At 40.0% G+C, this 123448-nt stretch overlaps 3 protein-coding genes, 1 long non-coding RNA gene and 1 pseudogene across 5 annotated transcripts; 1 reads left to right on the forward strand and 4 right to left on the reverse strand.

The window, feature by feature from the left end:
* The first annotated feature begins 17017 nt into the window (after positions 1–17017).
* LOC107783089 (transcriptional repressor ILP1-like) lies at positions 17018–48469 on the forward strand. 2 transcript variants are annotated; one of them, XR_012697449.1, is made up of 4 exons: positions 17018–17424; positions 18466–18621; positions 47253–47920; positions 48136–48469. XR_012697449.1 is itself a non-coding variant. In XM_075226814.1 (3 exons), the coding sequence occupies exons 1-3, from the start codon at positions 17410–17412 to the stop codon at positions 47613–47615; spliced, it is 534 nt and encodes a 177-aa protein (XP_075082915.1). In that variant the 5' UTR covers positions 17018–17409; the 3' UTR covers positions 47616–48469. The 2 variants fall into 2 exon arrangements, 1 of the variants encoding a protein (XP_075082915.1); XM_075226814.1 differs by having other exon boundaries at positions 47253–48469.
* A 1130-nt stretch (positions 48470–49599) lies between these two features.
* On the reverse strand, positions 49600–56452 carry LOC142166929 (DExH-box ATP-dependent RNA helicase DExH12-like). The gene has a single exon (XM_075226815.1). It carries the CDS (start codon positions 56192–56194, stop codon positions 49838–49840), a length of 6357 nt encoding a protein of 2118 aa, XP_075082916.1. The 5' UTR covers positions 56195–56452; the 3' UTR covers positions 49600–49837.
* Positions 56453–58799: 2347 nt separating this feature from the next.
* LOC142167326 (uncharacterized) lies at positions 58800–59210 on the reverse strand. The gene has a single exon (XM_075227489.1). The coding sequence runs from the start codon at positions 59208–59210 to the stop codon at positions 58800–58802; it is 411 nt and encodes a 136-aa protein (XP_075083590.1).
* Positions 59211–63831: 4621 nt separating this feature from the next.
* LOC142166931 (uncharacterized) lies at positions 63832–66454 on the reverse strand. Its single transcript, XR_012697450.1, has 4 exons — positions 66128–66454; positions 65868–65909; positions 65436–65669; positions 63832–64862 (listed from the first exon to the last, which is right to left on the reverse strand). It is a non-coding gene; the product is annotated as an uncharacterized LOC142166931 (long non-coding RNA).
* A 1139-nt stretch (positions 66455–67593) lies between these two features.
* LOC142167327 (DExH-box ATP-dependent RNA helicase DExH12-like) lies at positions 67594–120903 on the reverse strand (annotated as a pseudogene).
* Positions 120904–123448: the final 2545 nt, after the last annotated feature.

Here is a 123448-nt window from a genome sequence, read left to right on the forward strand (position 1 = left end):
AGAGTTCAGTTGATCGAGGCATCCATGTGGGAGTCCGATCTCGACATGCGGAGTAGATATCCACACCTTTTCACCAGTCCAGGTACCTTTCTATGTTCGTTCGAGGACGAATGTTTGTTTTAGAGGTGGAGAATGTGATGACCCGATAGGTAATTTTTAGTTTTATCCTTCATTTTTATCTTCCAAGACCTCAACATTTAGCCTTCATCGATTTGCATGCACAGTCCGTGTCTTTTTCCAGAATATTTTTATGTGAAAAATTGAAGAAAATGTGAATTTTAGCCTTAAAATGATTTGAGTTGACTACGGTCAATATTTTGTGCAAACAGACCCGAATCAATTATTTTGATGGTCCCGATGGGTCCATATCGTGATTTGGGACTTGGACGTATGCCTAGAACTGAATTTGGAAGTCCCTAACTTGATTTAATGTAATTTGTTGAAACTAGTAATTTGAAGGTTTAAAGAATTCCAAGTTTAACCTAGGTTGACTTTGTTGCTACCGCGTTCGAATTTCGGTTCTAGAACTTGGTATAGGTTCATTTCACTATTTATGATGTGTCTGCAAATTTTGGGGCAAAATGAAGTTGATTTGACGTGATTCGGAATTCCGGTTGTAAAATTTGAAAGTTCTTAAGTTTCTTTGAAAATTTCATATATTTTGATGTCTGATTCGTAGTTCTAGGTGTTATTTTGGTGCAAACCCTATACATTTTGAAGTTGGTATAGGTTCATTTCACTATTTATGACTTGTCTGCAAAATTTGGTGCAAAACAAAGTTGATTTGACGTGATTCGAACGTCCTGATTTAAATTTTGAAAGTTCTTAAGTTTTTTTGAAAATTTCATACATTTTGATGTCTGATTTGTAGTTCTATGTGTTATTTTGGTGTTTTAATCATGCAAGCGAGTTCGTATGATGTTATTACACTTGTGTGCATATTTGGTTTGGAGCCCGATGGGCTTGGGTGAGTTTCAGATAGGTTACAGAGTGATTTTGAACTTTGAAGGATTGTTGGTTTCAGAGATTCTGGTGTATGGTGCCTTATTCTTCGCGATCGTGAAGGTTAACCTGGGCTAGGGTGAGATTTCCTCTATGCGAATGCGAGGTTGAGTTCGCGAATGCGAAGAATTGGTGGGATCATCCTTCGCGTACGCGACCAATACCACGCGAATGCGAAGGGTATGGGCCTGGGAGGGGATCTGTTGAGTGTTCTACACGAACGCCAGGAGAAGGGCCATCGCGAATGCGTAGAGCATCTCGCGAACACGAAGACCAATTGGGCCATAGTGCTTCGCGATCGCGTCAGGTCCTTCGCGGACGCAATGAAGACCCGATGCCAGTAATTTAAAATATCCCTAAGACGAGATTTTCTTCAAGTTTCACCATCTTCACATTTGAGCTCAGCCTAGAGGCGATTTTGAAGAGGAATTTCATCCCCACTTCATAGGTTAGTATATTTTAACTTGTTTTCTTCCATTTCCATCAACACCCATTGATTTTTAGCCTTTAATTTATGGTTGTTCATGGTAGAAATTAGGGATTTAGGTAGAAATTGGGTATTTAGAGAAATTGAGATTTAGACCTCAAATTGAGGTCGGATTTTTAAACTAATTATATAATCGGGTTCGGGGGTGAATGGGTAATTGGGTTTTGGTCCAAATCTCGTGTTTTGACCAAGTCGGGGTTGACTTTTGTTGACTTTTTCCAAAATCATTAAAGATTGAATGTTTTTGACTCATAGGTAGTTTCTAAAGCTTATTTTGAATTGTTTGGACTATATTTGGTTAGATTCGATTGGTTTGGAGGCAAATTTTAGAGGAAAGGCCCCGGTTGAGCTTTGATTTGATTGCGTAGCGAGGTAAGTATCGTGATTAACCTTGACTTCAGGGATTAAGACTTGTTAGTCTATTTGCTACGTGTTTAATGTGTAGAAATAACATATATGTGAGGTGACGAATACTTATGCGTTGTTGTTAGGTTAAAGTATGAGGGTGGAACTTGTTTCCTTGTGTTTTATTGTATTATTAATTATGATATCCATGCTTATGTTAGGTTATTACTTCTTTGATTATTCCTTTCGTAATTATTGCTTATTTCGTATTTGTTGAGCATTTTGGAAGTTGAAGTTTGGTATCTTGGAGTCATATTTGATGTTAAATACATTCCCCGCATTATTTATTTCCCGAATTCATATTATCTTCGTTACATGGTAAGAAAGAGTGTAAAAGCACGAAGAGTGATACCGTGTCATTGTATTTATATCATTTATTGATTAATACATAGTGAGGAAGAGAGTAAAAGCATGAATGGTGATGTCATTCCATTTATCTCATTTATTCATTATTATATGGTGAGGAAGAGAGTAAAAGCACGAAGGGTGATGTTGTGCCATTCATCTCATTTATTCATTGTTACATGGTGAGGTTGAGAGTAAAAGTATGAAAGGTCATGCTGTACCATTTCATTTTACTTATATCATCATTTCATGGTAAGGACGAGAATAAAAGAACGAAGGGTGATGTCGTGCCATTTTCATATCATTGGTTATCTAACTTCATTAGTTGATGATTTATTTGGTCGTTATGTGATTTCACACCTATCGTAGTTGTCATATTTTTCCCATTTTTGCATGTCCCCTCCCACTTTATACGTTGGTATCCTCTGTTATTGTTACTACTTTGCATATACTTGTACAAGTTTATTTATGTAAGTGTCCTGTCATATCCTCGTCACTACCTCGTCGAGGATAGGCTCGACACTTACGGAGTAAATTGGGTCGGTTATACTCATACTACACTTCTGCACTTCTTGTGCAGATTCTGGTATTGGTCCCTACCGGTGTGTGAGGTGCGTCAGCTCAGATCATTGCATACGGACACTTGAGGTAGATCTGCTAGCGTCCGCAGACCTTGAAGTCCCCTTCCTCTTCCCTCTTTTACTATTCATTTCCTTCGAAACAGTTGTGTTTATTTCAAACTCTGTTTGTAGAACTTCTAGCTGCTCGTGCACTCGTGACTCCGCATCTTTGGGAGTATATATTATCACATGACTTATATTGGTACTGTATCAGATTGGGTTTCTATTTCTCGTTGTATATCATCATTGTGTTTAAACTGTTAAAAATTGGCTATTTAATTATATCATGTCGGCTTGCCTAGCAAGTGAATGTTAGGCGCCATCACGACCTCGAGGTTGGAATTCCGGGTCATGACAGAATTTTTTTAAATTTATTCATGTTATAAAGTAATTATACACTAAGATACATGTAGTGTATTTTTACATTGCAGGATTCAGTATTTTAAATTTATATAACATGTGTTTTGCATCTATATTTATTTCAATTCAAATACAAATGTGATGTATATATAGGGTATAATTAGCACCTTATGAAAGACACAGAGTAAAACTAACAATTTAATTATATATACCATATATATTCCTAGTATAATTCATAACTAATCAGACATAAATTAGCAATATAACTTTATTATTTTTGTGAAAAGAAAAGAATCCTTGCAGGATAGTGCTTCTAGTGTATCGATTTGGCTTGTTAGAGGTAAGTGTCTTACCTAACTTTGTTGGGAGAATTTTTCCTACTAATTGATATTGGTTGTTACATGCGGAGGTGATGCATATATGAGGTGACGAGCGTATACGCATGTGCCAGGGTTAATCATGCTCGGGGGTAGATTATACGATTATTTATGCCTTGTTGGAATATGTGGCCTTCTTGCCTCATGTTTTACTTTACTTCTAGATTAATATGAATATGAAGTTAAATACAAGAAACCATGATTTAGCTTATTCAAACTTGATTAAAATTTGACGGATTTTTGTGAAACTATTAATGTGCTAAATTCGGTCAACACTATACTTAATGAAAAGTACATCGCTACGACCGTTATTCTTGAGATATTGGATTCGATACTCGAGTTGAAGATCATTTTTTTGAGATTGGTTAAGATACTTGAAAAATGAGGTTCTTGACGTTTTTGAATTGTTATTAGCATGAAAGCTGTGATTTATGTTCATTGGAATATTCGCTTAATTGCTCTCCTTGATGTTATTCATTCTTCCTTTCTTGCTTGTTATTCATATACATGTGCTTAATGAGAAAGAGTGTAAATCGCGGAGGGTGATGCCTTGCCATTTTATATATATTACCATGAGAGAAAGAGTGTAAAGCACGAAGGGTGATGTCGTGCCATGTGAGTTAAGCACGAAGGGCGATGTTGTGCCATTTCATTTACATTACCATGTGAGGATGAGAGTAAAATTACGAAGGGTGATGCCGAGCCATTATTTTTATATTATCATATTTTCATGGAACGAAGGGTATTTTCGTGCAGGCGAGGACAAGGGACATGCATTATATTGTGATATCTTTTCCTTGTGTATACATTCATTTCTTTATCTTGAGTTGTTACTGTTGCACCTATGTTTTGTATGTGACTTGTCGTTGTTGTTCTGTCTTTGTCCTCTTCCTCAATTGATGTTGTATTATCATGCCTTCAATCTGTTTAACTTGAAAATATCATGTTTTCCTTCTTGTTTGTCATATCCACATCTATGTCGTTTCTCATTTGTTGCACTTTTGTATAAGCCTTCTACCATGTTAGTTATTCATGCCTTCTATTTGTTTAGCTTATAAAGATCATGCTTTCCTTCCTGTTTGTTATATCTACATCTAAGCCTTCTACCATGTTAGTTAGTAAAATTTATGTTATTCTATCTTAATTGCTGTCATTACTTCTATGCCTTCTACCTAGTCCGTTATCGTTGTCCTTATGCATTGCCTTGTTTGTTATTAATACATGTGTATCTCCAACTTTGTCGTAACTGTAATTGGCCTTTCTTTCACCTGGTTGGTACTGTTATACGTATGCTCGGTAAGGATGAGATAAATGCACGAAGAGTGTTGTCGTGCCATTTGATTTGATATCTTGAGTTCATTTCTCACACTATGAAAGCTCTGGATTTACTACCATGGTTTGATGGTCATCGCTTTGAGGAAATTATTGGTTGTGATATTAAGAAATATTGACCATAATTTCTTCTAGTAATCATTTACTGCTTCGCATATTTGTCCTTGTAATCTTCTCTGTTATGTTTTAGTATTGTTTCTATTGCTATTCCACTACACATGTTATATCAATGAGTATCTTTTAACTAAAAAACCTCGTCAGCTACTTCATCGAGGTTAGTCAAGATACTTATTGGGTACAAGGGGTCAGTTGTACTCATACTACACTTCTGCACCTTATGTGTAGATCTTAGAGCTGATGCAACTGTGTATGGCGGGAGATGACATTGAAGATATATCTGTTGCTCGGGCATAACTATCATTTGTCCTTTGTAGTTTCAGGTTTGAGTTCTATTTATGTATAACTCAAACAAATATTGTATTTATTCATCAAATTGGTTTTGTAAGTCTAATAAGTTAAGTGTCTTTTGTTTTGATGATTTAACAAACTCAATGAGAGAACCAAATAGGGAACCTGATACAGTTGGTTCCTCAGTGTTCAGAGCAGCGAGTCAAATGTCTGGTTCATTTCTCAAATGAAACCAGATAAGGGAACAACAGAGGGAATAGATAGAGATCAGTTCCTTCGGTCACAGTACAAGTCAACTCTAATAGCTATTAAAGCTATTGCACTGTACACGCAACAGTACAACAACTTGTTGAAGCATGTTGTGTACCGGACACTCCCTTGCATCATCTTTGATGAGCTCACTCATATATTATCAACACGAGGAAAGGAATTTCAACACACTTGCATAACCTAAATATTGATTACTCTCAAGTGTGCAGCTGCCTTCATTCTCTCTAAGGTATTGAAGAACAAAACAGCAACAAAACAAAGGACCAGATCCCAACATTGATTACATCATGTGTCCTTTAGTATTGTTGTGTCTTTGTTCATATTATTCACTTGTAATTCCTACTCAGTTTTTCAGATCATTTCACAGGACATCTTTTAAACCATAATATGTGTGGTTGTTTTGACTAAAATTAGTCAAGTGGTTAGCTTTGTAATATAGTTATTACAAAGAGGCTTGCAATATAGTTATTATGAGTAGGTGAGGGATTACGATTTTAACTCCTAGATTATTATAGGTTGTTATCTAAAGTTTGCTCAGTTAGTGAAGTTGAAATCCTACCAGTGTAGGTTGTGGTTTTTAATCCCGTGAGCTGGGAGTTTTCCAAGTAAATATCGTTGTGTTATTTACTTACTTTTGTATTCTGTGGGAAATGATAGAGAATCGGGTTCTCTATATAGTTTGGTGCACTTTTAGTTTACAACAATTGGTATCAAAGCGGGTTCTTTCTATAAGGCTAACACCTAGAAAGTATCAACATGGTTGCTCCACCAAATTTTGAAGAAGGACAATCAACCTACAGACCACCAAGATTCAATGGCCAATATTATGGCTAGTGGAAGACAAGAATGCATGATTTTATGATGGCAGAAGATTCAGAGCTCTGGGATGTTATTTGTAATGGACCCTTCGTCCCCATGAAGACCATTGGTGAGGGAACAGTTATAGTTCCAAAGACAAGGAAGGAATATAATGATGTTGATCGTAAGGCCATCGAGAAAAACTTCAGGGCAAATAAGATCCTTGTTTGTGGCATTGGACCAGACGAGATCTCAGCCTGTCAATCTGCCAAGGAGATCTGAGGAGGCTCTCCAAACTGAACATGAGGGAGCCACTCAAGTTAAGAAGTCAAAAATTTACATGCTTACTAGAAAGTATGAACTATTCAAGATGAATGAGGATGGGTCTATTCAGGATATGCATACTCGTTTTACTTCCATCATCAATGAGATTCATTCCCTTGGAGAAATTATCCCAAGGAAAAAACTGGTTAGAAAAATACTCAGTGTGTTACCTGGTTCCTAGGAGAGTTGACTATTGATGAAGCAAAGGATCTGCAAAAGTTGACTATTGATGAACTCATTGGAAATCTGAAAACCAATGAGATGAATAAGAAGAAAGATCATGAAAGAAGAGAACCTAAAAAGGAGAAGAACCTGGTTCTCAAGGCAGACAGCAGTGACTCAAGTGGAGATGACACTGACATGGCCTATCTTAAACAAAGATTTCAGAAAAAGGGTTTGTCTAAATCGAGGAATTCCTAAGAAGGGCAACTCTGGCGAAAACACTAAAGGTTATGATTGCTGGCACAAGTGCGGAAATATAGGATATTTCATCAAAGATTGTCCTCTCCACAAGCAGGACAATTACAAACATAACGCGGATAAGACGATTAAGAGGAACCCGCTCCCTGACAATAAGTTCAAGAGAAGAGATGCCGCTGATAATGTTGTGAAGCAAGCTCTGGATGCCTGGGGAGATTCCTCTAGTGAATCTAAGGGTGATGATGAGCAAAGAGACACCTCCATGATGGCCGTTGAAAGTGAAGCTGCTGAATATGAATCCATATTTGCACAGATGGAAAAATCCGATGAGGAAGAAGATAATGATGACGATGAGGTAAACTTTCTAGACATTCAAAAAATATTTGAAGTCTTATTCTCAAAAGAAGCTGGTATCTTTAGCTATTGTTTCAATTGATGCTTACCACAATCTCGTTAATGATAAAAATGCTTTAATTAAGGAAATTTGAGATATAGAACATTAGAGATAGAAAATATCATATTAAAACATTCAATGGAAAAATGCATGAACTCTTCTAAAAGAAAGGAAGTGGCAAGTGAGGCACACCTTAAGCTTGAAAATAAACTCAAAAATATAAAATTAAGTCTTGTTGCTGAACATGAAAGAAATAGATAACTTCAGGAAGATTTAAGTAGGGTTAAAAAATGATCTAGATACATCTCTAAAGTGGACATGTTCCTCTGATATAATTACTTCCATGTATAAAATTAATGGGGGGAGCGGGCAATGAATCGGGTTCCACAAAGAAAAGGCCCCCTATAACCCACATAGCAAGTATGTATTGTGCCTGATAAATGGCTTTTCACTCATTGTGGTAAAACTGGTCATTACAAAGATTCATATAAATCAAATTTTAAGTCCCAATAGAAAAACAAAGTTTTTGTTGAAAAAGTATTTGCTGCTAAGGAACTTGATTCTCTGCAAAAAAGAAATGTGGGATGCCTGCATAGACAAAAAGAAGTCTGATTCGCCCTTTCCCTCATTACAAGGGACCCGAACTTGTATGAGTTCCTAAGTTTCATTTCTCATTCTCTTGTGTAGACAGTGGTGAAGAGAAGCAGTCAAAAATGGTACATGGATAATGGCTGCTCTAAACACATGACTGGAAGAATGGATGGTTTCCTTTCACTCAAGGTCCTGCAAGGTGAGAGTGTGTCCTTTGGAAATGGCAAAAAGGGATACATTCCGGGAGTTTGAAAGATTGGGAAAACACTCTCTCACTCAATTGAAAATGTGTATTATTTGAATGGCTTGAAATATAGCCTGTTGAGTATCTCTCATATCTGCGATAAAGGAAACAAAGTCGAGTTCTTGTCAAAGTCTTGCACTGTCACTAATCTTATAATTGGTGAAGTGGTTCTGATTGCAAAAATGTCATGACCCAAAACATAACCCATCGTGATGGCGCCTATCGTGGTACTAGGCAAGCCGACCTTTCCAAAACACTTTCAAAATTTAACAGAAATGAATTAAGATATTTAAAATAATCGGAGTTTCTCATTAATACTGGGTAAAACCCAAATAAAACATAAGTGCGGAACAATAGTCCGACATCGGGGTGTCACTGAGTCATGAGCAACTAGACTCTCAATCTAAAAGACAGTGTCTACAATAGTCAGCGTCTAGATATCAATATAGAGAAAGAAAGATAATAAGGAAGGAGCACAAGGTCTGCGAACACCGGCAGCTACCTCGTAAATCTCCGAAAGATCAACTGCGCACGAACTTAATGACCTCCACGTCTAGTCACACCTGAATCTGCACACAAGGTGCAGGGAGTAACGTGAGTACTTCCAACTCGGTAAGTAACAAAATTAAATAAGGAACTGAGAAGCAGTGAAGAGCTACACAAATGCAGTTCATTTCAGTAATTTCAGCAAGAAAAATAGGCATGCTTTCAATCCGGTGTTTTAAATCAACATTTCGAGCTCAGGTACAACAATATAAGACCTCCAGAAAAATTCGCAATAACAACAATTAGCAACAAAGTGCAACAACAATTAAGAGCAAGTACAACCTCGCAGGGCTACTGTCACTCATCTATCTCAACAGCTTAATCACTCGGCTCTCAGCCTCAATACTCACAATCAAAGGTACATGCGCTCACTTGGGTGTACAGACTCCGGAGGGGCTCCTACAACCCAAGCACTATATATTGCTGCAGCGTGCAGCCCGACTCAAAACTGCTGCGGCGTGCAACCCGATCCATATATTGTTGCGGCGTGTAGCCCGATTCGATATATAGCCCGAAGGCTTGTTACGGCGTGCAACCCAATTCAATATTGCTGCGGCATGCAGCCTGATCCAATATATCTCACATAGCTCCCAACCCAGCACTCAGGCCCAATCACAATCACTAACCTCTCCAGCCCCTCGAGCTCACAGAATATCATAATAACCAGCCCAAACAGAGAATACAACAAGTATCAACAAGAAATGAGAGAAAAAAGAGATATAACACACAATAAGACTGTGACTGAGTACAAGACAACAACTTGCAGTCAATTCAACAAGTATACAACCGATGCAGGTCCCAATAGTGATATCATATGGCCTAAGCATGGTTTCTAACATGAAAGGCAGTCAATTGCTCAAAGACGAGGAAAAACAAGTAATAACAATGTATATTCGACTTTACAGTCTCACGGGACGGACCAGTCATAATCCCTCACGGTGCACGCTCACACGCCCATCACCTAGCATGTGCGTCACCTCCAAATATACATCATACAAATTCTCGGGATATCATACCCTCAAAACCAGATTTAAGACTGTTACTTACCTCAATCCGAGTAAAATCCTACTCCGGAATGACTTTGCATCTCAATTCGGCCTCCAAACGTCCAGAATCTAGCCACATGCAATACAATACGATCAATATAGGCTAAAGGAATCAATTCCACAAGAAAAATACCAAATTATAGCCAAACTCCGAAATCGGCTCAAACCCGGGCACAGGGACCACGTCTCGAAATTCGACAAAAGTCACAAAACCCGAAAGCCCATTCACTCACGAGTCTAGTCATACCAAATTTACCAAAAGTCCGACAACAAAATTCCCTTCAAAACCTCAAAACTCCCTCTCAAGAACTCTTTAACTTTTCCCCCAATATTTCACCCCAAATCACAATTTAGATGATAAAAATCAAGATATAATCGTGGAATTTAACCAAAACCAAGTGAAAAACACTTACCCCAATCAACTCCGCTAAAATCCCTTCAAGAATCGCCCAAATCCGTGATCTCTAGCTCAAACCCTCAAATTTTGAATTTAACATTGTCTGCACAGATTTCTTCTTCGCGAACGCGACCTTCCTCTCGCGCTCGCGTAGACCAACTCAGACTGCCTCTCCTCTTTACTCTTCGTGAATGCGACAACTGGTTTAAGAACGCGATGCCTTACTAGTTCAAACCTTTGCGAACGCGACGCTCATCTCGCGAACGCGTGGACCAAGGACCTGGGGTCCCCAATAGCCTTACTCCTCTTCGCGAACGCGACACCACTCACGCATTCGCGATGCACACACTGCCCTACCCTTCGCGTTCGCGTTCGCGAACGCATAGAACAAAAATTCACCATCTCAGAAACACTCTTCGCGAACGCGAGACCCATCTCGCGAACGCATAAGAGGAAACCAGAACCAAAATACAGCAGTAGATCAGCTATCTCACCAAGGCCCAAAATGATCCGTTAACCACCCGAAACTCACCCGAGGCCCTCGGGACCTCAACCAAACCTACCAACGCATCCCATAAATACTTAGTCGAACCTTCAAATCACCTTCAACAACACCAAAAACAAGAATTACACACGGATTCAAGCCTAATGAACTTAGAAATTTCTGAATTCCACAAACGATGCCGAAACCTACCAAACTATGTCCGAATGACCTCAAATTTTGCACACAAGTCTGAAATGACACCACAAACCTACTCCAACTTCCGGAAATCCAATCCAACCCCGATATCAAAATTTTCACTGTCGGCCAAAATCGCCAAAATTCTAACTTTCGCCAATTTGAGCCTAATTCTACCACGTACCTCCGAATCACATTCCGAACGCGCTCCTAAGTCCAAAATCACCTAACGGAGCTAACGGAACTATCAAAATTCAAATCCGAGATCGTTTACACATAAGTCAACATTCGGTTGACTTTTCCAACTTAAGCTTCTAATAAAGAGACTAAGTGTCTAAATTCACTCCGAAACCACTCCGGACCCGAACCAACTAACCCGACATATCATAATATAGTTGAATAACAAAAAAAGAAGCAGAAATGGGGGAACGGGGCTATAACTCTCGGAACGACCGGTCGGGTCGTTACATCCCCCCCTCTTAAAAAAATGTTCGTCCTCGAACAAGTCTAGAAATATACCTGGAGCCTCAAATAGGTGTGGATATCTACTCCGCATCTCCCGCTCGGTCTCCCAGGTGGCATCCTCCACATGATGACCTCTTCACTGCACCTTCACTGAAGCTATCCGAGGTCTCTAGCTCAAAATATGAGACATGGGTTCAAACCCTCGATTGTGATATTTTAATAGTCAGCCCAGTGATTACACATCGCGATTGCGGAATTTCCCATGCGATCGCGAAGAACAAAACCTTCAGTAGCCAAAAACCTTCTACGCGAATGCACATACCAAGTCGCGGATGTGGTGACTAATTTATCTGACTTACGCGACCGCGGGCAGTCCCACACAATCGCGATGAACAACATATGGAAATCCCAGGCCTCCTCTTCCTTCTCTGCGAATGCGTCTCCTCCCATGCGATTGCGTAACACAACTACCTCAAGGCTTTGCGATTGTAGCCTTAACCACGCGATGGCATAGAACAAATTCCCACCTTCCATACCTAACCCTACGTGGTCGCGGTCCTCTTTTTGCGATCGCAAAAGAGGAAACCAGAAGCATTGACTTCAGCAATAACACAAGTCCAAATATGAGCCAAACATTATCCGAATCACACCCGAGGCCCCCGGGACCCCATCCAAACATACCAACATATTCTAAAATATCATACGAATTCGCTCGAAGCCTCAAATCACATCAAACAACACTAAAACCATGAATTGCACACTGATTCAAGCCCAATAAACTTATGAACTTCTAACTTCCTAAACTAATGCCGAAACATACCAAACCAACTTCGATTAACTTCAAATTTTGCACACAAGTCATAAAATGACACAATGGATCTATTCCAACTTCCGAAACCAAAATTCGATCCTGGTAACCACAAAGTCAACTCTCGATCAAACTTCTCAACTCTCCAAATTTTAATTTTTCCAATTTTCGCCAATTCAAGCCAAAATCACCTATGGACCTCCAAATCAATATTCGGACACACTCCTAAGTCCAAAATCACCATATAGAGCTATCAGAGCCATCAAAACACCATTCTGGAGTCATTTACACATAAGTCAATATCCGGTCAACTCTTTCAAATTCATTCCGAAACATCCCGACAACCAAACCAACCACCCGGGTAAGTCACATAACAACAAACAAATACAAAATAGGCAATTAATAGGGGAACGGGGCTATAATATTCAACACCACTGGTCGGGCCATTACAATAATATTTGATTGTGGACAATAAATTGAACGCTCCCGAAAAGCTTATATGCAAATTTATCGTTCATATTATATGATTGTGGTTAAAACATATGTTGTAATAAAGCAGAAGTTTACTAATATGAATGGCTACCATACTAAGACTACAAATAATTGGAAGATTAAAAATCTTCATGTTTCCACAATCATAGGGGGTAAAATAATATGTATGTGAGAACTTACCCTCCTTATTCTTCAATTTGTACTACATCATGTATCACAGTAAACTATAAGTTTACTAATGCAAAAGTAGCTATAAGCAATCAGAAATTTGCTGATACAAAAGTAGCCACAGTAAATAAGAAGTTTAATAATGCAAAAGTTTGTGCCATAGTAAACTAGAAGTTTACTAAGAGATAACACATGACATGATAAACTTGAAGTTTTTATTTGCCATTTTTAAATGAGCTATTTGAGAATTCAGATAAGCATATACTGAAGAACTAGAAGATTCTTCAAGAATTCTCTTGTGTTGCTTGTTCTCATAATAAATTAATTATACCAGCTAAAGTTGGGACTAAGACCCCTAAATTCTAGAATATATAAAAGGTGAATATGGGCTCATTCACCTATCATGTGAACCACCTATAGATGCATATATGAGATGGTTACATGTGTGTTTATTGTCAACCTGCAGTTCGGCATTTGAAATTGCTTTTCTCAATTAAGAGCATAACTTTCGGATTATGAAATCAAGACAATCCATCTTGATAATGCTGGTTTATATCCAAGCTGGTTTAACATTGAATACCTCCTATTAATGGCTAAACTATTGCTTATGAGAACAAAGCATCATGTGCTGGTCTAAAATTTTCTAAATTGCATACAACAGTACTTGTATGTATCAGACCAACAAGATATTATAAGTCATCCCCTAACAATTTGTTCTGGATCAGAATCCAATTATTTTTACTATCTAATAATTGTTGTTGTATGGTATATGATTAATTTCTCTACCACAATGCACAAAGATAGGTTCCCCAAAGAAGATTGGGGATATATGGTAGTTTTTCTAATATTTGGGGGATGGAATAAGCATATGAAAAATATGCTATATGAATCGAATTATCATTAATATTATCCTCACTCAGAAGATAATTCAAGCCATATGCCAGAAGCATTTGCTGATCCAAAATTAAATATCATATTTCAGCTGCAAATGCTCATATTAAAATTAAAGTCCCGAAAGGACAAAGTTTACTGCACACCTGAAGCATAGTAAAACGATCAGTTCCAAAGGTAACAATCCTTGAAAAATGATAGGAGCAAATGATCAAATGATCATAATGAGGAGGAAATGAGCTCTAGAAGCGCCCATGACATAATATTTCATGAAACTCCAGAAGAAGTTCAGGTACCTGAAAATAAAGAAATTGATGAGATCTCAACAAGTTATGTCACTTAGGAACCAATACAAAATGATCGTCGACGGTATATTTGATACGATATAGTGCACAATATTGTAAAACATTGTGAGGATCGAATATGTAGTCCAGACACCTGAAGATGTCATGCCATTTAAATGCATGGCATAACCGATATGACTCATTTGATCAAGTTTATATGAAGATCCCTGAAGGATTTTAAATGCTTGAAGCATATAATTCAAAGTATCGAGAAATGTACTTTATCAAATTACAAAAATCTTTGTACGATTTAAAGTAATCTGGGCGCATTTGGTATAATCGCCTCAGTGAATATTTGTTGAAAGAAGGTTACATAAAAGATGTTATTTGTCCATGTATTTTTATAAAGAAAATGTCGTCAGAATTTGCTATACTTGTTGTTTATGTTGATGGTATACATCTTGTTGGAACTCCAGAATAGCTCCAAAAGGCAATTTAATATCTTCAGAAAGAATTTGAGATGAAAGATCTTGGAAAGATAAAACTTTGTCTTGATCTACAAATTAAAGATTTAGCAGACAAAATCTTTATCCCTCAATCTGCCTATACATAAAGGGTCATAAAACACTTTTACATGGACAAAGCGCATCCATTGAATACACCAATGGTTGTTCGATCACTTGAAGTGAATAAGAATCCGTTCCGACCTCCATAAAAGGATGAAGAACTCCTTGGTCATGAAATACTCTATCTCAGTGCAATTGGTACACTTATGTATCTTGCTTATGCTACAAGGCCTGACATAACATTTTCTGTTAATTTACTAGCAAGATATAGCTCTTCTCCTACACGGTGACATTGGAACGAGATTAAGCATATATTACAATATTTAAAGGGAACTCATGATATGGTTTTGTTTTACGCTTACAAAGGTAGTGCAAATCTTGTTGGTTATGCAGATGTAGATTATTTATTTGATCCCTGTAAAGTTCAACCTCAAACTGGGTACGTGTTTACATGTGGAGATGTTGTCATATCATGACACTCCACAAAGTAATCTATTGTTGCTACTTCTTCAAATCATGTTGAGATAATAGCTATTCATGAAGCAAGTATGGAATGTGTATGGTTGAGATCGGTGATTCATTTTATTGGAGAAAAGTATAGTTTGGAATGTGATAGAAGACCCATATTTTATACAAAGACAATGCTGCATGCATAGCCCATTAAAGGGAGGATTCATAAAAGGAAATAGAACGAAACGCATTTCACCAAAGTTATTCTTCACACATTATCTCCAGAAGAATGGTAATATCGATGTGCAGCAAATCCGTTCAAGTGACAATCCGACAGATTTATTCACTACGTCTTTACCAACTTCAACTTTTGAGAAGATAGTATACAAGATTGGAATGCAGAAACTCAAATATTTGAAACAAGGTTTGCAACAGGGGGAGTAAAATACATGTTGTACTCTTTTTCTCTTACTAAGGTTTTTCCCACAGGATTTTTCTTGTAAGGTTTTTAGTGAGGTAGCTAGCAATGCGTATTACTAAATATGTGTATTCCTTTTCCTTCACTAGGATTTTTTCCCACCGGTTTTTTCCTAGTAAAGGTTTTAACGAGGCACTTAATAATGAACATCCAAGGGGGAGTGTTATGAAAATATTATATTGTGGATGTTCATTTAATATTCCGCTATAAATAATCTTCCTGAAGAAGATTATCCATTTAGTACTCCATTGAAGTTTATCTATAAGCAGCTGATGCAGGCAGGTTGCAAGCAACTCAATGAAATAATTTGTAGCAGCTTCTTATTAAACAAGCAGGTTGCGAGCAGCTCATACAGACAGCTTACAAGCAGCTCAAGAAAAGTCTCGCAGCTGCTTCCTGAAAAGCCTTGCAGCTGCTTACTGAAAAGCCTCGCAACTGCTTTCTTTCTTCTATAAATAGAGGAGATTTCAATTTATTATATACATCAGTTTGAAGTTGTATAATATATCAATCTCTCTCTATACTTGTCTTCAGTTTATTTACTTTGCAGCCTTTATTTTATAACAAATAAATAATTCAAATTAAATGTGGATGCTGATGTACTCACGGTTGCATTGATTAATTACTTTATCAAAACAAATTTTAGCAAATTTTTAGGATTCATTTGTCCATAATTGTTTTCTCCCTGTTTCCGAATTTTTTTCATCAAAAATATGTTTATCCATGAAACTTTGTAAGTTTTTGAAGAATTTTCTATAATGAGTTTTTTCAAAGACCAAGGAGTGGTTTTGACCACTTTTTCAAAATTTTCGGAATTTATTTTTCTTACTCATAAAACTGAAATATTTTTCAAGCAAAATACATGTCCAAACATAATTTCAAATTTTAAATATTATTTTTCAACTTAACTTCAAATATTATTTTTTTCAAAAATTATAATTTTTATGCTCATACGCCTACTTATTAACCTTGAGAGGAAGTAATCATAGAACTATCCGTGGAACAGATGGTGCAAACTGCAAAATGATGATGAACAAAGGAGTTATTATTATTATTATTATTATTATTAGAAACAAAGACATTTTAATCTCATTTATCGGCATGAAATTAAACTGACTTCTTCTACACTCACTAAGAAATCTAAGTGCTCTTAATAGGAGACATAATGCTTGGCAAGTGGAGTAGGTGTTTGATTTTAGATATATGTAATAGGGGTGGTTAGTTTGGCAAACGGGTGGATAGGATTAGATAGAGTCTAAGTCTAAAATGATAGTAAAAATAAATAAATTATTTGATTCGATATATATTTAATACGAATCGAAGATAAATTAATCGTCATATAATATTTATATATGACTCTTTTACAAGAACTTGAGTATCCCAATTTAAGTTTTTATAAATATAAAAATTAAAACTTATATTAGTTATGCACGGTTATTCATTTTGTAAGGGAATAATTCAAAAGACGAGACATGAAAGCGCGAAATTTCCGCCGCTGCAGCGACAACGATGGCGGCGAAGACACCACACCGCAGCAAAACGACCGAACACCGCCTCCGCCAGGCTCCTCAGCTTTGCAGACGAGTATCCCGTTAAGCTCTCCACAAAACCCTCCTCCGGTTCTGCAATGCGTTTTACCCCTGCACCTAATCCGCCGGTACTTACACCGCTTTTACGCGCCCCATAAAACCCTCCTCCAGTTCTGGAATCCGTTTTGCCTATCGCAGCAGGCTGAGCTTGTTAAGAAAAGCTACTTGAGAAAATGAAAAGTCTAAAAGTACGTGTTCTCATTCAATCTGTTGAGTGTTCTTTTCATTCGATCCATTTTGGTGAAATTAAAACTCTCTCCCTTTCTCTGTTAATAATTCCATCTCATGTTCGATCTTTATTTAGGAGTAATTCTCTGTTTAGCTCCTTAAAAGATTGTGAATTTGTCTTCTTTTCTCAATTTCTTATTTTAGCTGTATCATTGACATATTACCTCATATTAAGAAAGATATGGTCTGATCAAAGCGTATTTTAGCATGCATTTCGTTGAGCCAACTTGCTTGGGATTGAGGATTAATAGATTGATATTAGTTTTTGTTGTGTGAAGATAACTGTGTACGCTCTTCATGAATCGTATGTCATTTGACACCCCCTTGCCTTGACTTAACTAGACTCAGGTTTTGTATCACTAGCTTTTTGTCATACATTTGTTCACCGAGGTTCTCGTGATTAATAAGGTTAAGCAATGCTCTTCAAGAATCTTATGTCATTTGACATCCTCTTTGCCTTGACTGTCAGGTTTGTGTCACTAGCTTTTTGTCATACATTTTTCACTTAGGTTCTCGTTATTTATAAGGTTAAGCAATGTCTGGTATTTTCAAGATGAAACATTGATTCTGTATTTTGTTCATGGATATGATACTACTAATCAGATCATGTTTGCATTGACTTAGAACAAGTGGGAACTTGTTGTGCTTTACAAAGTTGCTTTAGAAATCACAAATACTTGTCAAAAAAAATTAAAAATTCAGGGACTCAAATGCTGATATTTTTATGCATTAATGGAATAAATTAAACTTATATATAATTTTTTTAAATACAGATAATGAAGTGTTTGATTCATGCTGCAATAGTTGGCTTTTTTCCCTAATAGATTTTGAAAGCTAAATAGTGGTTAGAGAAAATAGGCTAAGACACATAAACATGTGTAAGTTCAGCCGTTCAACTGGCAAACTGACTATATGTGTTTGCCATAATAAAAAGTTGAACTATTATAGCATAGTGTATATTTAGATATTAACTCTGTTACCTTTTTTGCCTTTCTTGTCAGGAATCTGTTGCACCGTTGTGCAATACTGAAGAAAATCTATCTGCCTCTTTGTCAAATGTCAGTGCACTGGAACATTCTTTATCAGCTATTAATGAGGAGTGCATATTTATGCAAAAGCTTCGTGATTTTGTTTGTGGAATATGTGTGTGTTTGCAGGTATGTTTTACAATTTATGAATTGTTTATTCTGTATTCAAAGACCTTAGTTATACTAATTACAAGATCAACTTTATGCTAGCAAAATAAAATTTTGAACACCTTTACTTACTGAAATCTGCACCTTTTTCCCCTAAAAAACATCTCTTATTTCTTTCTTGCCAGATTGTCCAAATAATGCACTAAGGAGTGAGCTTTCATATCTTCTTCAGTAGTTCAGTCTTTTCCATGCCCTGAACGTATTATCTGATGAGTAGACCTTTGAAGTTCTGTGGCATATAACCAACATACCCCAAAAATATTAAGAAAAAAACCAGAACCTCCAAGAAAGATAACAATGCATCAACATACGAATTACCGATTCAGCATTTGAAGTTCTGTGGCATAACCCAGCATACCTCAAATATATATAAGTATATATATGTGTATATATATAAGAGGGGGATATTAGAGGGGGAGAGACCCTCCAAAAAGATTACAATGCATCAACATAAGACTTACAGATTCAGCATCAGATTCACATAGAAAACATCTATTGCTACTATTGTACCCACTGCTCTGTAGATCAAGTGTCAAGACAAACTCCATGTGCTGCCAACCGCTCAAAGCATGCAACTTTAGTTGGTGCCTTGGTTTTCCAAAGCGTCTTCTGAGGCCAAACAAATTTATCTTCTTCGGCTTTTCTCTGTATAGTAAATGAGAAAGACCAATTAACATATGCCCGCTTTGCCTTTCTTAAGTAATAATCTAGATATTCACTTGCTGCTAAAGCTGCATCAAACATTTGTCTTCCTTTGATTAAGGCAGTTTGATTATCAGCCACCAATCTATCCATCACCCTTTTCAATCGTTCAGTTAACATTTTGGCAATAATTTTATTAACACTACCAGTAAATTGATAGGCCTGAAGTTTTTGACATTTACAACTCCTTTCTTTTTGGGAATAAGGGCTATAAACATTTACTTATTAAAGCTTTTCCAAAAGTTCCTTCTTCATAGAAAATCCATAGTCTTCAAATGTTCCTTCACAATATTCTAGCACGTCCCAAAAGAGGTTGTATTAAAATCGTCCGGACCTAGAGCCTTGTCACCATCAAACATTTGGATGACTTCACTGACTTCTTCCATAAATGTTGTTTGCAATCCACTGTCTTCCTCATCCCGAGCAGCCAGCCTGTTCACAGCACCAAAAAGGTATCTTCTTCTCCTACTCAGAAAGTAAACTAAAGATAGTAATGAACATTATGGTCTTCTGAAGTTCTGCCATTTGTTTCTAGCATGTCGATATAACTGTATTTCTATCTTTTGTGGGAATTGGACATTCTGTGGAGAATCTAGTATCCCTGTCTCCTTGCTTAATCTATAGGTACTTAGATTTTTGTCTCAGAGACACCTCTGCAACATTTACAATCTCCTCCAACTCTTTTAACAATGTAGACTTTTCTTCATTTAAGATGGAATCCCTGACTTTTTGATGCAACAAGAGATCAATTTCTTCAACTCATTTCAGTGCTTGTCTTATCCTCCAGTCTCCCAAAAACATCAGTTTTAATATCTTCCTTCAGCAGTTTTAGTTTTTTTGCAAGCACCAGATTTATACTGCCATGTATATTACATCCCTTCCCTTTTCCCCAATCTTTACATTCAAGTAAATTTGGGAAGTGATCAGACATGATCCTCGACATCACTCTCTGTTTAATATTCTTCAAAAACAGAAAAACTCATCCCATTCAGTAGAGACCAAGAACCTCTCTATTCTAGAGGCTACCCTCTCATTGTAGCCTCTAAACCATGTCTATCAACCACCATGAAGAGGGTGGTCAATGAGGAGAGGTCATATATGAATCTGGAGGATTCTCTCTTTGATCTTGCAGTTTTGTACTTGCTGGTTCTCTCATCCTTAAATCTTGTAATGTTGAAGTTTCCTCCAATTGCCCAAGTAAGTACGTCCAAACCTCTTATAGCTTGTAGCTCCTACCATAATTCTTTTTCTTTTGAAAATGATAACAAATTTTATATATGAGTAAAATATTTACCAAGAGATTGTGTGAACCACAATCAGAACCCAAAAGAACTGAGACCCTCTAGCCCATTCTGTTCGATTACATTTCTTCTAGCAGATCTAGTAATGAATTTATATCCTCCCTTTAGCTCTCTTTGCACCAAAAATGAAATAAGAAAATACAGTTAAGCTTAATTTTCTGGTAAGAACTTAGCCTATTTAAAAAATTCTGGCATTCCATTCCTTCCATATAACCCACCAGATGCAAACAGGAATTACTTTCCACAAGTTCTTCTGTTTAATATTTGCTCTTCCATTGTTCCAACTACTGTGAAGCTAAGTTGCTCGGACTCAGGTGCGAGTGTGTCACGACCCAAAACCTAACCCGTCGTTATGACGCCTATCGTGATACTCGGCAAGCCGACATCTCCAAAACACTTTCAACATTTAACAGAAATGAATTAATATATTTAAAATAACCGACGTCTTTCATGAAAACGGGGTAAAACTCAAAGCATAAGTGCGGAAAAATAGCCCGACATCGGGGTGTCACTGAATCATGAGTATCTAGATATCAAGTCTAATACAAACAATGTCTGAGTATCAATACTTGAAAGAAAGAAAATATAGAAGGAGAGACAAGGTCCGCGGACGTCAGCAACTACCTCGTAGTCTCCGGTTAGAATCTTTCAGAAATTTCACAACAATGACAGATAGCAACTAAGTGCATCAACAAATAGAAAACAAGTATAGAGACACTCAACTCGTCACAACAGCTCAATCACTCGGCTCTCAACCCTCAGTACTCACACTCAATAGGTACCTGCGCTCACTGGGGGTGTGCAGATTCCGGAGGGGCTCATATCAGCTCAAGCGCTATAATCTGCATGGATAACTCACGTGTTGCACGGACAACTCACGTGCTATCGTATCATATCAAGATCCGCACGGACAGCTCACGTGCTACTGTACAACTCACGTGCTAAGTATAAACATCATGATTCGCACAGACAACTCACGTGCTACGGTATTTATACCTCACAACCAGGCCCTCGGCCTCTCTTAGTCATGTACCTCTCTAGTCTCACGGCCCTCAGAAATCATAAAGATCAGCCCAAACAAAATAACATAGTGTATCAATAAGAATCAAGAAGAGACTGAGATATGATGCATAAGTAAAACCATGACTGAGTACTAGACAACAAATAGCAGTTAATTCAACAAGTACTCGACCGCTGCGGGTCCCAACAGTGATAACATATGGCCTAAGGATGATTTCTAACATGATTTGCAGTCAAATCTCTATAACACAGAGAGAGCAGGTAATTAGCAATAGTCTATTCAACTTTATAGTCTCACGGGACGGACCAAGTCACAATCCCCCACGGTGCACGCCCACACGCCCGTCACCTAGCATGTGCGTCACCTCCAAAATAGTCACATCATACCAAAATTCGGGGTTTCATACCCTCAGGACCAGATTTAAAATTGTTACTTACCTCAAACCACGCAAAATCCTACTCCGCAATGCCCTTGCCCCTTGAATCAATCTTCAAACGCCCTGAATCTAGCCACAAGCAGTACGATATATTTAATGTACGTTAAAAGAATCAATTCCACAAGAAAAACACGAAATTATAATCCGAAATAGGCTCCAACCGGCCCCCGGGCCCACGTCTCGAAGTTCGACAAAAGTCACAAAACCCGAAAGCCCATTCACTCTCGAGTCCAACCATACCAAATTTACTCGAATCCAACCTCAAATCACCTTCCAAAACTCGAAATTTTAGCCTATGATGTTTCTACCATTTTCCCCCAAATTTACAACTCAAATCCCTAATTAGATGATGAAAATAGCAATAGATTCATGAAATATAGTCCAATCCGAGTTAGAATCACTTACCATCTTCTTGAAGAAACCTTGAAAAATCGCCTCATACCTAGCTCTCAAAGTCCCAAAGTTGAAATGGGAATCAAACCCTCGAATTTCCATTTTCTGCCCAGTTCTTCCGCACCTGAGGACATTTTGTCGCATCTGCGACGCCGCACCTGCGGAAATTCCATCGCAGGTGCGGATCCCACTTAAGTTCCCAGATTCCACATCTGCGGTCACATGTTCACACCTGCGGGCTCTGCCCGCTTCTGCGATCCTTGCCACTCAGGCCTTTTTCCGCATCTGCGCCTCCCCTTCCGCATCTACGGTTTCGCAAATGCGCTCCTAACCTCGCACCTACGCTTCCAGTCCAACCCGGCCTTGCTCGCATCTGCGTCCTCCTCTTCGCTTCTGCGGGGCCGCACCTGCGGGCTTCCACCGCAGGTGCGAAACACCAGAACACCATAAGAAACCAGCAATGCCTAAGTCCAAATTTCCTTCCGATGGGCATCTGAAACACCCCCGAGGCCCCCGGGACCTCAACCAAACATACCAGCAAGTCATATAACCCCATGCGGACTTAGTCGAAACTTCGAATCACTCAAAATAATATCAAAACACCAATTACACCAATTACACCCAGATTCAAGCCTAAAGAACTTCTAAACTTTCAAATTCCACAAACGACGCCGAAACCTACCAAACCACGTCTGATTGACCTCAAATTTTTCAAACAAGTCATATTCAACATTACGGACCTACTCCAACTTCCAGAATCGGAATCTGACCCCGATATCAAAATGTCAACCCCCGGTCAAACTTCCCAAAAATTTGACTTTCGCCATTTCAAGCCTAAATTAGCTACAAACCTCAAATTCACAGTCCGGACACGCTCTTAAGTCCAAAATCACCCAACGAAGCTAACGGAACCGACGAAACTCCATTTCGGAGTCGTCTTCACACACTTCCGACTACCGTCAAAATCCTGAGACTAGAGCTTCCGTTTTAAGGACTAAGTATCCCAAAACACTCCGAAACCAAAAACAAGACCTCCCGGCAAGTCACTTAAGCAGAAACAGATACTGAGAAAACAGTAAATAGGGGATCGGGGCTAATACACTCAAAACGACCGGCCGGGTCGTTACATCCTCCCCGTCTTAAAATAATCGTTCGTCCTCGAACGAGCATAGAGACATACCTGAAGTGGTGAAAAGATGAGGATAACGGTTGCGGATATCATGCTCGGTCTCCCAAGTCGCCTCCTCGACCGGCTGACCCTCCACTGAACCTTCACAAAAGCAATATTCTTCGACCTCAGCTTTCGAACCTGCCTATCTAAGATTGCCACCGGATAAATCCTTGTCCAACTGGACTGAGCTGAAATCCAATACGTGAGATGGATCGCCGTGATACTTCTGGAGCATAGAAACATGGAATACTGGATGAACTCCTGCTAGACTGGGAGGCAAGGCAAGCTCATAAGCAACCTCCCCGACACGTCGCAGTACCTCAAATGGACCGATAAACCTCGGGCTCAGCTTACCCTTCTTTCCGAACCTCATAACACCCTTCATGGGTGACACCCGGAGCTAGACCCGCTCTCCAACCATGAATGCAACATCGCGAACCTTCCGATTCGCATAACTCTTCTGTCTGGACTGGGCTGTGCGTAGTCTATCCTGAATCACCCTAACCTTCTCCAGAGCATCCTGAACCAAGTCTGTACCCAATAATCTAGTCTCGCCCGGCTCGAACCAACCCCCTGGAGACCTACACCGCCTACCATACAGAGCCTCATACGGTACCATCTGGATGCTTGACTGGTAACTGTTGTTGTAAGAAAACTCCGCTAGAGGCAAGAACTGATGCCATGAACCCCCAAACTCCATCACACACGCACAAAGCATATCCTCTAATATTTGAATAGTGCACTCGGACTGTCCGTCCGTATGAGGGTGAAATCCTGTGCTCAACTCCACTCGAATACCCAACTCATGTTGTACGACCCTCCAGAACCATGATGTAAACTGCGTACCTCGGTCAGAAATGATAAGATATCGGTACGCCATGAAGCCTGGCGATCTCGCGGATATACACTCGAGCCAGCTGCTCGGAAGAATAGGTAGTCATCACAGGAATGAAATGAGCTGACTTGGTCAGCCGATCCACAATCACCCAAACTGCATCAAACTTCCACTGAGTCCGTGGAAGCCCAACAACGAAATCCATAGTGATCCGCTCCCATTTCCACTCCGGAATCTCTAATTTCTAAAGCAACCCACCTGGTCGCTGATGCTCATACTTCACCTGTTGGCAATTTAGGCACCGAGCTATATACTCCACTATGTCCTTCATTTTCCTCCACCAGTAATGCTGTCTCAAGTCCTGATACATCTTCGCGGCGCCCGGATGAATAGAATACCGCGAACTGTGAGCCTCCTGGAGAATCAACTCACGCAAACCATCTATATTGGGCACACATAGCCTGCCCTGCATCCTCAATGCACCATCATCACCAATAGTGACCTCCCTAGCATCACCGTGCTGGACCGTGTCCTTAAGGACGAGCAGATGTGGGTTATCATACTAACGCTCCCTGATACGATCATAAAGAGAAGACCGAGAGACCATATAAGCCAATACTCGACTCGGCTCAGAAATGTCTAATCTAACAAACTGGCTGGCTAAGGCCTGAACATCCAATACCAATGGCCTCTCTGCTGCCGGAAGATATGCTAAGCTCCCCAAACTCTCCGCCCAGCGACTCAAGGCATCGGCCACCACATTGGCCTTCCCGGGATGGTACAAAATGGTGATATCATAGTCCTTAAGAAGCTCCAACCACCTTCGCTGATGCAAGTTAAGATCCTTCTGTTTGAACAGATGTTGCAAACTCCGATGATCAGTGTAAATCTCACAATGGACCTCGTACAAATAGTGCCGCCAAATATTCAAGGCGTGAACAATAGCTGCTAACTCAAGGCCATGGACAAGGTAATTCTTCTCATGGGGCTTCAACTGGCGCGAAACATAAGCAATCACTCTACCATCCTGCTTCAGAACACACCCAATACCGATCCGCGAGGCATCACAATACACTGTGTAAGAACCAGAAGCTGATGGTAGAACTAGAACTGGAGTCGTGGTCAAAGTAGTCTTGAGCTTCTGAAAGCTCTCCTCACACTCATCCGGCCACCTGAAAGGAGCACCCTTCTGGGTCAATTTAGTCAAGGGCGATGCAATAGATGAGAAACCCTTCACAAAACGACGGTAAAAGCCCGCCAACCCAAGAAAGCTCCGAATCTCCGTGAATGAGGACGGTCTGGGCCAACTCTGCACCGCTTCTATCTTCTTCGGATCCACCTGAATACCCTTACTGGACACCACGTGACCCAAGAATGCCACTGAATTGAGCCAAAACTCACACTTGGAGAACTTTGCATAAAACTTCTCCTCCCTCAATTGCTGTAACACAATCCTCAGATGCTGAGCATGCTCCTCCTGGCTACGAGAGTACACCAGGATGTCATCAATGAATACAATAATGAACGAGTCAAGATAAGGCTGAAACACACTGTTCATCAGATGCATGAACGCTGCTGGGGCGTTGGTTAGCCCAAAAGCCATCACAAGGAACTCATAATGGCCATATCGGGTCCTGAAAGCTGTCTTAGGAATATCTCAGCTGGTGACACCCTGACCTCAAATCAATCTTGGAGAACACCATCGCTCCCTGAAGCTGGTCAAACAAATCATCAATACGCGGCAAAGGATACTTGTTCTTGATTGTGACCTTGTTCAACTGTCTGTAATCAATACACATTCTTATAGTACCATCCTTCTTCTTCACAAATAGAACTGGTGCACCCCAAGGTGACACGCTAGGCCGAATAAACCCCTTATCAAGGAGTTCCTGAAGCTGCTCTTTCAACTCCCTCAACTCAGCCGGTGCCATACGGTATGGTGGAATAGAAATGGGATGAGTGCCCGATACCAAATCAATACCGAAATCAATATCCCTGTCGGGCGGCATGCCCGACAGGTCTGCAGGAAACACATCCGAGAAATCTCGCACCACCGGAACAGAATCAATAGCAGGAGCCTTTGCACTAACATCCCTCACAAAGGCCAGATAAGATAGACAACCTTTCTCAACCATTCGTTGAGCTTTCAAGTATGAAATCACTCTACTGGGAACATAGTCTGTAGAGCGGCTCCACTCAACCCTCGGCAACCCCGGCATCACCAACGTCACGGTCTTAGCGTGACAATCTAGAACAACATGATATGGAGACAACCAATCCATACCCAAAATCACGTCAAAATCGACCATACTAAGCAACAAGAGATCTACTCTGGTCTCCAGGCTCCCAATAGTCACCACATATGACCGATATACTCGGTCCACAATAATAGTATCGCCCACCGGAGTAGATACATAAACAGATGAAACTACAGACTCACGGGGCATATCCAGAAAATGAGCGAAATACGATGATACATATGAATAAGTGGAACCAGGGTCAAATAAAACAGAGACATCTCTGTGGCAAACTGAGACAATACCTGTAATCACAATATCTAAAGCAATGGCATCTGGTATGGCAGGGAGAGCATAGAAACGGGCCTAGCCACCCCCTGATCGGCCTCCCCCTCTCGGGAGACCCCTAGCTGACTGAGCCCCACCTCGAGCTGGCTGGACGGGTGGTGGAGCTGCTGGTGCTGGTGCCATTGGCCGAGTAATATAGCGTGGAGCCCCACTCAACAACCTAGGACAATCTCTCTTAATGTGACCAAAATCTCCGCACTCGAAACAACCCCTCCTCTGACAGAACTGCTGCTCCTGACGCCCAGAGGAACTACCCGTGGAAACCTGAGCTGACGAGACATGGTGAGAACTCTGCGCTGGTAGTGCACTGAACGACGACTGGCCCTACTGATGACTGTGTGATCCGTGGCCAGATGATGCACCACGGTTGACTGGGCGAGCCGTCTGAGCATGTCTGAAGGGACGACCCCTACCGTGTTGGAACTGCCCCCAGAGGGAACACCGCTAAATCTACCCTGTCCACGAGGCCTCCTAGCTGCGAACCATCTCAATCTGACGAGCAATGTCGACAACCTCGTCGAAAGTAGCACCAGACACTCTCTCTAGTCATAAGCAATCACAGCTGAAAAGTGAGGCCATCTATGAACCTCCCGATCCTCTCCCTGTCTGTGGGAACCAACCAGATAGCATGACGGGCCAACTCTGAAAATCTCATCTCATACTGCGTCACGGACATATCACCCTGACGAAGCTGCTCGAACTGCCTGCGCAGCTCCTCTCTACGGGACTGGGGCACGAACTTCTCCAGGAATACACCGGAGAACTGCTGCCAGGTAAAGGGTGCTGCGCTGACCGGCCTACGCCTCTCGTAAGCCTCCCACAAACTGAAGGAAGCCCTAGAGAACTGAAAAGTAGTGAACGAGACCCCACTGGTCTCTAGAATACCTGTTGTACGGAGTATCCTCTGACACCTATCCAAGAAGCCCTGTGCATCCTCTCCCTCGGTACCACTGAAAGATGGAGGCTGGAGTCTTCCAAACTTCTCCCATCGATGCTGCTCATCATCAGGCATGGCAGGAACCACGAGGGGATAGGGGATAGGAGTTTTTTCCAATTTAAGTGACATTATTCGAAATGAGATTATTTATTTATTTAGAGTCGCCACTTGGAATAATTTATGGTGTCCCAAGTCACCGATTTATTTTAGAATCCCAAATCGAGGAAATTTAACTCTTATTTTTGATCCGAGAACACAAAAGACCGGGTAAGGAATTCTGTTAACCTGGGAGAAGGTGTGAGACACTTCCGAGTTCCGTGGTTTTAGCACGGTCGCTTAACAATTAATAATTGGCCTAGTTATCTGATTTAATACATGTTTTAAACCCATTGTGCATTTTTGTCTTTTACCGCATTTTAATATTTATGGAATTTATTTGAACAAGTCGTGATGTCGCACACTTGTTGTTTTGGTAGACATTGCGAACCGCGCCACGTGAAACGCACCCGCGATTTACAACATGTTTAATTTTATTATTATTTGAAGTTATGATCAAGTCGCGTGAAACGCGCACTTGAATTGGGGTTTACGTATCATGACTATGCCACAGGAACCGTACCCATAGTCACGATGATTTATTATTAATCGCGCCTAAATCAAGCTACGGTGTTCGAATATTATTCAATTACTAATTTTGACATTATTGTAAGGTCATGAGGTATGTATATTGTTATAGAGGAAATGAAGTAAATTAATTATGGAAAAAATTGGCTAGCTTGTGTATGTTTATTTGTTTTTGGTCATGTGCAACAATTAGCCCATAAATACGCTACGAAAGTTCAATTAAAATCTTACACCAATCATGGCCCAACCTAATCTCTTATAATTTTACTGTTAACCAATATTTGAAATTAGACTAAATTTATGGCAGGAAAAGATAGATACATGCAGGATCAATTTAGTCACTAAGATAGGAGATCAAAATGAAACTAAAACATGCTAAAATGGAAAGCCATTACTTCATTGAATAAACAAGAAAAGTAACAAATTAATACATATTCATCAATAAAATTAACCATATGAACTACTAAAAAGGACAATAAATTAATCTTAACAAATACTCAACATGAGAACAAATTAATCTTAGCACACTCAGATGCGAACTCGATCATATCGTACTCAAAGTTAAATTAAAACAGAGTGACCCAAAACATTAATGAGAAAAAAAAACAAAATAGAAAGAGAAGTGAACCTTTGTATTGATGATTGTGGATTTAAATTACAACCACTCAATGATCAGATAGCTCTCAACTGGACCCTTCGGACCACGGAAAACTCGAGCGGCAAATCTCAACTTGCAACCTCAATCGACCTTGCAAAACTGACGATTTAGTGGCTATTTTTGGAGCTTTTTTTTTGGGGGGGGGGGGGGATGATGCTCAGAAGTCGTCAAGGCTGGTGGTTTTGGGGTGGTGAACCTGCTGGATTTTTCGAAAGAAAGCCGAAGAAAGAATGATACGAGTAGAAATTTCCTTATCCTAGAAGAAGAAAATAATTTTTTCTCAATTCCTTCCTCCCTCTTTTTTCCTTTCTCTCCTCTTTTTCATCACATTTCTCTTCTATTTATAGAATATTTTTTCGGAATTTTCAGATTTTTATTTTTACTTTTTATTTATTTTTTTATTTTTAATTAAAAAGAATTTCCACTTCCCATTTTTCTTATTTTTTTTAAAAAATAATTCCCCACTTTTCTTTACTTTTATTTTTTAATTTCTCACTTTTTTTACTTTTAACATATTTAAAATCCCACTTTTTAGTTTTCTTTTTTTATTTCCCAATTACTTTTACTTTTTTTTTTTAAAAAAAAGCAGATACCCTTACTTTTATTTTTTAATTCCAACTTTAATTTACTTTTCATTTTTTAAATTTCCACATTCTTTTACTTCTATTTTTTTAATTTTCCACTTTCTTTTACTTTTTTTTTATTAAACAATTTCTACCTACTTTTACTTTTACTTTTCAATTTTATATTTCTACTTTTCCTATTTTTTAATTCCCATCCGAAATTTGTTTTAAAAAAAAAATAATAATTAATTTTTATTTATTTTCGGTTTTTAATTCATTTTATTTAAAAATAAAGATAAAAATAATACTAATAGTAATAATTGACCTTTTAAATTATTAATAATTTTTCTATATATATATATATATATATATATATATATAATAAAGCTAAAAATATATATTAAATTCTGAAAATATTTACATAGTAGAAGGTGATAAAAATTCAAATATAGTCAAAAATTAGGTGCTCACACTTATAATCAGGCATGACAGGTACCACATAGTCCTGAGCAACTACAACCGGTTGGGTTGGTGGTGCCTCCGGTGTCTGGAATCCCTGTACCACCTGCTCCGGTGTGCGGGCGGTGGGAGTCTGAGCACCTCCCCTGGCCTGAGAAGTGGCTGTTGCGGCTGGAACAGAGACCGCTTGACCAAGACTGGTACATGCGGTCAGAATCTGAGCTAAGGCCTCCTGAAGGCCTGGAATCACAATAGGCACAGGTGGTGCCTGAGTTGGTCCCACCGGCTAGGGGTGAGCATAAAATTCGAAAAACCGAATTCCGAACCGGACCAAATTAATTCGGTATTTTGGTTTCGATTTTTTCGGTATTTCGGTATTAAATTTTCGGTATAACGGTACGGTCCTCAGTATTAGGATCTTGAAATTTCGGTATACCAAAATACCGAATTTTTAAAGAATTTCATGTAGGACCTATACTGTCCAGCCCAACCCAATAAGCGAAATGTAGTATCTCTACACTACCCTAGTGCCCAGCCCAACCCAATAAAACTAGGCCCAACTCTTATCCTCTTTCCCTAGTTTCACTTCACTATAGGAAATTAGGAATTAGTAATTGGAAACGGAGAAACCTAATCTATACTGAAGAGATCAGCTGTGAGAGAGAACTCAGAGAAGTGAGAACCTAAGTACTGGAGTGCGATAGAGACGAGTCAGACGACGTCACAGCGACTTCCAGTCCAACCCGACCTTGCCCGCATCTGCGGGTTTCCACCGCAGGTGCGAAACACCAGAAGAAACCAGCAATGCCTATGTCCAAATTTCCTTCCGATGGGCATCCGAAACACCCCCGAGGCCCCCGGGACCTCAACCAAACATACCAACAAGTCATATAACCCCATGCGGACTTAGTCGAACCTTCGAATCACTCAAAACAACATCAAAACACCAATTACACCCGGATTCAAGCCTAAAGAACTTCTAAACTTTCAAATTTCACAAATGGCGCCGAAACCTACCAAACCACGTCCGATTGACCTCAAATTTTGCACACAAGTCATATTCAACATTACGGACCTACTCCAACTTCCGGAATCGGAATCCGACCCTGATATAAAAAGTCAACCCCCAGTTAAACTTTCAAAAAATTCGACTTTCGCCATTTCAAGCCTAAATTAGCTACAGACCTCAAATTCACAGTCCGGACACGCTCTTAAGTCCAAAATCACACAATGGAGCTAACAGAACCGACATAACTCCATTCCAGAGTCGTCTTCACACACTTCCGACTACGGTCAAAATCCTGAGACTTAAGCTTGTGTTTTAGGGACTAAGTGTCCCAAAACACTTCGAAACCAAAAACAAGACCTCCCGGCAAGTCACTTAAGCAGAAACAGATACGGGAAAAACAGTAAATAGGGGACCGGGGCTAATAGACTCAAAACGACCGGCCGAGTCGTTACAGGGTGCCCGATACGGGTGCAGATCTAGAGGTCGGATCCTTCATGATCTAAATTTTAAGATTTGGGGGTATCGATTCAGGTACGGATAATGGTGGGGATTCGGGTAAAAATAATTCAAATAAGAAGCCGTGAAGGAAGCTCAAATAAGAACTGATTATGAGAAAGTGGTAAAACCCTTAGACCTGCTGTTACCATCCATCTAGTAATAAACTATTTCTGTAAAACTTCAGGTTGTGGGTTGGAGCAAAATGAATCATTAAAACCACCAACTAGGCAACGAGATAGGAACTGCTCTTTTGCTTCTTCCGGCTTGGTCTGAGAAGCCATTTCCAGCCATTTCTCCAAGTTGGCTGCTTGGATGTAAGACTTCTCAGGTGTATTGAATCTATGAAGAAATGGGTTAGAATTACCAAAAAACCTGATAATCTTATCATCAATGTCACACCATCTCATTTCATTTTTCAATACGAATGAAACGCCCATATATAATCGCAGATTTTCTGTCACCAATCCACTTTTCAATATGAATGAAGCACCCATATATATTGAAGTTCTAGTATACTCTATATAATAAATTTTGTTGCTTTCTTCCCCATCTCCTGTATAGATCCCCCGAGCCCCTAGATGCCAGCCGTAAATTATCACAAGCCCAACGCAAATTGTTCTCGTCTATTTTAATCTTGCTAATAAAACGACTGCTCCTATCTGTGAGAAAAAACCACATGTAACGACCATCACTAATGTCTTTAAGTTTAAAAGATTTTTCACCGGCCTTAAAAAATAACTTTTCCTGCATGTTAAAAGTTGGCTAAGCCGATGAGAGGGCTCGCCGGAGAGAGAATCAGAGGGAGGGGGAAAGTTGCTAAACAAGTTAACACTGCTACTTAACCAAATAACAGTCCTGCTGAATCTTGTCGTTGAATTGACGGAAAAGGTTCAAACCTGCCCCTCGACTATCCGAAATAGGACAGGTTTACCCTCCATTAAAAGTTGGCATCATTTGTGCCCCTACCGTGATCTAACGGAGTCATTTCTACCCTCCTTCACTAACATACGCAATTTTCTAATTTTTTTATTCCGAAGAAATATTCCTCTTTTTTAAAATCCACTTGGAACGCCCCCTCCCCCTCCCTTTTTTTTTTCTAGAAAGGGTCAAAACCTGCCCCTGAACTATACGAAATGGGACAATTACACCCACACCCTTTCCAAGTCCCTTATTTTAATTTTATCTTTTTATTTCTTTTTTCTCACTTTCATTTTCTTTTCTCTTTCTTCTTCCTCTCCTTTCAACCTTCATCAAAGAACCTCATTCAAAACCTCTCAAAGACCCCAAAAAAGTTTCCCAAACAAAAGTAACACATGCCAATAAAAATACACTTATGCCCACCCACAAATGTACAAACATAACACACTATTATGAAACTTCCATATTCAAGTGAACTTCTAGTAAAATCGTACTTACATACCATGCATGCTTTAAATGACTTAAATTTCTATTTATTGACCTTTTTCCTCTTGGTTTGTATAAGAAGAAAGTACAACAACAACAACAAACCCAGTGTAATCCCACAAGTGGGGTCTGAGTAGGGTAGTGTGTACGCAGACCTTACCCCTACCTTCAAGAAGGCAGAGAGGTTGTTTCCGGAAGATCCTCGGGTTAAGATAGCTAAAAGGAAGGGCAACAACAAAAAACATACCAATTAGAAAACCGAAGCAAAAATACAAAACTAAATACACTAGGTACTACAATTAGAAGACCAACACGAAAGCAATAACAAGTAATCACAGAAGTCAAGAGATACGAGAATACACAAATAACATTAAATCACGTACTAAAGCTACTGATACCGACAAGGACAACACTCGACTACCTGTCCTAACCCTGTACCTTATTTTTCAACCTCCACACCTTCTTATCCATGGTCATGTTCTCACTAAGCTTGAGCAACACCATATATTGCCTAATCGCCTTTCCTCAATACTTCTTCAGCCTGCCTCTACCTCTCCTTATGCCTTCCCAACCTCTCATACCTCCTCATCGGTGCATCTGTGCCTCTCCTCTTCACATGCCTGAACCATCTAAGTCTTGCCTCCCGAATGGTTCACATGCCCACCTTGTCCCCATTTCTAATTCTAACTTGGTATGCCCGCACATCCATCTCAACATCCTTATTTCATTCACCTTCATCTTTTGGATATGGGAGTTCTTGACTGGCCTACACTCCGCCCCATACAACATAGTCGGTCTGACCATCACTCTGTAGAACTTGCCAAGTTTTGGTGGCACATTCTTATCACGCAAAACACCGGAAGCGAGCTTTCATTTCATCCACCCTGACTCAATACGATGTGTAACATCCTTGTCTATCTCTCCATTCCCTTGTACAACTGACCCAAGATATTTAAAACTTTCTTTCCTAGGTATGACTTGCAAATCAAGCCACACGTCTTTGTCCACTACCTGAGTTGCACCACTGAACTTACACTCCAAGTATTCTGTCTTGGTCCGACTCAACTTGAAACCTTTAGACTCCAGGGTCTGCCTCCAAACCTCTAACATCTCGTTAACACCGCCTCGCGTCTCATCAATCGGAACAATGTCATCTCCAAATAACATGAATCACGACACCTCCCCTTGTATGTGGCGTATCAGTGCGTCGATCGCCAAGGCAAAAGAAAAGGACCAAGGTCCTCATCATAACTGGGAAATGTTCCGTGTACCCTCCCATGGTCCTCACTCGAGTTTTAGCTCCATCATACATGTCCTTAATAGCACTAATGTATGCAACAGGAACACCTCTAGCCTCCAAACATCTCCACAGAACCTCCATCATACATGCTCCTTGGCATTTTATCATAAGCCCTCTCTAAGTCGATGAATACCATATATAAATCCCTCTTCCTCTCCCTATACTGCTCCATCAACCTCCTAACAATATGAATAGCTTCTGTAGTCGATCGTCCCGACATATATTCATTTTGATTTTCAGAAATAGTCACAATACTTCTCAACCTCAGCTCCACCACTCTCTCCCAAACTTTCATAGTATGGCTTAGTAACTTGATGCCTCGGTAGTTGTTGCAACTTTGGATATCACCCTTGTTCATATACAGCGGGGCCATCGTACTCCATCTCCATTCTCCGGGCATCTTCTTCGTCCTAAAAATGACATTAAAGAACCCAGTGAGCCACTCCAAGCCCGCCCTACCCACGCTCTTCCAAAATTCCATTGGGATCTCGTCTGGACCGATTTCTCTCCCATTGCTCGTTTTACGCATAGCCCCCTCAACCTCTTCGACTCTTATACGCCTACAATACCTAAAGTTCCTACGACTCTCTGAGTGTTCTAAGTCGCCTAGTTCAATGATCACATCCCCCTCTTCGTTCAAAATTTTATGGAAGTAAGTCTGCCATCTTCTTCGAATAAGTGCCTCATCCAACAAAGCTCTGCCTTCCTCGTCCTTTATGCACTTCATTTGGTCCAGGTCACGGGCCATACTATCTCGCACCTTGGCTAGCCTGTACAACTTTTTATCCCCTCATTTGCCTCCAAATTCTTCATATAAGCGTTCAAACGCGGCCGTCTTGGCCGCAATAACTGCTAACTTTGCTTCCTTCTTACCCATCTATACCGCTCCCTATTCCTCCTCTTCACCTCCTTGTCCATACTCTCCCGAAGCTTCAGATATGCCGCTTTCTTGGCTACTACCTTGCCTTGAACCTCAGTACTACACCACCAATCCCCTTTGCGGCCACCAGAGGAGCTCCTCGAGACCCCTAATACCTCTCTAGTAGCCTCCCTAATGCAATTCGCAATCGCGGTCCACGTACCACTCGCGTCCCCGCTACTCCTCCATGCTCCCATAGCCATCAACCTATCCCCCAACTCATGTGCTCTATATTAGTCAAAGCTCCCCACTTGATCCTAGGTAGACCAAACACAACCCTCTTCTTACGCTTCCTCATGATCTCCGAGTCCATGACCAGAAGTCTATGCTGAGTCGTAAGGTTCTCACTTGGGATGACCTTGCAGTCCGTGCCTAGAACTTTATCAGACTTCCTGAAGAGTAGGTAATCAATCTGGGTCCTGGGTCCTGGCCACCGAACTCTAAAAGGTGACCAGATGCTCCTCCTTCCTCGGAAAAGTGGAAACTAGACTTAGCTATCACTTAATCAAAAGCCTTAGCAAAATCCAGAAATGAAGTACCACCTCCGTTTCTAACACCGAAACCGTAGCCGCCATACCCGTCATCGTAGCCCCCAGACGACGCCCCAATGTGGCCATTAAAATCTCTTCCTATGAAAAGTGGCCATTAAAATCTCTTCATATGAAAAGCTTTAGTATGGGAATACCACGCACAACCTTGTCCAAATCCTCCCAGAAACGCCTTTTGACCTCTTCGTCCAAGCCACTTGAGATGCGTACGCACTAATAACGTTTAAAGTAAAACTCCCAACAACTAGAATAATGCCCATCAACCTATTGTTCACCCTCCTAACCTCCACCACTAGCTCTCGAAGATCCCTATCAACCAAAATACCTACCCCGTTCTTGCCCCCCACACGTCCAGAGTACCAAAGCTTAAACCCGTCTACATCCCGTGCCTTATCTCCCACCCATCTAGTCTCTTGGAGATAAGCTATATTGACCTTTCTTTTCTGGAGAATCTTCGCTAACTCCACAGACTTTCCCGTCAAAGTCCCTATGTTTCCGAGACCCAACTCTCAACCTGGAGGCATCCTTACCACCCTTACCCCTCTTGCCCCCTAGGACATGACCTTACCCTACCATCGTTCAGTACAACCACTATAATCTAATACACACTAAGCAGGAAATACCACAGAAGTAGCGGCTGGCTAAAAAAATAGTGCAAACAGTCCGAAACTAAAAAACACAGAAGGACACAACTAATGAACTAGGAATGATAGTAGCAGCAAGGTATGTGAGACTAAGTACCCTAAAGAATGCTAAAAAGGTCCGCAAACAAATACAAGTGAGTTAAACAGATTAATCACAATTAGAGCACAACAACTAATAAGGAGCACACTGGAGGCAAAGCAACAAGTAACGGAATACCGAAACAGAATATAACAAAATAAGAACGCACCAGGAACAAAGCAACATGTTTCACAGAATATATCGAAAACAGAGTATAACAAAACAAGAACACACAAAGCAACAGGTCACAACAGAGTATATCGAAGGCAGGGTGTACAAAACAAGAACGTAGAACCTGGTTTATGGACGAAGTCATGATAGTCGCTGGAGGTGATGGGTCCGGTCGTTGGAGAGTTGCCACTAGTAGTACAAATTTGGCCGGAAAATGCGCTGGCGTCTAGGTGAAACTTTGCCGGAGTTATGGCAGCCTTGTTCCCTGTAGTCCAGATGAAGAACAAAAATAAAACACACACCCACAGAAGGTTGGGGAACGAGGGAGAGGGAGAAAATCCAAAGGGGAAACCTCCTGGTGAGAGGGGAAGGGAACGGAGAAAGAGTGAAAGGGGGAAGAAAGAGAGAGAGAGAGAGATGAGAGTCCAGAGAGAGGTGGGATGGCCGACGAGAACGCCGGTGAAGAGAGGCGGCGGGAAAGAAGGGGAAGAAATAATGGAGATTAGGGGAGAGAGAGAGAGAGGGATGGGAGGCGAGAGAGATGGGAGAGAAGGAGTTAAAACATGATTTTTTGGTAGATAGGACCTCTTCGGCAACCTTTTTATGTAAAAGTTAAATTAAAATAGTAAATTTTGTAACACAAAACAGTCAAGGCAAGATCAACTCGTGAGTGACACGGAAATTTTGCTTTCTTTTAAAAAACTATTTAGTTACATCAAAAGTTAAAACTTTATTAACGGTAAGCTATCCTAGTCTTACATGTTCTCTTTGCATTCAGAACCATCCTCATTAATCTTGGAGGGTTCTATGCTATTAATAGATGATGATGCACAAAGCTTAAATTCATTAGGGAGTAACTTATCGAAGAGAACCAATCAGAGTTTAAGAGATTATATCAAAGAGAACCATTCTATTTTAATTGTAATACATACAAATAAAAATACGCGTACACTCACTCACAATGGAGGTTGAAAAGAGAGGAAGAAGGAGAAAGAAAATGCAAGAGAGGAGATAAAAATGCATTTTTTGTTGGCTTGGAATTCTTTGGGAGGTTTGGGAGAGGTTCTTCAATGGAGGTTGAAAGGAGAGAAAGAGAAAAGAAAATGAAGGGGAGAAAAAAAACTAAAAATATAAAACTAAAATAAGTGGCAGGGGAGGGGTATAACTACCCCATTTCGTATAGTTCAGGGACAATTTTTGACCCTTTCTAGAAAAAAGGGATGGGGATGGGGGTGGGGGTGGGGTGGCCCAGGTGGATTTTAAAAAAAAGAGAAATATTTTTTCAAAATAAAAAAATTCGGAAATTGCGTCCGTCAGTGAAATAGGGTACCCTTTAGGTCATGACAGGGGCACAAATGATGCCAACTTTTAACGGAGGGTAAACCTGTCCTATTTCAAATAGTCGAGTTGATCTAAATGCCTCCATCTCCTGCATATTTTGCCTTTACCCTCCTAGGCCTATCTCAAACACTCGCAAAACCAAAGATATTAAAACTGTTCTTCTCTGTTCAATGACATCAAATTAGTTATCTTCTATCTCTCTGATTTCAAAGGACCTTTCCCCAGTCAGGAAGAAATGCACTTCTTGCCATCCTATCGTCTTATTCTTGCCTCTCTTTCTCATACATCGTAACCTGAGACTAGGTTTAAGTTACTCAGCTATTCCAGCAAAACTAATGGATGCTAAGGATTAGGCAATAGAAGGCCAGTAGGTAAGAAAATCATGGGAAAAGGAAAGCACAGAAAACAGTAGGAAAGAAGAGATTAGCAGGAGAAAATTTAGTGATGATCAAGACAGTCGAAGAGTAATCAGGAAGTTTGTGGGAAGTTAGATTACGATAAGTAATGCCGGAGAAGGCACACTTCCCAAGAGAGAGTCCATCCTAGCCCCAACGTGGTCAGGTAGGTTATTAGTCCCTTGTTTACCTAGCATAATGTCAGTGTTGGTTTGAAGTAACAAAAAATGAGATAGCTATGTTAAACGTTTATACTTAATAGCTTATAGAATGGAGTAATACTGACGTTATTATGCGTTTATACATATGGAAATATAACACCCCGGAAAATTTCGAAGTACTTAAGCGCTATTAAGAAAGTTGATGTGCGCTAATTTTATTATTTTGTGTGCAGACGAGAACTATTAATGGGATGGATATCAATTGGATATGATAATAAGTGTACGAGTCATATTATAAGTGATGTGAGGTCTAGGGAGAGTCCTAAGTCCAAGTCAAGTTGAAATTTTCATGATAGACTAAAGTTGCAAATGAGTACGCACAAGACCAAATTTTGGACGAGCATATATACATATATATAAGGAGTTATGTGGTGGATCACCTATCAAATTAAAGGTCTTTGAGTATAATTTCTAACGCTTCAAACCGTTTGTCATTTGGATATTCCTACAAGAGGTTATGACCAAATTACCAAAGGCTGGCGGAGGAGCCTGCGGATGCGAAGCATCCAAGGCAGTGTCCGAAAGAGAGGCTAGCAGTGAAGTGCTGCCATAGTGTCCAGGTCCGCATCCGAGCTTCAAAGAGGAGTGAAGTGGGGATGCGAAGCATCCAGGGCCGCATCCGAAACCCAGAAATCTGGGCCTATAAATACAAGGTCGGGGAAGGGGGATATTTTGAGTATTTGGGGGTTAGGGTTCTTGAGGTGAAGGGACGATTTTGAGCTCAAATCAAGTCCAATCAACCAAGGTAAGTTATTAATGATGTTTTGGGTTGATTATTACTCAATATACATGATTTCTAACATCATTCTTACATCCAAATATAAGATTTTATCATCAAATCCTCAAGAACACAAAAATCACCAAAGTTGTGATTTTTCAAGATTGATCTACTAGAGGTAATTCCAATGCTTCAAACTCGTTTAATATGAGTAGTTAGAAGTATTTGAAGCATTTGTTGCAAGTTTTAAGGGTTGAAAGATTGGATTATAAAAATCTAGTTCATGGCATGAATAGTACTTTTGAGAAAATAAGGGAGAAGGTGAATGGTAATCTTGGCGATGAAATTTATGAATACATTGAACCTATGGGATTTGTTACTAATATTGGTCTCATTGGATGTTATTATTGTAGATTGAAGTTGATTAGTGTAGTGCATCATTGTAGTATCATTAAGGGAAGAATTTGAGGTATGTTGGCTGAACTTTCTCTCTTGGAATTGAATTCCAAAATATTTCCGTAAGATCAAGTATGATTGGCTCAAGATTCCTAACTCTTACATTCTGGGTTATTCCCTATAAATTTGATTATCCCGAATGAGCCTTATGTCGAAATATAGATGTTCCAAGTATGGGTTGTGTATTAATATGTTATGGCTTTGAGTCATGTTTCAATGAAAGATAGTATGCCAAAATGTGTGTGAAATCTCAATATTCTTAAGACTCTTAATTGCTCATATGTGCACCTAAAGTCTTGATTGGGAATGTCTTATTATTGATAACCTATAAAGATGGTTGGAAGTGAAATCAGTGAATTGGGGGATATAAAGTGTGACCAACGTGCCAATAGTGAAAGGCATACTTGTGGCCAACCGATGTAATGAAATAATGTGAGAAAGATTATGAATGAGCTTTGACTCAACTATTCCAAAATTTACTTCGACAATATAATCGGCTAAAAGTTTATGAACTCAAGTGATGCACATAAGTGGCTGTTTTAGCTAATGCTATGCTTTGTAAGTAATTTTCAATGTGCTTTGCATTCTTACATATTAATGAGTGGAAATTGTGTATGATTTTAATTTGTGCTTTGATTGCCAATCACTTTACTCCATTTATTGGAAAGGAATTGATTATGTTTAAAGCCTTTATTACTAATGAACTTAAAGTTATGATTTCCGGAATATTCCACTTGTTGATAATTATGATAATGATCTATGAAAGGGAAGAAATGAAAGTGTGGAATATAAAATACGGCCATTGTGCCATGAATAAAGAATCATATGTTTGGCCAAGAGAGCCAATGAAATAATGATGTTGTAAGTGGTTGAAAGTACGGATTAGGTGCTATGTGATGTGAAAGGTTATGAGATGTACGTATTTGTACTTTTGTTTCCAATGTGTTATGAAACCCTATGGACTGTCTTTGAAACGCATAGGTATATGGTGTTATGAAACCCTATGGACGGTCTATGAAACGCATAGGTATATCGTGTTATGAAACCCTATGGACGGTCTATGAAACGCATAGGTATATCGTGTTATGAAACCCTATGGACGGCCTATGAAACGCATAGGTATATCGTGTTATGAAACCCTATGGACGGTCTATGAAACGCATAGGTATATCGTGTTATGAAACCCTATGGACGGTCTATGAACGCATAGGTATATTGTGTTATCAAATCCTGTGGACGGTCTATGAAACGCATAGGTACATTGTGCTATGAAATCCATTGTGATATGAAATCCTGTGCACGGTCTATGAAACGCATAGGTGCATTGTGTATAAGAGGTATAGATGTAAGGTATGAATAAACACTATGGACGGTCTATGAAACGCATAAGTGTATAATATGATATGTGAACACTATGGATGGTCTATGAGACGCATAAGTGTATAATATGATATGTGAACACTAAGAACGGTCTAATGAGATACATTATTAATGCAGACAATAGGTGCCCCCTTTTGTTGTCCTTGTTTGTACAGGTTGTTTCAATTACATTATATTATGTGTTCCACGTATAGATTATATGGGCATTCTATTTTGAAAGAGGATTTCTAGCTATACATACTAGTGCTATTCGACAGTACTAACGTCCCTTTTGCCGGGGGCGCTGCATCTTTAATGGATGCAGGAGGTTCTACAGCAGGTGGCATTGATAAGTAATAGCAGTACACTCTTTTCAGCTGATTTGGTGAGCCCCACTTCATTTCGGGGTCATGTATCTTTTGTTTCTCATGTACTTTGTGGTTGAGGTATAGCCGGGGCCTTGTTGCCGGCATTTCCATATTACTCTTTAGTTGTACTTAGAGGCTCCGTAGACAAGTTGTGGGTGGTATTTGATGTTGGGAATTGGATTAGAACTGTTGGTATTTGGCAACATGTTTTTCATTAAATCTATAAACTCGTACTATTTCGAAAATATTGAATGATGTTGTTAATGGGAATGAATTGGAAGCGGTTAATGAAATCTCTTCGGTATTTGATTAACGGAGTACATATCCTCTTTATTCATGAATGAATCTGGGTAGAATGAAATATAACAGGCTTGCTCAGTCGAGTTCACTAGGTTGAGCGCCGGTCGCGCTCCTCGGTTTTGGGGTGTGACAGGAAGCTTCTCTCTTTACTGTTTAGTTTGTAGCAATAACGTATATAATGTTACGCGGCGCCTTCCTGAAGTTCCTTGGAAGGGCGACGTAAGTCTAAGCAACCGATGTCAGTGCGGTTGCTATGCGCCAACTGAGGTCCTCACCGTACGCTAGACTAGATTGTCAGTGCCGTACGGGAAAACCAATGTCGTGAGCAATTGAGCAGCGGAAAATGAGCAATTGATGATGAAAGCTGATGATTGTATTGATGATGATGAAAGCTATTACAAGATGCAATGCGGTGTCGGGGGGGCGAGACACCAGTACAGAGAATTGTTTGAATGTTTGAATGCTTTGGTCCCCCTTAATAATGCTTAAAAAAAATAAACCAAAGTTACATGAGTTGACCTAAGAAAGCTGTAGAAGCACACTGAAAATGAATGAAGTAAAACTACTCTATGGAAGCAAGTCCGATGGCAGCAACATTGTCTTGAGCATCAGGGTCTGCGCGCGCATTGCTGTGGGCGCGCGCGACACTATTTGGATCTGCCAACGGCTGGGCACTGGTGCTTGGCATTGAGTCTGCGCGCGGGGCACTGTCTGTGCGTGCGGCGCTGTTGGTAACATGATGGTTTGTGCGCGCGGCATTGTCGGTGCGCACGGCACTAATGGCATTGGCCAGCCGCTGGGCGCTGGCACTGATTATTGGTGGGGCGACAGAGGCGCATGCGCGCTTGTCACTTGGCGCTGCCGAGACCACGGGGCCAACCGTTGCGCTAGGCATTGGGAGGCTTGCCGGGACGCCACGGGGCGCGCCCAAGGGGTCATGGGTCGATGATGGAAAGCAGCCCATGACATTCTCCCCCACCTGAGTTGGCGACGTCCTCGGAGCCTTACCTGCCGGATGATGATGATTGGTCAGGCTCTTGTTGGCTGGGAGGTATGTTCCCCTCGGTGTTGTGAGATGTCTTTCTGAATGATCTTCCATGCATTTCTGAAATGGCCTGAGGCGGCTGACATGGAAGACTGGATGGATTTTCCACGAGGCTGGTGTGTTCAGCTGGTATGTGGATTATGCGCCTTTCAATGGAAAAAGGCCCGATGTAGCTTTGCAAAAGGCGAGTATCTTGGGTCCTCTTTGCAAATAAGTTCCGCCTCGGGGTTCTTACCATCACTTTGTCCCCTGCTTGATGTTGGGCAAAGTGAAGGTTTTGTTCGGCATACCTCGTTGCCCTCTCTTGGGCTTTGACAAGATAGCTCCGCACTATCTTCAAAGTTTGCTCCCATTCTGTCGAGAAACTGGCAGCTCGATGAGATGATGGCACGTTTGGTGCATTCACATTTTGTGGGAGTAATGGTTGCTGTCCGGTAACAATTTCAAAAGCGCTTTTGTTTGTATGGGCGCACTTTTGTGAATTGAAACACAGCTGAGCAGCATCCAGAAGCTTCACCCAATGTGTTTGTGATCCAGTTGCAAATTGGCAGAGATATTCCTCCAGCATGTCATTGAACCGGTCTGTTTGATCATATGTTTGCTGATGATGATGGTTTGAGTTGTAATTCAATTTGGATCCGAGGCAACTGAAGAGTTGGGTCCAAAATTTGCTAGTGAAGCGTGGGTCGCAGTCACTAATGATGTTGCTGGGCATACCCCAATGTTTGACAACATGAGAGAAGAAGAGTCGAGCTGTATCTTCTGCCGATATGTTCTGTGGAGCTGCGATGAAGGTAGCATACTTGGAAAATTGGTCTACTACCACCATGATGGTTGCATGATTTCCGACCTTGGGTAATCCTGTGATGAAATCCAGGGAAATGCTTTCCCAAGGTCTCTGTGAGACAGGTAGCGGCTCCAAGAGTCTCGCTTGTGCTGAGTGATCCGACTTGTCCTTTTGGAATTCTTGACAAGTCTTCGCACAATGAGGGGCGCCATGAGCTGTTGGTCGCCGATGATGTGATATTTGTTTGATGATGTTGAGGGCAGCCGGAACCGTGGGTTCAGGTCTGTTGGTTCCCTCCTTTAACTGCATGGCCGTGATGTTTCCAGCGGCCATCTTCATGGGTATGCACGGTATGGTGCGGGGTTTGGCCCCGTTGTCTCCCATCATTAGGAGCATGTTGGCATATGGTACCGGGATGGTGTTTGTTTGCCTGAGGAATTCCAATCCCACTATCAGTTCGAAGTCATCGATAATAGCTATGCGTAGGTCAAATATTCCCTTGTATGGGCCAAGATTCATTGGCACTTCTTGGGCTATTCCACTCACTGGCTGAGATGAAGAGTTGATAGCCTTGACACGACCCTTGCATTTTTGCACTGTTAGACCGAGGCGTTGCACCTGAGTTGAGGCCAGGTAGTTGTGGCTAGCACCCGTGTCTATCAATGCTCGAATAGGTCTGCCGTTTACTTTCATGTCAACGAACATTAGGGTCCTCTTTTGTGATGTGGGAGGCCTTTCGTCCGCCTTTCCTTTCCCTTTCTTGTCGATTGGGAGTGCGTTCTTCTTGGGGTTGCCAGCACTGGTTCCCGCCAAGGTATTATGAATGGAGCCAACAAATGCGTTGAAGGCACCTACTTGATTGGGGCCGTCTGAGTCGGCGGTATCTGACTCGTTTTCAACAATCTGTTGAGCATTGATCTGTGTATTGGGACATTGATTGTTCCAATGTTCCCCGCCGCAATGACGGCATTCTGATGGGGGCTTTCTCCCCTGATTGTTGTTGACTGATGCAACACTATTGCTGCTTGAGGAAGGAGTCTTAGATTTGGATGCACCTCGATCTCCTCCGTTTCTGTTGGGGCCACCGTTGCTAGGTGGGCTCCCATTGTATCCCCCTCGGACAGGCGGCTGGGGCCTATCCTTTTGAGTTTCCAACTGATAATCCCCAAGGCACTCTGCAGCTTGAATGGCCTTGGGCAAGGTATCTACCGGTTGTCTTTGCAGTTCCATACGAGTATGAGGTTTCAAACCTTCTATGAATGCGAACAATTTGTCCTTGTCCCCCATATCCCGTATGTTTAGCATGAGTGCGGAGAATTCACGCACGTAGTCCCGCACCGACCTGGTGTGGCGGAGTTCACGCAACTTTCTCCGTGCATTGTATTCCACGTTTTCGGGGAAGAACTGCAGGCGTATGGCGGCCTTCAGTTCTGCCCATGTCTGGAGAGTATCTTCACCGGCCCTGATGGCTTCGTATTTGACTCGCCACCAGAGTTTTGCATCGCCTTAAAGATACATGGCAGCAGTTGCTACCTTCTTGGATTCCTCCAACTGTCCAACGGCATCGAAGTATTGTTTGATGTCGAAGATGAAGTTTTCCACTTCTTTAGCATCCCGGGCTCCGTTGTATGGCTTGGGCTCCGGAATTTTCATCTTTTGTGGCATGGGGGCAATGTTCATGGCACCCCTGATGTGGTTTTCGCCTTCTTTGAGCAGGCTTTGAAGGGCAGCATTGACAACATTGAGCTGGCCTGTCAAGTTGTCTATGGATTGCTGCATGACGGTCAGTCTGTCTGCCTCTAGTTCCCGATGGGCTAAATCCTCAGCACGCTCCTGTTAGAGGTCCTCGAATTTGCCATGAATTTTGGTTGCCTCGACGGTAGCCGTTTCCCGGTCTTCCTCAGAGTCCTGACTGATGTTTGCTATGTCAATTTCTGCCTGCCGCATTCTGCGGTCCAGGTGGTCCAACCTTTTGCACTAGGCTGGTTTTTAGATCAGGCAACGTATCCACGATGGGCCGTAATGCGTCAACCGTTTCTTCTAGGGTCGTGATGCGATCCCCGTAATTCACCATGGTCAGAAATGGTGATGATGATGGAAATGAGTTCCCTCGTCCAATGTCGAGCCTAGGCTCTGATACCAACTGTTACGCGGCGCCTTCCTGAAGTTCCTTGGAAGGGCGACGTAAGGCTAAGCAACCGATGTCAGTGCGGTTGCTATGCGCCAACTGAGGTCCTCGCCGTACGCTAGACTAGATTGTCAGTGTCGTACGGAAAAACCAATGTCGTGAGCAATTGAGCAGCGGAAAATGAGCAATTGATGATGAAAGCTGATGATTGTATTGATGATGATGAAAGCTATTACAAGATGCAATGCGGTGTCGGGGGGGAGAGACACCAGTACAGAGAATTGTTTGAATGCTTGAATGTTTGAATGCTTTGGTCCCCCTTAATAATGCTTAAAAAAAATAAACCAAAGTTACATGAGTTGACCTAAGAAAGCTGTAGAAGCACACTGAAAATGAATGAAGTAAAACTACTCTATAATTACAATGAAAAGGACTTAGTCTTCTATGGAAGCAAGTCCGATGGCAGCAACTTTGTCTTGAGCATCAGGGTCTGCGCGCGCATTGTTGTGGGCGCGCGCGGCACTATTTGGATCTGCCAGTGGCTGGGCGCTGGTGCTTGGCATTGGGTCTGCGTGCGGGGCACTGTCTGTGCGTGCGGCGCTGTTGGCAACATGATGGTTTGTGCGCGCGGCATTGTCGGTGCGCGCGGCACTGATGGCATTGGCCAGCCGCTGGGCGCTGGCACTGATTATCGGTGGGGCGACAGAGGCGCATGCGCGCTTGTCACTTGGCGTTGCCGAGACCATGGGGCCGACCGTGGCGCTAGGCGTTGGGAGGCTTGCCGGGACGCCACGGGGCGCGTCCAAGGGGTCATGGGTCGATGATGGAAAGTAGCCCATGACAATAATGATGTAAATGCCATGTTTGACTTTCTCAATTCATCAATATAATTTGTAATGAATCAGTATTTTTGTTGTAGCCTCTCCACCCAGCATTTTCTTATTGCTGGGCTTCATTAAATAGTTAAGACTTTTACTTAGTTTAAAAAGAAAGAAATTAATAACATAGCGGGAGGGGATATTTTCCTTTAGGTAGATAACAAAAAATATACGTGAAGGACATATATAAACAACTAAATCTGTTTCGTTTGAACCTTGAATGAAACATGTCATAATTTCTCGCTGTTCTTAGGTTTTCCAAATTATTTGCAATTCAAAATCTTCTAAGGCGAGATGCCTTGATTGTATGTGCTAATTCGGTGACTTTGTTCCTTGCAGCATAAAGCTCCTTGCATTGAGGAACTTGAGGATAAGATGCAGAAGCTTCACAAAGAACGAGCAGCAGCCATCTTAGAAAGGAGAGCTGCCAATAGTGATGATGACATGAAGGAACTAGTAGCTGCTATAAGTGCTGCAAATCAAGTTCTAAGTAAAGGAGGTGGTAATGCAGAAACAATAAAAGCTGTGGCAGCTACTGCTCTAGCTCTAAGAGCAGCTGTGAGGGAAGGAGGGGATTTTCCAGTCGAGCTAGATGAATTCAGTAGAGATGGGAATATGCAAAATCAGATGGATGTGAGCAGAAGGGCAAACGCCCAAGAACGCAGGAGAGCAAGAAATGGTGTTATTAGATGCCAGCTATAGGAAATGATAGATCCTATCCGCCAATAGAAGGAGAATTAGACACTGATGAAAGTGACACCGAGAGCAATGCGTATCGGTCTCAGCGAGATCAATTGCTTCACTCTACTAAAGAGATTTTTGGTGATAAACATGAATACTCTGAATTTTCCATAGTTGTGAGATAGATGGAAGAAAGATTATACTTCAAGCTATCGTGATGCACATGTGTCCCTTTGTATACCTGCTATTTTCTAACCCTATGTGAGGCTGGAGCTTCTGAAGTGGGATCCTCTACATGAAAATGCAGATTTCATGAATATGAAATGGTAAGTGCATTCCTCTCAAATTTTGTAAATACTGGTCTCAGGGGTTGTGAGAGCAAACTTTTCCTTGTCCGACTGTGGGACTTCCTTTCTGGGACCTAGAAGTTCGTAGCATTATAATTTAATGTCTGAGTAATCTATAGAAAATGGAAAAGAAGATGCCAGCAAAGATTAATTTGGTGTTTAGTTTTGACATGTGATGATTACACTTGTACCAGGATATGAACAGTAACTTGTGAAAGATGTACGTGTCGAACTCTTTAGTTTGTGACAACTGGTGGTGAGAAATGCAACGGCTACTACAAATTCCAAGCTAGTCAGGTGAGGCCGGTTAGTTTGTGACAGTGGGTTAATATTAGCATTTCAGAAAAAGATTTGGCGTGTACAAGTCCTTTGTATGCTATTAATAAGGTCATTTTGAGATGGAGGCTGGTAATTCGTTAATTTTCTTAACATCGAGTTTGAAATTGATCGATGTTATCGGTTATGCTTATTTTTTCTATTTTTACTTTTGACACCATCCGTTAAGTTTATTATTGACTTTATCTAGGATACATTGGTAATCCAAACTTTTTGCATTTTACATTGTGACGCAATCGTAAAGCACCTTGGGGCAATATGTGGGGCTCCAGTCTCATGAAACCTACTCCTCAAGCGCCCACTCGTATGGTTGAGATGTGTCCAACGCCTTACGTATAGGGGATATTTCACAATTCCCGTGCAACTTTTGACAAAAAAAAATTCAAAAGGAAAAGTAAATATTTAAATATTACTAATTACTATTGTGGTGATAGGTTAGACATTAACCTTTTGTATATTAATAAGCAAAAGACAATTATATGCGGGGTTGGAGCGAAATCTGTCATAACCCTCGAAAGAAAGATGAAGAGCCACACTAGATGAACGTCAAGTGAAATTAGTTAAAGTTAGCTAAACTTCAATTAGTTATTGTCTTGATATATGTGCAGAGGAATTGGGCTTACCTTAGTATAAATAACTACTCCCTCCCTCCCATTTGTGTTATTTGTACATCATGCTACTTTACAATTTTGAATTTAAGAAAATGACCTTTTTAGATCTTTTATGTGTAATCTCTTACGTGTAAAAATAAATCTCTCATATGTAAAAAAAAAGAAAAAGAAAAGAAGAGGTAGGGTCATAAAATTAAAAACAAGTTTGCATCCCATTTGATGTGGCATAGTTTGACCGACCGTGATGTTTAAGAAAAAAGAAAGATTTTTGAAACTTGTGATCTAAAGCAAGCCATAAATATTTCTGTGGCTATAAATAATCTCATTAAGTATAAAATAAGAAGTATAAAGTTAAATTGTTCTAAATATAAGGAGTCATTATTTACCAAAAAAATATGGGGTGTCATTTTTTCCGGGTCAGACTAAAAAGGAAAGCGTACGACATAAATTGAGACAACGATCCTTTACCATCATCATTTGACTGTTACGAAGGCTATCGCTTCTGTTCAATATATAATGACGGAAGTCAGCTATGGTTGGTTAATCCTAAGGTAAAAACTAAGATGTATATATCGGAAGATTCATAACACCAAGCAACAGGGAAGGGAGAAGACAGAAATCTCCAAGTGAGAAACACAATAATGATATCAAATGAACATAAAATGCCATCTTACCAGCATTAAAACCAATTACTAAAAGCTATAAAGCAGCTGCAGACAATAGAAATATATATATTTGTTTTTGAGAAGATGACATATTTGTAAATATATAAACAGGAACTACACAAAGCAGTGTAATCCTTCATAACTACAAAGCGAAATACAGACTGAGTTCCTAGCCCTTAAGACCTCACAGACAACAGAAAGCCACATAACTAAACACCAGCTTGTCTATACTCTACAGTAATAAATCAAGCATATAGGGAAAGTTCTCAAAAAAGAAAACTACATCAGACTCTTTCACTGTCCTCTTTAGTCATTGCCGCTTTAACATCAAGTGTAAGAGTATACTCCTGGTCACAACCCAGATAAGAATCACACATGAAATAGAGTGTGTAGGTCCTCGTTCCAGCTTCTGCAGGTGCAGAAAAATTGAGCTTGACACTGGACTTCCTTTGCAGGGTAACTCTCTTAATGGCCAGCAGTTGGTTGCTCTTTGTATCGCCGACAACAAGCCACCATCCTTCTTCCTTGGTCGTGGGATATCTAGGTGCAAAAACAGGTCCAACCTCTGTTCCACCCTCAAGATCTCGCTCAAGGGTTACCTGCACACTCACATCGTCTCCAGCACTCACATTATCACGGTTCAACACATCATATGTCAAATCAATGTTTGGAAACCGATTACAAAACCGGGCAACATCCATAAGCTGTAAGTCCGACATTTGCAAGAGCTCAAGCCTCTCGTCATCTTCCATCTCCACTAAATCAAACACTGTTTCTATACTCTTTCCTGGATTTTCTTGGCACTTCTTAGCCAATTCATTTGTAAAGTGTGGAACCTGAAGAAGTATCGAGTCATGTGCCCACGTTCCCTGTGTCACCATCTGGCTCACCTCCATTGCTAGAAGTGCTAGACTAAGCCATTTGTTTCTGGAAATAACATCAACCATTGCTTGAAGCAGCCTAATAGCAGAAAGAAGCACCTGTTGCTGGTCAGAAGCAAGATTTCCACCCAACACTTGCCTAGAAAAATGGGCTTGTAAAAGAGCATTAGCCTTGGTGTGATGATCTGTGTATTTCGGATTCCTAAAGGAGAAACGCTGGTGATTAATCAACCTTCTTGTCAACTCCTCTTCACCTGGTCTTATCGGCAACCGTTTATACTCCGACGCTGAAGCCAATATTTCCAGTAAGCCCTTCAACTTCGTTTTGGAGGTCAGGGAAGAGCTAAATCGCTCTATTGTCGTGTAACTGATATAATAGTATGACGCTATCATGCCAAGGTTCAAAGGTGAAAGCAAAAAGTCATCCTCAACAGCAACGCATTTGCTTGCCTCCAAGTCACTGATAGCATTCTCCACCAGCTCTGAGAGGTGGTCCGACAGATGCCTGTGACTAACACCCTGCAGATTGTAGTAGTTTGGATTCTGTGTCAGCCTTCTATACATGAAGGTCCATGTTAGGTAATCCACCGCATCCTGCTTGTTCTGAATAACTCCCACAATCACCTCAGCAATCAAATTGTCATGGAGATAGTGTTGCAGATGGCTTTCAACTGGGAATGCATCATACAAGAACTTCTTGTAGTAGTCCTTGCGTGGTGCATGGCAAAGGATGACACACTTCCCACAGCTATCTACAAGAGGTCGACTCGCATGACCCATCATCTTCAACAAATCAGTAACTGGATAATCAGTGTGCATATTTTCCCTACCATCATAGTACTGTGTTCCCGTCACCACCACCAAATGGGCAGATAGTGGTACTCCCCAACACATTGTACTGTCCATTACACATACTTGAATCCATCCAGTTTCAAACAACGTCTTCACTATTTCCTGATCACTGCCGCTCAATCCGTCATGCAAGTAGCCCACACCATACTTGAGTGTCTCTTTCAGCATAGGTTCATTGATCCTCTCCACAAAAGGCTCCAGCTCTTCTGCAGATCGTAGCAGAAACATGGGTGTGTCTTCTCTGTCCATACTAGAATAACTCATCAGATCAACAGCAGTCAGGCGTGCATGCTTCCTCGTGGGAACGTACACAATTGCAGGCTTTCCTTTCCTTGCATGTTGGACAATTGCAGTATATGTGTGTTTTGTCATGGCTTGCATCCTAGCTTCAAAGTTAGCAATATCAACACCTTGAATGTGTATATCCAGTGGCACGGGCCTAACACCAGAAGGAAAGTTGAAGAGCCCATGAGATGTAGCCCCAATCCATTCTCCCAAATCCTTGGCATTAGCTAGGGAAGTTGACAAAGCAACGATGCGGATCTTGTTCTCAACCTGGCTTGAAATATATCTCATCCGAGAGACAATCACCTCCAGGATTGGGCCACCTTGACCACCAATCAGGTGCAATTCATCAATAATGAAAAGACCGACTTGCTGAACATGCTTTCGCTGTTTCCAGCGACGAGATAAAGCATCCCATTTCTCAGGCGTGCTGATAATTAACTGACCCTTCTCTAACAGCTTCAGATCTTTGGCAGTCTCCCCAGTTAATTTAACAACTCTAATTCCCAGAGAGTCTCCAAATTTCTTCTTCCAATCACTGAACCGCTCCTTGGCCAGAGCCTCTAGTGGAGCTATATACACAGTACGACTGATATTATCAGGTCCTTTCTGATGATTCCTCAATATGGCAAATTCAGCGCAAATGGTCTTCCCACTACCAGTTGGAGCTGCAACCAAGACATTGTCATTTGAATTGTACAAAATGGTGAATACCTGAGTCTGAACCGGATTGAAATGCTTAAAATCTTGATAAAGTGCTTCATATGCTGGATGCCTCAATGCAGTAACTGGAAGAGGTTGTAAGTCTAGTAACTCAGTGGGAGGAAGATATTTTTCTGGCAAAGTCAGGTGTAGGAAAGAGACTGGCAAAACAGTCTCAGACCCTAGCCACCTGTCAGAGACAACACGAATGAAATACTGAAGGGGCAATGGCTCATATATTGGGACTGTGAAGTTCAAAGTATGGTCTTCATCAATATACTGCTTCTTCAGCATGAAACATTCATGATGAAGAATATATTCCCCATCATTGTCTTCAACAATCACCCAGAAAGGTTCTACAAAACCATGGACCACGTCCTCCCACTGGAAATCCGGTGTAATGGTCAATTCTACCCTCAAGACTGACCGGGTAATTGGCTGAACATGTGCTGCGAGGTTCAGCTTCGGGAACTGATGAATACACTTGTGTAACGTTCTACCCTTCTTCGGGAACCGGATAAGCTCTCCCAACTCTTGTGATGAAAGATCGTAATAACGCTCCCAAGCAAGATCTTTCTTCTCCAACTTCATCAAGATCTCATTTGAAATGCTGTGGAATTGGCGGAGTGGTGTCTGTACGCTCCACATCCTCTTACTTATCATTTTGCACAATTTCAAGGCCTTCTCAGCTAACTTAGCCCATCCTCTCTTCAGAACAATCTCAAAAAGGGCTCGCATCAGACGTGCAGCACTCTGAGATATATAAACCATGTCGGATGACAGAGATAACCCTTCAAGCTTCAGCCGTGAAATATACGCCTGCAGTAGAACATTGATCTTGGCGCTAGGCTCCTCAAGACTCTCTTTTATCGGAATAGGGACACGATCTAGAAGCTTTGCCAATTCTATTTTCTCATCTTGTCTGACTTTTACATATTTGAATTCCTCACTAAGAGAGAAAAGCCTACAAAGTTCAATATCACCCGTGATGGGCTTCAATTGCTCATTGTACGTGGAAATTGTCCCATGAGTTATGTAATAATAGCTCGCAATGCGCCCCAGGTCAGTCATCTGGAAATATCCACTTCTCTTATCGTACTTAACCAAGTTACTCTTGTCCAGCAACGTAGCAGCAGAATAAACCAAGTCAGCACGCCTTCCCTCCAAAGCATAATCAGTTTCGAGGGCATCCGCAGCTAGACCATAAAGTGTGGGATTCTGTACCATGCGAACATAGAGGTAAGTATATAGGAGCCACTTGCATGCCTCTTTGACATTCTGTACTGTCCCAAGAACAATCTCTGCATTCAATTGATCAGCCAACTTGGATATAAACTGACTTTCAATAGGAAGCTGTTCATTCATCAAAGAAAGATAATATTTCAGTTCACTGTGTCCAGTTATGATGATTCCTTCACCATAAGTGTCATACTGAGGCCTTCCAGCACGGCCAAGCATTTGCATAACATCAAGAGGACTGAGTTCAGTCCATGCTCCTTTTTCAGGATTGTAAATCTTGGTACCTTTTATAATGACAGTATGTGCAGGTAAATTTACACCCCATGCTAAAGTTGCAGTTGAGACCAACACTTGCACATGTCCATCAGCAAAAAGCTCCTCCACAAGCTGCCGATCAGTTCTGACCAAACCCGCATGGTGAATTGCAAAACCATATGGTAAAAGATCTTTGAGATCATTGCTCTTGATAAGCTCAGTTTGAGACTGTAAAATTTCCCGAGTTAAACCATCCTCCTTCAAAAACTTAGTAAGGGTGTCATTACCAAGTGCAGCATGCCGGATTGCTCGAGCTGTTTTAGTTGTTTCCTTCCTAGAATGAACAAAAATAAGCACCTGATGCTTTCCTGCAACATTAATCACCTTCTCATAGCAAATATCATTCATCAACTGGAACCTCTGCAGTGGCTTCTTAACAGTAATTCCAATATACTGTTGAGCCAACGGTACAGGTCTATAGCTATTGTCAAAATGGAAGAGTCCTTTATTCAGATCAACTCGCAAAAACAAAGCCACATCCTGATAATTTGGAAGAGTTGCTGACAATCCAACAAGCCGAATATGCTCTTTTGTGATTTCAATCTGTCTGATAGTTCTTGCAATGATACTCTCCAAGACAGGACCTCGATTGTCATGCAGGAGATGTATCTCATCAATAATAACAAGTTTAACAAGCTGCATATAGGTGCGATCACCTGACTTTCTAGTTATAATATCCCACTTCTCAGGGGTAGTCACAATAATTTGAGTCTCTTCAATCTGTTGACGAGTTAATGTTTGATCACCGCTCAACTCTTTCACCTTGACACCGTAATGTTCCAAACGCTTGGAGAGATTGCCAACCACTTCAGAAACAAGGGCTTTAATAGGTGCCACATACACAATCTTATAATTGGTGTGGTTGAATGATCCATCTAAGTTGTGGTTTAGAGCGATTTGCTGAAGTATAGTGAGCATAGCTACATTGGTCTTCCCAGCACCCGTTGGAGCACAGAGCAAGATGTTCTCTGGGGAAAAGAGGGCAGCCTCATATACTTTACTCTGAACCCTATTCAATTGGGTCATCCCACTGAACGCTGGTTGAGCCCACACTGGAATGGAGGAGATCTTCACAAGCTCTTCTCCAGGGGCTAGTGGCTTTGGCTTCAGTGCTGGCACGTGAACTTCCTCATACCCCTTCCTATGATTCCTATAAGACCCCACTGGAAGCTCGCATTTTGTATTTTCCATCGACATTCTACCATGATGAAATGCAAGGCTGTCAAGATCAAGCAGCCGGCGTTGCCCCATTAACCAAGCATTATCATTATCTCTGTCACCATCTTTGAGATGCCGAGCCTCTTCCCTAATGTTTTTCTCCAAATTCAGCTGCCTCTCTTTTGCAGTAGCCCTAGTAGCATACAACTGCTCTAGTACCGCGGCATGATCCGGCCCCAACCGCAACATCTCTTGTTCAATTTCCTTCCTTTTCGATTGGTCTTCAGCCCGTGCAAGACGGGTACACCATACTACCTTTAGCCGATTCCGCAGAAGATATTTGATGAGACTGAACTTATCAAATTGGAGATGCAACAGTAGCTTGGTTTCTACTTCACGATCATCGCCTTCAGCAAGAGTTTTGAGAACCTCTTCAGCAAGCTTTTGGCTCTGTTGCGGATCGATCTGGTGCTCATAAGCTTGAGAGATCTTTCTTTGAAGCCAATAAGCATCTACGTCCTGAACATTCAAGGACATTCCCTCATCCGCCTCACGCATCTCATAATCAGCAATGATAGGCATAGCACCAGAACAGTCGGCATCCAGCACATCATTGTCCTCATCCTCTTCATCATCAAGGTCACTCTCTTCTTCTTCTTCTTCATTCTCCTCAAACTGAACAGCCACACCAACATCATCATCCAGAGGTGCATAGCCATCGCCATCGCCATCGCCTTGATAATCAGTGATGAGTCGCCCAATCGACACCAACTGGTCAAACACCTCATTTGATACGGAATTTAACAGGTTGTCAATCAGGTCTTTCTTCTTATCAGAGTTGGTAAAGTAGTCATTTTTTAAGACAGCCAATATCTCATCAGCTGCAGCAGTAACAATATTCAATGGTTGGCCACCAAGTTGCTGCTGAATGAGGCTGAGCATGGCCTCATAAGCAGCCCTAGCTTGCTTGGTTTTAGGCTGGTAAACACCTTCTTCCTCAGTTGAAGTAAGAACACTTTCAAGTAACCGTCTCTTCTTGCTTTGTCTATGCCAATCAGAGACAAGTAGTGGTTCGCGCTTCCTAGCAGCCTTGTCAGGTCTACCCTTGTAAGCACGATCACCAAATGTTTTGGGGTCTATTTTCCCATAAAGAGACTCAGGTGAGTTGGCTCCGTATTCATACACTGCTTGTGCTTCCAAATGGCCCATCACAAAACCTACACCTAGTTTGAGTTTGAATTTGAATTCTGATGTGAAGTGAATTGGAGGGAGGGAGAATATAAGGGGTGGAGTTCAATTGATGAAATACAATACTCCTATAAGGGATATATATACTAGTTGGCGGAGGAGCTCAATCCCAATTCCAATTGGCCTACATTGCTGGTTTCAATCCCAATCCCAGTCGGAATTGGCGAAAGAGCTATGCCGTTTCAATCCCAATTCGATTTGGATTTAAAAAAAAAAAGAACTGGCTGAGCCTACAACGGCTCTAACCTTAACTACGGCAAACAAATAATTTTATGTACAAACTTAAAATTATAGGTAATATTGTAAGCTCCTAAAAGTAATTTTATTTATCTAATTCATTATCCCACACAAGTTTTAATACTGTCTTCTTGATTAGTGAAGTAGGGATTCTGACTTAACAATGTGCCAAGATTACAATTTATGAATTTGTAATGTTGAGATTAAGAATAATGCAGGAACCATCACGTAATAAGAAACCGGTGGTTCATTGAAATGTAGGGATTAATACTTTGTTAACACTAGTACCGAATTAGTACCTGCACAATGCACGGACATAAATCATGTCAAATTGTAATTTATTTATTTGGATTATATGCAAATAACCTAAAATATAAATTATTCACATAAAAATTATAGATATTAATTAAGAAGTAGAACATAAAATCATTTCTCAATACTTAATATTATATTATCATGTGGCTTTTTATTAGCTTATTTGAATTTAATATTTATTTCTACTACATTTATTTTTATATAATACATATGAAGCTTTAATATTATTTCAATAGTGACTTTAACTCTATTACTTATATTCCAAAATATAAATTTTTTTATCATATTTCAAAAAAACAAACTCATATCAAATTCAAATAAGTCTTTTCTTTCTACTTTTTACATTGGACTATATTGTCAAAAAATTATCTTATGCACTCAAACTTAGATTGACCGCACTAATTCAGATATTAATTATAAAAAACTAGTTTCTTATTTATTTGAACACAATATATCTAATTGCTATAACAATATTTTCACTATTATTTATTTCTTACATAATGTTTCCAAAAATAATTATGAAACGAAAGAAAACGAATCATGTGGTTAGTGAATAACTATTAAAATAGGAATCATTATTTTTTAAAAGCTTTTAAATTCTATTTACTATGAAAATAGGAGTTGATCATAATTAATTTCACCATAAATTAAATTTGATCAAATCATATTTGTCTTAATCCTTATTAGATTTGTCCAATATTTTTTAGATTTTGTCCTAAAAGATTCAAGTGACTTCTTATTAATACACCATTTGGCTTAATATCAAGCTTGACTATCCTCCTTTTAATATAATAAAATTGTCACGACCCAAAATCTCACTTGTCGTGATGACACATATCCCAATACTAGGCAAGACGACAATCTCAATAAACCACCATATCTTTTAAGTTTGAAAACATAATATTTAAATTTAGCGGAAGAAATCTCACAAATACAGATATAAAATACTCCAAAAACCCTGTGTCACTAAGTACATGAGCATCTAAATGAATACAATGTTTGACTGATAAAATACTGTCTTAAAGTATAGAACAATACAATAACTGAAAGAAAGAGAGTCAAGGTCAGCGGACTCTAGGCAGCTACCTTGATAGTCTCCAATTGATAACACTCTGAGATCTAACAGTCGTCGTGTCCGAAAGCACATGGATCTGCATACGAGGTGCAGAGTGTAGTATAAGTACAACCAACTCAATAAGTAACAAGACTAACCTTTGGGCTGAAAGTAGTGATGAGCTCAACAGGAATAGTCCAATATAAAAATAACAGTACAGAAATGTAGGCATGCTTTCAAGTTCAACAGTTAAGCTCAGTACAAGTAAAATAGCTCAATTCTGACTGATATGAGGAATATGACATCTCTATATCTACATGCCAATGTACATACTATATGTGATGCACTTCAGTGGAAACCTCGTATACTCAAATCTCAAATACTCAATCACTCAATACTGTATCTATATATATATATATATATATATATATATATATATATATATATATATATATATATACACACACACACACACATCTCCAAATAACATGAATCACGACACCTCCCCTTGTATGTGGCGTATCAGTGCGTCGATCGCCAAGGCAAAAGAAAAGGACCAAGGTCCTCATCATAACTGGGAAATGTTCCGTGTACCCTCCCATGGTCCTCACTCGGGTTTTAGCTCCATCATACATGTCCTTAATAGCCCTAATGTATGCAACAGGAACACCTCTAGCCTCCAAACATCTCCACAGAACCTCCATCATACATGTCCCTTGGCATTTTATCATAAGCCCTCTCTAAGTCGATGAATACCATATATAAATCCCTCTTCCTCTCCCTATACTGCTCCATCAACCTCTTAACAATATGAATAGCTTCTGTAGTCGATCGTCCCGACATATATTCATTTTGATTTTCAGAAATAGTCACAATACTCCTCAACCTCAGCTCTACCACCCTCTCCTAAACTTTCATAGTATGGTTTAGTAACTTGATGCCCCGGTAGTTGTTGCAACTTCAGATATCACCCTTGTTCATATACAGCGGGACCATCGTACTCCATCTCCATTCTTCGGGCATCTTGTTCGTCCTAAAAATGACATTACAGAACCCAGTGAGCCACTCCAAGCCAGCCCTACCCACGCTCTTCCAAAATTCCATTGGGATCTCGTCTGGACTGATTTCTCTCCCCTTGCTCGTCTTACGCATAGCCCCCTCAACCTCCTCGACTCTTATACGCCTACAATACCTAAAGTTCCTACAGCTCTCAGAGTGTTCTAAGTCGCCTAGTTCAATGATCATATCCCCCTCTTCGTTCAAGATGTTATGGAAGTAAGTCTGCCATCTTCGTCGATTAAGTGCCTCATCCAACAAAGCTCTGCCTTCCTCGTCCTTTATGCACTTCATTTGGTCCAGGTCACGGGCCATACTATCTCGCACCTTGGCTAGCCTGTACAACTTTTTATCCCCTCATTTGCCTCCAAATTCTTCATATAAGCATTCAAACGCGGCCGTCTTGGCCGCAATAACTGCTAACTTTGCTTCCTTCTTAGCCATCTATACCGCTCCCTATTCCTCCTCTTCACCTCCTTGTCCATGCTCTCCTGAAGCTTCTGATATGCCGCTTTCTTGGCTTCTACCTTGCCTTGAACCTCAGTACTCCACCACCAATCCCCTTTGCGGCCACCAGAGGAGCTTTCGAGACCCCTAATACCTCTCTAGTAGCCTCCCTAATGCAATTCGCAATCGCGGTCCACATACCACTCGCATCCCTGCTACTCCTCCATGCTCCCATAACCATCAACCTATCCCCCAACTCATGTGCTCTATCTTTAGTCAAAGCTCCCCACTTGATCCTAGGTAGACCAAACACAACCCTCTTCTTACGCTTCCTCATGATCTCCGAGTCCATGATCAGAAGCCTATGCCGAGTCATAAGATTCTCACTTGGGATGACCTTGCAGTCCGTGCCCAGAACTTTATCAGACTTTTTGAAGAGTAGGTAATCAATCTGGGTCCTGGGTCCTGGCCACCAAACTCTAAAAGGTGACCAGATGCTCCTCCTTCCTCGGGAAAGTGGACACTAGACTTAGCTATCACTAAATCAAAAGCCTTAGCAAAATCCAGCAATGAAGTACCACCTCCGTTTCTAACACCGAAACCGTAGCCGCCATACCCGTCATCGTAGCTCCTAGATGACGCCCCAATGTGGCCATTAAAATCTCTTCCTATGAAAAGATTCTCAGTATGGGAATACCACGCACAACCTCGTCCAAATCCTCCCAGAAATGCCTTTTTACCTCCTCGTCCAAGCCACTTGAGATGCGTACGCACTAATAACGTTTAAAGTAAAACTCCCAACAACTAGAATAATGCCCATCAACCTATCATTCACCCTCCTAACCTCCACCACTAGCTCTCGAAGATCCCTATCAACCAAAATACCTACCCCGTTCTTGCCCCCCACACATCCAGAGTACCAAAGCTTAAACCCTTCTACATCCCGTGCCTTATCTCCCACCTATCTAGTCTCCTGGAGACAAGCTATATTGACCTTCCTTTTCTGGAGAATCTTCGCTAACTCCACAGACTTTAGGTCACGACAGGGGCACAAATGATGCCAACTTTTAACGGAGGGTAAATGTGTCCTATTTCAAATAGTCGAGTTGATCTAAATGCCTCCATCTCCTGCATATTTTGCCTTCACCCTCCTAGGCCAATCTCAAACACTCGCAAAACCGAAAGATATTAAAACTGTTCTTCTCTGTTCAATGACTTCAAATTAGTTATCTTCTATCTCTCTGATTTCAAAGGACCTTTCCCCAGTCAGGAAGAAATGCACTTCTTGCCATCCTATCGTCTTATTCTTGCCTCTCTTTCTCATATGTCGTAACCTGAGACTAGGTTTAAGTTACTCAGCTATTGCAGCAAAACTAATGGATGCTAAGGATTAGGCAATAGAATGCCGGTAGGTAAGAAAATCATGGGAAAAGGAAAGCACAGAAAACAGTAGGAAAGAAGAGATTAGCAGGAGAAAATTTAGTGATGATCAAGACAGTCGAAGAGTAATCAGGAAGTTTGTGGGAAGTTAGATTGCGATAAGTAATGCTGGAGAAGGCACACTTCCCAAGAGAGAGTCCATCCTAACCCCAACGTGGTCAGGTAGGTTATTAGTCCCTTGTTTACCTAGCATAATGTCAGTGTTGGTTTGAAGTAACAAAAAATGAGATAGCTATGTTAAACGTTTATACTTAATAGCTTATAGAATGGAGTAATACTGACGTTATTATGCATTTATACATATGGAAGCTTCTCTCTTTACTGTTTAGTTTGTAACAATAACGTATATAATGATGTAAATGCCATGTTTGACTTTCTCAATTCATCAATATAATTTTTAATGAATCAGTATTTTTGTTGTAGCCTCTCCACCCAGCATTTTCTTATTGCTGGGCTTCATTAAATAGTTAAGACTTTTACTTAGTTTAAAAAGAAAGAAACTAATAACATAGCGGGAGGGGATATTTTCCTTTAGGTAGATAACAAAAAATATACGTGAAGGACATATATAAACAACTAAATCTGTTTGGTTTGAACCTTGAATGAAACATGTCATATAGGTTTGGAATGTCTCTTCGCTTGATATGTGTAATAAATGCTTGTTCCATGACGGTGAGATTCTTGCCATGCTTGTTATGGAAGAACTTGCTCTTGATAAACTCTTATGTGGGAAAACTCTTCCTTATCTTCGAGGCATCCAAGCAAACATTCACGATGCTATTATGAGAACTGAGAAAGTTGTTTCATTAATTGGTATATGATGCTTTCAAGGTTGCTACATATATGAACAACTCTCTACTTTAATTTATTATTAGTAAGTTCTATATCTTTCCAAGAGGACTTCTCTTATGAACAATTTTTATTTTTGTTTTTAGGGGCTATCTAGTCATCAACCCAGATCCCCCCCCCCCCCCCAATTCTTTTGATTAAACCCCTCTATAAAAAAGACGCAAACTCTCTTCTAACATATTGTTTAACGATTCATGAACCCATAATTTTGAAAGGACATTAAGTTTAGTGTTCGCTTCTAGTGGTGCCCGGCGCTTGTAAATCCTAGGTCCTCCTCTGTATTCGTTAGACTATGTACAGGGAGAGTTGTAACCACTCGTATATCAGCTGGTCATTAACACTTTTCTTCGTGTGTCCTCGTGAGCATTTGTCATTTGACCTATTGGCCGGTCATATATAAAGGAGTGGCTTATATTTGAATCGACATCTTTTTGTTTTGGGTTAAAAACTATTGGTATTTAATGTCTGAGTAATCTATAGAAAATGGAAAAGAAGATGCCAGCAAAGATTAAGTTGGTGTTTAGTTTTGACATGTGATGATTACACTTGTACCAGGATATGAATAGTAACTTGTGAAATATGTACGTGTCGAACTCTTTAGTTTGTGACAACTGGTGGTGAGAAATGCAACGGCTACTACAAATTCCAAGCTAGTCAGGTGAGGCCGGTTAGTTTGTGACAATGGGTTAATATTAGCATTTCAGAAAAAGATTTGGCGTGTACAAGTCCTTTGTATGCTATTAATAAGGTCATTTTGAGATGGAGGCTGGTAATTCGTTAATTTTCTTAATATCGAGTTTGAAATTGATCGATGTTATCGGTTATGCTTATTTTTTCTATTTTTACTTTTGACACCATCTGATTAAGTTTATTATTGACTTTATCTAGGATACATTGGTAATCCAAACTTTTTGCATTTTACATTGTGAGGCAATCGTAAAGCACCTTGGGGCAATATGTGGGGCTCCAGTCTCATGAAACCTACTCCTCAAGCGCCCACTCGTATGGTTGAGATGCGTCCAACGCCTTACGCATAGGGCACATTTCACAATTCCCGTGCAACTTTTGACCAAAAAAAAATTCAAAAGGAAAAGTAAATATTTAAATATTACTAATTACTATTGTGGTGATAGGTTAGACATTAACCTTTTGCATATTAATAAGCAAAAGATAATTATATGCGGGGTTAGAGCGAAATCTGTCATAACCCTCGAAAGAAGGATGAAGAGCCACACTAGCTAAAGTGAAATTAGTTAAAGTTAGCTAAACTTCAATTAGTTATTGTCTTGATATATGTGCAGAGGAATTGGGCTTACCTTAGTATAAATAACTACTCCCTCCCTCCCATTTGTGCTATTTGTACATCATGCTACTTTACAATTTTGAATTTAAGAAAATGACCTTTTTAGATATTTTATGTGTAATCTCTTACGTGTAAAAATAAATCTCTCATATGTAAAAAAAAGAAGAAGAGGTAGGGTCATAAAATTAAAAACAAGTTTGCATCCCATTTGATGTGGCATAGTTTGACCGACCGTGATGTTTAAGAAAAAAGAAAGATTTTTGAAACTTGTGATGTAAAGCAAGCCATAAATATTTCTGTGGCTATAAATAATCCCATTAAGTGTAAAATGAGAAGTATAAAGTTAAATTGTTCTAAATATAAGGAGTCATTATTTACCAAAAAAATATGGAGTGTCATTTTTTCCGGGTCAGACTAAAAAGGAAAGCGTACGACATAAATTGAGACAACGATCCTTTAACATCATCATTTGACTGTTACGAAAGCTATCGCTTCTGTTCAATATATAATGACGGAAGTCAGCTATGGTTGGTTAATCCTATATGCTTATTGATCAAAGTATCAATAAGCTATACCCATACAAAGAATTACAGATAGAACAAAACATCCAAAATCCTCTATATCCATTATGCTTTATTAACAATTTTGTACTGAGATGCTTCATATAATTGAACTATTCTGCAGTGACCACCGTAACCCACCTCCTTTCTCTTGTTCTTTTCCCCATATTACTTTGTTGGCTGAGAAAACACAAAATACCTTTATGTGTTCTATAATTTTCCAAATTAAACGAACAACACTCGCACACAGTTTTGAACACCTTGCATTTTAACTCTTGACATGTGATTGGGATAGTTAAGTAGAAGCAAAGTTTGCAAGCTTAAAAAGACTAATAGAGGTTGGACTTTTTTTTTTTGATAAGATAAGATTTTGTTAATACGCAGTTTCAAGAAAATACTGCAGAAAAGAAAAAGAAAACAGAGCTAGACTTGGTACATCAGATCTCTATAAATTCTAACAAGTCTAGCACATCCTGGACTAAAAACACAGTTCTCATTCTCCCAATAGTTCAAATTTTGAAGGCATCTAAATTTCAGAACTTGAAGTGCTCATTTTCTATTTCTCTCCGTCCAAATTGTCCATGTAATGCACACTGGAATAGTAATCCAGATCTTTTTCTTGCACTTCCCAGCGTAGATTGATTTCCAGCACCCTAACAAACCTCTGAAGTTCTCAGGCATCACACCTTGAACACCAAAAATAGCCACAAACATGGTTCAAAGAAGATCAACAGATTCGCATAGATAGGATTCGAATTGCCAGAAGCTCTCACATAGATAGCATCTGCTACACATATTAGAGCCTCTCATCCTCAAATTATCTTGAGTCAATCTTGCTTCATGAGCCACCATCCAACCAAAGCAGGCCACTTTAGTTGGTGCAACTGTCTTCCAAATCTCCAAGGTCAATTAGTTCCCAACTTTGAATCAATTTTTATGAGTTCTCTGTGGTAAAATTTCACAGTGAACACTCCATTCTTAAAAACATTCCACCATTATGCATCTTCTTTCCCCTTTTTAATCTCTAGTAAATGCAATTGATGCAAGAATACGTCCGCCTCTTCTAAACTGACAGTTCAAGCCAGTATCATTAAACATTTCAGCAATTAGAACATCAGTCCTAAGCCATCCCAATTGTCTTTCCATAGCCTGACTCTTTGCCCATATCCAATCCTAATGCTGATATTCTTGCTAAACTTCCCCCAAAGACGAGAAATCTGTTTCCATACAGCTACTCCATAAGGTGTTTTCACAGTCTTGGGAGCCCGAAACCCCTCTTCCATATTTGATCTCTACCAGTCTTCCAGGTAGCTATCTTTTCATCATTGAATCTCCATAGCCATTTCCGTAATCTCACTTCTCTCTTTTCTGCATGGAATGCTCTCTAGGTTTAACTATTACAAAAACCACAAAGGTATTGCCAAAATATAAATTTTAAAATTTTTCACGAAACTATTGTTAAATTATAAATTTGACAACTTTTCATACACATTTCACAAATAATGACATGCTTTAGTAGCGTTCATGAATTATTTTTCACTTCTAGCTTGTTCATAAGCGACACAAGAAATGTTCAAGTTTGAGGAAATTTATTTTGCTGAACTGTGAAATTACCGGGTACTGTACATCTGAAAAGGAAAAAGGAGAATTGGGGTAAAGTGACAATACTACTTGCAAAGGAACCATATTTTCCTCCAAGCCTATCATTTTAGTTACATCATATAATCCTTCGACTCAGTAAGTCTCTATTTTAATTATCCTTCCTAGACAAGAAAAGATTAAAGGTTATCAGTTTCACCACACCCATAAGACTTAATAGGCCTCTAAGAAAGGTACGAATTTACGTCTTGGAATAATGAATACCAGCACAAGAATGAAGGATCTAATAATACTTAGAACCTGACGTAGCAGGGGTTGTAAGAAGCTGAAATTAACTTTCACCTGAATGGCAAGCTTGATACCATCAGAGTCAATGGCAACCTTCCCTGCTTGCTCGAGTAGATCTGAGCATCCGTCAGTAAATCAATAACATATTGATGCCTCAGTTCTAGAACTGATGCACAACTCGAGACTCGTAGTCACCAACTCCCATTGATTTTAGCAATGTTTGGACAATCTTTGCATCCCTTGACAAGTCCTCTTCTCCACCTTTAGCCATTTCTTTCAAGGTTCAACCTTACACAGCCAAAATTCACCTTCAGATTCGTTTCTTACACATCAGTAGTGCCTATATAGTGCCAAGTCCAACAAAGAATTGCAGAAACTAGATCTCTCTACTGCAGATTCAGGAATCTAGTTCACAAATGGCCCCAATTGTGCTACTAATCATCAAATAACAAAAAGCTTGATCACAAATGAGAAGAAGAGCAATACCACTATTTTAGTTGTTAGTATTCCTGGAAAAGAACCCAGCACCTGTAATAAAATCCAGCAAACAATTATTTTTTGTAAGTAAGAATATTTATACAGCACCCCGACCAGTTTAGAATTGAGGCGTTGTTGTTGTAAGAGTATTTCATACACACAAGCCAAAGTAAGCACTTAAGAGGACAAATTCTTAAGCCATCGTCAAGCCATTTACATCTTTTTGCTTATACTGAGAGACCAAATGCATAGAAAAATATGCTTCATACTATTCATGAATATTGCTTCAAAATATCTTCTACTGCACTCTTGCCATAGACCATAGTTTGCTATATAGAGAGAATCGACGTAGCCGGTCACAACTAGTTTGATTGAGGCGAAGCGAAAGAATGAGAAATAGAACACCCTATACTTTTTCCACACTTGTTGTAATAATATTTCATTCTATAATCAAATATACATAAAATAGAGTTCGAGGCATAGAAAATGATCACGATTCACCGTGCCACAATTCTCTGCACCGCCAGAGAGAGGGCAGAGAAATCTGAGAACAACACATATTACAGAGGCAAGAGATGAAATGGTAGAAGGGGAAACCAAGAGGGATAAATGACATGAGGAAACCAGATAAAGATGGAGATACGATACACTATTAGATTGAAAAACGCCTTGAAGTGGGTCAAATGATTGTATCTAATTGGGTTTTCACAAAGTCACAAATGATATCTTTAAAACGAGCATTTTATTATTAAGATAGCAAAACAACAGGAAAAAAAAAATTATCTAGCAGTTATGGTTAAGCTAGCACCTTCCAAATACACTACAAAAGTATCTCCTCCTTGTTATGAGGAAACTGAAAAATAGTAGTACAAATAAATATTCTAAAAAAGCATTAGAATGAAAGCTAAAGCATAAAGAATCCTTCAAACAGACAAGCCATTCTAAATATAAGAAACAGAGCGATCCAGCAAATATTTAGAGGTACAAAGTAAGAACGCCATGAACAGTACAAGAATAAAAATAAAGTATAAATATAAAATGACACCCAAATTCCTTTTTACATGTACTTGATTCTATTGAGCACAAACATATACTCAAACATAGCTTAATACCCAAAAGTGCGTTAAATGGAATAAATTAGGTCGCCTTTATCCACTTCAAGAGGCGTGGTAATGGAACCCTTAATCTTTTGTATTTTATGAAATGCGTGTTGTTGGACTCTCTCTCTCACACACACACTCTCTCTCTACCTTGAATTTCAGATATAAAACCATTGAGGGAGAGAGCGAGGGAATGAAAATCAGAGACAAGAACTATTATTTTTCGTTTTTAGAAAAGCAAGCAGAGACAAGTGGCATAACACATATTTTGCACAAAAATATCTTACTCACTTACTAATAACACAGGAAAAGAGCTATCTTTTCACCTTCAGCATCTTACTGCTAATTTTAAGAAAAAACTTCCACTTCACAAAGAAATTGAAAATGAAACACCACTACAAGGATAACTGGGACAAAGAAAATAGGTAAAAACTAAGTTGTATATATCGGAAGATTCATAACACCAAGCAACAGGGAAGGGAGAAGACAGAAATCTCCAAGTGAGAAACACAATAATGATATCAAATGAACATAAAATGCCATCTTACCAGCATTAAAACCAATTACTAAAAGCTATAAAGCAGCTGCAGACAATAGAAATATATATATTTGTTTTTGAGAAGATGACATATTTGTAAATATATAAACAGGAACTATACAAAGCAGTGTAATCCTTCATAACTACAAAGCGAAATACAGACTGAGTTCCTAGCCCTTAAGACCTCACAGACAACAGAAAGCCACATAACTAAACACCAGCTTGTCTATACTCTACAGTAATAAATCAAGCATATAGGGAAAGTTCTCAAAAAAGAAAACTACATCAGACTCTTTCACTGTCCTCTTTAGTCATTGCCGCTTTAACATCAAGTGTAAGAGTATACTCCTGGTCACAACCCAGATAAGAATCACACATGAAATAGAGTGTGTAGGTCCTCGTTCCAGCTTCTGCAGGTGCAGAAAAATTGAGCTTGACACTGGACTTCCTTTGCAGGGTAACTCTCTTAATGGCCAGCAGTTGGTTGCTCTTTGTATCGCCGACAACAAGCCACCATCCTTCTTCCTTGGTCGTGGGATATCTAGGTGCAAAAACAGGTCCAACCTCTGTTCCACCCTCAAGATCTCGCTCAAGGGTTACCTGCACACTCACATCGTCTCCAGCACTCACATTATCACGGTTCAACACATCATATGTCAAATCAATGTTTGGAAACCGATTACAAAACCGGGCAACATCCATAAGCTGTAAGTCCGACATTTGCAAGAGCTCACGCCTCTCGTCATCTTCCATCTCCACTAAATCAAACACTGTTTCTATACTCTTTCCTGGATTTTCTTGGCACTTCTTAGCCAATTCATTTGTAAAGTGTGGAACCTGAAGAAGTATCGAGTCATGTGCCCACGTTCCCTGTGTCACCATCTGGCTCACCTCCATTGCTAGAAGTGCTAGACTAAGCCATTTGTTTCTGGAAATAACATCAACCATTGCTTGAAGCAGCCTAATAGCAGAAAGAAGCACCTGTTGCTGGTCAGAAGCAAGATTTCCACCCAACACTTGCCTAGAAAAATGGGCTTGTAAAAGAGCATTAGCCTTGGTGTGATGATCTGTGTATTTCGGATTCCTAAAGGAGAAACGCTGGTGATTAATCAACCTTCTTGTCAACTCCTCTTCACCTGGTCTTATCGGCAACCGTTTATACTCCGACGCTGAAGCCAATATTTCCAGTAAGCCCTTCAACTTCGTTTTGGAGGTCAGGGAAGAGCTAAATCGCTCTATTGTCGTGTAACTGATATAATAGTATGACGCTATCATGCCAAGGTTCAAAGGTGAAAGCAAAAAGTCATCCTCAACAGCAACGCATTTGCTTGCCTCCAAGTCACTGATAGCATTCTCCACCAGCTCTGAGAGGTGGTCCGACAGATGCCTGTGACTAACACCCTGCAGATTGTAGTAGTTTGGATTCTGTGTCAGCCTTCTATACATGAAGGTCCATGTTAGGTAATCCACCGCATCCTGCTTGTTCTGAATAACTCCCACGACCACCTCAGCAATCAAATTGTCATGGAGATAGTGTTGCAGATGGCTTTCAACTGGGAATGCATCATACAAGAACTTCTTGTAGTAGTCCTTGCGTGGTGCATGGCAAAGGATGACACACTTCCCACAGCTATCTACAAGAGGTCGACTCGCATGACCCATCATCTTCAACAAATCAGTAACTGGATAATCAGTGTGCATATTTTCCCTACCATCATAGTACTGTGTTCCCGTCACCACCACCAAATGGGCAGATAGTGGTACTCCCCAACACATTGTACTGTCCATTACACATACTTGAATCCATCCAGTTTCAAACAACGTCTTCACTATTTCCTGATCACTGCCGCTCAATCCGTCATGCAAGTAGCCCACACCATACTTGAGTGTCTCTTTCAGCATAGGTTCATTGATCCTCTCCACAAAAGGCTCCAGCTCTTCTGCAGATCGTAGCAGAAACATGGGTGTGTCTTCTCTGTCCATACTAGAATAACTCATCAGATCTACAGCAGTCAAGCGCACATGCTTCCTCATGGGGACGTACACAATTGCAGGCTTTCCTTTCCTTGCATGTTGGACAATTGCAGTATATGTGTGTTTTGTCATGGCTTGCATCCTAGCTTCAAAGTTAGCAATATCAACACCTTGAATGTGTATATCCAGTGGCACGGGCCTAACACCAGAAGGAAAGTTGAAGAGCCCATGAGATGTAGCCCCAATCCATTCTCCCAAATCCTTGGCATTAGCTAGGGAAGTTGACAAAGCAACGATGCGGATCTTGTTCTCAACCTGGCTTGAAATATATCTCATCCGAGAGACAATCACCTCCAGGATTGGGCCACCTTGACCACCAATCAGGTGCAATTCATCAATAATGAAAAGACCGACTTGCTGAACATGCTTTCGCTGTTTCCAGCGACGAGATAAAGCATCCCATTTCTCAGGCGTGCTGATAATTAACTGACCCTTCTCTAACAGCTTCAGATCTTTGGCAGTCTCCCCAGTTAATTTAACAACTCTAATTCCCAGAGTCTCCAAATTTCTTCTTCCAATCACTGAACCGCTCCTTGGCCAGAGCCTCTAGTGGAGCTATATACACAGTACGACTGATATTATCAGGTCCTTTCTGATGATTCCTCAATATGGCAAATTCAGCGCAAATGGTCTTCCCACTACCAGTTGGAGCTGCAACCAAGACATTGTCATTTGAATTGTACAAAACGGTGAATACCTGAGTCTGAACCGGATTGAAATGCTTAAAATCTTGATAAAGTGCTTCATATGCTGGATGCCTCAATGCAGTAACTGGAAGAGGTTGTAAGTCTAGTAACTCAGTGGGAGGAAGATATTTTTCTGGCAAAGTCAGGTGTAGGAAAGAGACTGGCAAAACAGTCTCAGACCCTAGCCACCTGTCAGAGACAACACGAATGAAATACTGAAGGGGCAATGGCTCATATATTGGGACTGTGAAGTTCAAAGTATGGTCTTCATCAATATACTGCTTCTTCAGCATGAAACATTCATGATGAAGAATATATTCCCCATCATTGTCTTCAACAATCACCCAGAAAGGTTCTACAAAACCATGGACCACGTCCTCCCACTGGAAATCCGGTGTAATGGTCAATTCTACCCTCAAGACTGACCGGGTAATTGGCTGAACATGTGCTGCGAGGTTCAGCTTCGGGAACTGATGAATACACTTGTGTAACGTTCTACCCTTCTTCGGGAACCGGATAAGCTCTCCCAACTCTTGTGATGAAAGATCGTAATAACGCTCCCAAGCAAGATCTTTCTTCTCCAACTTCATCAAGATCTCATTTGAAATGTCGTGGAATTGGCAGAGTGGTGTCTGTACGCTCCACATCCTCTTACTTATCATTTTGCACCATTTCAAGGCCTTCTCAGCTAACTTAGCCCATCCTCTCTTCAGAACAATCTCAAAAAGGGCTCGCATCAGACGTGCAGCACTCTGAGATATATAAACCATGTCGGATGACAGAGATAACCCTTCAAGCTTCAGCCGTGAAATATACGCCTGCAGTAGAACATTGATCTTGGCGCTAGGCTCATCAAGACTCTCTTTTACCGGAATAGGGACACGATCTAGAAGCTTTGCCAATTCTATTTTCTCATCTTGTCTGACTGTTACATATTTGAATTCCTCACTAAGAGAGAAAAGCCTACAAAATTCAATATCACCTGTGATGGGCTTCAAATGCTCATTGTACGTGGAAATTGTCCCATGAGTTATGTAATAATAGCTCGCAATGCGCCCCAGGTCAGTCATCTGGAAATATCCACTTCTCTTATCGTACTTAACCAAGTTACTCTTGTCCAGCAACGTAGCAGCAGAATAAACCAAGTCAGCACGCCTTCCCTCCAAAGCATAATCAGTTTCGAGGGCATCCGCAGCTAGACCATAAAGTGTGGGATTCTGTACCATGCGAACATAGAGGTAAGTATATAGGAGCCACTTGCATGCCTCTTTGACATTCTGTACTGTCCCAAGAACAATCTCTGCATTCAATTGATCAGCCAACTTGGATATAAACTGACTTTCAATAGGAAGCTGTTCATTCATCAAAGAAAGATAATATTTCAGTTCACTGTGTCCAGTTATGATGATTCCTTCACCATAAGTGTCATACTGAGGCCTTCCAGCACGGCCAAGCATTTGCATAACATCAAGAGGACTGAGTTCAGTCCATGCTCCTTTTTCAGGATTGTAAATCTTGGTACCTTTTATAATGACAGTATGTGCAGGTAAATTTACACCCCATGCTAAAGTTGCAGTTGAGACCAACACTTGCACATGTCCATCAGCAAAAAGCTCCTCCACAAGCTGCCGATCAGTTCTGACCAAACCCGCATGGTGAATTGCAAAACCATATGGTAAAAGATCTTTGAGATCATTGCTCTTGATAAGCTCAGTTTGAGACTGTAAAATTTCCCGAGTTAAACCATCCTCCTTCAAAAACTTAGTAAGGGTGTCATTACCAAGTGCAGTATGCCGGATTGCTCGAGCTGTTTTAGTTGTTTCCTTCCTAGAATGAACAAAAATAAGCACCTGATGCTTTCCTGCAACATTAATCACCTTCTCATAGCAAATATCATTCATCAACTGGAACCTCTGCAGTGGCTTCTTAACAGTAATTCCAATATACTGTTGAGCCAACGGTACAGGTCTATAGCTATTGTCAAAATGGAAGAGTCCTTTATTCAGATCAACTCGCAAAAACAAAGCCACATCCTGATAATTTGGAAGAGTTGCTGACAATCCAACAAGCCGAATATGCTCTTTTGTGATTTCAATCTGTCTGATAGTTCTTGCAATGATACTCTCCAAGACAGGACCTCGATTGTCATGCAGGAGATGTATCTCATCAATAATAACAAGTTTAACAAGCTGCATATAGGTGCGATCACCTGACTTTCTAGTTATAATATCCCACTTCTCAGGGGTAGTCACAATAATTTGAGTCTCTTCAATCTGTTGACGAGTTAATGTTTGATCACCGCTCAACTCTTTCACCTTGACACCGTAATGTTCCAAACGCTTGGAGAGATTGCCAACCACTTCAGAAACAAGGGCTTTAATAGGTGCCACATACACAATCTTATAATTGGTGTGGTTGAATGATCCATCTAAGTTGTGGTTTAGAGCGATTTGCTGAAGTATAGTGAGCATAGCTACATTGGTCTTCCCAGCACCCGTTGGAGCACAGAGCAAGATGTTCTCTGGGGAAAAGAGGGCAGCCTCATATACTTTACTCTGAACCCTATTCAATTGGGTCATCCCACTGAACGCTGGTTGAGCCCACACTGGAATGGAGGAGATCTTCACAAGCTCTTCTCCAGGGGCTAGTGGCTTTGGCTTCAGTGCTGGCACGTGAACTTCCTCATACCCCTTCCTATGATTCCTATAAGACCCCACTGGAAGCTCGCATTTTGTATTTTCCATCGACATTCTACCATGATGAAATGCAAGGCTGTCAAGATCAAGCAGCCGGCGTTGCCCCATTAACCAAGCATTATCATTATCTCTGTCACCATCTTTGAGATGCCGAGCCTCTTCCCTAATGTTTTTCTCCAAATTCAGCTGCCTCTCTTTTGCAGTAGCCCTAGTAGCATACAACTGCTCTAGTACCGCGGCATGATCCGGCCCCAACCGCAACATCTCTTGTTCAATTTCCTTCCTTTTCGATTGGTCTTCAGCCCGTGCAAGACGGGTACACCATACTACCTTTAGCCGATTCCGCAGAAGATATTTGATGAGACTGAACTTATCAAATTGGAGATGCAACAGTAGCTTGGTTTCTACTTCACGATCATCGCCTTCAGCAAGAGTTTTGAGAACCTCTTCAGCAAGCTTTTGGCTCTGTTGCGGATCGATCTGGTGCTCATAAGCTTGAGAGATCTTTCTTTGAAGCCAATAAGCATCTACGTCCTGAACATTCAAGGACATTCCCTCATCCGCCTCACGCATCTCATAATCAGCAATGATAGGCATAGCACCAGAACAGTCGGCATCCAGCACATCATTGTCCTCATCCTCTTCATCATCAAGGTCACTCTCTTCTTCTTCTTCTTCATTCTCCTCAAACTGAACAGCCACACCAACATCATCATCCAGAGGTGCATAGCCATCGCCATCGCCATCGCCTTGATAATCAGTGATGAGTCGCCCAATCGACACCAACTGGTCAAACACCTCATTTGATACGGAATTTAACAGGTTGTCAATCAGGTCTTTCTTCTTATCAGAGTTGGTAAAGTAGTCATTTTTTAAGACAGCCAATATCTCATCAGCTGCAGCAGTAACAATATTCAATGGTTGGCCACCAAGTTGCTGCTGAATGAGGCTGAGCATGGCCTCATAAGCAGCCCTAGCTTGCTTGGTTTTAGGCTGGTAAACACCTTCTTCCTCAGTTGAAGTAAGAACACTTTCAAGTAACCGTCTCTTCTTGCTTTGTCTATGCCAATCAGAGACAAGTAGTGGTTCGCGCTTCCTAGCAGCCTTGTCAGCCTTGGATTAAAAAAAAAAAAGAACTGGCTGAGCCTACAACGGCTCTAACCTTAACTACGGGAAACAAATAATTTTATGTACAAACTTAAAATTATAGGTAATATTGTAAGCTCCTAAAAGTAATTTTATTTATCTAATTCATTATCCCGCACAAGTTTTAATACTGTCTTCTTGATTAGTGAAGTAGGGATTCTGACTTAACAATGTGCCAAGATTATAATTTATGAATTTGTAATGTTGAGATTAAGAATAATGCAGGAACCATCACGTAATAAGAAACCGGTGGTTCATTGAAATGTAGGGATTAATACTTTGTTAACACTAGTACCGAATTAGTACCTGCACAATGCACGGACATAAATCATGTCAAATTATAATTTATTTATTTGGATTATATGCAAATAACCTAAAATATAAATTATTCACATACAAATTATAGATATTAATTAAGAAGTAGAACATAAAATCATTTCTCAATTAGTGGATAACTTGTTTTCTTTTTCTATATGCAACGAAAGAACTCTTTGATTTTAGTACTTGTATTTTATTTCTTGATTAATATTAAAAATACTAAACATGTCTTGTTATGATATGTCTTATTTGAGTACATTGGATCATATTGTTTCAACAAAATTCTTACTACCCTTTTGTTTTTTCACCAGAAATTCAAAAAAGTCTTATTCTTCTATATATTTATATAAAAAAATTTATGTTTTTGTTCTTTCCTTATAGTTATTGCATTATTCTTTACTTAATATTGTTATAATTTCATGTGATCTTTTATTAGCTTACCAATTTACGTAATGTCTAACTCTTTTTTTCTTAATATCTTGCTTATTACCAACAACAACAACGGCGATAAACCCAGTTTGATCCCAACAGGTGGGGTCTGGGGAGGATAGTCTGTACGCAGACCTTACCCCTACCTAATGTAGGTAGAGAGATTGTTTCCAATAGACCCTCGGCTCAGGAAGGGCAAGAAGAAGAAGAAGAGGAGGAAAGCAAGGAAGGAAGAAAGATGGAAGAGAAACGAAAAAGGGAGAGATAAAGGATAAGTATTACCAAATAATAGCAACAGGGAATACAATACCTGAGGCGAACAAAACCACATAACGTAATAAAAATCTAAGAATATGAAGGGACATGCATGCTACTAAGACTATCGGTGAACAACTATAAACTACATACTAACCTTTTATCTTAATTCTCAACCTCTACACCCTCCAATCAAGGGTCATGTCCTCAGTGAGCTGAAGCAGCGCCATGTCTTGCCTAATCACCTCTCCCCAGTACTTCTTAGGTCTACCTCGACCTCTTCTCAAACTCTCCAAGGCCAACCTCTCACACCTCCTAACAGGAGCATCAATGATTCTTCTCTTAACATGTCCGAACCATCTCAACCTCAACTCCCGCATTTTATTATAAATTCTAATTAGTTTTTACGGTAATGTTTTACCTATAATAATATCACTTCTTATTTTAAATGTAACTTTGAACTAGTCTAAAATATTAATAGATAGTTCTTTAATTATTTATTTCAAATCTTTGAGTTATCTTATAATTATTTTTATATTATGTATAATTAAATTTCTTTCTCTTTAGTTTCAAGATACAAATTTGATTTTTAATTTTTTTATAGTAAAATTACCTACATGAGATATTTATTTTATATTTTTAAATTTTTTAATTTGTTATCAATTTTTTTTTTCTTTATCTAGGAAAACTTCAATTTCGTGATCCTATCTATAGTTTGAGCGTTCTCATCATAATGATAAGAAACTTCTAATCTCAAGTTTTGATAGTCTTTTCCTTCCATTTCTAATATTAAAACTTTTTGAATTTTTAATTATTTTTGTTAGTTTTGCTATTACGTTATCTAATATATTGTATTATCACATTTTTAAATGACTTTTTATTAACTTTTCACTTCATTTAATATTATTTTGCACTACCATCCTTTAATATTATATAGATAGATGTGCAATTTTTTAATTTTAAATAAATATTTATTTTATTTTAAAACTATTGTTCGAAATTCTTAAATTATTTGAATTTGTCAATAATATTTTTAAGTATTGTATATTTACTCTATTTTATTTTCTAAATTAATTCTTAACATAAATTTCTCATATTATCTCTAATTTATTTTTTATTATTCCGTTTTTCATTTTATATTTATATATTAGACTTCAGTGGCCTTATCCATAATATGATCTTTCTTATCATAATATTTCTCATTTCAAATTAAAATAAGTTTTATTTTTTTTGTAGGAGGAACTTTTTATCTTTTTCTTTGTTCTCTATTTGTTCCTTATTTTTGCTATTACATTATTCAATACTTAATATTATATTATCATGTGGCTTTTTATTAGCTTATTTGAATTTAATATTTATTTCTACTACATTTATTTTTATATAATACATATGAAGCTTTAAAATTATTTCAATAGTGACTTTAACTCTATTACTTATATTCCAAAATATAAATTTTCTTATCATATTTCAAAAAAAAAAACTCATATCAAATTCAAATAAGTCTTATCCTTCTACTTTTTACATTGGACTATATTGTCAAAAAATCATCTTATGCACTCAAACTTAGATTGACCGCACTAATTCAGATATTAATTATGAAAAACTAGTTCCTTATTTATTTGAACACAATATATCTAATTGCTATAACAATATTTTCACTATTATTTATTTCTTACATAATGTTTCCAAAAATAATTATGAAATGAAAGAAAACGAATCATGTGGTTAGTGAATAACTATTAAAATAGGAATCTTTATTTTTTAAAAGCTTTTAAACTCTATTTACTATGAAAATAGGAGTTGATCATAATTAATTTCACCATAAATTAAATTTGATCAAATCATATTTGTCTTAATCCTTATTAGATTTGTCCAATATTTTTTAGATTTTGTCCTAAAAGATTCAAGTGACTTCTTATTAATACACCATTTGGCTTAATATCAAGCTTGACTATCCTCCTTTTAATATAATAAAATTGTCACGACCCAAAATCTCACTTGTCGTGATGACACATATCCCAATACTAGGCAAGACGACAATCTCAATAAACCATCATATCTTTTAAGTTTGAAAACATAATATTTAAATTTAGCGGAAGAAATCTCACAAATACAGATATAAAACACTCCCAAAATCCGGTGTCACTAAGTACATGAGCATCTAAATGAATACAACGTCTGACTCATAAAACACTGTCTGAAAGTATAGAACAATACAATAACTGAAAGAAAGAGAGTCAAGGTCAGCGGACTCCAGGCAACTACCTTGATAGTCTCCAATTGATAGCACTCTGAGATTTAACAGTCGCCGTGTCTGAAAGCACCTGGATCTGCACACGAGGTGCAAAGTGTAGTATAAGTACCACCAACTCAATAAGTAACCAGACTAACCGCTGGGCTGAAAGTAGTGACGAGCTCCGCAGGTACAGTCCAGTATAGAGATAACAGTACAGAAATATAGGCATGCTTTCAAGTTCAACAGTTAAGCTCAGTACAAGTAAGATAGATCAATACTGCATGATATGAGGAATATAACATCTCAGTGGAAAACCTTGTGTACTCATGATCACAAATCATTCGGTCACTCGGTACTATTTCTGGTGTGTGTGTGTGTGTGTGTGTGTGTGTGTATATATATATATATATATATATATATATATATATATATATATATATATATATATATATATATATATATATATATATACACACACACACACACACACACACACACACACACACACACACACTGACCGACAATCAGTTATTCAGTACCGTATAAGGCCAATCTAGGGAAATTCATCACAAATATAATTAAGTAAGACAAGTCCATGCCGTGGGAAGTCCACCCCGTATATAAATCATCTACGCTCACTGTGGGGGGAGAGGGAGGTGCAGACTCCGGAGGGGCTCCTTCAGCCCAAGCGTGATATAAAGCCGATTTGGCATGCTGCAGGCGGGCATCCCCGATCCATATAATGATAAAGCCTATAAGGCCTGCTGCAGGCGGGCAGCCCCGTTCTATATAATAATAATAATAATATATATAAAGCCGATATGACATGTTGCAGGCGGGAAGCCCCGATCCCATAAATATCCTCGCATTCATGAATTGACTGAGTATGAAATGTGCATTTTAAAATAATTAAATTCAACAACAACACGACCCTATGGGTCCCAAAACATAGGCATGTAGCCTAAACGTGATCTTTAATATGAGTCTCAGCTCAATTTCCTAATACATGGAGAATATTTGGATAATAACATGATTCTTTAATTTTACAACTTCAGAGAATTTATTCAAGTCACAATTTCAATGGTGCACATCCACATGCTCGTCAACTATCGTGTGTGTGTCACCTCCAAACAATTTATATAACACCAAATTCGGGGATTCATACCCTCAGAACCAAGTTTAGAAGTGTTACTTACCTCAAACCGTGTGATTTCTTACTCCGATATGCCTTTGCCTCGCAAATTGGTCTCCGAAAGCCTCGTATCTAGTCATAATTAATTCGATTCACTCAATACAAACATAGGAATTTATTCCATATGAAAATACAAATTTTTCAACAAAACCCGAAATTTAACTCAAAAATTACCTGTGGGGCCCATGTCTCGGAACCCGATAAAAGTTATAAAATATGAATACACATTCAACCACGAGTCCAACCATACCAAAATTACTAAATTCCAACATCAACTCGACCCTCAAATCTTAAAATTAAACCAAGAGGATTTTCTAAATTTTCCAACTTAATTCACCAATTAAATATTAAAAATAACCATAGATTCGGGTAATTTGACCAAAATTGAGTTAAGAATACTTACCCCATTGTTTTCCTTGAAAATCTCCCAAACATTACCTCTTCCCGAGCTCCAATTTGTCAAAAATAAAAAATGGGAGAACTTAAAGTTTTTGTCCAGGTGTTACTTCTTCGCGAACGCGGAAGCTTCCTCGCGTTCGCGAGGCACAAAATTATGCTGCCCGGATTTCCTCCTTCGCGAATGCGAGCCTGGTCTCGCGAACGAGAAAACCAATTCCCCCAGGCCGGTTTTCCCTTTTGCGAATGCGAGACCTCGATCACAAACGCGTAGCTTTGCCCCTCGACCCTTCGCGAACGAATGCCCTCGATCGCGAACGCGAAGCACAAAATGGGCCAGTCCAAATTTCCTCTTTGTGAACGCAAGACTCCCCTCGCGAACGTGATGAAGGAAACTAGATACAGGCATCAGAAAATGCCTGCAGCTGTTTAAGTCCAAATTTCAATCCGTTAACCATCCGAAACTCACCCGAGGACCCCAGAACCTCAACCAAATATACCAACAAGTCCTAAAACATCATACGGACTTAGTCGAAATCTCAAATCACATCAAATAATGCTAAAATCACAAATCACACCCCAATTCAAGCTTAACAAAAACTAACAAATTTCAACTTCTACATTCGATAGTGAAACATATCAATTCAATTCCGATTGACCTCAAATTTTGCACACAAGTCATAAATGATATAACAAAGCTATGAAAATCTTCAGAACTGGATCCCGACTCCGATATCAAAAAGTCAACTCCCCGGTCAAACTTCTAAACTTAAATTTTTATTTTAGCCATTTCAAGCCTAATTTAAGTACGGACTTCCAAATAATTTTTCCGGACACTCTCCTAAGTCCAAAATCACCATACAGAGCTATTGGAATCATCAAAACTTTATTCCGGGATCATTTACACATAGGTCGACATCCAGCCAACCTTTTCAACTTAAGCTTTAAACTTTGGAACTAAGTGTTCTAATTCATTTCAAGACCTCACCGGACCCGAACCAATTACCGCGACAAGTCATAAAACAACTGTAAAGCATACATTGAGCAGTAAATGGGGGAACAGGGTTGTAATACTCAAAACGAACTGCCGAGTCATTACATTCTCCCCCTCTTAAACAAACGTTCGTCCTCGAGCGGGTTTAGAATCATACCTGGAGCCTCAAATAGGTATGGATATTTTCTTTGCATCTCCCGCTTAGTCTCCCAAGTAGATTCTCTGACTGGCTGGCCTCTCCACTGTACTTTCACTGAAGCTATGTTCTTTGATCTCAAATTTCGAACCTGCTGGTGTAAAATGGCTACGGGCTCCACATCATAAGTCAAATTACCATTTAATTGCACTGTGCTAAAATCCAAAACATGAGATGGATCCCTGACATACTTCCGGAGTATAGATACATGAAACACTGGATGAACACCCGATAGATTAGGCGGCAATGCAAGTTCATAAGCCACATCTCCAATCTTCTCAAGTATTTCAAAAGGTCCAATATACCTAGGACACAACTTGCCCTTCTTCCCAAATGTCATAACACCCTTCATAGGTGAAACTCAGAGTAGTACCTTCTCTCCTACCATATAAGCAACAATGCGAACCTTCCAGTCGGCATAACTCTTCTGTCTAGACTGCGCTATGTGAAGTCGTTCCTGAATCAATTTAACATTTTCCAAAGAATCCTAAACTAAATCAGTACCCAATAGCCTAGTCTCACCCAGTTTAAACCAACCCACCGGAGACCGATACTGTCTTCCATATAAAGCCTCATACGGAGCCATCTGAATGCTCGATTGGTAGTTGTTATTGTAAGTGTAACACCCTAGAAAATTTTGAAGAGTTTTAAGACCATTAAGAAGATTGGCGGGTGCTAATTATATTAACTCAGGTATGAACAAGACTGATAATTTGAATGATATCAATTGACCATGATAATAAATGTATGAGGTGCATTAAGAATGGTTTATAGTCTAAGAAGATCCCTAAGGCTAAGTCAAGTTGAAAATTATATGATGGGATAAAGTTTCAAGTGAGTTCGCACAAGACCTAACTTCAAACAAGAATAACTCTCAAGCTATATAGAGTTATATGGTGTATAACCTATCACAAGAAAGGTCTATGTGTCTAGTTTCTAATACTTCAAACCGTTTGTCATTTGGAGATTCCTACAAGAGGTTATGACCTTTTTACTAAAGGATGGCAGAACAGCTAGGCGAGTCTTGCGTAGCATACGCAGCATAGTAGCGTAGCCTACGCAGCATAGCAGCGTAGCCAACGCACCATTGCGTAGGCAAATCCAACAGCTTCCAACTTAAGGGGGTTAGAAGTCCACCCTTCATAGCCTTTGTGCGTAGCCTACGCAGGGAGGCTATGCAACTTTAGGGGCCATTTAAAAAGGGCTGGGCTGAAACAAGGGGTTTAGAGAGAGAGAAAACATTAGTTCTTCAACTTGGAATTGATTTCTAGAGAGAAGAAGGAGCTCTACCACCATGGATACACTTCAAGGTAAGTTATTTTGGTACAAGGATGATTATATAACATCATTTAGTGATAACACTAACATTATTATGGATCAAATCCATGGGAAATGGGTTGAATCTTCAAGAACACCAAAAAGAGGAAAAGTGAGATTCTTCCACCAAGAGGTAATACCTTCACTTCCACCAAGAGGTAATCCCTTCAATTGAGCTTCATATATATGTCATATTAGAGTATGGGTAGCATGTTTATGAGTTTTATTTGAAGTTATAATGGGATATTGTATGAACCCTAAGGGTGGGTCTTGAGAATGCCATTTTGGTTAAAGAAGAAGATGAATAGCGATGAATTGATATAAATACATATATCTTGAGTTTCTAATGATTCCAATAGACTTGATAACTTAATTGATGAGCGAATTTAATTGGGAATCACCATTTGGATAAGATACAACAATAGTTCTAGAAATGGATGTTCTTGGACCTAGAGTTTTGTTGGAGAAGGCAATGAATAGTGACTTGATGATGTTGGGTAATTAACATAGTATTATTACTGACTCCAAATGAGTATTAAATAATAAGAATTAAATTGAATAGGCTAATGGATGAGCCTATTGGATAATTTGGGATGGTTGAAGGCTTGCTGCCGAGTTGTGAAGCCTAAATGGATATTTATGAATTTTTTATATTTATTTTGATGTAGTTGGGATATCTAATGGTAGGTATTAAATTGTGAGTTAAATACATAGATTATGGGTAGATTTTTAATATGTAAATTGTGGAAGTCAAGGGTTTAGATGAAAAACCTAGGTTTTGATAAAAATGAGATTTTAACCACGAAAATGGTTATGGAATGGGGTACAAATTGCATATTTAAGTTCTTAAGGTTATGGGTGACGATTTCCTCTGAAAATTTCCGGAATTGGGGCATGTGGGCCCGGGATAAATTTTAGGAATTTTACCAATTTGGGACGGTTAATTAATCTAATAATTTAACTTCAAATTATTGAGCATGTATTGATTAAATTATATAACATTTGGCTAGCTTAGGATTTTTCGGCACCAAATTGAGGCTTTAACGCGAAATTGTGATCGGGAAGAGAGCTTTGAGACTAGGTAAGTCTCTTGTCTAACCATGTAAGAGGAAATTTACCCCATATATGATTTAAATTAATATTTGCTGCTAATTGTGGGGGATACGTACGCACTAGGTGACGAGAGTCTGTGCGTAGCTACTAATTATGCTATATCCGGGTAGTTTAGGACCCAAATCATGAATTACTTGTAATGTTTGCATCATTTATTAATTAAAGTAATTGAATTATATTGGAAATTGTAAGCGAAAATAGTAAAAGACCGAAATTTCACACACTTGAATGTTTGTGCAAATTACTCGACCGTTAATAGAAATTGTACATCCTTATGTGTTAGCCTTGTGATAGATTCTCATTCCGGAGGTTCATAAAGTGTCCTCCTTTCTTGTGGAGCGGGCCGAACTCCTCGACAGTATAGATGCATCTATGGTTTGTGCAGCTCGACCTTCGGCAATGTACACATTATTCTGGATCGGGCGGAACGACCTCGGTAGAATCATGCATTATATCGTTAGTAGCTCGAATATTCACAAGTAAATCTTTCCACTGATGCCCAGCATTTTATATGGTATTCCTTATTTATTTGATAATGACACTTGACATTTTTTGAGTCAATATGATAGAATACAAGATTTAGAAATTCATGCCTTAAAGGAAATATTTGGAAAACTATGTAACTTACAGATTTACCCCATTATTTCCATATACTTCATATCTGCTCATGCTTTTATTATGTTGCTTTATTGGACCTTTAGTAAGTGTCGATGGCGACCTCTCGTCACTATTTCTTTGAGGTTAGACTTGATACTTACTGGGTACGTATTGATTTACGTACTCATACTACACTTGATCCACATTTTTATACAGGTACATGTATGTCTTGTGATCTTTTGGGCGCAGAGGCGCAGCTATTGTGGAGACTTACAGTGAGCTGCATTCCATGTTACGAATCCGCAGCATACAGAGTCTCCATAAAATTTATTTACATACTCCTGTCTAATTTTTATTCCAGACAGATGTGGCATTATTCATATTTCCTACTTAATGCTCATGCACTTGTGACACCGGGTTTTGGGGGTTCCTACTGGATGTTTAGTACGATAATTCACATAACCATCATTGTTTCACCCTGTAAATTCTATTTCATACTATTTAGTTAATGGAAATTATGATTTCAAAAGTAATAAAGATGAGTAATTGAATTAGTAAATTACTGTTGGCTTGCCTGACGGCGACGTTAGGCGCCATCACGATCTATAGTGGATTTTGGGTCATGACAGTAAGAAAACTCTGCAAGTGGTAGAAACTGATCCCAAGAACCACCAAAATCTATAACACAAGCGCGTAGCATATCTTTCAATATCTGAATAGTGTGCTCGGACTGTCCGTCCATCTGAGGGTAAAATGATGTACTCAATTGTACCTGTGTACCTAACTCTCGCTGTACTGCCTTCCAAAAATATGATGTAAACTGGGTGCCCCGATCAGAAATGATGGGCACTGGCACACCATGAAGGCAAACAATATCACAGACATAAATCTCAGCCAACCACTCCGAAGAATAAGTAGTACCGACTGGAATAAAATGCGCGAACTTGGTCTACCGATCTACAAGCACCTAAACATCATCAAACTTACTCAGAATCCGTGGGAGTCCAACTACAAAGTCCGTGGGAATACGCTCCCACTTCCATTCCAGAATTTCAAGTTTTTGAAGCAATCTGCCCAGTCTCTGATGCTCGTATTTCATCTGTTGACAATTTAAACACCGATCTACAAATCCAACTATATATTTCTTCATTTTTCTCCACCAATAGTGTTGTCTTGTCCTGATGCATCTTTGCAGTACCCGGATGAATGGAATACCGCGAACTGTGGGCTTCTTTCAAGAATCAATTCACGCAGCCCATCTACATTTGGCATATAATTCCGACCATGCATCCTCAATATCCCATCATCTCCTATAGTAACATCTTTGGCATCACAGTGCTGACTGTGTCCTTCAGGACAATAAAATGGGGATCATAATACTGGCACTCTCTGATGCGGTCATATAAGGAAGACCGTGAAATAACACAGGCTAGAACCCGACTAGGCTCCGAAACATCTAACCTCTCGAACGGATTATCCAAGGTCTGAACATCAACTGCAAAAGGCCTTTCACCAACATGAATTAGTTCAAGGCTACCCATACTCACCGCCTTTCTACTCAAGGCATCGGCCACCACATTAGCCTTCCCGGGATGATACAAAATAGTGATATCATAGTTCTTTAGTAGCTCCAACCATCTCTGCTACCTCAAAATTAGATCCTTCTATTTGAATAAGTGCTGAAGATTCCGATGATCTGTAAATACCTCACAAGGCACAACATAGAGATAGTGCCTCCAAATTTTCAATGCATGAAAAATGGCTGCCAATTCTAAATCATGGACAAGGTAGTTCTTTTCATGTGGCTTCAGCTGGCGTGAAGCATAAGCAATCACTCTACCCTCTTGCATTAAGACATACCCAATACCAATCCGAGAAGCATCACAATACACAGTATAAGAACCTGAAGCTGGAGGCAAAACTAGAACTGGAGCTGTGGTCAAGGCAGTCTTGAGCTTCTGAAAGCTCTCTTGACACTCATCTGACCACCTGAATAGAGCACCTTTTTGGGTCAATTTAGTCAAAGACGATGCAATAGACGAAAATCCTTCCACAAAGCGACGATAATAATCAGTCAAGCCGAGAAAACTTTGAATCTCAGTAGCTGAAGATGGCCTGGGCCAACTCTGAACTGCCTCTATCTTCTTTCGGATCCACCTTAATTCCTTCACTAGACACTATGTGTCCCAAGAATGCTACTGAACTAAGCCAGAACTCACACTTAGAGAATTTGGCATAAAGTTTCTCCTCTCTCAGCCTCTGTAGTACAATACTCAAGTGTCGTGCATGCTCCTCCTGGCTACGTGAGTACACTAGGATATCATCAATAACTACTACAACAAATGAATCAAGATACGACTGGAATACACTATTCATCAAGTGCATAAATGCTACTGGGGCGTTAGTCAGCCCAAAAGACATCACGAGAAATTCATAGTGACCATAACGAGTCCTGAATGTCGTATTTAGAATATCTGAATCTCGAATTTTCAACTGGTGATACCCGGATCTCAACACAATTTTGGAGAATACCCCCGCTCCCTGAAGCTGGTCAAATAAATCATCAATACGCAAGGGATATTTATTTTTGATTGTAACTTTGTTCAACTACCTGTAGTCGATACACATCCGCATAGTATCGTTTTTCTTTTTCAGAAATAGAACTCAAGAAGTTCTTCAAATTGCTCTTTCAATTATTTCAATTCAGCTGGTGCCATACGATACGGAGGAATAGAAATGGGTTGACTGCCCGGCACCAAGTCAATACCAAAATCAATATCCCTGTCGGGTGGCATACCCGACAGGTCTGCAGGAAATACATCCAGAAAATCCCGCACTACTGGTACAAAGTTAATAGTAAGAGTGTGTGCATCGACATCTCTCACAAAGGCCAAATATGACAAACACCCTTTCCCAACCATACGTTGAGCCTTCAAGTAAGAAATTACTCTGCTGGGAACATAATTTGGAGACCCTCTCCACTCAACCTTCGGCAATACCGGTATTTCGAATGTCATCATTTTTGCGTGACAGTACAGAATAGTATGATATGGAGACATCCGGTTGTAACGACCTAGCTAGTCGTTTTGAGAGTTATAGCCCCAATCCCCTGTTTACTGCTTTCCCCATATCTTTTTCTGCTTATGTGACTTTCCGAGAGGTTGTTGTTGTTGTGGTTTCAGAGTGAATTGGGACACTTAGTCCCTAAATGGGAGCTTAAGTCTTAGTATTTTTTACTGTAGTTGGAACTATGTGAAGTTGACTCCAGAATGGAGTTTTGTCGGTTCTGTTAGCTCCGTTGGGTGATTTTAGACTTAGGGGCGTGCCCGGATTGTGTTCAGAAGGTCTATAGCGTATTTTGGCTTGAATTGGCAAAAGTCGAATTTTTGGAGATTTTGACCGGTAGTGGACTTTTTGATATCGGGGACGGATTCCTATTTCGGAAGTTGGAGTAGGTCCGTAATGTCAATTATGATGTGTGAAAAATATGAGGTCAATCGGACGTGATTTGATAGGTTTTGGCATCGGTTGTAGAAGTTTGAAGTTTCACAGTTCATTAACTTTGAATCGAAGGGTGATTCATGTTTTTAGCGTTGTTTGATGTAATTTGAGGGCTCGATTAAGTTCGTATGGTGTTTTAGGACTTGTTGGTATGTTTGGTTGAGGTCCCGGGGGCCTCGGGTGTGTTTCTGATGCTTAACGGATTGAATTTGGATTTATGTAATTGCTGAAGATTTCCGGTTTCTGGTGTTTTCGCACCTGCGGTGGGGAGACCGCAGCTGCGGACACGCACGTATGGAAGGGAGCTCGCAGATGCGGCCTTGGTCTGGGTAACCAGTGGTCGCATGTGCGACAAAAGGGGCACAGAAGCGGAGCCGCTCCTGCGGCGGAGTGATCGCAGAAGCAGGAGCCGAGTGGGTGAGGACTTCGCAGAAGCGGATCATTGTCCGCAGGTGCGCACGCGTAGGTGTGGCCACCTTATCGCAGAAGCGGTCCCAGTCCTCTTAAGCATTTTCGCACCTGCGATGGAAATTTCGCAGGTGCGGCGGCGCAGGTGCGACTAGAGATCCGCAAGTGCGAGATCGCTAGGCAGAAAAGGGGAAATTTCAAGGGTTTGATCTCATTTTCATTTTGGGTCTTTAAGAGCTCGGATTGAGGCGATAATTCAAGGATTTTTCGGAGAGAAATTTGGGGTAATAATTCTTAACTCGTTTATGGTTGTATTCCATTATTCTATAGTTGAATTCATCATTTAATTAAGGAATTTGGTTGAGAAATTTGGAAAAAAGTTGGAAGGTTCTTTAAATATATTTTTGAGTTTTTATTCGAATTTTGATATCAAATTTGGATAATTTTGGTATGAATGAACTCGTGAGTGAATGGGTGTTCATATTTTATAACTTTTACCCGATTCCGAGACGTGGGCCCGGGTCGACTCTTTGTGGCGATTTTCTAATTTCTTGATTTAGCTTTTATTTCATTAATTAGATTAATTTCTTATAGTTGTATTTATGGTATGTAATTGATTTTGGTTAGATTTGGGCCATTCAGAGTCGTATATTTGTGGAAAAAGCATTGTTACCAATTGATTGAGCTTGGTTCGAGGTAAGTGGCTTGCCTAACCTTGTGTGGGGGAAATCCCCTTAGGATTTGGTACTGTTGTGATATGTGAGCGCCGTGTACGTGAGGTGACGAGTACATAGACGTGCTATTTGTTGTAAAACCCAATTTATTTTACTGAGTAGCAATCTGTTTTTCCTTTAATTTGAGTTATGCCATTTAAATGAGTATTAATCTATTTTCATTCTTAATTGAGCTATTCCAATATGTGTAGTTATCCTGTTTAGTCTAATATCGCATGTCTACACGCTTTAACTGCTTATTTGAACTCTGTGAAGTATGCCTAATAGATTTCCGACTTTTCCTTGTTCTTTATCAGTATAACTATAGAAATCTTGCTATTAACTATTGTATTTATCGGTTTGAGGTGTGTGTTTACTTTTGAGACTACGAGGCGGTTCCTCGGGAGTTCTCCCTGCACATTTACTTTGAGACTATGAGGCGGTTGCTCGGGAGTTCTCCCTGCACATTTCCTCGGAAGTGAATGCTGTGGAAAATTATAATGCAATGGGTCAGAGGCACCCCGGTTCTGCACGGATAACTCACGTGCCCAAAATATCAATATATAAAAATAGTAGGATCAATTTATTTTCAATAAAGTAAGGTTAAAACCTTTAAATCAAGTAAGAAATCAACAAAGAAATAACTTTACTTTAGAAATCGTTTGAGTGAAGAAAAATGACATTTCAATTAAAATAAAGCATAAGATAAGTTACTGATTTGGATGTAAAACTTATTAAATTAAAATATAATAGTAATTTCTTTTTATTTAAAACAACTAAATCATCGAAAATAAGTACAACCCAAAAATACAAACCCTCAGAGTCTGGTACAAAAAAGCCAAAGCCAACACAATACAACAAGAAATACAAAATACTTAATATTAAGTTAAATAATACATCACGGAGAACACAAGAATTTGCAAATTATGGAAAAATAAAATAACAAATGGCAAGTGCAACCATAAAGAGATATCAACAAAGGGCACTCCCGAGGCACCGCCTCGTAGTCCCAAATCATAAATAAATTTCAACAAAGGGCACTCCTGAGGTACCGCCTCGTAGTCCCAAATTAGAAATAAATTCACAATCTTTCCTTATATCACCGCGGGAGCCTTCACATTTCGTTTTAAAAATCATTTTTCCTTAAATAGCATCCCACGTTTTAGCCACCCTTATCACACCGCATGGCTTCTAGTAGTTCCCCTACTAGCCATGCGTATCAAACTCCCCTTATCTCACCGCATGCGTTTCCACACCCAGACCTTATACTACCGCATGCGTATCAATATCACAATATATCACAATTCGCACCTCAAGTGCCTGATTATCACAGTATAACACAACTTGTACCTCAAGTGCTCAATTATCACAACATATTATAAATTGCACATCAAGTGCTCAAATATCAAAACATATCACAAATTGCACCTCAAGTGCTCAAATATTACAACATATCACAAATTGCACATCAAGTGCTCAAATATTACAACATATCAAAAATTGCACATCAAGTGCTCAAATATTACAACTTGCCATAGAAATCAACAATACATTATTTTCCACAATAAGGAGCCCATGTCTCGACCATAATGTACACAAAATCTTAACAAAATATTCGGGGGTGAACAATTCAACAAAATAATATTTCACAATTTAACACTTTGCCTCAGTATGATTTACGACCTTTATAACTCAATACCAATTTCAACAACATGACTGGAAAGTAATTCATCAAGGAACAACACCTTCTTTAATCCAAATTTTTGGCAAATAGATTAATGTCTTATTTTAAAATTGTTTAATAAATTATTTACAAATAAATAATATAGAATGAAATTATCTCCAGAAAATATCAACTCAACAAAATCACGGGATTCACATAAAATCAAGGTGGCAATCACACCAAATCATCATATAAAAATAAATTCAACAAACAAGGATTTAGGCATGACAAATAGAGGATTTAATAAGTGCCAATAATTTCCAATTTAGTACATAAGGGCGTCTAAGAATTTTAGCCGATATAATTTGCACATATAAACAAAGTACGTACCCGTCAACTCGCGTACATGATTTTCAATTACACAGTTTTTCACATAAGACTCAATGCCTAAGGGGTAATTCCCCCAGTAAAATTTAGGCAAGATACTTATATTTTTGAAGTTAGGCCGATATTCCAAAATTAACTTCTTGCTTGAATTGACCTCCGTACAGCTCAAATCTAACTAAATTAATTATATAACTTCATTAAAATTAATCGGAAACAATTTCGGATGATAAAACGTCGACTTAAAATTTTATTCTAAAGAGTCAATCAAAAGTCAACGCGGGGCCCGCCTCTCGGAACCTGATAGAATTTTTACGGAATCAGAACACCCATTCTGATACGAGTTCAACCATACTGATTTTATCAAATTCTAATAACAAATCGTCCTCCAAATCTTAAATTTTTATTTTTGAGAAGTTTTAAAAAAATTCCAATTTCATCCATTAAAACTCGAATTAAACGATGAATATAACCATAGATTCATGAAATATAATCACTTTCCGATATAGAACACTTAGCACAGTCGAAGTCGTGAAGAAATCCTCAAAATCGCCCAAAAATCGAGCTCCAAAAATCCCAATAGAAAATGAAGAAATGACTTATTTTCAATCCTTAAGTTTTTGCCTAGGTTCGCATTTGCGGACAAAAACTTCACATTTGCGAATGAACAATACCTCCCATGAACAGTGTTTACAATTGCGACAAATTGTTCGCAATTGTGAGTGAATAGTGTTTTTGCAATTGCAATAAATGGTTCGCAATTGCGAATGAACAGTGTTTACGCAATTGCGATAAATGGTTCGTAATTGCGAATTAACAGTACCTCACCAGAAACCAGCAAACTCAAACTTCTCCGAAATGATCTGAAACCACCCTGAAACTCATCCGGAACCTCCCGGATACAAACCATATATGAATTTCAATCATAAAATATGCTACGGACCTGCTCACACAATCAAAACACTAAAAAGAAGTCGTCTTGACCCGATATTGACCATGGTCAAACTCCCAAATTTCTTAACTTTACTAGTCTCTCAACCAATGATCCAAAAATATACCCAAGCCCCTCAAGACCCCGTCAAATCATACCAACAAGTCTCAAAACATGATACAAACTTAGTCGAGGTTTCAAATCACATCAAACAATGCCTAAACAATGAATCGCACCTCGAATCGATTTATGAGTTTTGAAATTTCCAAATTCTATAATTTGCGCCGAAGCGTATCAAATCAATCCGGAATGACTTCAAATTTTGCACACAAGTCATAAATGCCATAATGGATCTGTTCCAATTTACAGAATCAAATTTTGACCCCGATATCAATAAAGTCAATTCCCGATCAAACTTTCTAAAAATCTTCTTTTTTTCAACTTTTACCAAAATGCGTCAAATTGTTCTATGGACTTCCAAATCCAAATCCGGACACACGCCTCAGTTCGAAATCATCATACGAAGCTATTGATATCATCAGAATTACATTCCGGAGTCATTTGCTCAAAAGTCAAACTCTGGTAAACTCTTTTCATTTTAAGCTTCAAAATGAGAATTGTTCTTTTAATTAAATTCTGAATCTCCCGAAAACAAAACTCGACCACACACGTAGGTCATAATACATATTACAAAGCTGCTCGAGATCTTAAGTCACTGAACGGGGCGTTAATTCTTAAAATGATAAGTTGGGTCGTTACAGTCAGTATGATGACCCCCATATGCTTGTCCTTATAGACACGGTTCAGCACAGTGATGCTAAGGAGGTCACTATTGGAGATGATGGTGCATTAAGGATGCAGGGAAGGCTATGTGTGCCCAATGTAGATGGGTTGCATGAGTTGATTCTCCAGGAGGCTCATAGCTCATGGTACTCCATTCATCCGGGTGCCACGAAGATGTACTAGGACTTGAGGAAGCATTACTGGTGGAGGAGGATGAATAAGGACATAGTGGAGTATGTTTCTCTTTGTCTAAATTTCCAACAGGTAAAGTATGAGCATCAACAGCTAGGCGAATTGCTTTAGAAGTTAGAGATTCCGGAGTGGAAATGGGAGCGGATCACTATGGATTTCGTGGTTGGACTTCCACGGACCCAGCAGAAGTTTGATGCAGTTTGGGTGATTGTGGATAGGCTGACCAAGTGAGCTCATTGTATTCCGGTGATGACTACCTATTCTTCTGAGCAGCTGGCTCGAGTTTATATCTGCGAGATTATCAGGTTTCATGGCGTACCGGTATCTATCATCTCTGACCGGGGTACGCAGTTTACATCACGGTTTTGGAGGGCCGTACAACATGAGTTGGGTACTCGAGTAGAGCTGAGCATAACATTTCACCCTCAGACAGACGGGCAGTCCGAGCACACTATTCAGATATTAGAGGATATGCTTTGTGCGTGTGTGATAGATTTTGGAGGTTCTTAGGATCAGTTCTTGCCACTTGCAGAGTTTGCCTACAACAACTGTTATCAGTCGAGCATCTAGATGGCACCGTATAAGGCTCTGTATGGTAGGTGGTGTCGGTCTCCAGTGGGTTGGTTCGAGCTGGGCGAGGCTAGATTATTGGGTATAGACTTGGTTCAGGATGCCCTGGATAAGGTGAAGGTAATTCAGGATTGACTTCGCGCAGCCCAGTACAGACAGAAGAGTTATGCAGATCAGAAGGTTCGTGATGCTGCATTCATGGTTGGGGAACGGGTCTTGCTCTGGTTGTCACCTATGAAGGGTCTTACGAGGTTCGGAAAGAAGGAAAAGTTGAGCCCAAGATTTATCGGCCCATTTGAGGTGTTGCAACATGTTGGGAGGTTGCTTATGAGTTTTCCTTACTTCCCAGTCTAGCAGAAGTTCATCCAGTATTCCATGTTTCAATGCTGTGGAAGTATCACGGCGATTGTCTCATGTGTTGGATTTTAGATCAGTCCAGTTGGACAAGGATTTATCCTATGTTGAAGAACCAGTGTCTATTTTGGATAGGCAGGTTCGAAAGCTAAGGGTAAAGAACATTGCTTCCGTGAAGTTTCAGTGGAGGGGCCAGCCGGTCGAGGAGGCGACTTGGGAGAGCGAGCATGATATGCGCAGCCGCTATCCTCATCTTTTCACCACTTCGGGTATGTCTCTATACTCGTTCGAGGATGAATGATTATTTTAAGAGGGGGAGGATGTAACGACCCAGCCGGTCATTTTGAGAGTTATAGCCCTGATCCCCTGTTTACTGCTTTCCCCATATCATTTTCTGCTTATGTGACTTGCCGGAAGGTTGTTGTTGTGGTTTCATAGTGAATTAGGACACTTAGTCCCTAAATGGAAGCTTAAGTCTTAGGATTTTTTACTGTAGTTGGAACCAAGTGAAGAAAACTCAGGAATGGAGTTTCATTAGTTCCGTTAGCTCCGTTGGGTGATTTTGGACTTAGGGGCATATACGGATTGTGTTTTGGGGGTCTGTAGCTGATTTTGTCTTGAATTGGCGAAAGTCAAATTTTTGGAGATTTTGACCGGTAGTGGAATTTTTGATATCGGGGTCGGATTCTGATTCCGGAAATTGGAGTAGGTCGGTAATGTCAATTATGACTTGTGTGCAAAATGTTAGGTCAATCAGACGTGATTTGATAGGTTTCGGCATCGGTTATAGAAGTTTGAAGTTTCAAAGTTCATTAAGTTTGAATCGGAGGGAGATTCGTGTTTTTAGCATTGTTTGATGTGATTTGAGGGTACGACTAAGTTCTTATGGTATTTTAGGACTTGTTGGTATGTTTGGTTGAGGTCCCGGGGGCCTCGAGTGTGTTTCGGATGCTTAACGGATTAAATTTGGATTTATGCAGTTGCTGAAGTTCTCTGGTTTATGGTGTTTTTGCACTTGCAGTGGGGAGACCGCAGGTGCGGACTCGCACATATGGAAGGGAGCTTGCAGATGCGGCCCTAGTCTGGGTAACTAGTGCTCCGCTCCTGCGGGGAAGTGATCGCAGAAGCGGGAGCCGAGTGGGAGAGGACTTCACAGAAGCGAATCATTGTCTGCAGGTGCACACGTGTAGGTGCGGCCACCTTATTGCAGAAGCGGTTCCAGGCCTCTTAAGTCATTTCTGCAGCTGCGATGGAAATTCCACAGGTGCGGCGTCGCAGGTGCGACTAGAGGTCCGCAGGTGCGAGATCGCTAGGCAGAAAAGGGGAAATTTTGAGGGTTTGATCTAATTTTCATTTGGGGTCTTTGAGAGATCGGATTGAGGTGATAATTCAAGGATTTTCTAGAGAAAACTTTGGGATAGTGATTCTTAACTCGTTTATGGTTGTATTCCATTAATCTATAGTTGAATTCATCATTTAATTAAGGAATTTGGTTGAGAAATTTGGGAACAAGTTGGAAGGTTCTTCAAATAAAATTTTGAGCTTTGATTTGGATTTTGATATCGGATTTGGATAATTTTGGTACGAGTGAACTCGTGACTGAATGAGTGTTCATATTTTGTGACTTTCATACGATTCCGAGACGTGTCCCCGAGTCGACGTTTTGGGACGATTTTCTAATTTCTTGCTTTAGCTTTTATTTAATTAATTAGATTAATTTCTTATAGTTGTATTTATGGTATGTAATTGATTTTGGCTAGGTTTGGGCCATTCAGAGTCGGATATTCGTGGAAAAAGGCATTGTTACCAATTGATTGAGCTTGGTTCGAGGTAAGTGGCTTGCCTAACCTTGTGTGAGGGAAATCCCCTTAGGATTTGGTAGTATTGTGATATGTGAGCACCGTGTATGTGAGGTGACGAGTACGTACACGAGCTATTTGTTGTAAAATCCGATTTATTTTATTGAGTAGCAACCTAGTTTTCCTTTAATTTGAGTTATATCGTTTAAATGAGTATTAGTCTGTTTTCATTCTTAATTGAGCTATTCCAATATGTGTAGTTATCCTGTTTAGTCTAATATCGCGGGTCTACGTGATTTAACTGCTTATTTGAACTCTGTGAAGCATGCCTAGTTGATTTCATGCTTTTCCATGTTCTTTATCAGTTTAATTGTAGAAATCTTGATGTTAACTATTGTATTTATCGATTTGAGTTGTATGTTTACTTTTGAGACTACGAGGCGGTTCCTCGTGAGTTCTCCCTTCACATTTACTTTGAGACTACGAGGCGGTTCTTCGGGAGTTCTCCCTACACATTTACTTTTGAGATTACGAGGCGGTTCTTCGGGAGTTCTCTGTGACGACCTGGCCGGTCGTCTCAAGAATTGTAGCCCTGATCCCCTATTTACTGCTTCCCCTATATCATTTTTTGCTTATGAGACTTGCCGGGAGGTTTTGTTGTGGTTTTGGAGTGATTTGGGACACTTTGTCCCTAAAACGGAAGCTTAAGTCTTAGAATTTTGACCGTAGCCGGAACTGTATGAAGACAACTCTGGAATGGAGTTTCGTCGGTTCCGTTAGCTCCGTTGGATGATTTTGGACTTGGGAGCGCGTCCAGAATGTGATTTGGAGGTCCGTAGTAGAATTAGGCTTGAAATGGCGAAAGTCGAATTTTTAGAGATTTTGACCGAAAGTGGACTTTTTGATATTGGGGTCGGATTCCGATTCCGGAAGTTGGAGTAGGTCCGTAATGTTGAATATAACTTGTGTGCAAAAGTTGAGGTCAATCGGACGTGGTTTGATATATTTCGGCATCAGTTGTAGAAGTTTGAGGTTCCAAAGTTCATTAAGTTTGAATTAGAGGGTGATTCGTGTTTTTAGCGTTATTTGATATGATTTGAAGGCTCGACTAAGTTTGTATGGTGTTTTAGGACTAATTTGATTTCGGGTGGTTAATGGATCATTTCAGACTTAGGAGAGATAGCAGATTTTCTGGTATTTGTGTTGCAGACTTTTCTTCATCGCATTCGTGAGAGAGGTCTCGCGATCGCGTAAGGCATTTGAGAGGCCAGCTAGAGTTTTTCTTCGCGTTCGTGAAGATGGGGACACATTCGCAAAGGTTTGAGGATCAGTGCATTGCAAACATGAGAAGGACATCGCATTCGTGTAGAGGAAGTGGAGCAGCCGGGAACCCCAAGGATTTGTTCTACACGTTCGCGCAGCGGGTGTTGCGTTTGCGAAGCACCAGGAAGTGAAAGGTACGCGTTCATGAGAGGTCCCTCACATTCGCGAAGGAGGAATTTTGGTCACTGGATTTTGTTATACGCGAACGCGAGGGTGTGGCCGTGTTCGCGAAGAAGGTTTTGCCTGAGCAGAATATAAGATTTCAAAAACGAGGGTTTGACCATTTTTATCAAAACTTGAGTTTGAGAGCTCGAATTTGGGTGAGATTTTGAGGGATTTTCAAAGAAATCAATTGGGTAACGATTCTTCACTTGATTTTGGTTATATCCCACTAATCTATCACTAATTTCATCTTTTAATTTCGCATTTGTGTGGAAAATTTTGGAAAAATGGGAAGAAGTTCTTCAACTAAGATTTTGGGTTTTGATTGAGATTTTGATATCGGATTTGGATAATTTTTGTGAACTCGTGAGTGAATGGGCTTTCGGGTTTTGTGACTTTTTTCGTATTTCGATGCATGGGCCCGGGGCTGGCTTTTGACAAATTTTGGATTTTGGATTATAATTTCGTACTTTTCTTGTGAAATTGATTCCTTTAGTCCGTATTGATTGTATTGTACTACTTGTGGCTAGATTCGAGACGTTCGGAGGCTGATTCGCGAGGCAAAGTCATATTGGAGTAGAGTTTTGCTCGGATTGAGGTAAGTAATAGTCTTAAATCTGGTCCTGAGGGTATGTAACCCCAGATATGATGTGATTATTTTGGAGGTGACGAACATGCTAGGTGACGGGCATGTGGGCGTGCACCGTGGGGAATTATGACTTTGTTCGTTCCGTGAGACTGTAATGTCAAATAGCTTATTGTTAATTACATGTTCCCTCTGTCTTCTAGAAATTTGTCTGCCATTCATGTTAGAAACCATGCTTAGGCCATATGATATCACTGTGGGACCCGTAGCGGTCGGGTACTTGTTGAATTAGCTGTTATTTGTTGTCTTGTACTCAGTCACAGTTTTACTTGCATGTCATATCTCCGTTTCCTCTTGTTTTCTTGTTGATACTTGTTACCATCTCTTTTGGGCTGATTTGTATGATTTCTGAGAGCCCGAGAGGCGGGAGAGGTTAGTGACTGAGATAGGGCCTCAGTGCCGAGATGTGAGCTATGTGAGGTATATGGATCGGGTTGCATGTCGCAACGTGCCTGAGGGCTGAATGTATATGGATCGGGTTGCACGCCGCAACGAGCCTTATGGCTATTTAATGATTGTGGATCGGGTTACACTCCGCAACAAACTTTATGACTACTTATATGATTGGATCGGGCTTCACGCCGTAGCGATATAGTGATTGGGCTGAAGGAGCCCCTCCGGAGTCTGTACACCCCCAGCGAGCGCAAGTACCTATTGAGTGTGATTATTGAGGGCTGAGAGCCGAGTGCTGAGCTATTGAGAGCTTGAGTTATAGTTACCTTGGGAGGTTGCATTTGTTTTCTTTGTTGCTGCACTTAGCTGAATTATGTCATTGTTCTGAACTTCTAGAAAATATTGTATCCGGTTTATCTGAACGTAGTAAATGTACAACTGACTGAACTTATATTTGCCGGAATTAAATCATGTCTACTTTCATTGGTGAAATTTCTGAAGTAAACGCTAATTGTATAGCTCGTCACTACTTCTCAGCTCCTTATTTATTTTTGTTACTTACCGAGTTGGTTGTACTCACGCGATACCCTGCACTTCATGTGCAGATCTAGGTGTATCCGGTCACGGAGGACATTGATCTCGTGCGTGGTTGAGTATCGGAGATTCATGAGGTAGCTGCCAACGTTCGCAGTCCTTGTCTCTCCTTTCTTGTTATCTTTCTTTTTCTATATTGGCATTTAGACACATACTCTTGTGGACGTTGTTTCTTAGATTGGTTGTTTAGATGCTCATGACTTGGTGACACCCCGATGTTTGGGGCTATTTTTCCGCGTTGTATTTTGAGTTTAACTCCTATCTTTATGAAAAATCTGTCATATCAAGCTTTTGGTTTATTTTTGTGAAACAATTGAAGTATTTTGAAAACTAGGCTTGCCTAGTACCATCGATAGCCTCCATCACGACAGGTTAGGGTTTGGGGTCGTGACAAGTTGGTATTAGAGCCTAGGTTACATAGGTCTTACGAGTCATGAGAAGGTTTAGTAGAGTCTTGCGGATCGGTACGGAGACGTCTGTACTTATCTTCGAGAGGTTGCCGACCCTTAGGAAATTTCACATTCTTGAATTCTTGTCATGCGAATCGTTTGATTCTAGTAACTGAATTTCTGTTGTTCTATTCTCTCAGAGATGGTGAGGACGCGTGCTACGGGGCAGGATGGACAGCCACCAGTACCACCAGTCAGGCCGCGAGAGGCCGAGGTAGCGGTAGAGGCAGCGGTAAGGGAAGAGGTGCAGTTAGGGTAGCACCTGCAAACCCACCAGTTTCCCTAGTTCAGGAGCAGGCTCCACTTGTGGATGAGCTTGTGGGACCAGCTTAGGCACCACCTGTGCCCATTGTGATTCCTGGCCTTCAGGAGGCCTTAGGTCAGGCGGTCTCTGTTCCGGCCGCAACAACCACTTCTCAGGTTAGAGGAGGTGCTCAAACTCCTGCCGCCTGCACACCAGAGCAGGTGGTACAGGGACTCCAGACACCAGCCCAGCCGGTTGTTGCTGCTCAGGACTATGTGGTTCCTGTCATGCCCGATGATGAGAAATGTCGATTGGAGAGGTTTGGGAGACTCCGGCCTCCATTTTTTAGTGGTACCGAGGGAGAGGATGCACAGGGCTTCTTGGACAGGTGTCAAAGGATACTCCGTACATCAGGCATTCTAGAAACCATTGGGGTCTCGTTCACTATTTTTCAGTTCTTTGGGGCTACCTTCAGTTGGTGGGAGGCTTACGAGAGGCGTAGTCCGGTCGACGCAACACCCCTTACTTGGCAGTAGTTCTCCGGTCTATTCCTGGAGAAGTTTGTGCCTCAGTCCCACAGAGAGGAGATGTGCAGGCAGTTCCAGCAGCTTCATCAGGGTGATATGTCTGTGACGTAGTATGAGATGAGATTTTCTGAGTTGGCCCATCATGCTATCTGGTTGGTTCCCACAGATAGTGATAGGATCAGGAGGTTCATAGATGGCCTCACTTTTCAGCTGCGATTGCTTATGACCAGAGAGAGTGTCTGGTGCTACTTTTGATTAGGTTGTCGACATTGCTCGTCATATTGAGATAGTTCGCAGCCAGGAGCGGGTTGAGAGGGAGGCCAAGAGGCCTCGTGTATACGGTGGATTTAGCGGTGTTCCTTCTGGGGTCAGTTCCACCACGGTAGTGGTCGTCCTTTTAGACATGCTCAGACGACTCGCCCAGTTTACCGTGGTACATCATCTGGCCATGGTTCACATAGTTATCAGCATGGCCATTCATCTCTCAGTGCTCTCCCAGCTCATAGTTCATCCCGTGCTCCATCGGGTCAGGGATCGTCTATGCCAGGTCCTTCTACCAGTTATCCCGGTGCTCGGGGCTCCCTTCAATCCCCAACACCAATACCGAGGAGTTGCTATGAGTGTGGAGAGTTTTGTCAGATGAGGAGCTAGTGTCCCCGCCTAGTTGGAGGTCCAGCTCAGTAGAGGAGCTAGTCTATGACATCAACACCAGTTTCTTCACCACACGCTCAGCCAGCTCAGGGTGGAGCTCAGTCAGCTAGGGGCCACCCGAGAGGGGGAGGCCGATCAGGGGGCGGCCAGGTCCATTTCTATGCCCTCCCTGCCAGACCAGATGTCATTGCTTCAGATGTTATAATTCCAGGAATTGTCTCAGTTTGCCATAGAGATGCCTCTGTATTATTTGACCCTAGTTCCACTTATTCATATGTGTCCTCATATTTCGCTCATTATCTGGATATGCCCTGTGAGTCTCTTATTTCATCTGTTCATGTATCCACTCCAGTGGGTGATACTATTATTGTGGACGGTGTATATCGGTCATGTGTGGTGACTATTGGGAGTCTGGAGACTAGAGTAGATCTCTTGTTGTTTAGTATGGTCGATTATGATATGATTTTGGGTATGGATTGGTTGTCTCCATGTCATGCTGTTCTAGATTATCATGCTAAGACCGTGACGTTGGCGATGCCGGGGTTGCCGAGGGTTGAGTGGAGCGGCTCTATAGACTATGTTCCCAGTAGAGTGATTTTATACTTGAAGGCTCAACGGATGGTTGAGAAGGGTTGTTTATCTTATCTTCCCTTTGTGAGGGATGTTAGTGCAGAGACCCCTGCTATTGATTCTGTTCCGGTGGTGCGAGATTTCTCGGATATGTTTCCTGCAGACCTGCCAGGCATGCTGCCTGACAGGGATATTGATTTCGGTATTGATTTGTTGCCAGGCACTCAGCCCATTTCTATTCTACTGTATTGCATGGCACCGGCGGAGTTGAAGGAATTAAAGGAACAACTTTAGGAACTCCTTGATAATGGATTTATCCGGCTTAGTGTGTCACCTTGGGGTGCACCGTTTCTATTTGTAGAGAAGAAGGATGGTACTATGAGTATGTGCATTGATTATAGGCAGTTGAACAAGGTCACAATCAAGAACAAGTATCCTTTGCCACGTATTGATGATCTGTTTGACCAGCTTCAGGGAGCGATGGTGTTCTTCAAGATTGATTTGAGGTCAGGGTATCACCAGTTGAAGATTTGGGACTCATATATTCTTAATACAACTTTTAGGATTAGATATGGCCATTATGAGTTCCTTGTGATGTCTTTTGGGTTGACCAACGCCCTAACAACGTTCATCTGATAAACAATGTGTTTCAGCCTTATCTTGACTCGTTCGTTATTGTATTCATTGATGATATCCCGGTATACTCTCATAGCCAGAAGGAGCATGCCCAGCATTTGAGGATCATGTTGCAGCGGTTGAGTTAGGGGAAACTTTATGCAAAGTTCTCTAAGTGTGAATTCTGGCTCAATTCAGTGGCGTTCTTGGGCACGTGGTGTCCAGTGAGGGTATTCAGGTGGATCCGAAGAAGATAAAGGCAGTTCAGAGTTGGCCCAGACCATCCTCAGCCACGGAGATTCAGAGCTTTCTCGGTTTGGCTGGTTATTACTGTCATTTTATGGAGGGTTTCTCATCTATTGCATCGCCCTTAACTAAATTGACCCAAAAGGATGCTCCTTTTAGGTGGTCGGATGAGTGCGAGGAGAGCTTTCAGAAGCTCAAGACTGCTTTGACTACGGCTCGAGTTCTAGTTCTACCATAAGCTTCTGGTTCTTACACAGTGTATTGTGATGCCTCGCGTATCGGTATTGGGTGCGTCTTGATGCAGGAGGGTAGAGTGATTGCTTATGCTTCACACCAGTTGAAGCCGCATGAGAAGAACTATCATGTCCACGACCTTGAGTTAGCAGCTATTGTTCACGCCTTGAAGGTTTGGCGACACTATTTGTACGAGGTCCATTATGAGATTTACACTAATCATCGGAGTTTGCAGCATCTGTTCAAATAGAAGGATCTTTACTTGCATTAGCGGAGGTGGTTGGAGATTCTTAAGGACTATGATATCACTATTTTGTATCATCTCGGGAAGGCCAATGTGGTGGCCGATGCCTTGAGTCGCTGGGCGGAGAGTTTGGGGAGCTTAGCATATCTTCCAGCAGCAGAGAGGCTATTGGCATTGGATGTTCAGGCCTTAGCCAGCCAGTTTGTTAGATTTGATATTTCTGAGCCGAGTCGGGTTGTGGCTTGTGTGGTCTCTCGGTCTTCTATTTATGATTGTATCAGTGAGTGTCAGTATGATGACCCCCATCTGCTTGTCCTCAAGGACACGGTCCAGCACGGTGATGCTAAGAAGGTCACTATTGGGGATGATGGTGCATTGAGGATGCAGGGCAGGCTATATGTGCCCAATGTAGATTGTTTGCGTGAGCTGATTCTCCAGGAGACTCAGAGTTCGTCGTATTCTATTCATCCGGGTGCCGCGAAGATGTATCAGGACTTGAGACAGCATTACTGGTGGAGGAAAATGAAGAAGAACATAGTGGAGTATGTGGCTCGGTGTCTAAATTGCCAGCAGGTGAAGTATGAGCATCAACGGCCAGGTGGGTTGCTTAAGAAGTTAGAAATTCCGGAGTGGAAATGGGAGTGGATCAATATGGATTTTGTTGTTGGGCTTCCACGGAATCAGTGGAAGTTTGATGCAGTTTGGGTGATTGTGGACAGGCTGACCAAATCAGCTCATTTCATTCCTATGATGACTACCTATTCTTTCGAGCAGCTGGCTCGAGTGTATAACCCGCGAAATCGTCAGGCTTCATGGCGTACCAGTATCTATCATCTCTGACCGAGGTACGCAGTTTACATCACGGTTCTGGAGGGCCTTACAACATGAGTTGGGTACTCGAGTGGAGTTAAGCACAACATTTCACCCTCAGACGGACGGATAATCTGAGCACACTATTCAGATATTAGAGGACATGCTCCATGTGTGTGTGATGGAGTTTGGGGTTTCGTGGGATCAGTTCTTGTCTCTAGCGGAGTTTTCTTACCACAACAGTTATCAGTCAAGCATCCAGATGGCACCGTATGAGGCTCTGTATGGTAGGCGATGTAGGTCTCCAGTGGGTTGGTTCGAGCTGGGCGAGCTTAGATATTAGGTACAGACTTGGTTCAGGATGCTCTGGAGAAGGTTAAGGTGATTCAGGATATACTACGCACAGCCCAGTTCAGACAGAAGAGTTATGCGAATCAGAAGGTTCGCGACGTTGCATTCATGGTTGGAGGTTTATCGGCCTCGGGTGTCACCCATGAAGGGTGTTATGAGGTTCGAAAAGAAGGGCAAGCTGAGCCGAGGTTTATCGGCCTATTTGAGGTGTTGCGGCGTGTTGGGGAGGTTACTTATGAGCTTGCCTTGCCTCCCAGTCTAGTAGGAGTTCATCCAGTATTCCATGTTTCTATGCTTCAAAAGTATCACGGCGATCCGTCTCACGTGTTGGATTTCAGCTCATTCTAGTTGGACAAGGATTTATCTTATGTTGAGGAGCCGGTGGCGATCTTGGATAGGTAGGTTCGAAAGATGTGGTCGAAGAATATTGCTTCTGTAAAGGTTCAGTGGAGGGGTCAGCTTGTCGAGGAGGTGACTTGGGAGATCGAGCATGATATGCGCAACAGTTATCCTCATCTTTTCACCACTTCAAGTATGTCACTATACTCATTCGAGGATGAACGTTTGGTTAAGAGGCAGAGCCAGACTTTTCTGGTATTTTTGTTGCAGACTTTTCTGGCCTCTCAAATGCAGATTTTCTGGTATTTTTGTTGCAGACTTTTCTACATCGCGTTCGCGAGAGAGGTCTCGCGATCGCGTAAGGCATTTGAGAGGCCAGCTAAAGTTGTTCTTCGCATTTGCGAAGATGGGGACTCTTTCTCTAAGGTTTGAGGATTAGTGCATTGTGAATGCGAGAAGGACGTCGCGTTCGCGTAGAGGAAGTGGAGCAGCTGGGAACCCAAAGGATTTGTTCTACGCGTTTGCGTAGCGGGTGTCGCATTCGCGAAGCATCAAGAAGTGAAAGGTAGGCATTCGTGAGAGGTCCCTCGCGTTCGAGAAGGAGGAATTTTGGTCAGTGGGATTTTGTTATATGCGAACGCGAGGGTGTGGTCGTGTTTGCGAAGAAGGTTTTGCCTAGGCTGAATATAAGATTTCAAAAACGAGGGTTTGGCCATTTTTATCAAAACTTGAGTTTGAGAGCTCGAATTTGGGCGAGATTTTGAGGGATTTTCAAAGACATCAATTGGGCAACGACTCTTCACTTGATTTTGGTTATATCCCACTAATCTATCACTAATTCCATCTTCTAATTTCGCATTTGGGTGGAAACTTTTGGAAAAATAGGAAGAAGTTCTTCAACTAAGATTTTGGATTTTGATTGAGATTTTGATATCGGATTTGGATAATTTTGGTACGAGTGAACTCGTGAATGAATGGGCTTTCGGGTTTTATGACTTTTGTCGGATTTCGAGACGTGGGCCCAGGGCCGATTTTTTACCAATTTCGGAATTTGGCTTGTAATTTCATATTTTTCTTGTGGAATTGATTCCTTTAGTCCATATTGATTTTATTGTACTGCTTGTGGCTAGATTCGAGACGTTCAGAGGCTGATTCGCGAGGCAAAGGCATATCGCGAGGTAAGTACCGGTCTTAAATCTAGTCCTGAGGGTATGAAACCCCGGATTTTGGTATGATGTGATTATTTTGGAGGTGACGCACATGCTAGGTGACAGGCATGTGGGCGTGCACCGTGGGGATTGTGACTTTGTCCGTCCCATAAGACTGTAAAGTCGAATAGCTTATTGTTAATTACATGTTCCCTCCGTCTTCTAGAAATTTGTTTGCCATTCATTTTAGAAACCATGCTTAGGCCATATGATATCACTGTGGGACCCGCAACGGTCGGGTACTTGTTTAATTAGCTGCTATTTGCTGTCTTGTACTCAGTCACAGTTTTACTTGCGTGTCATATCTCTGTTTCCTCTTGTTTTCTTGTTGATACTTGTTACCATCTCTTTTGGGCTGATTTGTATGATTTCTGAGAGCCCGAGAGGTGGGAGAGGTTAGTGACTGAGATAGGGCCTCAGTGCCGAGATGTGAGCTATGTGAGGTATATGGATCGGGTTGCATGTCGCAACGAGCCTGAGGGCTGAATGTATATGGATCGGGTTGCACGCCGCAATGAGCCTTATGGCTATTTAATGATTGTGGATCGGGTTACACTCCGCAACGAACTTTATGACTACTTATATGATTGGATCGGGCTTCACGCCGTAGCGATATAGTGATTGGGCTGAAGGAGCCCCTCCGGAGTCTGTACACCCCCAGCGAGCGCAAGTACCTATTGAGTGTGATTATTGAGGGCTGAGAGCCGAGTGCTGAGCTATTGAGAGCTTGAGTTATAGTTACCTTGGGAGGTTGCATTTGTTTTCTTTGTTGCTGCACTTAGCTGAATTATGTCATTGTTCTGAACTTCTAGAAAATATTGTATCCGGTTTATCTGAACGTAGTAAATGTACAACTGACTGAACTTATATTTGCCGGAATTGAATCATGTCTACTTTCATTGCTGAAATTTCTGAACTGAATGGTAATTGTATAGCTCATCACTAATTCTCAGCTCCTTATTTATTTTTGTTACTTACTGAGTTGGTTGTACGCATGCTACACCCTACACTTCATGTGCAGATCCAGGTGTATCCGGTCACAGAGGACATTGATCTCGTGCGTGGTTGAGTATCGAAGATTCACGAGGTAGCTGCCGACGTTCGCAGTCCTTGTCTCTCCTTTCTTGTTATCTTTCTTTTCTGTATTGGCATTTAGACACAGACTCTTGTGGACGCTGTTTCTTAGATTGGTTGTTTAGATGCTCATGAATTGGTGACACCCCGATGTATGAGGCTATTTTTCCGCATTGTATTTTGAGTTTAACTCCTGTCTTTATGAAAACTCTGTCATATCAAGCTTTTGGTTTATTTTTGTGAAACAATTGATGTATTTTGAAAACTCGGCTTGCCTAGTACCAGCTCAGGCGCCACCTGCTCCTGAGCTGCAGCAACTGGTGGTGCTGCTCAAACTGTTGTACGAGCTATGCCTCGACCTCTACCTCGGCCCCGGCCTCTACCACGACCCAAGCCTGTCACGGCCCTAACTGGTGGCACTGGTGGAGGACCGTCTGTTCCGATAGTATGTATCCTCACCATCTGTGAGAGAATAGAATAACAGAAATTTAGTTTCTTGAATCAACAAATTCGCACGACATAATACAAGAAAGTGAAATTTTCCTAAGGGTTTGGCAGCCTCTCGAAGACTAGTACAGACGTCTCCGTACCGACCCACAAGACTCTACTAAACTTGCTCATGACTCGTGAGACCTATGTAACCTAGGCTCTGATACCAACTTGTCACGACCTAAAATCTCACATGTCGTGATAGCGTCTAATCTCAATACTAGGCAAGCCGGCAATCTCAATAAACTACCACATCTTTTAAGTTTGAAAACATAATATTTAAATTCAGCGGAAGAAATATCAAGAATAAAAATATAAAATACTCCCAAAACCCGGTGTCACTAAGTACATGAGCATATAAATGAATACAAAGTCGGACTGATAAAACACTGTCTGAAAGTATAGAACAGTACAATAACTGAAAGAAAGAGAGTCAAGGTCAGCGACTCCAGGAAGCTAACTTGATAGTCTCCAACTGATAGCACTCTGAGATCTAATAGTCGCCGTGTCCGAAAGCACCTGGATTTGCAAACGAGGTGCAACGTGTAGTATGAGTACAACCAACTCAATAAGTAACAAGACTAACTTCTGGGCTGAAAGTAGTGACGAGCTCCGCAGGTACAGTCCAATATAGAGATAACAGTACAGAAATGTAGGCAGGCTTTCAAGTTCAACAGTTAAGCTCAGTACAAGTAAGATAGATCAATACTACATGATATGAGGAATATAACATCTCAGTGGAAAACCTTGTGTACTCACGATCACAAATCATTCGGTCACTTGGTACTGTTTCTGTCCAATCCAACCCATGGATATTTCATCCCGTATATATATATATATATATTGACAGTCAGTCACTCAATACCGTATAAGGCAAATCCAGCACTGGGGTAATTTATTCTCAAATGTAAATGGTTCGGACAAGATCCATATCTAGGGAAATTCATCACAAATATAATTAATTAAGGCAAGTCCATGCCCTCGGAAGTCCACCCCGTATATAAATCATCTACGCTCACTGTGGGGGGAGGAGGATGTAGACTCCAGAGGGGCTCCTTTAGCCCAAGCGTGATATAAAGCCGTTATGGCCTGTTGCAGGCCGGCAACCTCGATCCATATAATGATAAAGCCTATAAGGCCTGCTGCAGGCGGGCAACCCCGTTCCATATAATAATAATATATATAAAGCCGATATTGCCTGCTGCATGCGGGCAGCCCCGATCCCATAAATATTCTCACATTTATGAACATGACTTAGAATGAAATATGCATTTTAAAATAATTAAATTCAACAGCAACACGACCCTATGGGTCCCAAAATATAGGCACATAGCCTAAACATGATCTTTCATTCGAGTCTCAGCTCAATTTCCTAAGACGTGGAGAATATTTGGATAATAACATGATTCTTTAATCGGAAAAGGGCCAAAAATGCCCTTGAACTATTTGAAATAGCTCAAAAATATCCTCCGTTTGTTTTTGGTACCAAAAATATCCTTGCCGTCTATATTTTGGACCACAAATGCCCTTAAACCGTTAGTCTTGTCATTGAAGGTGACATGGCAGTCGAACTAGGTTAGATTTTCTTACATGGCCATCCACCTAAGCAATCCAGCATGGCAAAATTATTTTTTCGGAAAAAATATTTTTTCAAATTTTTTTATTAAAATACAAAATCAACACTTATTCCGAAAAAAGTAAAAAAATTCCGGAAAAATATTTATTTCTGAATTTTTTATTAAAATATAATATCAACACTTATTCCGAAAAAAGTAAAAAAATTTTAACTTCTACATTCGATGCCGAAACCTATCAATTCAATTCCGATTGACCTCAAATTTTGCACACAAGTCATAAATGACATAACAGAGTTATGAAACTTTCATAACTGGATTCCGACTCCGATATCAAAAAGTCAACTCTCCGGTCAAACTTCCAAACTTAAATTTCTATTTTAGCCATTTCAAGCCTAATTTAACTACGGACTTCCAAATAATTTTTTCGGACACGCTCCTAAGTCTAAAATTGCCATACGGAGCTATTAGAATCATCAAAACGTTATTCCGGGGTTGTTTACACATGGATCGACATCTAACCAACCTTTTCAACTTAAATTTTTAACTTTGGAACTAAGTGTTCCCATTCATTTCAATACCTCACCGGATCCGAATCAATTACCCCGACAAGTCATACAACAACTATAAAGCATAAATTGAGCAGTGGAGAAAATAAATATCTTGACCAAGAAAGAGTGGTGTTAAGTCTCTCTAGTTCCCCCTAAAAAATCAATGCCTCAAAGAGTTGGCAAAGCATGAGCCGACAAGAGAAAATGGAGTGCTTAAGGAAAGATGAACTTGTTCTATCATAGCATATCCAACCTTAGTCCAAAAGCATTCATTGCATTCCGAAAAAGCCCTACATGATTTCAATTCGAGTGAACTTACATTAGTGGTGATTTAAGTGAGGGGCAAGCCTATGGTACTTAAAACCGTAGACATTCTTTTGAGAGAGATGAGCGAACCTATCACAAATCTTTGAATTGAGTGCTATATTCTTAAGTGAGATATACAAACAGAGAGTAGAGGGGGATGAGTTTGGGATCCACAATGACCTACGTGAAAGAACGAGCTTCCTTGATGAATAGAGTCAACTCTTGATGCTCAAGTGTCACATTAGAACTATTTGTGCTTAAACGTTCAACCCATTGCCTTGTTGATAATTCATAAGTGTTGTGGGTGATTGTTGGTCCCAAGTGATGTGTGATTGATGCATCTTTGATTAGTTGGAATAGCTCTTAACTTGTGGAGGTGGGAATTACCTTATTTTCTTGAGGACAAGAAAAAGCTTAAGTTTGGGGGAGTTGATAAGTGGCGATTTTGACTACTTATTAGCACCTTTTTGCTTTCGTTTTAGTCCAAAAGCGCTTAATTATGATCCCGTAAATTGATGAAATATGCTTAATTGTAGGAATATTGGAAGATGAGCTCCCAAGATGAAATGCAACTCAAGAAGGAATGATCTGAACTCAAGGACAAAAACAGGCATAAAAGCTCCGAAGTGCGGAGCGTAGATTATCATCTGCGGCCGTAGGATGTCAAGAAACGCCCATCAGAGAAGTGTGAAAAGTGCGGTCCGCACATAATATGTGCGGCCGCAGAAACTGGGTGAGAGCAAAAGTTCAGAGAACCTGCATCTCAAGTTCAACAAAAGTGCAGACCGCACAATTATTGTGCGGCCATAGAAGAACAGCTAAGTGGCCGCAGTCACATTTGTGGGGACCACAGAAGAGCAAGGTGCGGTCGCAGACACATTTGTGCGGACCGCATAAAGAGAGAAGTGCAGCCACGGTTCAGAATTATGCGGCCGCAGGTTTTCCAATCCTGTCAGGCTGAAGCAAAGTGCGGACCGCACATGGAATTATGTGGCTGCAAAACCTCCGAAAGGGCATTTTTGTCCGAAAATTCCAGCCCTATATAAATAGAAGAGTTTCACTTTTTAGGTCAAGTTTTGACATCAGCCGCTACAGTAGACGGTTTCTTTTACTCTTTTTAGTAGTTTTTGCTATTTTGAGCTTTTTGAATATTGATTTCACCATTTTAATTACCAATATGGGTTTAATTATCATTTCTTCTTCTATTTCTTCTATCTTAAGCATGAGTAGCTAGATTTTCACTGGGGTTGTGACCCAACCCTAGAGTGTAATCTTAATGGATGTTCAATTTATTGCTTGTTTATGATTGGGTATTTATTATTTAGCCTTGTTCTTGTTCTTGCTTTTAATTGTAGAATTAATGGTTGAAAATATTAGTTCATGCCTATTTGACTTGGTCTCTACTTGAGAAAGAGAGACTTAGTCTAGGAAAACGTAGCTAACAAGAAATAGGGTAAATTGAGAGATTTATAGTCTCAATTAATGGGTTGAACCTAGAGATAGTAAAACTCGACTTGAGCTTTGTATCAGCCGTTTTGTTTAATACCCATTTGGACTTGAGAAAGCCAAATTGGGAAAAATTACTCTCTGACCGAGAGGTATTGAGTGGGTACTCGAGTGTTGATAGCTATAATACACTCCGACCAATAAAACAAGCTTTAAAGTTTATAACCCGTTAGGCAAACACCTAGGTGAAGGTCATAGCCCTAGGCCTTTTACATCATTTGAAAAACAACAACAAAAACACTTTGCTAGTTTCAATTCTTAGTTTGTAAATTTAGTTTAAATTACACCTAGAAACATCCTAAGTTTGTGGAAGTGCAATTTGAGATATTTCAATCTCATACACTATAATATATATACCCCTAAGTCCGTTCATATCTCCCTGTGGAAAATCGACCCTGACTCCTTGTTGGGTATTACTATTGCATCGACCATTTCATAACCCTAAATAGAGGTGTGTCTTGGATGAGATCAGCATCTCAAATCGAACTTAGTGAACTTATGAACTTTTAACTTCTACAACTCACACCGAATCATATCAAATCAACCTGGAATGAAGTCAAAATTTGCATTCAAGTTTTAAATGACACAACAGATCTGTACCAACTTCCGGAATCAAAATTCGGGCCTGATATCAACAAAGTCAACTCCCGGTCAAACCTCTCAACTTTCCAAACCTTCAACTTCCCAATTTTTGCCAAAATGCATCAAATCAACCTACGTACCTCCAAATCCAAATCCGGACACATTCCTAAGTCCAAAATTACCATACAAAGCCATTGAAATCATCAAAATACCATTTCGGAGTCGTCTTCACAAAAGTTAAACTCCGGTCAACTTTTTTTACTTAAACTTCTAAAATAAGATTTGTTCTTCCAAATCAATCCTAAATCATCCAAAAAACTGATCTCGATCACAGCGCAAATAATAATACATAACATGAAGCTCCTCGAGATCGTAAGCCAACGAACGGGATGCTAATTCTCAAAATGACCGGTCGGGTCGTTGCACTTGAATAACTCCATACAATTGTGTTGATGTTATCTCCAATACCAATTCACTCTTGGTTCTAAGTACACTCGTAATAATTGTGGTACAATGCCTCACCAAGGTTTTTTTCTCTTTCTTCTCTCTACTGATTACACAGTAAACTACACTTAGATTACAATGTTTGTTTATAGTAGAACAAAGAGCATAAAGTTGGTTTGATCAAAGTATATCTTTCTTCCTTGATAATCTGCAATATATACTTGAATTTTGGCTTGACTGATTTCAGCAGATTGTTGAGAGATTTGCGATCCCAAGGGAATTGATCCTTGGAGTTGAATCTGTTGTGATTCATTCCAAGAATAAGTGCAGAGCTTCTTTATTTGGTTCATGACTACCGGTCTTTCCTTCTTGTAAGATAATCTCATTGTGTAAGTGGTCCTTAGATTGTTCCTTGATCTAAGGAATTGATTGCCTTGCTTTGCGACACATATCTTCAGCAATCTGAGCAGGCACAATTTTAGCAGTTTAGATCTCCTCAAATCTCGGTCCTTCCTTCTTTATATTCTGTCATCCTGGTTGTCGTATATTTTACAAATTTCTTTATTCTTGGGTCTTCCTTTCTTGCTTTTGTTGATAGATCTTTGTATTCTTCCTTTCTTTTATTGTTTCCTTTCTTGTCTTCTTTCGTACATCATTGATAGACTTGCTCGCATCCTTCTTTGCATCTTGAGTGATCCTACAAACAACAATATGTTATTTTTCATCATTAAAATTTAGATCTAACAATCTCCCCCTTTTTGATGATAACAAATAACATATATAAAAATAGTTTACTTCCCTGTTTAGCCGACTCTCTTCTTATTGTAGTCGACTCCTCATTGGCTTGGCATCATGGGGTAGTTGACTCCCCTCAACAGGACAGTCATGAGGATGTGTATACTTGCTGAATTCTCGTAGCAGTCGACTCCTCCTCAACAAGACAGTCATAAATAATTGCTACCTGTATTGTAAACTCATTTCTCCCCCTTTTGGCATCAACAAAAAGGATTATAACATTATGTAAACATAAAGAAGCACTGCAAGCAAAAATATTTGAAGCAAACTAAGCAAACCTAAGTGTAGTGATAGGCATGCAGAGATAGTGAGTGTCCTACACAAACATCCAAAGACTGGTAAAGCAGTCCAAAATAGCAAAAAAAAAATAATAGAAAGAAAATATTATCTTAAATATCCACCCATTTTTAACTAACTACGTAGAAAAAGTGATAGTATTGTAGATAGCCTCCTTCAAATGATCAAAGCTAGCATTCACTATAACAGGTACCCCATCGATCCCGTAACGACCCGAAAGGTCGTTTTGAGCTCTAGCATATCATTTGGTTATTTGAGGCCTTGGGTAGATTCACTTCATGTATTATGACTTGTACGCGTAGTCGGAATTCAATTTTAGGAAGTTCAAAGTTGATTCGGATGGAAATTCTTATTTTGGAGGCTTTAAGTTGGAAGAGTTGACTAAGGGTTGACTTTTGAGTGAACGATCCCAGAATCAGGATTTGAAGGTTCAATAATGTTCAGATTTTACTACCTGGTGCAGAAGGTTGTGGGAGTATATCCCATGAGAAGATCATATAAGTGGGATGTGTTAGTCATTCGATTGTTAGAGATTTAAAACAGGTATGGATATTTTGGTATTGTCGCCAATGACAGAGGTTATGACTGAGAGGCACTCTATTTCTTTTGGTTGTGGACTGTGGGAGTTTGTTCCGGATTTGACGGTTGCTCTTCTGTGTCATTAATAGGGTCATTGTGGATCCTTTAAAAGTTATTGGCCCAATATGGGATGATCGGAATCAACTTGAGGTCCACTATTAGAACTAAGGTGAATTGTATGCTCTACATCAGGTCAGATGTGTTCATTCAGCATAGCACTGCTTATGGAGGAGTCTTCGGGTGTTGGATGATATTCCTGTCGTCAGCTATTCTCTGTAATACTCTATTATGCCATGTGGGTTGTGAGACGGCTTGATTATTCGTACATGTGTTGTGATCTCGTGTAACTTGTGGTGTTATATGAGCAAGATGGCTCTCGAGATGCAGGTCATTTATTGCACCTTGGTCGTGCTTGAGTTTTTGGTAGCGCATAGTGCTAGTCATCTCCCCAAGGTTGCATTCATGCACTTGGCGTGCTTGTGTTCGATATTCGAGCATTTCATAAGTGTAAGCATTACGGCTTGATGGGTGTTTACTTATTGATTGTTGTGTGGATCGGGTGGCACGCTGCCACAGGTATATTGTTTGGATCGGGTGGCACGCTGCCACGGGTATGTTGTGTGGATCGGGTTGCGCGCTGCAACGATGTTATATTCAAATTAGGTTGCATGCCGTAACAGTGTCATAGTTGCATCGGGTTGTACGCCGCAACTATGAGGTGTTAAGTACGGTTCCTTATACTTATTGAGTACCTTATTTTCCATCTCTGAGCTAGAGCTATAACTTCGGTTTGGCCATTTTATTCATTACGCGGACTAGATAGTTCTTTTTAAAAGTTCATTTTTCCCTATAGGACATATTCGAGTTGTATCTTGTTGGCGCTTTGATGGCGTTGTATGAGATTTTAGACGGTGTTTGAGGTGGCCTATTACTCGAGCAGTTTGTACTGGGTGAGACGAAGTTATTAGACCTGAGATCAGTGCAATCGAATTTATGTAGGGTAAGAGGAAATATCATTATTCAGTTCAAAATGAGGTAACGGTTTTTGTCAGGTGGAGGGACCCCATGATTTATTGATTTGGCAGGTGGTAATGAGTTTCTACGCATCTTTTTCATCATGGCAGTATTGCGAGAGTTGGAACAAGGCTTATATGTGTTATGAGGTGTATTGCGGGCATCAGATTTGTGAAATTGCAGCTATTGTGGTCGGAGGATGTTATTATGGGCAAACAACTTATGTGGTGCATGGTGTGGTTTTAGTATATGTGCATGATCATGTTTTGGTACAGTGTGTAGTGATTGATGCGGTGTTTGTATGTTAGAATCGGGTCTCGTGTAGAATTTCGGATGTTGTAATTTGGTTCTAAGGCTTGTTAGCTAAGGTTATAGGGAGGATCTTCAGTCTGGCTCGAGCTAGTGTTCTCACATGGGTTGCGGTGGCACGGGGTAGGTGCACGAGGTGTTAAACATTGATTTTGGACAACTCCGGAACGGTTCTTGGCACATGCGAGGACGAATGCATGTTTAAGTAGTGGGGAATGTAACGACCTGACCGGTCATTTTGAGCTCTAGCGCATCGTTTGGCAGTTTGAGACCTTGGGTAGCTTCACTTCATGTATTATGACTTGTACGCTTAGCCGGAATTGAATTTCGAGAAGTTCGGAGTTGATTCAGATGGAAATTCTCATTTCGGATGCTTTAAGTTGGAAGAGTTGACTAATGGTTGAGTTTTCATTAAACAATCTTGGAATCAGGATTTGAAGGTTTCAATAGGTTCGTATGATGATTTCGGACTTAGGCTTAGGTTTGGATTGAGTATCAGGTTTCCTGGGAGCCTTTCAACGCTTATTATGAAAAATCGGCATTTTGAAAGTTTTAAGAATTTCATAGGTTTGGTTTGAAGTGGGTTTTTATGTTATTGATGTCTGTTTGGAATTTCGAGCCTCGAAATAGGTTCGTATTGTGATTTATGACTTGTGCGTAAAGTTTGGCGTCATTCCAGAATGTTTAAGTATGAATCGGATGCGTTCATCGAATTTTGAATGTTTGAAAGTTGAAAGAAGGTTTCGATCATTGATTCATAGTTTTGATATTGTTTGGTGTGATTTGAGGTCTCGAGAAGGTTCATGTTATATTTTGGGACTGGTTGGTGTGATTGGATGGGGTCCTGAGGGCCTCGGGTGTGATTCGAAGTGGTTGCAGACCATTTTCCTTGTTTTGCAACTGCTGGTCCTAGTGTGTGGTTTTGTTCTTCGCGAACGCGAAGGGTCTCACGCGTTTGCGAAGTAGGATTTTGGGCTGCTGGGATTTTTCTCATCGCTAACGTGACACAAGGGTCGCAAACGCGGAAGAGAATCTGGGGCAACCTACGCGAACGCGACATGAATGCCGCGAATGCGAAGAGGGAAAAGGAGTTGGGGGCCTGGAGGTGTTAAGCCTTCATGAACGCGGCTGAGTGACCGCGAACGCGAAGCATTAGGATCTGGAGGCATCGCGAATGCAACGTGGGTGATGCGAACGCGAAGAAGAACTTTGGGTCAGTGGATTTTTGGCCTTCGTGATCGCGAAGGTACTTTCGCGATCGCGAAGAGGAAGGGCCTGGGTAGACTTCAATTTATTTCGGGATTTTGGTCATTTCTCTCTTGCTTGGACGATTTTTGGGGCGATTTGGAGGAGCCATTTTCATCATCAATCTTGAGGTAAGAGATTTCTTCACATTGTGAGTTAAATACATGATTTATATATGGATTTAAACATGGAAATTAGTAGAAATTTGTGGGATTTAGGTAGAAAACCTAGAATTTGGTATTTTTGGATTTTGAGCACGAAATTGGGCATGGAATTTGGAATAAATCATATATTTGAGTTTGTGGCATCATGGGTAAAGTTCATCTTTGAAAACTTTCGAAATCCGGGCACGTGGGCCCGAGAGTTGACTTTGTTGACTTTTCGAGCGAAATTGAGATTATGAGTTGATTAATTTTGAGTATTAGAGTGTATTTTTAATGGTTTGCAAATTGTTTGACTAGTTTTGGATCGATGGACTTTGGTTTGAGGTGTTAGAGAGGCGCGGGAGCCGGTTATGGAACTTTGGAGCGAGGTAAGTTTCATGTCTAACGTTGTGAGGGGGAAACTACTCCCTAGGTAATGTAATTGATATGTGTTACTAGTTGTGGGTGCTACGTACGCACGAGGTAACGAGAGTCCGTACGTAGCTAAATCATGTTTATGTCTAGGTAGACATAGGACTTTATCATGTAATATTTGAATTATTTGAACTCATTCTGCTAGCTTAATTAATTGAATTTATAATTGAAATTGATTTACAAACACACACACACACACACACACACACACATATATATATATATATATATATATATATATATATATATATATATATATATATATATATATATATATATATATATATATATATATATATATATATATATATTATAGCCGAGCCCTATCACCTTAAGTTGTTGGCAAGTTAATTGAGAAGCGGTAAAGGTTATATTCACTTTATGCTCATGTACTGTATTGTAAGCATGTGTCTCGTAATTCGATAAGTTCATTCCTTTCTTGTGGAACGGGCTGAACGCCTTGGAAGTATAATAGATGCATCTATGGTTCGTGCCGGTCGATCCTCGGCAGTATACACATTATTTTGGATCGGCTCGTACGACCACGACATAATCGTGCATTATATCGCTAGCAGTCCGAATATTCACGAGATTATCCTTCCACTGATGCCTGGCATTTTGTATAGTATTCCTTATTCATTTGATACTGACACTTGTTATTTTCCGAGCTGTTGAGATATGATACGAGATTGAGAAGTTTATATCGTTAAAATAAATTTTGAAAGATTATGTTGGTTACCGTTTTGTCCCACTATTATTGTTGTGCTTCATATCTGTTTAGGATTTAGCATACTGTTTTATTGGACCTCTAGTAAGTGTCGATGTCGATCCCTCGTCACTACTTCTCCAGGGTTAGGCTAGATACTTACTGGGTACGGGTTGATTTACGTACACATGCTACACGTCTGTACTAAATGTGCTGGATCTGACAGGTTTATTAGGTAGTCATCTCGGCGCGTAGGCGCAGCTGCTGAGGAGACTTATGGTGAGCTGGATTTCAGGCTACGTATCGCACTCCACAGAGTCTCTGTCATACTATTTACTTTATCCTGTCTTATTTACATTCCAGACAGATGTTGTATTATTGTTGTACCCCTTAGTAAATGCTCATGCACTTGTTACACCGGGTTTTGGGATATTCTAGTTGATGCTCGCGGATTCTCATATTTTTATCACCTTTTATTTTTATGCATTACTAATTATGTATGTACCAATGATTTTAAAGGTGTAAATTTCCTTACTTAATAAAAATTTATGATTTCAAAAGTAATAAAATGAACAATTAATGTGATTGTTCACCGTTGGCTTACCTAACGGCGACGTTGGGCTCCATCATGGCCTATAATGGGTTTTGGGTCATGACAGATCCTATCATGCACCTCCTTGAAAGCTTTGACTGCTTTCTCTGCTAACTTAAGAATCTTGACCCTTATCTTTGATACATCCGACCCTATCTCCTTAGAGATGTCATGAATGTTCCCAATGGTTAATGGAGTGGAGACAAGGTCTTTGATGATGGTCAACTTGTTGTCAATAGCAGTCAATTTCTCTACAAAGATATTAACTGATGATATTATGTCAGCTTGTTCATAACAATTTTCTGATGATATTAACTGAAATATATTAATCGTACCAACTTCCATTATATTGTTATGAACTAAACAAGAAAACTCAATAATATAAAAATTAAAGAACTTTGAATTTAATGGGTCATATATCCTCAAAGTATGCGTATGGGACCAAATATACCCACCATATGACATCGTCCAAAAAAAGACATATGAGAGGCGAGAATCTTGTTGCCAAAAGAGACAAAAAAGACTCATCATCTATAATCTTCTTCTTTTTTTGGGTAAGAATTTATTTCTATTTCCTTTCACCTCGATGAGTTTTATATCATGGCTCGATAAGTTTCTACGCATCTCGTTTATCATGGCAGTATTGCGAGAGTTGGAACAAAGCTTATATGTGTTATGAGGTGTATTGCAGGCATCAGATTTGTGAAATTGTAGCTATTGTGGTCGGAGGATGTTATTATGGGCAAACGACTTATGTGGTGCATGGTGTGATTTTAGTATATGTGCATGATCATGTTTTGGTACAGTGTGTAGTAATTGATGCAGTGTTTATATGTTAGAATCGGGTCTCGTGTAGAATTTCGGATGTTGTAATTTGGTTCTAAGGCTTGTTAGCTAAGGTTATAGGGAGGATCTTCAGTCTGGCTCGAGCTAGTGTTCTCACATGGGTTGCGGTGGCACGGGGTAGGTGCACGAGGTGTTAAACATTGATTTTGGACAACTCCGGAACGGTTCTTGGCACATGCGAGGACGAACGCATGTTTAAGTAGGGGGGAATGTAACGACCTGACCGGTCATTTTGAGCTCTAGCGCATCGTTTGGCAGTTTGAGACCTTGGGTAGCTTCACTTCATGTATTATGACTTGTATGCTTAGCCGGAATTGAATTTCGGGAAGTTCGGAGTTGATTCGGATGGAAATTCTCATTTCGGATGCTTTAAGTTGGAAGAGTTGACTAATTATTGAGTTTTCATTAAACAATCTTGGAATCAGGATTTGAAGGTTTCAATAGGTTCGTATGATGATTTCGGACTTAGACTTAGGTTTGGATTGAGTATCGGGTTTCCCGGGAGCCTTTCAGCGCTTATTATGAAAAATCGGCATTTTGAAAGTTTTAAGAATTTCATAGGTTTGGTTTGAAGTGGGTTTTTATGTTATTGATGTCTGTTTGGAATTTCGAGCCTTGGAATAGGTTCGTATTGTGATTTATGACTTGTGCGTAACGTTTGGCGTCATTCCAGAATGTTTAAGTATGAATCAGATGCGTTCGTCGAAGTTTGAATGTTTGAAAGTTGAAAGAAGGTTTCGATCGTTGATTCATAGTTTTGATATTGTTTGGTGTGATTTGAGGTCTTGAGAAGGTTCATGTTATATTTTGGGACTGGTTGGTGTGATTGGATGGGGTCCTGAGGGCCTCGGGTGTGATTCGAAGTGGTTTCAGACCATTTTCCTTGTTTTGCAACTGTTGGTCCTAGTGTGTGGTTTTGTTCTTCGCGAACGCGAAGGGTTTCACGCGTTTGCGAAGTAGGATTTTGGGCTGCTGGGATTTTTCTCATTGCTAACGTGGCACAAGGGTCACAAACGCAGAAGAGAATCTGGGGCAACCTACGCGAACACGACATGAATGCCGCGAACGCGAAGAAGGAAGAGGAGTTGGGGGCCTGGAGGTGTTAAGCCTTCACGAACACGAAGCATTAGGATCTGGAGGCATCGCGAATCTGACGTGGGTGATGCGAACGCGAAGAAGAACTTTGGGTCAGTGGATTTTTGGCCTTCGTGATCGCAAATGTACTTCCGCGATCGCGAAGGGGAAGGGCCTGGGTAGACTTCAATTTATTTCGGGATTTTGGTCATTTTTCTCTTGCTTGGGCGATTTTTGGGGCGATTTGGAGGAGCCATTTTCATCATCAATCTTGAGGTAAGAGATTTCTTCACATTGTGAGTTAAATACATGATTTATATATGGATTTAAATATGAAAATTAGTAGAAATTTATGGGATTTAGGTAGAAAACCTAGAATTTGATATTTTTGGATTTTGAGCACGAAATTGGGCATGGAATTTGGAATAAATCATATATTTGAGTTTGTGGCATCATGGGTAAAGTTCATCTTCGAACACTTTAAGAATCCGGGCACGTGGGCCCGAGAGTTGACTTTGTTGACTTTTCGAGCGAAATAGAGAATTGTTATGAGTTGATTAATTATGAGTATTAGAGTGTATTTTTAATAGTTTGCACATTGTTTGACTAGTTTTGGATCGATGGACTTTGGTTTGAGGTGTTAGAGAGGCGCGGGAGCTGGTTATGGAACTTCGGAGCGAGGTAAGTTTCATGTCTAACCTTATGAGGGGAAACTACTCCCTAGGTGATGTAATTGATATGTGTTACTAGTTGTGGGTGCTACGTACGCACGAGGTAACAAGAGTCCGTACTTAGCTAAATCATATTTATGTCCGCGTAGACATAGGACTTTATCATGTAATATTTGAATTATTTGAACTCATTCTGCTAGCTTAATTAATTGAATTTATAATTGAAATTGATTTACAAACACACACACACACACACACACACACACACACACACACACACACACACACACACATATATATATATATATATATATATATATATATATATATATATATATATATATATATATCACCTTAAGTTGTTGGCAAGTTAATTGAGAAGCGGTAAAGGTTATATTCACTTTATGCTCATGTACTGTATTGTAAGCATGTGTCTCGTAATTCGATAAGTTCATTCCTTTCTTGTGGAACGGGCTGAACGCCTTGGAAGTATAATAGATGTATCTATGGTTCGTGCCGGTTGATCCTCGGCAGTATGCACATTATTTTGGATCGGCTCGTACGACCACGACATAATCGTGCATTATATCGCTAGCAGTCCGAATATTCACGAGATTATCCTTCCACTGATGCCTGGCATTTTGTATAGTATTCCTTATTCATTTGATACTGACACTTGTTATTTTCCAAGCTGTTGAGATATGATACGAGATTGAGAAGTTTATATCGTTAAAATAAATTTTGAAAGATTATGTTGGTTACCGTTTTGTCCCACTATTAGTGTTGTGCTTCATATCTATTTAGGATTTAGCATACTGTTTTATTGGACCTCTAATAAGTGTCGATGTCGATCCCTCGTCACTACTTCTCCGGGGTTAGGCTAGATACTTACTGGGTACGGGTTGATTTACGTACTCATGCTACACGTCTGCACTAAATGTGCAGGATCTGACAGGTTCATTCGGTGGTCATCTCGGCGCGTAGGCGCAGCTGCTGAGGAGACTTATGGTGAGCTGCATTTCAGGCTACGTATCGCACTCCACAGAGTCTCCGTCATACTATTTACTTTATCCTGTCTTATTTACATTCCAGAGAGATGTTGTATTATTGTTGTACCCCTTAGTAAATGCTCATGCACTTGTTACACCGGGTTTTGAGATATTCTAGTTGATGCTCACGGATTCTCATATTTTTATCACCTTTTATTTTTATGCATTACTAATTATGTATGTACCAATGATTTTAAAGGTGTAAATTTCCTTACTTAATAAAAAATTATGATTTCGAAAATAATAAAATGAACAATTAATGTGATAGTTCACCGTTGGCTTAGCTAACGGCGACGTTGGGCTCCATCACGGCCTATAATGGATTTTGGGTCGTGACAGATCCTATCATGCACCTCCTTGAAAGCTTTGACTGCTTTCTCTGCTAACTTGAGAATCTTGACCCTTATCTTTGATACATCCGACCCTGTCTCCTTAGAGATGTCATGAATGTTCCCAATGGTTAATGGAGTGGAGACAAGGTCTTTGATGATGGTCAACTTGTTGTCAATAGCAGTCAATTTCTCTACAAAGATATTAACTGATGATATTATGTCAGCTTGTTCATAGCAATTTTCTGATGATATTAGCTGAAATATATTAACCGTACCAACTTCCATTATATTGTTATGAACTAAACAGGAAAACTCAATAATATAAAAATTAAAGAACTTTAAATTTAATGGGTCATATATCCTCAAAGTATGCGTATAGGACCAAATATACCCACCATATGAGATCGTCCAAAAAAAGACATATGAGAGGCGAGAATCTTGTTGCCAAAAGAGACGAAAAAGACTCATCATCTATAATCTTCTTCTTTTTTTGGGTAAGAATTTACTTCTATTTCCTTGTTAAAAATTTCATTATATACTAGATAATTCAGTACTTTGGACATAACTTTAATTTAATTCTTTAATTTAATTTAATTCTTTCCAGCAGAAAATTGGACAGAACTTTTTGTTGATTACATAGGAAAAATAAAGAAAGAGAGAACAGGCTTGGGGTGTGTTTGGTACGAAGGAAAATATTTTCTTCGAAAAATATTTTCTTGAAAAATAAGTGATTTTCTTACTTATTTTTTAGTGTTTGATTAGGTAGCAGAATATATTTTTGAAAAATATATAATTTAGCCAAACGCTATGTGAGACGAAATGGGTAAAGGCGGAGAAGGGTGGTAGGTCAGGATCTAGGGACTGAAGTGACGGTGACAGTGTTAGAGAGCGTAGGGGTGGGCGGCCGGGGGCACAGGGGGTGGGGGTTGTTGGTGGGGGGGGGTCCTTCTCAACCTTCCCCCTATTCCCCTACCCCCACCCAACCCCAACCCCTCTCCTCCCGCCCGCCCACCCCTACCCTCTCTAACATTGTCACCGCTACTTCGGCCCCTAGATCCTGACCTACCACCCTTCCCGCCCTTACCCATTTCGTCTCACATAGCGTTTGGCTAAATTATATATTTTTCAAAAATATATTCTGCTATCTAATCATACACTAAAAAATAAGTAAGAAAATCACTTATTTTTCAAAAAAATATTTTTCGAGGAAAACATTTTCCTTCGTAGCAAACACACCCCACGCCTGTTCTCTCTTTCTTTATTTTTCCTATGTAATCAGCAAAAAGTTCTGTCTGGAAAGAATTAAACTAAAGTGAACGGTAGCTTTAAGTACTGAATTATCTAGTATACAATGAAATTTTTAACGAGGTGAAAGGAAATAGAAGTAAATTCTTACCCAAAAAAAGAAGAAGATTATAGATGATGAGTCTTTTTCGTCTCTTTTGGCAACAAGATTCTCGCCTCTTCCAATCTATTTACGGACAGACTTTGGCACAAATACGCCCATACCTTCCAATACTTGCTTTAAATATTTTTTTTTAAAACGATCTCATATAATGGGTATATTTGGTCCCATACATATACTTTGAGGATATATGGTTCATTAAATTTAAAGTTCTTTAATTTTTACATTATTGAGTTATCTTGTTTAGTTCATAGCAATATAATGGTCAGCTTGTTCATAACAATTTTCTGATGATATTGACTGAAATATGTCAAATGTACATGTATCTTAGCTTTATGTCCTTTATATCAATCATATTAAAATTTTAATTCTTAAAATAACTAGCTTTGTGATAATTATTTTATTATTGAATTTGTTGAAAAAAGTAATAACCGACTATGTTCTGCTTAATGACTTATAATGTTCAATCCAAATAGGTATACATCATTACGTTTTATCTAGGATCAAAATTTTTACATTTACTTACACATAAATCGACAATATATAATAGATAAAATTGATTCCTATGGATATTTTTTTTACATATCGAGTTTTCGTAACTTTTTCCCTCGGTGTAGGGGTAAAGCATGCGTACACACTACCCTCCCCAGATCCCACTAGTGAAATTTTACTGGGTCATTGTTATTGAGTTTTTGTAACTTTCAAAAAATATAACTTTTAAATTAAAAATTAACATCTTAAAATTTCAAATAATACTTTAATTTTTTAAGTATTTAAAGAATTTCAAACTTAAATATGTAGTTACAAAATTCTCAGATAAATTCTCAAGTATTATACATGCAACTAACAACAACAATAAAAATTCTATCTAAATCTAAAGAACAAATATTTGATCAAAACTGTATCATGAAATACTCAAGTAAATTCTCATGTAATAAATGTTTTAGGTAAATCCCAAGCAAAATCTCTAGTTAATTTCTCAGGTAATAAATGTTTTAGGTAAATCCCAAGTTATATTACCAAGAACGAATTTCTAGCAAAATTTACAATAATAAAATCCCTATGTAATTCTTTCAAATAAGTAAATCCCAAAGAAAAAGAATTCTAACTAAATTTACATCAACAAAATCTCTAGGTAATTTTTCAGGTAAGAAAATTCCCAGGTTAATTCCCAAGAAAATATTCCCAACTAAATTTGGAGCAACAACATCCCCAGGTAATTCTACGGCTAAAAAAATCACCAAGTAAATCCCCAAGAAAAAAATCTTATTCTGAGGTAATTCCCCAAATAAGCAAATTCCTAGGTAAATCCCCAAGAAAATATTTCCAGCTAAATTTGCATGTAGAGTTACTTAGGGATTTTCCTACATATTAGGATTTTTTTCCATTTTCCTTTATCTCTTTACCTGCGAATTTTCTTACGGA

This window comes from Nicotiana tabacum, chromosome 12 (genome assembly GCF_000715075.1).
Source record: "Nicotiana tabacum cultivar K326 chromosome 12, ASM71507v2, whole genome shotgun sequence".
NCBI lineage: Eukaryota > Viridiplantae > Streptophyta > Magnoliopsida > Solanales > Solanaceae > Nicotiana > Nicotiana tabacum.

What these genes read in the sequence shown, in the direction of transcription:
- LOC107783089 (XM_075226814.1), top strand. An exon ending in GAATATGTGTGTGTTTGCAG is followed by an intron (nt 18,622 to 47,252) that starts GTATGTTTTACA and finishes TGTTCCTTGCAG; the next exon opens with CATAAAGCTCCTTGCATTGA.
- LOC142166929 (XM_075226815.1), bottom strand. Translation starts at nt 56,194, where the DNA reads ATGGGCCATTTGGAAGCACAAGCAGTGTATGAATACGGAGCCAACTCA.
- LOC142167326 (XM_075227489.1), bottom strand. Translation starts at nt 59,210, where the DNA reads ATGGCCCGTGACCTGGACCAAATGAAGTGCATAAAGGACGAGGAAGGC.